The sequence below is a fragment of the Oryctolagus cuniculus genome, chromosome 19 (genome assembly GCF_964237555.1).
Source record: "Oryctolagus cuniculus chromosome 19, mOryCun1.1, whole genome shotgun sequence".
Taxonomy (NCBI): Eukaryota; Metazoa; Chordata; class Mammalia; order Lagomorpha; family Leporidae; genus Oryctolagus; species Oryctolagus cuniculus.
In genome coordinates, this window is record NC_091450.1 from 61,123,529 (window position 1) to 61,266,601 (window position 143,073).

General features: G+C 45.8%; 2 protein-coding genes and 1 pseudogene across 2 annotated transcripts; 2 read left to right on the top strand and 1 right to left on the bottom strand.

Moving 5' to 3' along the window:
* Positions 1–1,090: 1,090 nt before the first annotated feature.
* LOC127486501 (proline-rich protein 36-like) lies at positions 1,091–4,726 on the bottom strand. The gene is made up of 2 exons (XM_051830512.2): positions 4,659–4,726; positions 1,091–1,982 (listed from the first exon to the last, which is right to left on the bottom strand). The coding sequence occupies exons 1-2, from the start codon at positions 4,724–4,726 to the stop codon at positions 1,091–1,093; spliced, it is 960 nt and encodes a 319-aa protein (XP_051686472.2).
* Positions 2,258–27,413, top strand: LOC103346511 (glutamate receptor ionotropic, NMDA 2A). Its single transcript, XM_070063806.1, has 6 exons — positions 2,258–3,099; positions 3,354–5,064; positions 11,410–11,615; positions 15,004–15,173; positions 15,279–15,430; positions 25,945–27,413. Exons 2-5 carry the CDS (start codon positions 5,035–5,037, stop codon positions 15,365–15,367), a joined length of 495 nt encoding a protein of 164 aa, XP_069919907.1. The 5' UTR covers positions 2,258–3,099; positions 3,354–5,034; the 3' UTR covers positions 15,368–15,430; positions 25,945–27,413.
* Positions 27,414–27,582: 169 nt separating this feature from the next.
* On the top strand, positions 27,583–86,996 carry LOC127489816 (26S proteasome regulatory subunit 10B pseudogene; annotated as a pseudogene).
* Positions 86,997–143,073: the final 56,077 nt, after the last annotated feature.

The window sequence follows — 143,073 nt, forward strand, 5'->3', positions numbered from 1 at the left end:
GGTGCCCAGGGCAGGCCTCTCAGTCAACATGCTGGTGCTTGGGACGCAGGTGTGTGCTGGGGCCGAGTGTAGGGTGAACAACGCGGTGCTCTCGCTGTGCCTGCAGGGGCTGGAGATCCGGACTGGGGGTAGGTATCATCTGGGGTCCCAGGGCCGGGACTCTACTGCGCCCGCTCTTGCTTTGCCTGCGGGGCCCTCGCCCTGCCTGCAGGTGTGGGGGCCCGGGCAGGGGGCGGGGTCACGTCTGGGGTGCCCAGGGCAGGCCTCTTGGGCCAGTGTGCTAGGGCTTGGGACCCAGGTGGGTGCTGGGGCCGAGTGTAGGGTGCCCAGGGCGGGGCTCTCACAGTGCCTGCAGGGGCTGGGGATCCGGGAGGTGGGCGTGGTCGCATCTGAGGTGCCCAGGGCGGGGCCCTGGCTGTGCCTCAGGGGCTGGGGACCTGGGCGGGCGGGCAGGGCGGGGTCACATCTTGGGTGCCCAGGGCCGGGACCCCACTGTGCCCGCCCTCGCTGTGCCTGCGGGGCCCTCGCCCTGCCTACAGCAGTGGGGGCCCAAGCAGGGGGCGGGGTCACGTCTGGGTAGCCCAGGGCAGGCCTCTAGGCCAGCATGCTGGGGCTTGGGATCCAGGTGGGTGCTGGGGCCGAGTTTAGCGTGTCCAGGGCGGGGCTCTTTCCATGCCTGCAGGGGTTTGTGCTCGGGCGGGGGTGGGTCGCCTCTGGGGTGCCTGCAGGTCCTGGGGCCCCGGGTGGGGGAGAGCGGTGCAGCGCCTGGGATGCCCAGGGCGTGGCTATTGGCACGCCTGCCCTCCCTGTACCCGCGGGGTCCTCAGAGTTCCTGCAGGGGCTCTGGACCTAGGCGGGGTGGGGTCGCCTTTGGGGTGCCCAGAACAGGGCCCTCGCCGAGCCTGTAGTGCTGGGAACCCGGGCTGGGGGCGGGGTCCCGTCTGGGGTGCCCAGGGAGGGCTCTCATCTTGCCTGCCGGGGTTGGGGATCCGGGCGGGAGGAGGAGGCGACTTGGGTCCCCATGTGCTGCAGGGGCTGGGGACCCGGGCAGACAGGGCGGGGTCCCGTCTGGGGTGCCCAGGGAGGGCTCTCACTGTGCCTGCAGGGGCTGGGGACCCGGGCGGGTGGGGCGGGGTCCCGTCTGGGGTGCCCAGGGCAGGAGTCTCGCTGTGTCTGCAGGGACTTGGGATCCGGGCGGGGTCGTGTCTTGGGTGGCCAGGGCGGGGCTCTCGCCTGGTCTGCAGGGGTTTGGGACCCAGGCGGGGGTGTGTTGTTCCTGGGGTGCCCAGGGCGGAGCTCTCCCCATGCCTGCAGGGACTGGGATCTGGGCGGGGGGCGTGGTCGCGTCTGGCATTCCCGGGGAGGGCCCTTGCTGTGCCTGAGGGTCCTCGCCATGCCTGTAGGGGCTAGGGTCCTGGGCAGGGGGCGGGGTTGTGTCTGGGTGCCTAGAGCGGGGCCTTCGCCCTGCCTGCAGGTGTGGGGACGCAGGTAGGAGGCGGGGTCCCTTCAGGGGTGGCCAGGGCGGGGCTCTCGCCATTCCTGCAGGGACTTGGGACCCAGGTGAGTGGTGGTCGAGTCTGGGGTGCTCAGGACGGGTTTCGCCTTGCCTGCAGGGGTGGGGGATCCGGGCGGGATACATGGTCGCGTGTGAGGTGCCTAGGGCGGGGCCCTCCCCGTGCCTGAGCGTCCCTTGCTGTACCTGCCGGGCCGGGGGCGGGTTTGCGTCCGGGGTGCCCAGGGCGGGTCCCTCGCCATGCTTGCAGGGGCTTTTGACCCGGGAGGTAGGTGGGCCCTTGCTGCAACTGCCCTCACTGTGCCTGCGGAGCCCTCCCAGGATACCCGGGTAGGGTGCGGGTCGCCTCTGGGTTGCCCAGAGCGGGAATCTCCCGGTGCCTGCAGGGGCTGGGATGCGGGTGGGGAGCGTGGTTGCATCTGGGTTGCCCAGGGCGGGGCCCTCGCTGTGGCTGCGGGCCTTCGCTGTGCTGCAGGGGCTGGGGCCCCCGGCGGGGGCATGGCTTCATCTGGGATGCCAGCAGGGGCTTGGGACCCGGACAGGTGGCGGGGTCCCCACTGTGGTGGCCATTGCAGGGCACTTAGAGGGCTTGCAAGGCCTGGGGCCCCAGGCGCGGGGGAGCCGGGTTGCATCTGGGGTGCCCAGGGTGGGGCCCTCGCCCTGCCTGCTGAAGCTGGGGAGCCGGGCAAGGAACAGGGTCACGCCTAGGGTGCCCGGGACAGGGCCCTGGCTTTGACTTAGTTGGGGAGCTGGTAAAGCAGTTGAACCCAACTAACTGAATGTTGATGGTGTAAAATATGGCATAAGGTGGCTGCTGCCATGGCTCACTAGGTTAATCCTCTGCCTTGCGGCGCCGGCACACCGGGTTCTAGTCCCGGTCGGGTCGCTGCATTTTGTCTCAGCTTTCCGCTATGGCCCAGGAGTGTAGTGGAGGATTACCCAAGTCCTTGGGCCCTGCACCCCATGGGAGACCAGGAGAAACACCTGGCTCCTGCCATCGGATCAGCACGGTGTGCCGGCAGCAGCGCACCGGCCGCGGCGGCCATTGGAGGGTGAACCAACTGCAAAGGAAGACCTTTCTCTCTGTGTCTCTCTCTCTCTCTCACTGTCCACTCTGCCTGTCAAAAAAAAAAAATGTGGTATAAGGTATTACCTTGATATCTTGCTGGTGAAAAAAGAGAATACATTGTAAAATTCTAGATTTTTGTTTTACACTTAGAAATGAGAAATAATGACAGCTGAGGCAACTGGAAAAGTTTTAATAATGATTGCATTCTTTTTAAATGAAATTCCCATTAATTGTGTAATCTTAAACCTGAGAGGTGAAGGGAAGCTCTCCTCTGGCCCCAAAGCTGCCTCAGACTTTCCTCTCCACTCCCTGCCTGCCTCACTTCCTTCCCGCTCACACAGGCTCCACAGCGGCCTCGAGGTCTTGCAGCAGGATGTCATAGAAACTGCTTCATACTTGTGGAGAAATAAACACAATTCTGCTGTGAGAATACGACACTCAGGAGGAGGGAGCGTGTGGAGCTCTTTGGAATCACAGTGCTCTGCCTGAGGAATGGGGTGTCTGTCCCTGGCGGTGGGTGAGTGTAGCAAATACCTCTAGACCTCTCCCTAGCAGCCGTTCCTCCTCTCCCTTGTGTGGTTGGCTGGATAGCTGAAGGGGGGGGACTGCTGCCTCAGTGTCAATGTTGGAGCTGACTGAAAGACCCCATGGCTGAGCACCCGGGGGTGTGTTGATGGCATCATTTGAGGTGTGACCCTGGGACTTGATGGACATTTGGGTGTCATGCAGCCGAGGAGAATGCGCTGATTTCCCTGTGTCTCCTGCTGCCAGAGCCATGAAATCAAGGCTGCTTTGCACCAAGTGCCGGGAGAGCCGTCTTCTCATCCCCATCAGACACAGACGTTTCTGTTGAGGAGAAGCATCTGCTCTTCATGTCAGTTCCGCACCTGGACCAGGCCTCAGCCCTGTTTTCTTCAGGACCTCTCAGGTTGATGGGTGAGGAGACCCGTGGGAGGAGGACTTAGAAGTCCGGAGGCTGAGTGCCTTCTAGTTGTGCACAGAAACACCCTGTACGTGTCTTCCTTAATTGCAGAGTGTTCCTGATGTCATGGGCACGTAGGAACCAGAGAGGAACCTCTGCCCTGGACCTCTCTCTGCTGGATCTCAGCTGCCTCATGTTTCCTGGTGCTGTTTTTTTTTTTTCTTTAAGAGTTTATTCAAGTCAGAGGTATCTGCATTTATAGCTTCTTCCTGATAATTCTTTCCTCTCCTGATGGAGTTTCATTTCTCCTGTGTTTCAGGAGATGCCTGGGGGGGGTGTGTGTGTCCCCCATTGGATTCTAGTCTGAGGGAGTCTTCCATGGTGAGTCACGTGCTGCTTTGCTCATTAGAAGAATCCTAAGTAAGATGGGAAAAGACTCTTTTTGTTGGAGAGAGAAAATGAAAACCAGCTTTTCTGAGGCCAGAGGGGCTCATGTGGTAATAAATGATGAATTCATCCTTTTTTTCTGCCATCCCTCCCAGTGGCAGTTGATCTCATGACAGCTGTTTCCAGCTGTACTCTGGATTTTGTGCAGGCCCCTTGGGATGGCTGTAGTGACTCACACAGCTGGGCTTTTTCCACAACGGGCTGAACCTGGCTGCTAGAGGAGCAGGGGCTAGAGGCAGGGAAGGTGACTCTGGTGGCTGGAGAAGATTTCCTTGTTGGGATCGCTGTCCCTGCAGGGCCCTCCTGTCCACAGAGATCCTGGGAGATAACGTCTGGGGCAGGGTAGAGAATGTGTTCATAGAGAACGTGTGTTGGAGAAAGCCAAATGTTCTTTTTGTTTCTTTTTTCCCTGGCCCTTTCCTTTTCAGATGGAAGTAGATCTGTGTGTGAAATGGATACATGAGTGAGTGTTGAGGGAGACGTTGGTTAACAGATGGACATTGCAGCCATCCGGCGCAGTGGGATGCCTGCATCCCACACTGGAGTTTCTGGTTTGAGTTCAGGCTCCTCTTCTTCTGACCCAGCTTCCTGTGAATGCGCTCCATGGGTGGCTGACACTCATGCAGAGACCGGGTTTGAGCTTTGGGCTTCTAGCTTTGGCCGAGCACCGCCTTGGCTGAGTCACACCCGGAGCAGAAGAAGCTGACTGAAGTGGGCCTGGGGCATCAGAAGGATGCTGGATGCGGCAGGGTGCAGATGTGTCCCGTGGCGCCATGGCGACGGCCAGTGGGGACTGCGCCTGCGTCCTGCACTTTGACCCGGAAGTGCACACGCATGCATGCATACCCCGACTGCCCGCCAGCGCTCTTGTGGGAGTCAGCACCGCGTCCGCTGCTGCCCAAGAGCCTGCACAAGTTGTGAGGAGCCGTGCTCGACGCTGCTGGCCAAGACTGAGGGAGACCCAGCGGCCCCAAGGTCAGGCCAGGATCAGGAGAGGCTGCATGTCTGAGGCTGCAGCACTATTTCCCAGGCGCGGTTGTCTTCTTCAGCCCCTTCCGGAAGCAACGGCCTTGGCAGACCTCTATGCCGCCAGCAGACCGGGCCCCCTTGGAGGTGAGTGACTCGTGGCTGTTGCGGCTTCCCGCTGGGGTATTGGGTGCCGGCGTGCCTGTTGCTCTTGGTCCCGAAGGCTCAGGTGGAGTCGCAGTTGTGCTGTACAGACGGTCTGGAAGGGTCTCCAGGGTGCGAGCAGCTGTGTGAGAGCAGAGGTGGCTCCATCTCCTCCCGGAACTGCCCCACGTTCCCGTCTGTTTGCTTTTTGAGGGCCCAGCCGCCCTGTTCTAGACCTCTGAGAGTGTTGTTGGGAGGAACGAGAGCGAGAATGTGTGTTTGTGTCCTGGTCTAGGAGGACAGTTTCCGGTTACTCGCTTTTGGTGTGCTGTTAGTACTCTGTGGGTTTTTTATGAAAGACCGTTGTCAGGCCCAGGTGTACCATCTGTTCTTAATTTGATGATTTTATTTTTTTAATACCGCAAAAGTAATGAAGGTTTTGTGAAATAGGTTTTCTGTGTCTATCGGGATACTTTGTGGCTTTTCCCATGTGGATTCTGTTCTGGGATATATTGCTTTGGTATGGTAGCCATCCTTGCATTCCCGGAGTAACTCTCAGTTGCACACAGTGTGCTAAGCTTTGTTTGTGCTCCTGGATGGCATTTGGTAATATTTTATTGAGGCATGTGACACATTCATGATGGATATTTGTGTGCCATTTTCTTTATGATGTGTGCTTGTTTTGGATGTTGGGATAACGCTAGTCTGATGGAATAAAAAGGAAAGTTTTTCCTCTTCATCTCCTTTTTGGAAGGGTGTGCAAAGAACGGATTTTAATTATCCATTAAATGGGAGTTTTCACCAGTGGAGCCGTCTGTTCCTGGAGTTTTCTTCATGTGTGTTTGTTTCCCACTACTGCAGTCTCTTTTCAAATTATGAGTGTATTTAGGGTTTCTTGTTTTACTGTATTCAGTTTTAGTGGTTTGTGTCTTTCTGAGAATCAGTCCACACTGTATCGACATTGACCAAATCCTTGTGCCTTGGCTTTTCCATAGTGTTTTCTGATGATTATTTTGGTAAGGTAGGTAATAGTGTCTTCTCTGTCGTTTCTGTTGTGAAGTCAGTTGAGTCTGTTCCCTTTTTTCCCTTGTTTCCTGCGGATAAACATTTTGTCCATGTCACTGAGTGTTCAAGAATAGTATTTTGGTCTCACTGAATTTCTGTTGTGATATTTTCTATTCCTTTGGATTTATATCATTTGTATATTTTTCCTCCTTCCACTTTCTTAAGATTTACTTTTATGTTCTAGCGTTTTAAGGTAAAATCCCCACCTTGGGAGACCCAGAAAAATTACTGGCTCCTGGCTTTGGGTTGCCCCAGCTCCAGCCATTGTGTCAATTTTGGGAGGTGTACTAGTGGATCGAAGACCCCCCTCTCTCTCTGCTTCTATATCTCTGCAACTCTGCCTTTCAAAGAAATGCATAAATCTTTTAAAAGAAAAGATTGACAGTAGTTTTATCATTAGAAACAACATATGCTACAAGAGAACGGAGAAACTCTTTGAAGTACTGAAAGATAAAGAGTGTCAGCATAGAATTCTTTGCACAGTGAACGTATGTTTCCAGTGTGAGAGTGAAATAAAGATTCTAGACATAGGATCACAGAAATAATTCATCACCAGCAGATCCACACTACCAGAAATATTAGAAAAAGTCCTTTAGGGAGAAAGACAATGTTACTAAGTGGGTATTTGAATCAACACAAAAGATGAAAACATGAGAATTGAAAGCTACATGGTTAAATGTATACAGATTTTTTTTTTGACAGGCAGAGTGGACAGTGAGAGAGAGAGAGAGAGAGAAAGGTCTTCCTTTGCCGTTGGTTCACCCTCCAATGGCCGCCGCGGCCGGCGCGCTGTGGCCGGCGCACCGCGCTGATCCGATGGCAGGAGCCAGGAGCCAGGTGCTTTTCCTGGTCTCCCCTGGGGTGCAGGGCCCAAGCACCTGGGCCATCCTCCACTGCACTCCCTGGCCACAGCAGAGAGCTGGCCTGGAAGAAGGGCAACCGGGACAGAATCCGGCGCCCTGACCGGGACTAGAACCCGGTGTGCTGGCGCTGCTAGGCGGAGGATTAGCCTAGTGAGCCGCGGCGCCGGCCATGTATACAGATTTTTAAACTGTTTAGTCACTTTAAAAGATAAATGAGTTTTTTACAGCAAAAATACTAAACATGTAGCATACAGTTTATAGCTTTTTAAAGTTAAATGTGTGGCAACTGTAGTACAACTGTAGGGAGAGTGAAATGGAAATACACCATTTGGCATGGTGCAATATAACTTGAAGATAAATGTGATAAATTTAAAATATATACAATGAAACCTAAAGAAGTCACTAAAGGTAAATAAATGGGGGTATAATTAACCCGTAAAAGAAATAAAATGGAATCATGGAAAAGAAACTGATCCAAAAGTAGGCAGATAAAGAGGAAAAATAGAACATAGAACAGATAGAAAACACCTAACTAGGAGATTAATTTAAGCTTAGCTATTTCATTAATTACATTAAATGTAAATGGTATAAGGAACTCAATTACAAGGCAGAGAGATTATAACATTGAATCAAAAAACAAGACCCAAGTATAGGCTCCCTAAGTGAAATTCAGTTTGAATATAATAGCTTGAAAATTGAAATATGGAGAAAGAGATACACATTAGTCATCTACAAAACTGGACTACCTACATTAGCAACACAGATCATGGAGTACTTTTAGGATCATGGGATATTTTCAATGATAAAGAAAGTCAATTCATGATGATAAATGCTTTGATCCATCAGTAAGACATCAGTCTAAGTATTTATAGACCTAGTAACACAGCTTCAAGATGCTGAAGCAAAAGTTGATAGAACTGCAAGGTTTATCTGAAAAAAATCCATAACTGGAATGGGAGATTTCATTATTCTTATCTCAGTAATCAGTAGAGCAAGCAGATAAAAGTTGGTATGGAAACAGTCTTAAAGACATCACAAACTAGTTGACTTAATACACATATGTAGAACACTGAAATCAATAACAGATCACACATGTTTTGAAAGCACTCAGAAAATATATATGGATGTAATTCTTTAGGTCATAAAGGAAGTTTTAATAAATTTGAAAGGATTTACTTAGTGCTTCAAGGAATATATGAGAGCTATAATTGAATGACAAAGATTTCTGGAAAATTTTCCATTGTTAACACAATAAACAACACTTTTAAATAACCTGTGAGTCAAAGAATAATGACTAAAAGACAGCTTTTTATGTTATCTCCTACCAGCAACCCCAGGCTCTTGGGGAAGCTGTTTTTCCCTCAGGCGTGGGATGACATCCTCAGTTAGCTAAGAGATAGGGTGTGTGGCTGCCTGTGTCATTGTTTCTCAGGATAGTCAGGAGATGGCCCCACAGTGATCACGTGTGTGAGGGCATAGAGGAAGTGTTTGTTGACACAAAGAATGGAACACTGTATCCACATGGGTGTGGGTATAGTCCCAGGCAAGCTACATTTCTTGTCTTCATGAGAGTTTTTATCTGATGGTCAAAGTAGTACCCAAAGCAAGATTTGGGGAATTAAGATCCAAAATCTTGTTAAATTCTGAAATGTTCCATGTGTCATCTTTCTCATCTAACAGACTGGTGTTGTCATTTGGATTTAAATTTCATGATGGCAGAGAAGAAAAAGATGCTAGAGACCAGTTAGGACAATAATTTTTCAAAGATTTTTCTTTTTTGTACATAAGAGGACTAGGAGTATTTATGTGTCATCATCATAGTCCCTAGGGTATTAAACAGTGATTATAACTTTTTTTCCTATTCAGGTAAATATTAGAATACAAGTGACTGATGACAGTAACTCTGTTCTGAAATATTTTTAAGTAGCTAATTCAGAAAATTCAACTCAAATTTATAAAAATAACATGAATTTTAATACATTATTTTAAGTAGTCTTACAACATCAAAAGTGCAATTTTCTTTTCTGTGCTGTATTATAGATGGTGAATTTGAGCCCAAACACACAGGGTTAGTTTTTCACCAATTAATAGCAAAGACAGGATAAGAGAAAACATTTTCTTTCTTCTAGAATTATATGTGTTGGGTCCACTACACCAGTCCTCTTTCTTTCTAGGTTTTCTATCGATAATAATGATCATGACAATAATAAGATGTTGTTGATGAGGATGAGGATGAACTCCAGGGACCTTACTCATTATATCTTTGTAGGCCAATACTTGTTATACTGTGGACACTTAATAATGTTTACTGAATGAATATACAACGATAACTCCTCATAGAGCTATGATTTTGACCTAGGTGAATACAGGATCTGGGACCTCGATCCAGGTCTCCCACATGGGTATCAGTTGCCAGGTACTTGAGCCATCACCTGCTGCCTCCAAAGGTCTGCATTGACAGGAAGCTGGAATTGGGAGCTTGGGCTGGGAATTGAACCCAAGCATTCTGATATGGGATGTGGGTGTCCCAAGCCATGTTGCAACCATTCACCAAACAGCAGCCCTCTATATTAGCTTTCTTAAAAAAAATTTATTTATTTATTTATTTATTTTTTGAAAGTCAGAGGTACACAAAGAGAAAAGGACAGGCAGAGAGAGAAAGAGAAAGAGAGAGAGAGAGAGAGAGGGCTCCTATCTGCTGGGTCAATCCCCAGTTGGCTACAATGGCTGGAGCTGCACTGATCTGACCCAGACCAGATTTGGCTGGAATTTGGCTGTGAAGTCCTCTGTGTAATGTGGTCAGTGACATCACCAAAGGTTGTGCTGGTTGCACAACCTTAGTTTATGTTTGCCTTAGTTTATGTTGCCTTGGGGATTTAGGAGCCTAGTGTGCCAGGCAGGTCGGGTTTTGTGGCTATGACACAGTTACTGTAGCTCAGTTAACAGAAGCACCCTGCAGAATCGGAAAGCACCTTCAGATTCAGACTCCTGGTGCCCTGCTTGTCCACCATTCATTTCATGTGATGCTGATGTTACTGGAGGGGTGGGGAGGGGTCACAGCCACCCAGCCGAGCATGGACTTGGCACTTAGCTTTTCAGACGAGGTGCTTCCCTGGAGTTTATTGTCACAAACACAGCACTGACCTGCGGTATCAAGTGATCACGTGTGGGAACAGGAGCAGGAGGAGGAAGGAGCCAGCACTGGTCAGGGCAGCTTATTCTTGGTGTGTGTGAGCAGTGCCAATAAGCTGTCAAAAAAAATTATGGTTTAAAACAAACAGCCAGCTGGCACCACGGCTCACTAGGCTAATACTCTGCCTGCAGTGCTGGCACACAGGGTTCTAGTCCTGATTGGGGTGCTGGTTCTGTCCCGGTTGCTCCTCTTCCAGTCCAGCTCCCTGTTGTGTCCCGGTAACGTAGTGAAGGATGGCCCAAGTCCTTGGGCCCTGCACCCATATGGGAGACCAGGAGGAAACACCTGGCTCCTAGCTTCAGATCTGTGCAGCGCACCAGCCACAGCACGCCAGCTGTAGTGGCCACTTGGGGGTGAACCAAGGGAAAAGGATGACCTTTCTCTCTGTCTCTCTCTCTCACTGTCTAAATCTGCCTGTGAAAATAAAAATACAGCCCACAGCCTTCAATTCACTTTCACCAAGACGCTCAAGCAGCTCAGAGGGAGCACAATTGATTCTGTTTTGACAGGTCCTGATGTACGCTAAGCACTGCCTTATTTATTTGTCATGATGTTCTTAGGAAGAAGGTGGGATTGTGTACATTTTACAGCTGGGAAAACGAAGCTGTCAGTGATGAAGCGTGTGCCTAGAGTATTTCAGTTACAATGAAGGTACTTCAATGAATTCCTAGGAAATGGAATTCAAAGATAACTTGATTTTGTTGCAAAAATGTTTGAATTCCACAACGTAGGTTTTTTTTAATAATAGACATTTTCATGAAGTTTTTTCAAGACCTCTCATGTAGGTATCCATGTCAAAATTTTTTATACCAAAACCAATTTTTTCGGAGCAGGCATTTGGTGCAACAGTTAGGTCACTTCCTGGGACACCCGCATCCTTTTTGGAGGGCTGGACATAGACCTTGCTGATTTTTTCAGAAGTCTACGCTTTTTCCGTCACATCCATGACAATGAGCTCTGGCAGGACATCATGCTTTGGTGCCACTCCCAGACATGCATGTTCAGTTCCTCTGTGGAGGAGCTGGGGGGAACTGCAACTCGATACTCTGTTTTCTCATTAGCCCAGTTTGTCTTAACCTGTGAGCAAGAGCACATGTTTAGGAAAGTAAGAGGACAGCTCTTATGGCAGATGGATTTCTGCTCCCACGCCTTCCGTGGGAAGGACTTGCCCTGCCAGAAGTCAGAGGCACAAGGCAGCACTGGTGTATCTCTGTGTTTGTGGTGCAGGTGGGCAAGTGGGAGAACCAGACCCTGAGCCCAAGGCCCACGGTGAGGCCCTGGTACAAGTCCTTCTCTGACTGTGAGCTGAATCACAACCACATGAGCATCATCACCCTGGAGGAGGCCCCCTTCGTCATCGTGGAAGACATCAACCCGCTGACTGAGGCGTGTGTGCGGAACATGGTGCCTTGTCGGAAGTTCATCAAAATCAAGTGAGTGCCAGGGAGGCTGTGGTCTGGACATGCCCACGCCTGTCACATAGTGCAAGTCACTGATCACAACAGCATCTGTACTACAAAACGTAACACAGAACACACTGTTGTGATAGCTGTAGTGTTAGCAATGGGCTTATGTTTATGATAGCCTGGAGATGCACTAAGTTTACATCCGTTAATTCTCACAGCCATATGAGGTGAGGGCGTTTGCCGTTTACAGTTGATACAGTTGAGTTATGGGCAGGTTGGAGAACACGGCTGAAGCCATCCAGAGGTATGGCTGACTCCAGCTGTGTTCTTACCCATGGTGCTCAGTCATCCCCCAGCATCCTAAAAAGTCTCTCCTTAAAGGATTTCTTTTTTTTTTTTGACAGGCAGAGTGGACAGTGAGAGAGAGAGAGAGAGAGAAAGGTCTTCCTTTGCCGTTGGTTCACCCTCCAGTGGCCGCCACGGCCAGCGCACTGCGGCTGGTGCGCCATGCTGATCCGAAGGCAGGAGCCAGGTGCTTATCCTGGTTTTAAACATTTTTCTGTCTGTCCCCTCCCTGGCACGTCCCCCTCCTCTGTATTTCCCAGACCGGGGGTGGACACAGCTTGGGAATGATTTCCTGATGCTGTAGAGGTGGAGTTTGAACCACTGACAGCATGCCAGTGTTGCATCCCTGCTGAAGAGTCATGAGTTGGTGGAGGATGGAGGGACTGTGCAGGGAAGTCATGGGCTGGAGGATGATGGAGGGGACATTGCAGGTTTGTTACCAAGGGCCGTTCTGATTTCAGTGGGTGTTGGGAGCCAAGCTTGACCACGTGAAGAAAGCAAGGAGCATAACATCTGTGGGACAACACCCTGTATGCTTCATTATGGCCCATGAGTGTAGTCTCTTCTTCATAGTAGATAGCAGGAGTTTACAGTCTTTGAAAATCAGAAGGCCTAGAGCTGAAAACAAGCAGATGTCCACATCCCAGTTTGCTTGACTATGAAGTACATGAGCCAAAAATCAACGACTCCCTATGAAAGAATTGATATTTTTACTGAACACTGTGAACAGTGTCTCAGGTTCAAGCTCAAATTTTGTTGTTGTTGTTGTTCCTGTATGGAGGGGGCAGCTTGTGGCTTTGCCTTTTCTGCTTGAGAACATGAGAAGTTTACTATGTATAGAGGTGAATTAAAGCCTCTGACTTCCGTGGGAGCAATACAAAATTAGAATCCATGAATCCCAACATTAACGTAGGTTAAAGCAATTAAATTTCCTAAATGTAGCATTTTGAGTTAGGTTAATTGGTTACAAAAAGAATTCCTGTTGGACAACATGACTGTATTTACTTGGTACTGATTTTTCCAGGGAAAAACCTGCCCTTTGTAGCCTCTGGGAGATTCTGGGGTCTTGGGGGCCCATATTAGTCTCCAAAACCAATTTAGGTATTGAGTCCAGTGGTTATCACATGGAATATATACAAGGGTGGTCTCAGAGTACCCCAGATCTGAGGTCATCACCCTGGAGGCTAGAGCTCAATGTCTACATGGTGATCATGGCTGTAGAAGCAGAGTGGTTGAGGCAAACTCAGGGGCAGCATGACTGTGGTGGTGAGGAAGGTAGGTGGTTGGTGATTCTGGAATAAAGGAGAGCTCCAGGGAAAAGGTGGCATTTTCAACCTACTTCTGCTACTCAGTTATATTTTCAAGTCTGTCCACATTCATGGATGTAGCTATAAATAAACCTCTCTGACTCGATTATGTGTGCGTAACAAATTATATATGATATATGTAGTCCATATTAACTGGAGAATTTGATGGAAAAATCCTAATATGAAAAGGCAAAAATCATTTTCTACCATTAAAAATAGCTGTGCTTCTCATTATTTTTTCCTCCAGTTATTTCATAAACTCATTAGTTTTTACATAGCTGTGATTATTATTTATAGTATTATATAACCTCTTTTTTAAACTAAGAGATAGAAATGTACTTTCCTACTATGAAGTTGAGTGTCTTCAAACGTTATTTTAGTGCTTAGACGATAGTCCCGTGTGTGATTGTGCTCAAAATGTACGGTTAAAGATGGAGCACCTACATTGTAGCATGTGTGATTCAAGTAGAAGGTAGAGCTACTGGGATGTTCCAGTGTAAGCAAGTTTGTTCCCTGAAGAGGCTGTGGTCTTCCTGCCTGCGTTGTCCAAGACTTTCTGCTGTCAGTGGGGAAGACCATCATTTCCTTCCTTACCAAAGACATTTCTGATTCGTGTGGGTGTTCTTTTCTAGGAGTTGGTGGGGAGAGTACAGCAGGGTGCCTGGTAGAAAACAGTGAGGTTGACCCTGGCAGCTCAGAAGATAGGCTTTCCGCTGGCAATATGGTCTCTGTTTTAATGGCAATTTTTCCCCCAGCCCTGGATATTACTCTTGAAAAGTTTGACCTTTTGTGCATCAAGCCATGTTGTTAGGAAGAAAAAATAGTACGAATGAGCCTTCACAGATAGTCGGGCCTAGTGTGAGAAGTTAATTCTGTGGACTCGGGCATGGGGTAGAACCCCATGATTGTAGGAGTTATCTAGGCACTTCCAGTTCTTCCCTTTGGTTTCAGGCCTCCGTACTTAGAGGATGAAGCAAAACCTTACTTTACTTGAGAATTTCACACCTTCTTCTCTTCCATTTTCCAATAAATTTTTATGACTCAACTTAGATCAGATTGCTAGACTGTGGTTTAATGAAGTTGTATGTGGGGGCCGGTGCCGTGGCTCACTTTGTTAATCCTTCCCCTGCAGCAGCGGCATCGCATATGGGTGCCAGTTCTAGTTCCGGTTGCTCCTCTTCCAGTCCAGCTCTCTGCTGTGGCCCGGGAGGCAGTGGAGGATGGCCCAAGTGCTTGGGCCCTGCACATACATGGGAGACCAGGAGGAAGCACGTGGCTCCTGGCTTTGGATCTGCATAGCTCCAGCCATAGTGGCCATTGCGGGGTGAACCAACAGAAGGAAGACCTTTCTATCTGTCTCTCTCTCACTGCCTACCTCAATCTGTCAAATAAAAAAAAAGAAGTTGAATGTGTTAGAAATGTTTAAAAATAAGAGTTAGTAACTCTTGCCTGTTGAGTAGAGGTACAAATGCTACCTAATTTGGAGAAACATCATGGAGCTCAATCCAGCAATTGGTATAAAGCATTTAGTGCAGTGCCTAACTGCAGTGTAGTAACTTCTCAGTAAACATTAGCTATTTTGCTAGTAACCGCTATAATTAAAGACACTTGCTCCTCTGGCCGCCATAAGCTCAGTGTGCGTCCATGGAAAAGTTACTTCCCTTCTTGAATTTCAACTTCGCAAAGCTAGTAGAAGGGTATAGCTAATGACTAGACAAGTCTTCCAGTACTAACAGCCCATGTTCTTGGGATTTTCTTTGCAGCGATTCAGCTAACAAGGGGGTGAACTTTAAGAAATGCTGCAAGGGGTTCTGCATTGGTATCCTGAAGAAGCTCTCCTGGATGGTCAAGTTTACCTATGACTTCTACCTGGTGACCAAAGGGAAGCATGACAAAAATGTCAACAATATGTGGATTGGAGTGATTGGGGGAAGTAAGTCACCTTTCCACCCTGGCCTCCCATTCTAACGGGGGCCTGTGGTCAGAAGTGTTGGGAAGAACATGTAAAGGTGCCATTCTTTTTATGCCTTACCTCCAGGTGGTTACCACAAAGCGGTCCTGGCAGTGGGCTCGACAGCATCAATGAGGAGCATTCTGAAGTGGTGGAATTCTCCGTGCCCTTTGTGAAGACAGGGATCAGTGTCATGGTTTCAAGAAGCAACAGCACTGTCTCGCCTGCTGCTTTTCTAGGTAGGTGAACATCATAGGGAATCCTGCTTCGCTATAAGAAATTATAGTTTGCTGAAAGCATGGGACTGGACCAGACCTAGCTGTTTAGCATGATTTGCCCACATCAGCATGTTCCAGAGCATGTTGCATTTATATTATCCCAACTCACACTCCCCCACCACCACTCCAGTTCATAGCTCTCATTAATCCTGTTACAAATCTCTGCTGAAAACTACTCTCATATTTTCAGATACCAGTCTTCACTCTAGAATGCAAATTAATAAATATATGGCTTAGAGCCTTGAAAATATTTAAGAACTTAAACCTGGCTGTCCACAGTTAATTTAAATCAGTGCATAAAGCTTTACTCAACATCCATGTACACATCTTGCATCCCATGCTGTGGGGTAAATGCCAGTCATTTATTTATTAGATGCCAGAGGGAAAATAATGATGACTGCACTGTTATTTATACCAGTACTCTGGTAAACAAAATGGTAGTCTGAAGAATGTACACTGGTTTAAAATTAATGGAATCACATTTTAAATATGGCTGTTCTTTAAGCCAAATAGTTTGCAAAGCAGGAAGATCTCTTGACTCTGTTTTAACGTAAGTTTGTTTTCACATTAAAATATTCCCTTTTTGGATTTGTATATTTTCTCTTCCTTTAAACTTTTCTTCAGCTCTGTATGTACATGTGTTGGATACCCCGGCTAGATTAGTGAGAACTCCATGGAAGGTAGCCCAGCCCAGTGCATTTTTCTCTCTCACAAGGAAAGTGTTGTGTTGACTTTTCTTTCACATGCATTATTTCCATTAGTGGATGTCTTGTTGACAATCAGGCACTTCAGAGCATTAACTCCCTCTTGGTACTGCTATATGCATGCATTCACCTCAAAGTTGTGAAGATTGGAACACACCTTAGAGGAAAGCAAGTAAGAGAGAGAAGGAAGTTCTACGAAGCTTAATCAAAGAGTTGCAGAGAGAGTTAGAAACAAAGAGAAAAAGAAAGGCAAAGAAAGAGAGAGGTCTTCTATTTGCTAGTTAACTCCCCGATGGCTGCGATGATCAAACTGAGCCAATACAAAGTCAGGATCCAGGACCTTCTTCCTGGTCTCTCATGTGGTTTCAGTGGTCCAATGACTTGGGGCATCCTCTGCCACATTCCCAGGCACATTAGGAGGGAGCTGCATGGGAAGAGGAGCAGTCAGGACTCGAATTGGCACCCATATGGGATGCTGGCACTGCATGTCGTGTCTTTAACCTGCTAGAACACAGCACTGTCCCTGACAGTATGGTTTTATTCTTTCATGATTTTGATCTATTTATGTTTATTGATTTGCAAATGTGGAACCACCATGGCATTTCTGGGATAAATTCCAATTGAAGGTAATATATGAGCTTTACCATGTGGTTTTGGAGTTTTTTTTAGTTTGGCTAGAATTTTATTGAGAATGTTTTCATCTATTTTATTAAGGATATAGGGTGGCAATTTTCTATGCATTTCATGTCTTTTGTAGTTCCTGGCGTCAAAGGAATGCTGGCCTCATAAAAAGTGTTTGCCAAAATTCAGTGTTATTCAGTATTTTGAAGCAGTTTGAGAAGTGTTGAAGTGCCTTTTGAAATGTTTTATTGAATTCAGTCGTAATGCAGCTAGTTTTCATTGCTGGAGTTTTAGTGCCTGGAGTTTGCTGGAAAATTTTTAATTACTGCTTCAATCTCATTGGCTTTAAAGGGTCTTTTTCAGATGTCTGTCTTCTGGGTTTAATCTTAGTAGTTTATATGTATTTGTTATTGAGGAATTTCTCCATTTCTTCCTGTTTTTTCCAATTTTTTAGCATATGATATTGAATAGTAATTTCTTATGAAGCCTTGTATTTCAGTGATGTTGGTTATTATGTCTGCTTTTCATCTGTAATTTCACTTACTGTAGAGTTTTTCTCTTTTGTTATGTTAGTCTGGTTAGAGGATTATCTATTTTTTTTTAAATTTTATGTCAGGTGTACAAATTTCTTGCATTTCTTCTATACAGAGTCAACATATACTGATACATCTTCCCATGCTACAATCCCTCCATTTGGCTCTCACACCCTTCTGCTCATTCCCTCTTTTGTTACCACTCTTAATTCTTAATAATTATCTATTTTCTGTTAACTATATACTCATATGTTTAACCACACAATAAGTAGAGAACAGTATGAAGAAAAAAAAACACTGTAGAAAATCATCTATCACAGAATGTCAGTTTCCCTCCTACCCATTACCCTTTAGGTCTGTATTAGTTAGCACAAATCAGGGTACATATGGTATTTGTCCTTTCAGAATGGCTTATTTCACTAAATATACTGGTTTCCAATTATATCCATTTTGTTGCTAAAGACAGCATCTCTGTAATCCCCAATGGGTTGTGTTACCTAGTGTATATAGGCCATGATTTCTTTATCCAGTCATCAGTTCATGGACATCAAGATTGATTCCATGTCTTAGCTATTGTGAACTGAGCTGTACTAAACTTGGAGGTGCAAATAATCCTTTAAAATCTGCTTATTTCATTTCCTAGGGGTAAATCACCTTGAGTTGGATTGCTGAGTCATATAGTAGATTTATTTCCAGCTTTCTGAGGTATCTCTACTTGCTTCCACAATGGCTTCACCAGTTTATGTTCCCACCAGCGGTGGATTACGTTCCCATAGTTGTCACATCCTCAGTAGCATTTATTGTTTGCTGATTTCTGTATGTGAGCCATTCTAACTGTTGTGCAGTGAAACCTCATTGTCATTTGGATTTGCAATTCTGTGATGGTTTGTGATCTTGAGCATTTTTTCAAGTGTCTGTTGGCCATATGAATTTCCTCACTTGAAAAAATGCATGTTCAAGTCCTTTTCCCATTTCTAAACTGGATTTTTTGTTTTGTGGTTGCTGAGTTCCTTGAACTCTTTATAGATTCTAGATATTAATCTTCTATCAGTTTCATAGTTTGCAAGTATTTTCTCCCATTCTTTCAGTTGCCTTTTCACTTTGCTGAGTGTTTCTTTTGTAGCGCAGAAGCTCCTCGGCTTGATGGAATCATATTCGTCTCTGCTTTTACTGCTTGTGCTTCTGGGATCTTTTTCCCCAGAAATCTTTGCCTATGCCAATACCTTTCGGTTTTCCCCAATGTTCTCTAGTAGTTTGATGAGATTGGGTTTTAGATTTTGTTCCTTGAAGTATTTTTAATTGTTTTTTGTATAAGGTGTAAGGCATGGGTCTTCTTTCATAGTTCTGCGTGTGTAGGTCCAGTTTTCCCAGGACCATTTTTTGAAGAGACTGTCCTTTGCAGCTGGGATTGATCTTCAGCTCATTTGTCCAATAGAATTTGTTTGTAGATGTGTGCACAGATTTCTGGAGTTTCTTTTCTGTTCCATTGGTCTATATGTCAATTTTTTGCTTATACCATGCTGTTTTGATTGTAACTGCCCTGTTCTGTGTCTTGCAGTCTGTCGTTGCGATGCTTTGAGCTTTGTTTATGTATATGTTTTAAATTTGTATTTAACAAATATAAATTTCAAAAGTGCAACTTTTGGATTATAGAGGCTTTTCCCCCCATAACCTCCCTCCCACCCACAGCCATCCCATCTCCCAACCCCTCTCCCATCCCATTCTTCATCAAGATTCATTTCCAATTAGTTTTATATACAGAAGATCAACTTAATATATACTAAGTAAAGATATCAACAGTTTGCACCCACGCAGATACACAAAGTATAAAGTACTGTTTGAGTACTAGTTTTACCATTAATTCGCATAGTACAACACATGAAGTATAGTGCTCATTAAGAAATGCCACGCATTTACTTTTTTTCCCCCATTTTCTTTTTAATAGGTACAGTAGCATCTTAGGAACATCAGATTACTTGTTAGAACAAGGAAACTGTCTTCCAAAACCTGCCTTACAGACTGTCAGCCAGGATATCTCCTGCACGTGGCCTTTATGAGAAGGAGACAGGCAAAAAATGCAGCGTTAAGAACACAGTTGCATAGGGAAGCCAATGCCTCTCTACATGTTTTCCTCAAACTTCTATTTCAGATCGTTGGGCAGAGAGAGTGCATATTCAGGGAGTTCTAAACCCCTGCCCGAGCCCCCATCACAGACAGAGAGATGGTGTGGTAAAATGGACCAGTATATTACATCCTTAATCCCCACTTCCAGTGGAAACAAGGGTTACTTAGAGGACTTTTCTCATCACTCTGGTTAACGTGTTTCTGGTTTGGATCAGAAGGGAGCAGAAGGCCTGTGACATTATGGAAAGGACCTGAGTTGGTGTTAGTCTGAATTCAGGTCAGTCCGTGGCTTGATCTGTTTCTAGGGGAGTTATATGGCATCTTTCATCCTTCTCTGCCTCTTCCTCAAAATGGAGATAATCGTGGTTTCTTCATCAGTTTGTTGTGAAGATAAATATGTTCAGGTACTTGCGGTAGTACCTGGTACACCCAACGTTCTCTTTAAGTAGTCTTTGTCCTTATTAAAAGTGTGGATGTGTGTGCAGGAAAGGGCGTGATAGTGGGGAGGAGCTGGGGGGAACTGTGGCCCGATACTCTGTTTTCTCTTTAGCACCAGTTTGTCTTAACCTGTGGGCAAGTGCATGTGTTGAGGAAAGTAACAGGACAGCCCTGACGGCAGATGGATTTCTGCTCCTGTACCTTCCATGGGGAAGACTCACCCTGCTGGAAGTCAGAGGCACAAAGCAGCAAAAAGCTTAAAATTGGGATTCCAGATGAAATAATCTTACTTTACTTTAAAAATATTTAAATGAACACTGACCACAAACAATGCATAGTCTGGTGCTTTGGGGACCTGACTCTGTCCTGTTATCCAAGGCACTCTTTCTCCAGGTTGTCATTTTAATTTGTCATTCCTTGGGTATTAGATCACTGGATGGTTGAGTTTATTTCTTTAGTTATTGTGAAAGTTGAAGGTGGAGGGAGGAAAGAGAGAGAGAGGGAAGGAGTCTTCCATCTGCTGGTCTACTACCAAATTGGCTGCAATGGGCAGAGCTGAGAGTTTCTGAAGCCAGGAGCCAGGAGCCTCCCCGGGGTCTCCTCATGGGTGCAGAGGCACTAGACTTGGGGCATTTTTTACTGCCTTCCCAGACCACAGCAGAGAACTGCATTGGAAGTGGAACAGCCAGGACTCGAACTGGCGTCTTGGGATGCCGGCACTGCGGGTGGTGGCCTGACCCACTACCCCACAGTGCCGGCCCTTCCCGGAAGCCGTTCCCTCTGGGATCCAGCTGTCTGCTAACATGCCTGGGAAAGCGGAGGGAGACGGCCCAAAGACTTAGGCCACTGAACCCAGAATGGAGCACCAGATAAAAAGTCCCTGGCTTCTGCTTCGGCCTGTCCCAGTGCTGGCCTTTGTAGACACCTGAGGGGTGAACCCCCATATGGACTATCACTCAGAGAGAGAACAGTGCTTGCGATGGCCCCTGCACTGCTTCTCTCCCCACGTGGCTTTGATGGCCAGCGCTGGGCCAGGCAGAAGCCAGGAGGCAGGGGCTCCATTCAGGACTCTGAGCGGCAGGGAGGCAGGATCCGGAGAACCTGGGCAATCAGCAGCTGCCTCTCTGGGTCAAAGTCTGGAGCAGCGGGACTGAAGTGGCCCTGGGGCTTCTGTCCCTGGATGCTGCAGTTTGCAGATGTGGCGCCATGGCAACGGCCAGTGGGGAATGCGCCTACGTCCTGCACTTTGACCCGGAAGTGCACCCTCTGACATGGCTGCCTCTGACCTTGGTGCATGGGTAGGAGTAGCGTCTAGGTCTGCTGCTGCCCGAGAGTCTGCACAAGCCATGATGTGAGGAGCCGTCCTCCACGCTGGTGGTCAAGCCTAAGCCTGACCCATCAGCCCCAGGGTCAGGCCGGCATCAGGAGAGGCTGCGTGTCCGAGGCTGCCAAGCCATTTCCTACGCACGTTTCTCTTCTTCGGCCCCTTCCAGAAGCAACGGTTTTGGCAGGCCTCTATCCCGCCAGGAGACCGGGCCCCCTTGCAGGTGAGTGATGCGTGGCTGTTGCGGCTTCCCGCTGGGGTCTTGGCTGCAGGCGTGCCTGTTGCTCTTGGTCCCAAAGGCTCAGGAGGAGTCGCAGTTGTGCTGTGCGGACAGTCTGGAAGGGTCCCCAGGGTGCGAGCAGCTGTGCGAGAGCAGAGGTGGCTCCGTCTCCTCCCGGAACGGCCTTGTGTTCTTGTCTGTTTGCTTTTGGAGGGCCCAGCCTCCCTGCTCTGGACCTGTGAGTGTTGTCGGGAGGAATGAGAGCGAAAGTGCGTGTCTGTGTCCTGGTCTAGGAGGAGAGTTTCGGGTTCCTGGCATTGGGTGTGATGTTAGTGCTCTGTGGGTTTTTCATGAAAGAGCCTTGTCAGGCCGAGGTGTACCTTCTGTCCTAATTGGATGATTTGTTTTTAGTACCGCAAAAGTAATGAAGGTTTTGTGAAATAGGTTTTCTGTGTCTGTTGGGATACTTTGTGAGTTTTCCCCATGTTTGTTCTGTTCTGGGATAAATTGCTTATGTATGATAGCTGTCCTTGCATTCCAGAGTAACTCTCAGTTGCGCACAGTGTGCTAAGCTTTGGTCGTGCTTCCGGATGGCATTTGGTAATATTTTGTTGAGGTATGCGACACATTCATGATGGATATTTGTGTGCCATTTTCTTGATGATGTGTGCTTGTTTGGGATGTTGGGATAATGCTGGTCTGATGGAATAATATGGAAGGCTTTTCCTCTTCATCTCCTTTTTGGAAGGGTGTGCAAAGAACAGATTATAATTATCTTTTAAATGGGAGTTCTCACCAGTAGAGCCATCTGGTCCTGGACTTTTCTTCATGTTTTTTGTTTGTTTATTTTTGTTTCCCTGCTACTGCAGTCTCTTTTCAAATTATAAGTGTATTTAGGGTTTCTTGTTTTACTGTATTCAGTTTTAGTGGTTTGTGTCTTTCTGACAATCAGTCCACACTGTAGCAACATTGACCAAATCCTTGTGCCTTGGCTTTTCCATAGTGTTTTCTGATGATTATTTTTGTAAGGTAGGTAATCGTGTCCTCTCTGTCATTTCTGTTGGGAAGTCACTTGAGTCTGTTCCCTTTTTTCCCTTGTTTCCTGTGGATAAACGTTTTGTCCATGTCACTGAGTGTTCAAGAATAGTATTCTGGTCTCACTGAATTTCTGTTGTGATATTTTCTATTCCGTTGGATTTATTTTAGTTCATATCTTTTTCCTCCTTCCGGTTTCTTAAGATTTACTTTTCTGTTCTAGTGTTTTAAGGTAAAATTGGGTTTACTGATCTGGTGTCTGTATTCCTTAATATATACATATATAGCAATACAATTTCTCATGTGAAACAAGTCCTGTCAACATGGAAAACTGTATGGATGTACACAGTACTGGTAACATATTGAAGGAAACGAATCATTATGTAGGCAGAGGTTTTCACAGGCCTATGCTCATTGCAGCAGAATGCACACTAGCCAGGCTGTGCAGTCTGTGTATGTATGTATGTATGGTGTACATAGCCCATAATGTCTTTATTCGGACTTCAGGTGATTGGCATTTTGGTTGCTTGCATATCTTTGCTCTTGTAATTAGCTGTAGTAAATATGAGGGCAGAGATAACTGTATGTTGATTTCATTTCCCTTTTGTATATTCCCAGGGCTGGAGTGGCTGGCTCATATGGTGCATCTATATTCAGATTTCTGAGGTATCTGCATACTGTCTTCCACAGTGGCTGTAGCAGTTTACATTCCTACCAGCAGTGGATTAGGGTGTCTTTCCCCCACATCCTGAAGGCTATTGTAGTATTGATTTGCATTTCTCTGATGGCTAGTGATCCTAAGCATTTTTCCATGTGTTTGTTTGCCATTTAGATTTCCTTTCTTGAAATATGCCTGTTGAAGTCCCTTGCATATTTCTTGATGCGTGGTTTGTTTTGCTGTTGTTGAGTTTCTTGAAAGTTTCTGGTACTTAATCCATTATCAGTTGCATACTTTGAAGATAATTCTGTCTATTCTGTTATTTGCCTTTTCATTTTGCTGAGTGTTTCTTTTGTAGTGCAGAAGCATCTCAATTTTTTTGTTTTCTTCTATTCTTTTGTTTAATCTTTTGTGATTCTCAGATATTGGACCTCCTTGGCTAAATTTATTCCAAGGTCCTTTATTTTCTTTGTAGCTACTTGAACAGGTTTGGTCATGGAGGTTCTTTCTCAGCCATGACATTGTTGGTGTATACAAAGGCTGTTGATTTTCTATCCTGCCACGTTACCAAACTCTGCTATGAGTTTTGAGAGTCTCTTAGTGGAATCTTTTGGATCTCCTATATATAGAATCATGTCATCTGCACATAGGGGTAGTTGAACTTTCTCCATCCCCATTTGTATCTAACATTGAGAAATGAGAGAAAAAGTACCAACAGGATAACATGCACGTAGAAAATGTCAACAGTGACCTCAGATGCTACCTTTATATTCTGTCTTGCTTTGTGGAATACAGGATTTGTACTATTTCAAACATGATCCATACTTTAAATGCAAGGCTAGTTATGGAGATTGGAGATTGGCAAGCAGACCTGTGTTCCGTGGAGAACCGTGTAGATCACGGGTGTTTCAAGTCCTTGTGCGAATGGGTATGTAAGTGTCTGAATAAATAAATTCCAGAGATTTCCTCATGTATAATTCAGAAATCATACCACACAGAATGTTTGTAAGGAAGAAGAGAATGAATGGGTACCAAAACCTTTTCTAAGACTGAGTTAAACTCCTTTTCAAATTCTTTGTTAGTAGGGCATGTAGTGCATATAGTATCAAATTCTAGATAAGCTCTAGTAGTTGGCCTTGATGTAGTATTTTATTTAGAGCTATGTTTTCCTTTTTTAAAAGAATTTTGCCTTTTTAAAGATTTTTTTACTTGAAATTAGGAGTTACAGAGAGAGAGAGAGAGAGAGAGAGAGAGAGGAAAGGCAGAGAGAGAGAGAGAGAGAGAGAGAGAGAGAGATAGATAGGTGTCTTCCATGTGGTGGTCCACTCCCTAATTGGCTACAATGGACAGAGCTGAGGGGATCCAGAGCCAGGAGCCAGGGACCAGGAGAATCGCCAGGGTCTCCTGCATGGGTGCAGAGGCACAAGGACTTCTACTGCATTCCCAGACCACAGCAGAGAGCTGCATTGGAACTGGAGCAGCTGGGACTCAAACCAGCGCCCATATGGGATGCTGGCACTGTGGTCAGTGGCTTCACCTGACCCCACAGTGCCTGCCTCTCCTAGAGGCCATTCCCCGTGGGATGCAGCTGTCTGCTAAGCAGCTTGGGAAAGCACAGGGAGAAGGCACAAGGAATTAAGCCCCTGCACCCAGAATGGAGCATCAGATAAAATGTCCCTGGCTTCTGCTTTGGCCTGTCCCAGTGCCAGCCTTTATAGCCATCTGTGGAGTGAACTCCAATATTGATGATCACTAAGAAAGATAAATATTGTTCGCGATGCCCTCTGCACTGCTTCTCTCCCCACATGGCTTTGATGGCCAGGGCTGGGCCAGGCAGAATCCAGGAGGCAGGAGCTCCATTCAGGACTCCCACAAGGCCTGGAGGTAGGGTCCAGACTACCTGGGTCATCAGCCACAGCCTCCCTGGGTCACAGTCTGGAGCAGAGGGACTGGAAGTGGCCCTGCTGCGTTGGACGCTGGATGTGCCAATGCATCCCCTGGTGCCATGGCAGCCGCCCATGGGGATTGCACCTGCGCCCAGCACTGTTCCTTGGAAGTACGTGTACATGCGTGGCCCCTTTTGACCCAATGTGCTCAGGTGGGAGTCCGCAGTGCATTGGCTCAACCCGAGAGCCTTTTCAAGCAACGAAGAGCCGTCCTTGACCCTGCTGGCGGAGCATGAGGGAGACCCAGCAGCCCCAGGGTCAGGCCTGGATCTGGAGAGGCCAGACCCGAGGCGGCCACATCAGTTACCTTGGACTTCTGGAAATTACTAGGCTCGGTTCTTTTCTTCGGCTCCTTCCAGAAGAGTATGCCTCTTACTGAGTTCCTGTTCAAGAAGAACAGAAACGCTCTTTCTGCATTTAGTTTGGCATGTTGACCTTTCTGTCATGGTGTGGGCGGGGGCTGGGGTGTGCATGCAAGGGGGTTAAGGGGATAGTAGTAGGAGGAAGAGTGTCAAGGGAGAAGCGGGAGCAGAGAGGAATGGGAGAGAATGAAAAGGTGGTATGAATGTAGGGAGGCGTGAAACAAAGCTAAGAAAGGCGTGTTGCAGAAAGGAAAGGGAGGGGGAGTGTGACAGGAGTCCTGGAGAGTGTGGTGGGTTGTTGGGAGAGGAAGAACTTTTCCCACGGTTCCAGTACTGTTTTAGGGGTTTCCTGTGCCTGGCCAGATGTAGCCTTGGCCACATCCATGAGAAGAGGCCTTGACTCACGTCCTCTCTGCTGTGGGTTGTGCAGCAGTGTAAGGTATGTGTGCAGGGGCATGGGGGCACGGGGCGCTCGAATTAACTGGCATGTAATCCAGTGAATTTTCACAGACTGCACACACGGAGGAGAAAGCAGAAGCTTAGAGAAACACCAAGAATCCCTCTGTGTTCTGTTCCAGCCTGTCCAAGGTTGTGACACCTCATAGTAAGTACTAGATATTTTTTACTTTTAAAGATTGGTTTGCAAGGCAGAGTTATAGATGAGGCAGTACAGGAGAGATCTTCAATGTATGGGTCCCTACCCCAGGTGGCTACAGTGTTCCGGGGGTGGGCCAGGACAGACCAGAAGCCAGGTACTTTATCCAGTACTCCAGTGTGGGTTCGGATGCCTAAGCGCTTGGGCTACTTCCTCTGCTTTCCTTAGGGGTATGAGCAGAAAGCTGGATCACAAGTGGGAACAGCCTAGGTATTTGGGGCAGCGGGTTGGCTGAGCCATGGCATCGTGAATGAAGCCGCTGCCTGCAGTACCAACATCCCATATGGGTGTTGGTTCAAGTCTCAGGAGTTCCACTTCCATTCCAGCTCTGCTGTGGCCTGGCCAAGTAGTAGAAGAGGGCCCAAGTCCTTGGGCTGCTGCACCTGTGTGGGAGTCCTGGAGGAAGCTACTGGCTCTTGGCTTCAAATCTGCTTAGCTCCGACTGTTGCGTCCATCTCTTATTTTTATCCTTTTATCCCAAGAGCAGTATCTTTCGTGTGTTTCACAATATATACTAAGCTTAATAAAATGAAAAGATTTGAAGATTTTCCTGCAAGTCGCTTTTGCTGCAGCCTCTCCAGTTGGCAGAGCACCAAACATTGCTCTGTATTTCCGAGTTTCAACTTGGCAAGAAACAAGTTGTGAGATTTAGGACTGAAGAAACAAATTGTGCATGGAACACTCTTTACTTTGTACTGTGAAGTTTATGGGTCAGTTTCTCTGGGATTGTGCTAATAAAGGGAAAACTCAAAGTTAAGTAACTCCCATGAAAGCCGAGGATGTTGATCCTAAAGGCTGAAGTTAGGGGATTACTCAGACTTTGAATTTCAGCTTCTTATTGTGTATCAAGTGATCCAGTGCTTGTCGTTGAAGAAGAATGTGTGAAATTTTTTGACATTAAGGTTGGCTCTGCCTAATAGCAGTGACTCTTACCATTTAGTGCACTTACCAGTCAACTGGGAAGCTTGTTAGAGTGCCGATTCTGGGCCCCACTGCAGAGTCTGTGAAAGGGACAGGAATAAGCATAGCTACTGGGCTCCACACCATACAGGTACAGCTATGGCTTTAAAACTGTTTCACTGACCTCATATGTGAGATTGTTAAATTAACAACAGGAGTCACTGTGTTCTAACTCCCTATGCAGGATCTCTGTCCTCAATGAGTTGCATTATGAGAGTTGACTGTAAAACTAGTTCTCAAACTGTGTGTGTGTGTATGTGTGTCTGAGCACGTGTGTGTGTGCAACTTGCTGAAATCTTTACTTAATATATAATTTGTCTTCTGTGTATAATGTTAATTGAAAATAAATTTTAATGGAGAATGGGACTGGGAAGGGGAGAGGGAGGAAGAAGTGGTGTGGGAGTATAGGTGGGAGGATGGGTATGGCGGGAAAATTCACTGTATTCCTAAGGTTTTATTTATAAAATTTATATTAAAAATAAATAAATAGAAAGGAAGAAAAAAAGCTTATTTTCAGCAGTGGTTCTCTTGACATTTGGGTAATTCATAGCCATGGGGAGTTGTTTTATGCATTAAAGACTTTAGCATCCTCTCTAGTGTTTACACACTAAGTGTTGGTTGTACCTCACCCCCAAGTTGTGGCAGGTAAATTCTCCAGCCTCTGCTTGGTAGGACCCATTCCTGTAGATTCTGGCTGGCTGGTAGACAAGTATCATGCACTGAGTTTTGAGTTGGTAAATGGTAAGGTCAGTTTTAGAGTTTGTTGAGTTGAATTGGTTGGTGGGGTACAATGAATGTCCAGTTATTTTGATATGGGAATGATTAGGGCTAGATATAGGATTTGGGAGCCATCATCATCTCTAGTTTAACTCTAAAAATGGCTAAAATATCCAAGAAAATGATGATAAACAGAGAGGAACAGTGGCAATAACACAGAACCCGGGAGGAGTGCTAACGGTGTGGGAGGTGAGTGAAGGAAGAGGCTTCCATAAGAAGTCATCAGGGATGTAGGAGAAGGGCAAGAGGCAGAGATGTTTTGGAAAGTGATGGAAGCGAGTATGGCCAGGATAAGGAAGGTGACACTCAGCCGGAGAAATGCTTCAGAACTATAAATCCCAAAAAGACTGATTGGACCTAGCTGCTGAGAGATCATCTTGACTGTAGAGACCTGTACTGTATAAGATGTGGCCACTGAGCACTAGAGGTGTGGCTGGACCATGCTGCAATTTGCTATAAGCATAAAGTTCACACTTCCAAAGAGTTTCCCTCATGACTCATTTGAGTCTCCTCCAGTGATTGAGACTACAGCCTGGAGGTGAGAGTGAGGGGCAGTCTCAGCATCCTAACCACTGCCATGTCTTCCATATTGGAGAAGTTCTCCTACATCCTTGAGGACAAGGTTAGCTGCTACGGGCAGACCGAGAAGCCAGAGGCCCCACTGCATACTCTTTGCCAGTAAGAGAGAGCTCTTTGCTTATCTCCTAAAGTGAGATCGCAGTTTAGTGGTCGCTTGTTTAGATGTTTGTTGATGAAAATATGCACTGAAAATAGAAAATGTGATGTGTGTGCATTTGGGACTTATGTTGTGTTTAATTTCACTCTGCTTTCCTCTCCCTTTATCTCAAATGCTTTTGCTTTTTTTTTAACTTTATTTAATGAATATAAATTTCCAAAGTACGACTTATGGATTACAATGGCTTCGCCCCCATAACGTGCCTCACACCTGCAACCCTCCCTTTTCCCACTCCCTCTCCCCTCCAATCACATCAAGATTCATTTTCGATTCTCTTTATATACAGAAGATCAGTTTAGCATACATTAAGTAAAGATTTCAACAGTTTGCTCCCACACAGAAACATAAAGTGAAAAATAATAGATGATTTTTTAAATCATGATGAAATCAGATCAGACCTATTGTCATGTTTAATCCCAGTGAGAGTCAAGTTGGGAATTGATAATTTCTTCTTCTTTTTTTTTTCAGAAGATCAGTTTAGTATACATTAAGTAAAGATTTCAACAGTTTCCAACCCATAGAAACACAAAGTGAAATATACTGTTTGAGTACTCGTTATAGCATTAAGTCTCAATGTACAGCACATTAAGGACAGAGATCCTACATGAAGAGTAAGTGCACAGTGACTCCTGTTGTTAACTTTACAAATTGACACTCCTGCCTATGGCATCAGTAATCTCCCTATGCTCCAGTCATGAGTTTCCAAGGCTATGGAAGCCCTCTGAGTTCTCCGACTCTTATCTTGTTTAGACAAGGTCATAGTCAAAGTGGAGGTTCTCTCCTCCCTTCAGAGAAAGGCACCTCCCTCTTTGAAGACCTGTTCTTTACACTGGGATCTCACTCACAGAGATCTTTCATTTAGGTTTTTTTTTTTTTTTTTGCCAGAGTGTCTTGGCTTTCTATGCCTGAAATACTCTCATGGGCTTTTCAGCCAGATCGGAATGCCTCTAGGGCTGATTCTGAGGCCAGAGTGCTGTTTAGGACATCTGCCATTCTATGAGTCTGCTGAGTATCTCGCTTCCCATGTTGGATCACTCTCCCCTTTATTTATTCTATCGGTTAGTATTAGCAGGTACTAGACGTGTTTATGTGCTCCCTTTGACTCTTAGTCCTTTCATTATGATCAATTGTGAACTGAAATTGATCACTTGGAGTAGTGAGATGGCATTGGCACATGCCACCTTGATGGGATTGAATTGGAGTCCCCTGGTATGTTTCTAACTCTACCATTTGGGGCAAGTCAGCTTGAGCATGTCCCAAATTGTACATCTCTTCCCTCTCTTATTCCCACTCTTATGTTTAACAGGGATCACATTTCAGTTAAATTTCAACACTTAAGAATAACTGTGTATTAATTACAAAATAAAACCAGTCATATTAAGTAGAACAGATAAAAAAACTACTAAGAGGGATAATGAATTAAGTTGTTCATTAACAGTGAGGGCTATGCTGATCAAGGCACCATTTCTCATAGTGTCCATTTCACTTCAACAGGTTTCCTTTTTGGTGTTCAGTCAGTTGTCACCGATCAGGGAGAACATATGGTATTTGTCCCTTTGGGACTGGCTTACTTCACTCAGCATGATGTGTTCCAGATTCCTCCATTTTGTTGCAAATGACTGGATTTCGTTGTTTCTTACTGCGGTATAGTATTCTAAAGAGTACATATCCCATAATTTCTTTATCCAGTCTACCGTTGATGGGCATTTAGGTTGGTTCCAGGTCTTGGCTATTGTGAATTGTGCTGCAATAAACATTAGGGTGCAGACCGCTTTTTTGTTTGCCAATTTAAACTCCTCTATGGGTTCCCATTGTCTCTTAGTAGAGTTCTTTGGATCCTCTATGTAAAGATTCATATCGTCTGCAAAGAGGGATAATTTGACTTCTTCCTTCTCAATTTTTATTCCTTTGATTTCTTTTTCTTGTCTGATGGCTCTGGCTAAAACTTCCAGAACTATGTTATATAGCAGTGGTGAGTGTGGGCATCTCTGCCTGGTGCCAGATTTCAGTGGAAATGCTTCCAACTTTTCCCCATTCAATAGGATGCTGGCTGTGGGTTTTTTTCTAAATTGCTTTGATTATATTGAGGAATGTTCCTTCTATACCCAATTTGCTTAGAGTTTTCATCATGAAAGGGTGTTGAATTTTATCGAATGCTTTCTCTGCATCAATTGAGATAATCGTATGGTTTTTCTTTCGCAGTCTGTCAATGTGGTGAATCACATTGATTGATTTGCGAATGTTGAACCATCCCTGCATACCAGGTATGAATCCCACTTGGTCTAGTGTGGGGAGCAAACCGGACTAGACTGAGTTGCTGGAATTAGGACTTATTCTATGCATCTGCTCTCCCACAATATGGCGCTGGGAGAGAAGTAAACAGCTTCCGCACAGCTGCCTCCAGTTCAACTAATAAACTGTAGGACTTGCTCCTGATTGGAGGAGAGCAGCGTACTCGGCGTGTGGGCAGCCGAGTTGGGATTGGCGGAGGAGGACTATAAAGGAGGAGAGAGACGGCATGCACCAGGAACATCTAAGGGGAACATGTAGCTGAAGGAACACCTGTGCAGCCCCCAGAAGAGCCGGCCGGCGGTGTGCCGCTCCCCTGCGGAAGTGGGGAATGTGGCCAGGGGGAACTGCCCTTCCACGGAGGTGGAAGGGATAGTAGCCAACCCGGGAAGAACCAGCAGCAAACCCAGGGAGGGCCGAGCAGACGAAAGAACAGCGCAGGGTCCTGTGTCGTTCCTCCACGAAGAGGGGGAGCGACAGTCTAGGTGGATGATTTTCCTGATGTGTTGTTGTACTCTATTGGCCAGAATTTGATTGAGGATTTTTGCATCTATGTTCATCAGGGATATTGGTCTATAATTTTCTTCCAGTGCTGCATCTTTCTCTGGCTTAGGAATTAAGGTGATGCTGGCTTCATAGAAAGAATTTGGGAGGATTCCATCTTTTTTGATTGTTCTGAATAGTTTGAGAAGAAATGGGATTAGTTCTTCTTTAAATGTCTTGTAGAATTCAGCAGTGAATCCATCTGGTCCTGGGCTTTTCTTTGTTGGAAGGGCCTTTATTACGGTTTCAATTTCTGTTTCAGTTATGGGTCTATTTAGGTTTTCTATGTCTTCATGGTTCAATTTAGGTAGATTGCATGTGTCCAGGAACCTATCCATTTCTGATAGATTTTCTTGTTTGCTGGCATACAAATCCTTGTAGTAATTTCTGATGATTCTTTTTATTTATGTGGTGTCTCTTGTTATGTTTCCTTTCTCATCTCTGATTTTATTGATTTGGGTCTTTTCTCTTCTTTTTTTAGTTAGTTGGGCCAATGGGGTGTCAATTTTGTTTCTTTTTTCAAAAAACCAGCTCTTTGCTTGGCTGATTTTTTGTAATTTTTTTTGGATTTAATCCTGTTAATTTCTTCTCTGATTTTAATTATTTCTTTTCTCCTACTAGATTTGGGTCTGGTTTGCTGCAGTTTTTCTAGGTCCTTGAGATGCGCTGAAAGCTCATTTATTTGGTGTCTTTCCAATTTCTTGGTATAGGCCCCTATTGCTATAAACTTGCCTCTCAATACTGCTTTTGCTGTATCCCATAAGTTTTGATATGTTGTGTTGTTAACCTCATTTACTTCCAGAAAGTTTCTGATTTCTCTTTTGATTTCTTGAATGACCCAGTGTTCATTCAGGAGCATGTTGTTCAGTCTCCATGTGTTTGCATACTATCTGGGGTTTCCTGAGTTGCTAATTTCCAGCTTCATTCCGCTGTGGTCTGAGAAGCTGCATGGTATGATTCTCATTCTTTTAAATTTGCTGAGACTTGCTTTATGACCTAGTATGTGATCAATCCTAGAGAAGGTTCCATGCACTGCTGAGAAGAATGTAAAGTCTTTAGATGTAGGATTGAAAGTTCTGTAGATATCTGTTAGATCCATTTGGGCAATAGTGTCAATTAAATCTGCTGTTTCCTTGTTGATCTTCTGTCTGGATGATCTGTCTATTTCTGAGAGTGGAGTATTGAAGTCCCCCAGTACTATTGTATTGGAATCTAAGTCTCCCTTTAAGTCCCTTAACATATCTTTTAAATAGACCGGTGCCCTGTAATTAGGTGCATATACATTTATAATAGTTACATCTTCCTGTTGAATTGAACCCTTAATCATTATATAGTGCCCCTCTTTGTCTCTCTTAACAGTTTTTGTATTAAAGTTTATTTTGTCTGATATTAATATGGCTACACCTGCTTTTTTTTTGTTTCTGTTGGCATGGAATATCTTTTTCCTACCTTTCACTTTCAGTCTGCATGCCTCTTTGTTAGAGAGATGTGTTTCTTGTAGGCAACAAATAGTTGGGTTGTGTTCTTTGAGCCAGTCAGCCAATCGGTGTCTTTTAACTGAAGAGTTAAGTCCATTCACGTTTAATGTGACTATTGATACATAATGACTTTGCCCTGCCATTTGCCAAAGATTAGTTCTAATATATGCTTTGAGCTTCCCATGCTCTTTTACTGGTAGGTGTTCTTCCTTTCCCTTCTTTCATATTGATGGCCGTGTTTCTGTGTTTCTGAGTGTAGCACATCTTTAAGTATCTTTTGCAGGGCCAGATGAGTGGCCACAAAGTCTTTCAATTTCTGTTTGCTATGAAAGGTCTTTATTTCACCTTCATTCACAAATGAGAGCTTGGCAGGATATAATATTCTGGGCTGGCAATTTTTCTCTCTTAGCACCTGTGCTATGTCTCGCCATTCCCTCCTAGCCTGTAGTGTTTCTGATGAGAAGTCTGCTGTGAGTCTGATTGGAGATCCTCTGAGAGTAATCTGACGTTTCTCTCTTGCACATTTTAGGATCTTTTCTTTATGTTTCACTGTGGTGAGTTGAATTACCACGTGTCGTGGTGAGGATCTCTTTTGGTCATGTTTACTGGGGGTTCTATGAGCTTCCTGTACTAGGATGTCTCTGTCCTTCTCCAAACCCAGAAAGTTCTCTGCTAGTATCTCACTAAAAAGGCCTTCTAATCCTTTCTCTCTCTCCATGCCCTCAGGAACTGCTAGAACTCGAATGTTGGTTTTTTTAATAGTATCCTGTAGATTCCCAACAATATTTTTTAGATTTCTAATTTCCTCTTCTTTTCTTTGGTTTGACTGTATGTTTTCCTGTGCTCTATCTTCTAAGTCCGATATTCTCTCTTCTGCTTCACCCATTCTGTTTTTAAGGCTCTCTAATGTGTTTGTCATTTGATCTATTGAGCTCTTCATTTCATTTTGATTTCTCTTCACTATCACACTTCCTTGTTCTACTAGTTTCTGCGTTTCATTTTGATTCTTCCTTAAAATTTCATTTTCACGAGGCTGGCGCCGCGGCTCACTAGGCTAATCCTCCGCCTTGCGGCGCCGGCACACCGGGTTCTAGTCCCGGTCGGGGCGCCGGATTCTGTCCCGGTTGCCCCTCTTCCAGGCCAGCCCTCTGCTGTGGCCAGAGAGTGCAGTGGAGGATGGCCCAGGTGCTTGGGCCCTGCACCACATGGGAGACCAGGAAAAGCACCTGGATCCTGGCTCCTGCCATCGGATCAGCGCGGTGCGCCGGCCGCAGTGCGCCGGCCGCGGCGGCCATTGGAGGGTGAACCAACGGCAAAGGAAGACCTTTCTCTCTGTCTCTCTCTCTCACTGTCCACTCTGCCTGTCAAAAAAAAAAAATTCATTTTCACGAGAGAGATTTTCAATCTTGTCCAATAAGGATTTCTGTAGTTCAAGGATTTGCTTTTGAAAACTTCTAAATGTTCTTATCATAAATTTTTTGAAATCCGTATCTTGCATTTCTTCTATCTCATCATCTTCATAATCTTGGTTTGGGGTGTTTCGTTTATTTGGAGGCATCATAGTGTCATCCTTGATCTTGTTCCCTCGATTTCTGTGTTTGTTGCTTGGCATGGTTAATTCTTTTTCCTTCACTGTGAGGTGTTTTTTTTTTATATACTATGTCCGTGTTAAGTGGACTGCCTGCTGTTGGAGGAGCCTTGGAGGCTTGAGATGGGTGTGGCCTGAGAGCTCTGCTTGGTTCTTCAGGGTTACAGGTGTGCAAAGTTTATGCATGGTAAATATTTATTTATTTATTCATTTATTTATTTTATTTTATTTTTTTATTCAGGAGGTAAGTAATACTGCAAGGCTGAGCAGAATGGATGGTATTTAGCTTCAGATCTCTGGCTTCTACCCATAGAGTCCTGCGGACTCCCCCTGGATTGCCTAGGCTACTGAATTATAGCCTTAACTCTCCCCTTTTATTATGTATATCCCAGCTCTTTGTCTCTTGCTCCCTTTGCAAGATTGGTGGAGAGAGGAACGTGTCCATGCCAGTATGCCCTCACCTTTTTTTTAATTTTAATTTTTATTTTTATTTTTTTTTCCCTTCTCTCCTGTAGTCTGTTGAACTTTCCCGCTTCAAAGCCTGCTTCCCTCTAAAATTCTGTCTGCCGTTTCCCCGCCAATGTCTTCGGTTACTAAGCTCACCTCCGCTTCCAGCGCCGATGTGTGGACTCGGAGCCCTGGGCGTCCCTCCTTTCCCCGCTGGTCAATCCGTTTGCTTTTAAGATAATTAATTTTATACTTTATTCCTAACAGTGTATTCAAGAAACTTACAAATGGTATAGAGAGTCTCTCTCTCTCTCTCTGTATCTCAGGGATATCTAGGTTCCTTATAATGTACAGATCACATTCTTCAATATAGAAGAAACCTGATTTATTTATCCAATCCACGTAATGATTGCAGTTTCGTTTTGTGAGATTTTCCCCCTTAGAAGTGTTGATCTGCAGTGATAATCATCCAGCTTGACTATGCACATGTGATTCCTTCTAAGAAGTGGGGGTTTGGGGTCATAAGTCATGCATATTTTTAAATTTAAATATCTATGACCCAGTTTTGGTGCAGAGTAACTGCCAATTTCCATTCACACCCACAGGTTGTTAAATCCCCCAGTTTCCCAAGTCCTCAGCCACTTGTGACTGTTGGGGAAAAACTGCCCATACTGGTGCTTCTGGTCTCAGACTTAGTATTTCCTGCCTCCTTATACACTAAGTATTTTTATGGGCCATTGGATGTCTTGGCAACCATCACACTTAGAGCTGAATTGATTCCATCAAATGGACAGCTCCTAATTTATTTGACTGTTACCAACTTGGTAGATGTAGAGTCAATTTGCTGTTTCTGAGAAGTCTCATTGTTCTGTGACCCATCACTGGCTCAGCTGTTGAGATTTGGAGTTATCACTGCAGACTCATTTGGCATATTTTTGTCTGATGCTCACTGATTCAATCCATACTTCATTCCTCGGATAATGAGCATTGTAGCACTGTGATTGAGGGACTGGGCTCTGGAGTTAGCCTGTCTGGTTTCAAATATGGTGTCTTCTGCTTTCTCTGTGCCTTGAATGATCAATTTACCTTTCTGGGCCTGAGGTGTTCATTGTGAAATTATAACAGCCCCCACTCTCTCAGTGATCATTCCCCAACTTTGGCACACATCAGAATTTTGGGGAGAGCTTGTTACATCAGAGACTGGGCTCCGCATGTTGGCATGTCTCAAGTAGCAGCAGTACAAGCATTTGTGATTCTAGCATTTTCCTGGGTGATGCTGACCTTGCTTCCTGGGGATTTTGTTTTGAGAAGCTATTGTGAGTATTAATTGAGGTGACGCATGAACAATGCTGCTTAGCACCATGCTTGTGTTGCCCGTGGTAATTAGGTAATAACTTTTGAGCAATGCATGAAGTTTCTGGCCATCGTTAATGACAGTCAGCAGATCATGTGAGTTTATGGCAGGAGATTACAGGGTCGCTCTAAAATATCAACCTCTAGCATAGAGGTCAAGTTCCTCTCTGTCCTGGGGCTTGAGCAGTGTGTGTGTGTGTGTGTGTGTGTGTGTGTGGTAGGCAGTATACTTCTTTACAATTAACACAGACCTGAGAAAGGAACTATTCAATTGGGAAGTCATGGTCCTGTGACAACTTCCCTTCCTCTCCTCTTCACCTCAATAATCCTGTTTCTACATCACCCTTTTTAGCATTTTAAATAATTGTCCAAATGCCAGGAAAAACCTCAGGTAAATCTGTGTGAGACACGCGAGCCTCTTAGAGAGTGTGATTGCTGCCAGCCCAGAGACAAGAGCTGGGCTAATGAATTCGTTCTTCCTTTTATGAGGGGTGCCCTGCAGGTGGAATACTCAGAAATGTGAAATCTCGATGGAAATGTAACTCAATTGTAGGGCAGTTGAAATATATACAGGAGAAGAAATTTGGGTGGGAGAGTTGGCAAAAAATTCTGTTCCCTTTCCAGTGGCCACCCTGGATCCCATTCTTGAAAATCCTGCCGTTGTAAAATTCTGTTGTGCCATTTCCAGAAGTTAAGCCTTTACATGCAGCAAGTTTGTAACGGTGATTTCAGTCCCCAGAGAAACACACATCAAGGGCAGTTTAAGTTGTCATCCACTGCCTGGAGTTTAGCCAGGCATCTGTGCACCCACGGAGGATCCAGGGTACTCACACAGGGTGTAAGGTTGGGAAAGGGCACAGGAATCTTTGTTAAACCCCTCAACCCCAACAAGCCCAATGTTCCCACACTCACCCCAGGAGGGTGTGGGCCACGTGCCCTTGGCCATAGCTAGAGCAAGCCCAAAGAAGCCCATCAAGAACAAAGCTTGTAGAGGTCTCTGGGTTTCCACCCTCCATCATCCCTCCTTGCATGCGCAGTCCTGATGCATGCCCCTGGCATGTTCAGAGGCGTTAGGGAATAACTTCAGTCCTTGGAGACCATACACTGACATGAAGATGGGGGAAGCATGTCTAGGGACACAGTCAAGTAACAAGAATTCTGCTCAATATTGAGCAAAAAAAAAAAAAAAAAAAAACCAAGAGTGCAGAATCTGATAAAATGCCCACCCCAGCACTCACCGTGGAGAAGGAAGACTGACATGCCACATTGCTTTCAACATTTTAAAGGCGGTAAAACATTAATGATAATGTAGAAGTCCTGCTCAGACCCCAGTCCCAACTTCCTCCCCTGGTCCCTGGAGGGAACACACTGGGAGGCATTTGCTGTTCATGCAGATTAATGGACATGGTTTTGTACTTAAAGTTTCAGCATGTGCAGATCTCTAACAAGTTTGTGGAGATTGTGCAGGATCTTGAAGCATTTTTAAATATTTTGTTTATTTGAGAGAGAGGGAGAGTATAAAACCCACTGCACCATAGTGTGCACAATAGCAGGAAGCTGGATTGAGAAGATGGAACTGGGAGCTGAACCCAGACACTTTGGTGTGGGACATGTGCTTCCCAACTGTCATCTTAACTGCCAAACCAAATGCCTGCTCCTGCAAGCTATTTTAATTCCATTTCTCATGAACCTTTTGAAGTACCCTCATGTGCAGCCACATACCCAATACATAGTATTTTTTTTAATTCGAAAGGCAGAGTTACTGAGAGGGAGGCAGGGATTTACACACTTCTCCCATGCTCTGGTTGGATCATCTCGTAGAATATGCCATACTTGTACTTGTGTACTGGCCAGGTGTCTAGCAGAGGGCACTTATGCACCTTGAGCCCCAGCGCTCTGTTACAGAGTAAGGTGCTGCAGGTTGCTCCACAGCTTCCTGAAGGAGGGTGGTCTCGGCCTCTCAACCATACTTTCCCCAGCACTTGTATTCTCATTTGCGGGCTTCTCCTGATGTTTAATTTCATCTGATTTTTTAAATATCAACTGGAGACTCTTTCTCCTTAAGGGTTTGGGGATGGATAGAGTAAAATAGAGTACAACATGTCGCTCCCCCTCTTCATGGAGGAACGACACTAAACCCTGCCTAGGCTTCATATCCGAGTCACAGCACCATTATGTCGCTCCCCCTCTTCATGGAGGAACGACACAGGACCCTGCGCTGTTCTTTTGTCTGCTCGGCCCTCCCCGGGTTTGCTGCTAGTTCTTCCCGGGTTGGCTACCGTCCCTTCCACCTCCGTGGAAGGGCGGTTCCCCCTGCCACTTTTCCCCACTTCTGCAGGGGAGCGGCACACCGCCGGCCGGCTCTCTCGGGGGCTGCACAGGTGTTCCTTCAGATAGATGTTCCCCTTAGATGTTCCTGGTGCATGTTGTCTCTCTCCTCCCTTATAGTCCTCTTCCACCAATCCCAACTCTGCTACCCACACGCCGAGTACGCTGCTCTCCTCCAATCAGGAGCAGGTCCTACAGTTTATTGGTTGAACTGGAGGCAGCTGTGTAGAAGCTGTTTTCTCCTCTCCCAGCGCCATATTGTGGGAGAGCAGATGCACAGAATAAGTCTTAATTCCAGTAACTTAGTCTAGTCCGAGTTGCTCCCAGTTGCTCCCCACACAACAGACAGAGAATTTGGCAAATTTGTGTCTTGGTCACCATTGTGTTTTGGTATCTCATGTGGTTCCTGGCAATTTCCAAATGTTAAAAAAACATATACTATATGTACATAAATATAATGTTATTTCTTTTTATTTATTAGAGAGGTGCCTAATGAAAAATACTCTGTCAAATTTTAAAATGAATCACAGTATAATTTCAAAGAACAAAGTGAAACAAATGAAAGACCTGTGGCCCCACTACCCTGAGCTCACCTCACCTTGCTGCCTACTTTTGACAGCTCCAGATCAGGAGCTGCCTGAAGCCATGCTCCCTGTGCCAGCCTACACAGTCTGGGTCTTTGTTTTCAGATTGGTTGGCACCAGAAAGTATTCCCATCAGAACTGAAGTTTGCCATTGAATACCAATTTTATAAAAGTGTTGCTCAGTTCTACTATTTCCCTTTAGCTTCTTGGTGTCCAGCATTGCAGCATTCTTCCTCGGATGCTGTGTAGAGCCCCGGCGCTGGACTTGGAACAAGGAGGTGAGCTCCATGATGAGCAACACCTGCAGGAAGGCTGGGCCGCTGGTGTCTGAGGAGTGGTAATGGATTCACCGGGCCCCTGACTCAGGTTCATCCATCCTCGCCCGGTGAGTCTTTTTGAACTCTTTGTGCATATCATGTGATGGCCCCGAACATGGGTCAGGGACACTCAGGCCTTCAGGAGCCAGATGGAAGGAAGAATAAATTGTGTATTACATTGTATGCTACAAATTAAATAGTGTATTTTATATTATAAATTATTTTTGTTACATATCATAAATTGTATGTTGTTATAAGTATACTTTAAAATGTATATGTGCTCAGAGGTATCACATATAGTTCCAGAAGGAATGAACCTGCCTGGCTGAATGCTGATGCCAGGATGGGTGAACCACCAGGTGGGCGATGAAGACGTCCAGCCACTGTGTTAATTTCCAGGTTTTTTTGGTATTATTTTCTGGATTTATAGTTGTACTTAGTGGATAGGAACTGAGAAATGGATCTGGTCATCCAGAAAGGAAGTTTCTGCTCGCAGGCTTTGACTCCTGTTTTTCCTGATTTGCTAAGATGGTTTATCTCAGTGTGCCTTGAAGGTTCTCCAGCACAGCAGTGATAGCATTGACTGGGAAACCCAAGTAGACAGTTGTGTGTGTGTCATTGCCCACTGAACTCTGATTCTCCTCTGTGATACCCAGTGTTTCCCTAATTTTGTGAAAATTCCTGAGGAATGTATTCTGTTACATTATCTTTGTGAATGTAGTTATATGAGGAAACACAACATGTAAAAATGTATGTATCCCAGTCATATTATTACATTAATTGGGACTATGGGGCTCAACAGAGGCAACTAGATCAGAGAATGGCTCTAGAATTTTAAGAAGTAAGCATCAATTGCTGAGGTTATTTGTTGCACTTAGGAAACTAAGGTCCTGGATACCTCAGTACAGGTTATTTTTACTTCCAGATTAGATGTTTTTTTTTTTTTGAAAATGAATTTTATTAGTTCTGATTGCTTTTCCAAACATAACACATGCACAAGGCACAAAAGTATATTTCAAAGGGATTTGTAGATAAAAATAGCTCCATTCCCTGTCTTCCAGCTACCAGATTCCTGCCACTGTTATCAGTGTGTAAACTATCCTTGTTTCCCAAGTACTTTTTCCCACACGTCCTCTTCTGCAGAATGTTAGCTATAACTAACCTTTTGTTCTTTAAATTTAACTGTATATGTTTCTGAATAGGTCATATTAATAGTCTCAAATGTAATACAAACATATTGTGCATCCTGTGGGTTTTTTTTTTTCTCTTTTTACTTAATGGCATAAACATGTAATTTATCACTTCAATTCCTCTGATTCCAGGGTGAAAAAATAGTGCAAATAGCAATTGTGCCAGGACCACAAGCACAAACCAGGACTATCCCATGCAAACCAAGCTGTCTACCTTAGTGGCCTGACTTAGACATCATTCCACACCAGTAACTAATGCATATCTTAATTAAAAACAAAATTTAATATGTAATACTTGATACATAAAAGAGAGTTGTAACATTTATGAGCATAAAGGATGAACTTAAAGCACTCAAAAGCTTGAATCACCTTTACATTAAAGCCACCTGTGTGCTTCTGCCCACTCCTATCACTTTCCTCTTCTCCATAGAGGTCAATAGCATGAATTTTTTCATTAGTATATTATCACTTTTAAAAGTAGTTTGATCATATGGGTACACATATCAGAACAATGTATTGTATTTTGCTTTCTTTGCTTAATAACAGTAATAATGGCATCACAGAGTATGAGCAAAAGTTTTTTTTTTTAACTCAAATTGCTTCTTTTAAGCTCACATTGTGTTTTTTTTAAACTTTTATTTAATGAATATAAATTTCCAAAGTACGACTTATGGATTACAATGGCTTCCCCCCCATACCGTCCTTCCCACCCACAACACTCCCCTTTCCCACTCCCTCTCCCCTTCCACTCACATCAAGATTCATTTTCGATTATCTTAATATACAGAAGATCAGCTTAGTATACATTAAGTAAGGATTTCAACAGTTTGCTCCCACACAGAAACATAAAGTGAAAAATAATCGATCATTTTTTTTAAATGATGATGAAATCAGAGCAGACCTATTGTCATGTTTAATCCCAGTGAGAGTCAAGTTGGGAGTTGATAATTTCTTTTTTTTTTTTTTTACAGAGGATCAGTTTAGTATGCATTAAGTAAAGCTTTCAACAGTTTGCACCCCCATAGAAACACAAAGTGAAATATATTGTTTGAGTACTCGTTATAGCATTAAATCTCAATGTACAGCACATTAAGGATAGAGATCCCACATGAGGAGTAAGTGCACAGTGACTCCTGTTGTTGACTTTACCAATTGACACTCCTGTCTATGGCATCAGTAATCTCCCTATGCTCCAGTCATGAGTTTCCAAGGCTATGGAAGCCCTCTGAGTTCTCTGACTCTTATCTTGTTTAGACAAGGTCATAGTCAAAGTGGAGGTTCTCTCCTCCCTTCAGAGAAAGGTACCTCCTTCTTTGAAGACCTGTTCTTTCCACTGGGATCTCACTCACAGAGATCTTTTGCCAGAGTGTCTTGGCTTTCCATACTCTCATGGGCTTTTCAGCCAGCTCCGAATGCCTTTAGGGCTGATTCTGAGGCCAGAGTGCTATTTAGGACATCTGCCATTCTATGAGTCTGCTGAGTATCTCACTTCCTATGTTGGATCACTCTCCCCTTTATTTACTCCATCGGTTAGCGTTAGCAGGTACTAGACTTGTCTATGTGCTCCCTTTGACTCCCAGTTCCTCCACCATGACCAACTGTGAACTGAAATTGATCACCTGGAACAGTGAGATGGCATTGGTACATGCCACCTCGATGGTATTGAATTGGAATCCCCTGGTATGCTTCCAACTCCACCACTTGGGGCAAGTCAGCCTGAGCATGTCCCAAATTATACATCTCTTCCCTCTCCCATTCCCACTCCCATGTTCAACAGGGATCACATTTCAGTTAATTTTCAACACTTAATAATAACTGTGCATCAATTACAGAACTAAACCAGTCATATTAAGTAGAACAGATAAAAAAACTAATAAGAGGGATAATGTATTAAGTTGTTCATTAACAGTCAGGGCTATGCTGATCAAGCCACCATTTCCCATAGTGTCCACCTCACTCCAACAGGTTTCCCTCTTGGTGTTCAGTCAGTTGTCACCGATCAGGGAGAACATATGGTATTTGTCCCTTTGGGACTGGCTTACTTCACTCAGCATGATGTGTTCCAGATTCCTCCATTTTGTTGCAAATGACTGGATTTCATTGTTTCTTACTGCGGTATAGTATTCTAAAGAGTACATATCCCATAATTTCTTTATCCAGTCTATCATTGATGGGCATTTAGGTTGGTTCCAGGTCTTAGCTATTGTGAATTGAGCTGCAATAAACATTAGGGTGCAGACCTCTTTTTTGTTTGCCAATTTAAATTCCTTTGGGTAAATTCCAAGGAGTGGGATGGCTGGGTCGAACGGTAGGGTTATCTTCAGGTTTCTGAGGAATCTCCAGACTGACTTCCATAGTGGCTTGACCAGTTTGCATTCCCACCAACAGTGGGTTAGTGTCCCTTTTTCCCCACATCCTCGCCAGCATCTGTTGTTGGTAGATTTCTGCATGTGAGCCATTCTAACCGGGGTGAGGTAAAACCTCATTGTGGTTTTGATTTGCATTTCCCTGATTGCTAATGACTTTGAACATTTTTTCATGTGCCTGTTGGCCATTTGGATTTCCTCTTTTGAAAAATGTCTATTGAGGTCCTTGGCCATCTCTTAAGTGGGTTGTTGGTTTTGTTTTTGTGGAGTTTCTTGATCTCTTTGTAGATTCTGGTTATTAACCCTTTATCTGTTGCATAGTTTGCAAATATTTTTTCCCATTCTGTCGGTTGTCTCTTCACTCTCCTGACTGTTTGCCTTGCAGTACAGAAACTTCTCACTTTGATGCAATCCCAATAGTTGATTTTGGCTTTGACTGCCTGTGCCTCCCGGGTCTTTTCCAGAAATTCTTTGCCTGTGCCAATATCTTGAAGGGTTTCTCCAATGTTCTCTAGTAACTTGATGGTGTCAGGTCGTAGATTTAGGTCTTTAATCCATGTTGAGTGGATTTTTGTGTAAGGTGTAAGGTAGGGGTCTTGCTTCATGATTCTGCACGTGGAAATCCAATTTTCCCAGCACCATTTATTGAATAGACTGTCCTTGCTCCAGGAATTAGTTTTAGATCCTTGATCAAATATAAGTTGGCTGTAGATGTTTGGGTTGATTTCTGGTGTTTCAATTCTGTTCCATTGGTCTATCCATCTGTTTCTGTACCAGTACCATGCTGTTTTGATTACAACTGCCCTGTAGTATGTCCTGAAATCTGGTATTGTGATGCCTCCGGCTTTGTTTTTGTTGTACAAGATTGCTTTAGCTATTCGAGGTCTCTTGTGCCTGCATATAAATTTCAGCACGATTTTTTCCAGATCTGAGAAGAAGGTCTTCGGTATCTTGATTGGTATTGCATTGAATCTGTAAATTGCTTTTGGGAGAATGGACATTTTGATGATATTGATTCTTCTAATCCATCAGCATGGAAGATTTTTCCATTTCTTGGTATCCTCTTCTATTTCTTTCTTTAAGGTTTTGTAATTTTCATTGTAGAGATCTTTAACGTCTTTGGTTAAGTTGATTCCAAGGTATTTGATTGTTTTTGTAGCTATTGTGAATGGGATTGATCTTAGAAGTTCTTCCTCAGCCATGGCATTGTCTGTGTATACAAAGGCTGTTGATTTTTGTGCATTGATTTTATACCCTGCTACTTTGCCAAACTCTTCTATGAGTTCCAATAGTCTCTTAGTAGAGTTCTTTGGGTCCCCTAAATAAAGAATCATGTCATCTGCAAAGAGGGATAGTTTGAGTTCTTCCTTCCCAATTTGTATCCCTTTAATTTCTTTTTCTTGCCTAATAGCTCTGGCTAGAACCTCCAGAACTATATTGAATAGCAGTGGTGAGAGTGGGCATCCCTGTCTGGTACCAGATCTCAGTGGAAATGCTTCCAACTTTTCCCCATTCAATAGGATGTTGGCTGTGGGTTTTTCATAGATTGCTTTGATTGTATTGAGGAATGTTCCTTCCAAACCCAGTTTGCTTAGAGTTTTCATCATGAACGGGTGTTGTATTTTATCAAATGCTTTCTCGGCATCTATTGAGATAATCATATGGTTTTTCTTCTGCAGTCTGTTAATGTGGTGTATCACATTGATTGTCTTGCACACATTAAACCATCCCTGCATACCAGGGATAAACCCCACTTGGTCTGGGTGGATGATCTTTCTGATGTGTTGTTGCATTCTATTGGCAAGAATTTTATTGAGGATTTTTGCATCTATGTTCATCAGGGATATTGGTCTGTAATTCTCTTTCAGTGCTGCATCTTTTTCCGGCTTAGGAATTCAGGTGATGCTGGCTTCATAGAAAGAATTTGGGAGGATTCCCTCTTCTTCGATTGTTCTGAATAGTTTGAGAAGGATTGGAGTTAGTTCTTCTTTAAACGTCTGGTAGAATTCAGCAGTGAATCCATCTGGTCCTGGGCTTTTCTTTGTTGGGAGGGCCTTTATTACTGTTTCAATTTCTGTCTCAGTTATGGGTCTGTTTAGGTTTTCAATGTCTTCCTGGTTCAATTTAGGCAGGTTGCATGTGTCCAGGAATCTATCCATTTCTGATAGGTTTCCCTGTTTGCTGGCATACAAGTCCTTGTAGTAATTTCTGATGATTCTTTTTATTTCTGTGGTGTCTGTTGTTACATTTCCTTTTTCATCTCTGATTTTATTGATTTGGGTCTTTTCTCTTCTTTTTTTAGTTAGTTGGGCCAATGGGGTGTCAATTTTGTTTATTTTTTCAAAAAACCAGCTCTTCGTTAGGCTGATTTTCTGTAATGTTGTTTTGGATTCAATCCTGTTGATTTCTTCTCTGATTTTAATTATTTCTCTTCTCCTACTAGATTTGGGTCTGGTTTGCTGTAGGTTTTCTAGATCCTTGAGGTGAATTGAAAGCTCATCTATTTGGTGTCTTTCCAATTTCTTGATGTAGGCACCTATTGATATAAACTTTCCTCTTAACACTGCTTTTGCTGCGTCCCATAAGTTTTGGTATGTTGTGCTGTTATCCTCATTTACTTCCAGAAAGTTTTTGATTTCTCTTTTGATTTCTTCTATGACCCATTGTTCATTCAGGAGCATGTTGTTCAATCTCCATGTGTTTGCGTATGCTCTAGGGATTCCTGAGTTGCTAATTTCCAACTTCATTCCTTTATGGTCTGAGAAGCTGCATGGTATGATTCTAATTCTTTTGAATTTGCTGAGACTTGCTTTATGGCCTAGTATGTGGTCAATCCTAGAGAAGGTTCCATGTACTGCTGAGAAGAATGTAAAATCTTTAGCTGTAGGATTGAAAGTTCTGTATATATCTGTTAGATCCATTTGGGCTATAGTGTCATTTAAATCTACTGTATCCTTGTTGATCTTCTGACCGGATGATCTGTCTATTTCTGAGAGTGGAGTATTGAAGTCCCCCAGTACTACTGTATTGGGGTCTAAGTCTCCCTTTAAGTCTGTTAATAAATCTTTTAGATAAACTGATTAGATGTTGAAATGCTGGAATTATTTTAACTCTGATATTCTTAGAGCATGTTTAGTTCTGAGTGGGCAGGGACTGTTGTTTCTGCACAGTATGCAGAAAGGTGGCCATATAATTGGTTCTAAAACTTGGGTTGACAAAATGCAATCCCTCTTTGTCCCTCTGTTTCACAAAACAAAAACTTTCAAAATATTTAGGTATTGTGCTTTGTGCTTTGGTTCTTACAGAATGTGGTGAAGTAAGTCTGTGTTCCTACTGGTCAGCAGTAACTAGTGTTGACCTTGAAGAGTCATCCCTCTGGCTTCATTTCCCCTGGGATTGCTATTGTGGTGACTCCTCCTCATCCTCCAGGTCTCAGCTCAAGGGCTGGCTCTGAGGAAGCCACCTGCGACCCCAGTAAGTTTACTCTGCACACCTTTGTCCATCAAATTCCTACTGGCTTTATAGGGGTTGATGATCAGTGTGTGTGGTTTCCATGTTTTGCAGCATTTATTTGAAATGAGGAGTGGGGATGAAAAAGAGATATTTTCAGATCCTCCATCTGCTGATTCACTCCCCAAAGGCTGGCAACAGCTGCGGATGGGCCAGGCTGAAGCCAGAAGCCTGGAGCTAGGAACCTTGGTCCTCAAGTACTGGAGCCATCATATATCATCTCTCGGGTGCATTAGCACAAAAACTGGATCAGAAGTAGAGTGGCCAGGACCAACTAGGCACTCCACTATGGGATATGCACATCCCAAGCAGCTGCTGAACCTGCTGAGCCAAAATACTCACCGCTATGTGTGTATTTGAAAAACTGCATTAAATGTATTTTATTTGAAAGGCATCATGCACAGACGCGCATGCGCGCATGCACACACACACACACACACACACACAGAACTCTTATCTGTATTTTCACTGCCAGAATGTCCACAACAGCAGGAGCAGGACCAGGCCCAGCAGGCCAGAACTCAGAGTTTCCCATGTGATGGCAGGAACCCAAGCACTGCTGCCTCCCAGGGTGCACATTAGCAAGCTGCTGGAATCCACAAGGGAGCTGGGACTGGAACCAAAGCACCCCCCATTAGGTTGGGAGCATCCCCAGACAAATCTTACTTCTGGGCCAAATGACCCCCCCATATCAATGTTGAATACGCAACAAAAGGATGAATGAATGAATGAATGAATGATTGGCAAAGGGTTAGGAAGACAGTTAGGCACATGGAATTTGCTGTTCCCAGGGCTTTGCAGCATGAGTGAGAAGGGCTTTTTTCCTCTTCTTATTTACTGCTTGGGAGCTCACCAGGGAAACTCAACTCTGAGTGCTTCCGCAGCCTTGCTTTTGCTTTGCAGAGTCTTGTAGAAAGAAGCCCTCATGGCCCTTGCTTTACTTGTTTCTTTACCAAAGTGGATTTTGTAAGACTTGTATTTCAGCTTTGCAAAACAGTGTTGCCAGGACTGTTTACCTGGGGAGGCCAAGCATCCTCTTTCAAGAAACTGACATGTTTTGTCTCCTATTGCTCTAGAAAGGATAGGGCTAGGCCCCAGGCGGGATCTATGCAGACATCCTGGGGAAGCTCAGGAGGGTTCCAGTCATTGAGCATGGGGGCTGGGCCTGTCAAGGAGCCGGCCTCCCACAGGTGGTGAGCTAAGGGTGCAAGTCCCAGTGGCCCCCAGGTGAGGAGGGAGGGACCAAGGGACTGCAGCTCCTGGCTGTCTGGCCTGTAAGTGCCCACAATCCTTGGTTGGCCACTTTTTTGGAGACAAACCCACACAGGAGCATGTCTGTGAGAGAGCTGCAGCTTGGCTGGGGGGGGGGTGTGCTCCCATGGGAAACTTTGCATATGCGGGGCCAGGCTGGGACATGGCTCCTCTACCCCATTCCTGACTCTTTCAAACTTACTTCAAGCTCCAGGCACATTGCTGTGGCTGCTGGAGAGGAGGTGTCCACTGGCCTGAGCTGGGCGCGAGGTTGGTGCGAGGTTCCTCCGTAGCACTTGACCCCCAGGCCACGTGGCAGCTGCAGAGACTCCCACTCCAGGGGTACACAGTGTGGGTGAACATGAGCGGTGAGTGCGTGCTGGGCACGGGGAGGGTCCTGGAGCACCTGGGCAGGTGTGGCTCTGTCAGGCCCAAGCCTCACCTTTCAGGGTTGCCCGGTTTTCTGTTTGGGCACCAACGCCACTGGGCCATCTGGAGTTGGGACTCTGAAGGCAGGAATGTGGCAACTCTTGCCAGTTCCTGCAGTTCCTTCTCTGAGCAAAAAGTAGCAGAGATACGGGCTGAGTGCCCCATGTGTCGGTGCAGCACGCGGGCAGGTGCAATAGGCACCTGGGCTGTGCTGGCTGGCACAGGTGCTTCTCTGCCGCACTTGATCTTGTGGCGGTGATGGTGATTAGGAAAGTGGGTTCTTTACAGACCCCAGGGAGGTGACATTTCTCATGATGGCATGCCCCTGCGGGAAGAGTTGGAACCATGCACAGGAGAAAATAGTGATTGCTAACTAACCAGCCACAGGGTCACGGCTGTGCTGGGTGAGTGAGGAGTCCTCGGCCAACCCACACAGCACCTGGAGGCAGAAGTGCTTTGTTCATCACCATGTTACTTCACTGCTTTCTCTCACTGAGTTACAGCCACTGTTTTCTCTGATTTGACATTTGTCTTTGTGAACCCTCCCACCTCTCCATGATATGGTCGTCTTGGAATTCATTTTGGAAATGAAGGGCAGGTCTACCTCTCTGGGTTCCCCCTTGGTGAATGTCACAGGCAGTCACTTTTTTATAGTGGGGCTTTTGCTCCATACACGTTATTCTCATTTTCACATGCAGAAGTTGGGGCTCAGAGAGGCTGAGTGACTTGCCCCTGGTGACACAGCATGATGCTGCCTGTGTTGCATAATCAGGGAGTGAGTCCTTGTGAGCAGAGAAGTGAGGCTTATGGGGCAGAATGAGTCCCAAGGCACCAGCAGGAGTGTCCTCATGGGACCTCTCTGAATCTGACCTTATGCAGCTTCCTCCTCTGCCCCATCCATGCTGGCCTCTCAGTTCCATGATGGTGCCAAGTTCTCTTCCACCTCGGGGCACTTACATTGCTTTTCTTTGTTGATTGTTTCTGTCCTTGAACTTGTGCCATGAAACTGAGGAACACACCACATTTCCAGGTGGTTAAGTGTTTGGTGGCTGGGGGAGTTGTTGGTGGAAGGATGAGTTTCCAAGCCTCATGTTCCTCTTCTGTTAAAATGGAATCCTCTCTGAAGATTATCTATTTTATCATCTTAAAAAGGTAAGTTTTGGTTTGCTGATCTAGTATATTTTTTATTTCATTGATTTATGTTCTGATCCATTTTATTTCTCATCTCATGCTTGTTTGGGGTTTTGTTTTTTCTTGTTTATCTAAATTTTTGAGATGTATCACTTGATTTTGAATTTTAGGCATTTCTCATTTTAAATATGACTACTGTATGCTATAAACTTCCCTCTTAATGTTTTTGCTGTAATCAACAGTGTTTCACATGTTTTGTTTTACTTTTCATTTATTTCAAGATAGGTTTTATTTCCTTTTTAATTTCTTCAGTGATCACTCATCATTCAGTAGCATCTAGTTAAATTTCCAAATATTTATGAGTGTTCAATTTTTATTCTTATAGTTTATTCGTAGTTACCTAATAGGATTTCAGTCTTTTCAGATTTGCTGAGAATTGATTTGTGGACCCATATATGATATATCCAAAAAAAAAAATTGAGTGTGCTGATGAGAAGAATGTAGCTTTTAGGTTAAATGTCCTATAAATTTCTGTGAAGTCATTTACTTGATGTAATATTTTAGCTTTGGCATGTGTCATTATTTATATTGTATTTGGATGATCTGTCCATTGATGAGAGTGCATTGTTCAACTTACTCCCTATTGTTGTATAGGAATGTCTCTGCCTTTCGGTCTAATGGTATTTTCTGTGTATATCTGGGTGGTCTTGTGTTGGTTGCTTATATATTAATGATTGTTATGTCTTCTGCTAATCAAATTTAATCAATGCAATGTCCTTTTTATCTCTTTGTATAATTTTTGATTTCAAGTTTTTCATTTGTTATCAAGATAGCCAGTTCTCCTCGTTTTTATTTTCTGTTTGTGTGGAATATCTTTTTCTAGCCCTCCACTTTCAGTGTATGTGTGTCCTTGTGAAGTGAGTTTCTTATAGATATTATATAGTAGGGCCTTTTTTATTTAGTTCAAACTTTTATTCTTGAGATTTTTTTGACTTTTTTAAAAATTAAAGTTATATAAATTTCGTGCATTTCATAAATACAAATTTAAAAAGATAGTATTTCTTCCCAGCCGCACTCTAACCCTTCTTCCTCCTCCATCTCTATTCCCATTCTTATTTGTTTAGTAAGATTTATTTTTAGTTAACCTTAAATGCACAAGATTAAGCATGTACTTATTAGAGCTCAGCAAATAGTATGAAATAAATAAAACTGCTCCTCAACAGTTGAGACAAAGGCTGTTCAAACCATAGCATTTCAATGTCATTTTTATTTTTATAGATTACCATTTTTTACTGTTATTATAAATATTTTGCTCAAAATGTTTTATCTAAGGTACACAAACTTCATAAATTTCTTTTTTGAAATTTTTTTTATTTGAAAGGTAGAGCTATAGACAGTGAGAGAGAGAGGGAGGGAGACAGAGAGAAAGGTCTTCCTTCCATTGGTTCACTCCCCAAATGGCCGCATTGGTGCTGCGCCAATCCGAAGCCAGGAGCCAGGTGCTTCTTCCTGGTCTCCCATGTGGGTGCTGGAGCCCAAGCACTTGGGCCATCCTCCACTGCCTTCCTGGGCCACAGCAGAGAGCTGGACTGGAAGAGGTGCAACTGGGACTAGAGCCCGGCGCTCCTATTGGATGCTGGTGCCCCAGGCAGAGGATTAACCAAGTGAGCCACGGTGCCGGCCACAAACTTCATAAATTTCATTAATATAAACTTATGAACATAGTGATTATTTTCTACCCTATCAGTACTCCCACCTTTCTTCCTCCTCCGTCTCCTATTCGCATTCTCATTTTTTGTGAAGATCTATTTTCTTTTCTTTTTAAATATTTATGTATTTGTCTATATGAAAGGGTTACGCAGAGAGAGAAGGAGAGGTAGAGAGTCTTTCCTCCATGGGTTTACTCTCCAGTTTGCTGCAACTGCTGGAGCTGTGCCAATCTGAAGCCAGGACCAGGAGCTTCTTTTGGGTCACTCAACAAGTGCAGGCACCCAAGGACTCAGGCCATCTTCTACAACTTTCCCAGGCCATAGCAGAGAGCTGGATTAGAAGAGAAACAGCCAGGACTTGAACCAACCCCAGTATGGGATGATGGCACTGCAGGTGGCAGCTTTACCTGCTATGCCATGGCACCGGCCCATAAGATCTATTTTCAATTAACTTTATGCACATTTGATTACCTCTATAGTAAGTAAAGAGTTCAAGGAATAGTATGAAAAAAGAAAACCTGTTCCTCAGCATTTGAGATAATGGCTGTTCAAAGTAATCACATCTGAAATTGGCAGTTTAACTTCTGTGGATTACATTATAGATACACTATTAATTATTAACAGAAATTTGTGGAGAACATATTGTATTTGTCCTTTTGAGACTGGCTTATTTTGCTAAGTATAATGTTTTCCGGTTGTAACCACGTTGCTTCAAATGACAGGATTTCTTTTTTTTTTCTTTAGGACTGTGTAGTATTCTGTGGTGCACATATTGCAAAATTTCATTATCTTTTTTCAGTTAAAGCACATCTGGGTTGATTCCACATCTTAGCCATTGTGAATTCACCTGTAGTAAACATGGGGGTACATATCAGTCTTTCATAGGCTGATTTCATTACCCTTGGGTAAATTCCCCATAATGAGATGGCTGGGTCATATTGTAAATCTATATTCAGGTTTCTGAAGAATGTCCATACCATCTTCCACAGTGGCTGTATCAGTTTACATTCCCACCAACAGTGGATTAGGGTACCTTTTTCCACACATCCTCACCAGCTATTAGTTGTTTGTTGATATCTATATGAAAACCATTCTAATGGAGGTGAGGTGAGAACTTACCATGGTTTTGGGTGGCGTTTCCCTGAGGTTAGTGATCCTGAGCATTTTTGCATGTGTCTGTTGGATTTCCTCTTTGGAAAAATGTCTGTTTATCTCCTTCACTTATTTCTTAACTAGATTGTTTTGTTGTTGAGTTTCTTGAGCTCTTTATGTATCTGGTATAAATCCTTTACCAATTGCATAGTTTGCAAACAATTTCTTCCATTCTGTTGGTTGGATGTTCACTTTGTTGAGTGTTTTTTACAGTGCAGAATTTATTTGTTTAAAATGAGGAGTGGGGATGAAAAAGAGATATTTTCAGATCCTCCATCTGCTGATTCACTCCCCAAAGGCCAGCAAGAGCTGCGGATGGGCCAGGCTGAAGCCAGAAGCCTGGAGCTAGGAACCTTGGTCCTCAAGTACTGGAGCCATCATATATCATCTCTCGGGTATATTAGCACAAAACCTGGATCAGAAGTGGAGTGGCCAGGACTCAACTAGGCACTCCACTATGGGATATGCACATCCCAAGCAGCTGCTGAACCTGCTGAGCCAAAATACTCATTGCTATGTATGTATTTGAAAAACTGCCTTAAATGTATTTTATTTGAAAGGCATCATCCACCGACGCGCATGCACACACACACACACACACAGAGAGAGAGAGAGAGAGAGAGAGAGAGAGAGAACTCTTACCTGTATATTCACCACCAAAATGTCCACAACAGCAGGAGCAGGGCCAGGCCCAGCAGGCCAGAACTCAAGAGTTTCCCATGTGATGGCAGGAACCCAAGCACTGCTGCCTCCCAGGGTGCACATTAGCAAGCTGCTGGAATCCACAAGGGAGCTGGGACTGGAACCAAAGCACCCCCCATTAGGTTGGGAGCATCCCCAGACAAATCTTACTTCTGGGCCAAACGACTCCCCCCATATCAATGTTGAATACTCAACAATAGGATGAATAAATGAATGAATGAATGAGTGGCAAAGGGTTAGGAAGACAGTTAGGAATATGGAATTTGCTGTTTCCCAGGGCTTTGCAGCATGAGTGAGAAGGGCTTTTTGCCTCTCCTTGTTTCCTGCTTGGGAGCTCACCAGGGAAACTCAACTCTGAGTGTTTCTGCAGCCTTGCTTTTGCTTTGCAGAGTCTTGTAGAACAAAGCCCTCATGGCCCTTGCTTTACTTGTTTCTTTACCAAAGTGGATTTTGTAAGACTTGTATTTCAGCTTTGCAAAACAGTGTTGCCAGGACTGTTCACCTGGGGAGGCCAAGCATCCTCTTTCAAGAAACTGACATGTTTTGTCTACTATTGCTCCAGAAAGGATAGGGCTGGGCCCCAGGTGGGATCTATGCAGACATCCTGGGGAAGCTCAGGAGGGTTCCAGTCATTGGACATGGGGGCCAGGCCTGCCAAGGAGCCGGCCTCCCACAGGTGGTGAGCTAAGGGTGCAAGTCCCAGTGGCCCCCAGGTGAGGAGGGAGGGACCAAGGGACTGCAGCTCCTGGCTGTCAGGCCAGTAAGTGCCCACGGTTCTTGGTTGGCCACTTTTTTGGAGACAAACCCACACAGGAGCGTGTCTGTGAGAGAGCTGCAGCTTGACTTGGGGGGGGTGTGCCCCCATGGGAACCTTTGCATGTGCGGGGCCAGGCTGGGACATGGCTCCTCTACCCCATTCCTGACTCTTTCAAACTTTCTTCAGCTGGCGCTGTGGCTCACTAGGCTAATCCTCCGCCTAGCGGCGCTGGCACACCGGGTTCTAGTCCCGGTTGGGGCGCTGGATTCTGTCCCGTTTGCCCCTCTTCCAGGCCAGCCCTCTGCTGTGGCCAGGGAGTGCAGTGGAGGATGGCCCAGGTGCTTGGGCCCTGCACCCCATGGGAGACCAGGATAAGCACCTGGCTCCTGGCTCCTGGCTCCTGCCATTGGATCAGCGCGGTGCGCCGGCCGCAGCGCGCCGGCCGCTGCGGCCATTGGAGGGTGAACAAATGACAAAAGGAAGACCTTTCTCTCTGTCTCTCTCTCTCACTGTCCACTCTGCCTGTAAAAAAAATAAAAAAAAACTTTCTTCAAGCTCCAGGCACATTGCTGTGGCTGCTGGAGAGGAGGTGTCCACTGGCCTTAGCTGGGCGCGAGGTTCGCCCGAAGCACTTGACCCCCAGGCCACGTGGCAGCTGCAGAGACTCCCACTCCTGGGGTACACAGTGTGGGTGAACATGAATGGTGAGTGCGTGCTGGTCACGGGGAGGGTCCTGGAGCACCTGGGCACGTGTGGCTCTGTCAGGCCCAAGCCTCACCTTTCAGGGTTGCCCGGTTTTCTGCTTGGGCACCAACGCCACTGGGCCATCTGGAGTTGGGACTCTGAGGGCAGGAATGTGGCAACTCTTGCCAGTTCTTGCAGTTACTTCTCTGAGCAAAAAGTAGCAGAGATACGGGCTGAGTGCCCCATGTGTCGGTGCAGCACGTGGGCAGGTGCAGTAGGCACCTGGGCTGTGCTGGCTGGCACAGGTGCTTCTCTGCCGCACTTGATCTTGTGGCGGTGATGGTGATTAGGAAAGTGGGTTCTTTACAGACCCCAGGGAGGTGACATTTCTCATGATGGCATGCCCCTGCGGGAAGAGTTGGAACCATGCACAGGAGAAAATAGTGATTGCTAACTAACCAGCCACAGGGTCACGGCTGTGCTGGGTGAGTGAGGAGTCCTCGGCCAACCCACACAGCACCTGGAGGCAGAAGTGCTTTGTCATCACCATGTTACTTTACTGCTTTCTCTCACTGAGTTACAGCCACTGTTTTCTGTTATTAACAGAAATTTGCGGATAACGTATTATATTTGTCCTTTTGAGACTGGGTTATTTTGCTAAGTATAATGTTTTCCGGTTGTAACCACGTTGCTTCAAATGACAGGATTTCTTTTTTTTTCTTTAGGACTGTGTAGTATTCTGTGGTGTACATATTGCAAAATTTCATTATCTTTTTTCAGTTAAAGCACATCTGGGTTGATTCCACATCTTAGCCATTGTGAATTCACCTGTAGTAAACATGGGGGTACCTATCAGTGTTTCATAGGCTGATTTCATTACCCTTGGGTAAATTCCCCATAATGAGATGGCTGGGTCATATTGTAAATCTATATTCAGGTTTCTGAAGAATGTCCATACCATCTTCCACAGTGGCTGTATCCGTTTACATTCCCACCAGCAGTGGATTAGGGTACCTTTTTCCACACATCCTCACCAGCAATTAGTTGTTTGTTGATATCTATATGAAAACCATTCTAATGGAGGTGAGGTGAGAACTTACCATGGTTTTGGGTGGCGTTTCCCTGAGGTTAGTGATCCTGAGCATTTTTGCATGTGTCTGTTGGATTTCCTCTTTGGAAAAATGTCTGTTTATCTCCTTCACTTATTTCTTAACTAGATTGCTTTGTTGTTGAGTTTCTTGAGCTCTTTATATATCTGGTATTAATCCTTTATTAATTGCATAGTTTGCAAACAATTTCTTCCATTCTGTTGGTTGGCTCTTCACTTTGTTGAGTGTTTTTTACAGTGCAGAATCTTTTCAATTTTATGTAATCTTATTTGTAAATGCTATCTTTGATTGCCAGTGCTCTGGTGTTTTTTCCAAGAAGTTTTTGCCTATGATAGTGTCTTGCCGGTTTTCCTGAATGTCCTGTAAGAAATTGATGGTATTGGGTTGTCGATTTAAATCTTTAATCCATGTTGAGTGGATTTGTGTGTAAGCTGTAAGGTAGAGGTCTTGCTTCATACTTCTGCATGTGGAGATCCAGTTTACCCAGCACTATTTGTTAAAGAGACTTTCCTTGCTCTGGGCATTGATTTTAGCTCCTTTGTCAAAGACAGGGTGGTTGTAGAAGCATGGGTTGATATTTGGAGTTTCTGTTCTGCTCCATTGGTCTATCCATCTGTTTGTGCCAGTACCAGGCTGTACAACTGTCCTATAGTATGCCTTGAAATCAGATATTGTGATGCCTCTGGCTTTGTTTTTGTTGTTAAGATTGCTTTAGCATTTTGGGGTCTCCTGTGTTTCCAAATAAATTTAAGCATCTCTTTTCTAGATCTGTATTCTGATTGATATCACATTGAACCTATTAATTGCTTTTGGTAGTGTGGGCATTTTGATGATAATGATTCTTCCAATCTACCAACATGGACGATTTGTCCATTTTTGTTTCTTTTATTTCTTCCTTTATTGTTGTGTAATCCTCATATTAGATTTAGTTGCTGTCCTTGGTTAAATTTATTCCAAGGTATTTCATTTTTCTGTAGCTGTTGTGAATGGGATTGATCTTAGAAGTTCTTTCTCAGCCATGGCATTGTCTAGGTATTACAGAGGCTATTAATTTCTGTTTTTTTAAATATCTTGTTACGTTACCAAACTCTTTTATGAGTTCCAGTAGTTTCTTATTGGAGTCTTTTGGATGCACTACATACAGAATCATGTCATCTGCTAGTAGAGATAATTTGACTTCCTCCCTCCTAATTTTATCCTTTTAATTTATTTTTCTTTTCTGTTGGCTCTGGTAAAACTTCCAGGATTGTATTGATTAGCAATGATGAAAGTGTGCATCCTTGTCTGGTTCTGCATCTTAGTGAGAGTGCATCTAACTTTTCCATACAGTAGGATGCTTGTCCGGGTTTGTCATAAATTGCCTTGATTGTGGTGAGGAATGTTCCTTCTGTACCCAGTTTGCTTAGAGTTTTCATCATGAAACGGTGTTGTATTTTGTTAAATGGTTTCTCTGCACTGAGTGAGATAATCATATAGTTTTTGTTCCGCAGTTTGTTAATGTGGTGTATCACATTGTTTGATTTGCTAATGTTGAACCATCCCTGCATTCGAGGGGTAAATCCTTCTTGGTCTGGGTGAAGGATTTTTCTGATCTGTTGTTTTTGATTAGGTAGCATTTGCTGAGGATTTTTGTGTGTATATTCAACAGTGAAATTGCTCTGTAATTCTCTTTCTCTGTTGTATGTTTTTCTGATTTAGGAATTGAATCATGCTGGATTCATAGAAGGAGTTTTGGAGGATTCCCACCAATGAATTTGTTTTGAATAGCTTGAGAAGAATTGTGGAGTGAGTTCTCCTTTAAATGTCTGATAGAATTCAGCAGTGAAGTCATCCAGTCCTTGGCTTTTATTTATTGGGAAGATCTTACTGATTCACTTTCCTTCTTGGTTAATGGTCTGTTTAGGTTTTCTGTTTCATCATGGCTCAGTTTAGGTATGTTGTATATGTCCAGGAATCTATCCATTTCTTCTAGGTTTTCCAATTTGTTGGCATACAGTTTCTTGTCATCATTTCTGATGATTCCTTTTATTTCTATGGTATATGTTGTTGTGCTACCTTTTTCATCTCTAATTTTGTTGAATTGGGTATTCTCCCTTTTTGTTTAGTTGGCCTGATGGTATATTATTTTTTTCCAAAAAAGCAGCTTTTTTTACTGATCTTTGGTATTGTGTTTTGTATTTCAATTTTGTTAATATCTTCACTAATTTTAATTATTTCTGTTGTGCTACTAATTTTTGGTTCATTTCCTGTGTTTTTCTAGATCCTTGAGAGCTATTGATAGCTCACTTATTTGGTGCCTTTCCAATACCTTGATCTAGGCACCAATTGGTATAAACTTTCCTCCTAACACTTCTTTTACTTTATCCCATAAGCTTTGATATTTTCTATTGTCATTTCATTCGTTTTACAGAAATTTTTTGATTTATCTTTTGATTTCTTTTATGAGCCACTGTTCACTCAGGAGCATTTTGTTCGGTCTCCACATGTTAATATGTGTTCTGGAGATTCCTGAGTTTTTGATTTCCGGTTTCAGCCCATTGTGATCAGAGAAGATGTATGATATGATTTTGATTTTTCTGAATTTCCTGAGACATGCTTTATGGCCTATTCTGTGCCCTATTCTAGAGAAAGCTCCATGCCCTGGTAAGAAGAATATGTATTCTGCAACTGTAGAATGAAAATTTCTATAGATATCTATTAGGCGCTTCTGTTCTTATGTCAATGAACTCTGTTGTTTCTTTGCTAATTTTCCATCTGGTTGGTCTGTCCATTCCTGAACATGGGGTATTGAACGTTCCCATTTGTATTGTGTTGGAGTGCATTACTCCCTTTAGGTCCATTACCATTTATTTTAGGTATTCAGATGCCCTGTAATTATTGGGTGCATATATCTTTACTATAGTCACATCTGTTAATTAATCCCTCAGTTGTTATACAGTGTCCTTCTTTGTCTCTTTTAACAGTTTGTGTGTTAAAGTCTATTTTTTCTGATATTAGGTTGGTTACACCGATTTTTATTTTTTGGTTTCTGTTAGTGTGGAATAATTTTTTCCATCATTTCACTTTCAGTCTGTGCAAATCCTTGTAGGTGACATTTGTTTGTTGTAGGCACAAATAGATGGGTCTTGTTTTCAACCCATTAAGCTAGTCTGTGTGTTAACTGGAGAGTTGAGACCATTTATATTCCAGGTGACTGTTGATAATGACTTGACCCTACCATTTTCCCATAAATATTCCTGTTTTTCCTGTGGATTTCCTTTGTTGTTTTATTGGGGAATTGCTTTCACCTTTTTTCATAGTGATGACCATGTTTGTATATTCGTGTGTGTAGTGCTTCCTTAAGTAAGCGCTTCCTTTTGTAAGGCTGGATGAATGATGACAAGTTCTTTCAATTTCTTTGTTTTGGAAGGTTTTCATTTCCCCTTCATTGATAAATGAGTGCTTTGTGGGGTACAGTATTCTGGGTTGACCTTTTTTTTTTTCCTCTTAAGACTTGGGATATATTGTGCCATTCTCTACTAGCCTGTAGAGTTTCTGATGAGAAGTCAGCTGTGAGTCTAATTGGAGATCCTCTGAGAGTTATCTGGCATTTCTCTTATGCACATTTTAGAATCTTTGTTTCACAGTAGAGTTTTTGACTACAATATGTTGTAGTGAGGATCTTTTCTGGTTATGTCTATTAGGAGATCTGCGTGCTTCCTGTACTTGGATGTCCCTTTCATTCTCCAAATTAGGGAAGTTTAGTGTAATTACTTCACTAAAAAGGCCTTCTCATCAGTTCTCTCTTTCTCATAAATGCCTAAGACCTGTATGTTTGGTCATTTGATATTTTCCCAAAAATCTCCAAGACTGTTTTTAAGTTTTCTGATTTCTTCTTCTTCATATTTTTGGTTTGACTGTAAAATTTCAAGAAAATTATCTTCTAAGTTAGATACTCTTTCTTCTGACTCACTGAGCCTGTTGTTAAGATATTCCACCACGTACTTTATTTGAGCTATTGAGTTCTTGATTTCTAACATTTCATTTCATTTCATTTCATTTCTATTTAAAATTTCAATTTCATGGGAAAATTTTTCATTCATGTCATCTTTGGATTTCTTTAATTCGTGGATTTACTTCTGATGATTTCTAAGTAACCTACAATCAGTTTTTCAAATTCCCTATACAGCATTGCATCAATCTCTTCATGTTCGCATTCTAATAAGGAATTGTTTTTGTTTCCTAAATTCCTCTTTTTTCTTTTGTTTGATGATATAGTTTCTGGTGCTTGGTCTTCCATGCTGATATCTTTCTTATGCTTCATCAATTCTATTGTTAAAGGTCTCCACTGCATTTTTGTTTGTTCTGTTGCATTTTTCATTTCATTGAGATTTCTCTTTAAGATCTCAATTTCATGAGACAAATTTTCTTTCATGTCCAATATGGATTTCAGTAGTTCATGCATTTGCTTCTGATTACTTCTATGTATTTTACGATCAATTTTTTGAATTCCATTTCTTCATTTCTTTTATATCATCATCTTCACAATCTAGTATTGAAGTTTCATGGTTTTTTTAAGATTTATTTATTATTTATTTGAAAGCACTACACAGAGAGAGAAGAAAAGGCAGAGAGAGAGAGAGAAAGAGAGAGAGAGAGAGAGAGAGAGAGAGAGAGAGAGAGAGAAAGAGAGAAGTCTTCCATCAGCTTGTCATTACCCAGTTGGCCACAATGGCCGTTGTACACCAATCTGCAGCCAGGAGCCAGGAGCTTATGGAGATCTCCCATGTGGGTGCTGGGGTCCAAGGACTTTTGACACTGCTTTTCCAGGCCAGAGCAGAGCGCTGGATTGGAAATTGTTCAGCCAGAACTCGAAGTAGTACCCATATGGGATGTTGGCACGGCAGATGGCAGCTTTACCCACTATGCCACAGTTCTGGCTCCAAAGTGTCTTGTTCTTTTGGGGGCATCATATTGTCTTCTTATTCTTGTTTCTTGAATTGGTGTATTTATTGTTTGGCATTTGTGGAGATACTTGTTGGTTTTCTCTTTCTCTGTCTGTCTCTCTCTCTCTCCTTTTTTTTTTTTTTTTGCTGTGGCAACTTTTATCTTTGGACTATGACTGTGTAGATAAGTGGAAGGTTTTCTTAGTGAATATCTAGAGGCTTATAGTGGGTGTGGCCAGAGAGCTCTGTTCAGTTCTCCAGGGATAAGGGAATGCCCAAGGTGACACACCCAGGTTTGTTGTGGCAAATCTCTCTCTCTCTCTCTCCCTCTCTCTCTCTCATATCAAAAGGGAATTTACTCTGTGCAGCTGAGCTCCTCTCCTCAATGGAGACCCAGGCTAGAGTGCTAGCCCAAGTTTGTATTATATTTATCCGCTCTGTCCCAAGGTCCACACAAAGGATCTGTGCATTCCTCAGTGAAAGATCAGTTTCCCTAGCAGTATCTCTCACCAGGTAACCAGGAAACCCTGAGCATATGGAGTCTCCCACTGTAACTGCTCAAAGTCCTAGCCACACTGTGAGTCTTCCCACACACCCTCAGTTTTTTTTCCCTGTCCAAATACAGGCACCTCACACAGTCACAAGCTATCGGCCCCCTGTTAGTTCTCCACACCAGAATCAGGAGTCTCCACTTGGCTGGTTGCTGGGCAGAGATACGAGCTGGTGCACCTGTGATGTATCTCTGAAATGGAACCCTTCTACTGGCATGTTACAGGACGCTGTTGTAAACTGATTTGGGAGAGAGAAACGTGTCCATCCCATTCTTTTTCTTTTTTTCCTGTAGTTTGTCTAGTACAGTATCTCCCATGGGGCTCCAAGCCTGGTTCCCTCTAGACTCTTTCTGCAGCATTTTCGCCACTGCTTGGTCTGCTGTGGTTTTGTCTCACTTCACTTTCCAGTGCTGGTCCATAGGCTCTTGGCTGGGTAGGCTAGAGTCCTGAGCAATGTGCATCCATGCCTGCCATGTAGGTCCACCTGTCTCTCTAATTTCGGTAGAGTTTCCTCTGCCATTGACTCACTAATTCTTTCCTAAGATTACACTCTCTCCACATTTTTTAAACTATCATCTCCTGGGCTAGAAGCAAAGAGTTAAGCTCACTCCCTACTCTGCCATATTGGGACCTCCTATGAGTTCTAATAATCTCTGAGTAGAGTGTTTTGGATCCTCTATATACCCTTTTTACTTCAGGTTTTCATCATGAAAGGGTGTTGTATTTTATGAAATGCTTTTCCTGCTATTAATGAGATAATCATATCATTTTTGTTCTTCACTTTGTTAATGTGGTGTATCACATTGATTTGTGAATGCTAATAGTTGCTGTGTACCAGGGATAATACCCACTTTGTCCGGATGAATGATCATTTCTTATATGTTCTTGGATTCAATTGGCTAGTATTTTGATGATGATTTTTGTGTGTGTTTATCAGGGACATTTGTGTGTACTTTCTCTGTTGTATCTTTTTCTGATTTAGGAATTAAGGTGATACTGTCTTCATGGAAGGAGTTTCGAAGGCTTCCCTCTCTTTCAGTTGTTTTGAATAGCTTGAGAAGAAATGGAGTTAGTTCTTCTTTAAATGTCTGATAGAATTCAGCAGTGAAACCGTCCAATTCTAGGTTTTTCTTTGTTGGGAGTGTCTTTATTACTGAATCAATTTGTGTCTTGTTTATTGATCTGTTAGGTTTTTCTGTGTCTTGGGTCAATTTTGGTGGGTTGTGTGTGTCCAGGAATGTTTTTCTTCTAGGTTTCCTGATGTGTTGGGCTACAGCTCTTTGTAGTAATTCCTGATGAGAAGTCAGCTTTGAGTCTAATTGAAGATACTCTGAAAGTAATCTGACATTTCCCTTTATGCACATTTTAGAATCTTTTCTCTATGTTTCACTGTGGAGCATTTGACTATAATATGCCATGGTGAAGGTCTTTTCTGGTCATGTATATTAAGAGTGCTTTGTGTTTCTAGTACTTGGACATACTTTCTCCAAATTCGGGAAGTTTTCTGTAATTATTTCACTAAGAGGCCTTCTAATCTATTCTCTCTTTCCATGCCTTCAGTAACCCCTAAGACCCTATATTGTGTCATTTGGTAGTATCCCATACATCTCCAACCCTATTTTTCACTTTTCTAATTTCTTCTTCATTTTTTTGTTTGTTAATTTTCCAGAGATTTGCCTCATGAATTCTGTTGTTAACCCTCAGTGGGTGCTGTTCTCATCTGTGGTTCTGTGGTTCTGCGGTTCTGCATGATTGCCACAAAGGGTCTGGCAGTGTTCAGTGTGAGCACAGATCCTGCTGCAGTGACCCACCCCAGGCAGCCAGGGTGCTGAGCTTATGGAGCTACCCAAGTATTTTCCCAGAAACCAGCTACACCGTGCACCCTCTCCTGCATGCCTGGGTTCCCACAGTCTCAGTACCAGGGCTCCCATAGACACAGGGTGCAGAAGACCCACTCCACCGCACTAACCTGTTCTGTCCTTGGAGAGGCTGAGAACTTCTGAGAGCCAGTTGCCTATGGGTGCTCCACTTAGGCAGTTTGAGCTCCAGAGCCTGCGTTATGTTGAGAGGCTAAGGGCTCATGATAATCATAGGTGTGTTCCCAGCCCCCTGTCAGTCTTTCCATGCAGATTGGAAGTCGGTGGGGAACACAGATTTTTCCCTGTGGTGAAATCCCTGGTCATACATGTCCACAAGAGCTGCTGGCCACAGCACTGCTTGTTTCACAATCATGCTTCTCCCCGCCAGTTTATGGACACTTAGAAGAGTCCCTGCAGCTAGTGATGATGTCGGAATGGCTCCTTATCCCTGCCTGTTGCTGGGTGTGTGCACCTGGGCTGTTGCTACTTGAGACAAGATGGCGCCTTTTCCCTGACTGTTGCTGGGAGCCTGCACAAGAGCTGCTGCAGCTACTAGCATATCCAATATGGTGACTGCCCTCTCTGAGCTGGTTGTTGGGGGCTGTTGTGAGGGGATGGGGAGAAATTGTCTCTCTTTTCTGCTGGGTTAGGGGATACTCGTTACCCTCAGGGTCCAAGTCACACCCCAAGACAGTGTAGTCTGCTAGGCTGTCTCTGCAGCTATTTCATCAGTGGCATGGGCTACTGCAGTCTGATCTCACCTTGGTCTTCAGAGCCGGCACTTTCTCCAGCTCTCACCTGCTGGGTCTTGTGTTGTATCAGTGCTTGTTGCAGCTTCCACACAGATCCACAGCATCTCTCCTCCTCTTACAGAATCTCCAGTCTCCCCTGAGAATGCACTTTCTTGCCTTTTTTTCTATTTTATCCTAGCCTATAGCAGTCCTCCCTTTCCCTATTCCTCCATGTTGGAATCCCCTCTGAGGAGTTTCTCTTTTGTTTATATTCTCAAAATGAATTTTTGATTTCTTGATCTTTTTTAATTTCATTTATTCATGCTGTGACATATATTATTTCTCACCTCCTTCTGGTTAAAGGTTGTGATCTTATTTATCTAAGTTTTTGAGATGCATCATTAGATGTTTAATTTGAAACATTTCTCTTTTTTAATATAATCACTATATGCTATAAACTTACCTCTTAATAATGCTTTTGCTGTAACTCACAGGAGTTAATATGTTGTGTTTTCATTTTCATTTATTTCAAGAACGATTTTATTTCCTTTTAAATTTCTTCAGTGTCCCATTGTTCATTCAGGAGCATCTTGTTTAATTTCCATACATTTTTTGAGTGTTCTGTTGTTGTTCTTGTTTATTTCTAGTTACTTGATAGGATTTCAGTCTTTTCAAATTAAATGAGAGTTGATTTGTGGCCTAATGTGTGGTATACCCTGAAAAAATGTTCAATGTGGTGAATAGAATGTAGCTTTTGGTCTGTTAGGTCATTTGTTTGATGTTATGTTTCAACTCTGATGTGTCTTTACTTATTTTCTATCTAGATGATCTGTCCATTGATGAGAGTGCATTGTTGAAGTCACCCACTTTTATTGTCTAGGAGTGTGTCTCTTTCTTTAGGTCTAATAGTACTTTCTATATATAACCGGTGGTCTTGTATTCAGTACATAAATATTTATGATTGCTATGTCTTCTTTTGGAATCAAAAGTTTTATCCGAATACAATGTCAATTTTATCTCTTTTTACAAATTTCTATATAAAGAATACTATGATATGCTTCATTGATGATATCCAATTTCTATATTAAAGACCTTGAAAAATGTACCCTTGGTTTAAACTGATTCTTTTTTAAAAGATTTATTTATTTATTTGAAAGGCAGAGTTACAGAGAGACAGAGGCAGACGCAGAGGTGGGGGTGTGGAGAGAGAGAGCTCTTCCACATTTTGTTGGTGCAGGGGCCCAAGGCCTTGGACCATCTTCTGCTTTCCCAGTCCGTAGCAGAGAGCTGGATTGAAAGTGGAGCAGCCGGGACTCGAACCTGTGCCCCATTTGGGATGCCAGCACTGCAGGTGGTGGCTTCATCCACTATGCCACAGCGCTGGCCCCTAAACTGATTCTTGACAATAATTTGTGAACTGAAAAAATATCAACCATGCAACCACTGGTAAATTTTCACCAAATCATTCACATGACCAGTGAGCAGGACTAAAACAGTGGTCTTATTGCACAGTGCATATGGCCAATCTTAGAATTCTCCCATTAGTATCTATGTAGTTTCAGATTCTTTTTGGGGTTGCCAGGTAAAAATACATTAGTAATATAAGTTATCTTTACAAAATCATATCATCTGTAGTATTTTAAGGCATATTTTACAAGCTTTATAATGAGTTTTTATAATTAAATACTCATTGGGGGTTCATAAGAAATGATTTGGGGTAGCTATTGCTAAATGATGTGTCCCTCAATATGCATGTGTTGAAATGTAATACTCAATGTGTTGTTATTTAGGAGCAGGGGTGCTGGGAGGTGACTGGATCATGAGGGCAGATCTTCTGAGAATGCTATCACTGCCCTTATTTTTTTAAAAAAAGGTTTTATTTACTTATTTGAGAAGCAGAGTTACAGACAGAGAGAAGAAGGAACAGAGAGAAAAGACTTCCATCTGCTGGTTCACTCCCCAATTGGCCACCATGGCCAGAGCTAAGCCAATCAGAAACCAGGAACCAGTGTATTCCAGGTCTCCCACATGGGTACAGGGGTCCAAGGGCTTGGGCCATCTTCCACTGGCACTGGTTTCCCAGGCCGCAGCAGAGAGTTGGATCAGAAGTGGAGCATTTGGTACTCAAACCCATGCCAATGTGGGATGCCTACCTGAAGGTGGCTTTACCCACTACGCCACAGCACCCTTTTAAGAATGGCTTGATGGAGCAGCTTGTTTACCCCTTTGCAATTCTGCCACATGAGGGCACACAGACATTAGCGAGCAAAGCTTCACCAGACACCAAGTCCCCTAACACTGTGATCTTGGACTTAACAGCCTCCAAAAGAGTGAGTAATAAATTCCTGTTGTTTACAAACTTCTCAGTGTAATGCGTTTTCTTACAGCATCCCAACTCGACTAAATGGAGTAAATAATCAGAAAAGTTTAGAAATGGGTGGGCATGAGGCACAGCAGGTTAATCTGACATTTGGGATGTCAGCATCCTGCATCAACCTGCCTGGTATGAGTCCCAGGTCCTCCATGTCCAATTCAGTTTCCTGGTAATTTACCTGGGAGGCAACAAACAATGGCCCAACATTCCTGCCACCGACATTGTAGACAGAGATGTAGTTCCTGGCTCCTGGCTTCTGCCTGGCCCAGTCCTGGCTTTTGGGGGCATTTGAGGAGTAAGTCAGCAGGTAGAAGATCTCTCTTTGTGCCTCTTTCACTCTGTTGGCAAATGAATACATAAACCTTATGAAAAACATTGATGACATGACTTTGGTAAATGTTTCATCAAGTAAGAAGTTTAAGAATAAAACATGGGGCTGGCACTGTGGTATCACATACAAGCTCTGGTTCAAATCCTGGCTGTTCTACCTCTGATACAGCTCCCTGCTAATGCATCTAGGATAGTAGCAGAGGATGGCCCAAGTGCTTGGGCCTCTGCACCCTTGTGGGTGACCCAGAAGAAGCTCTTGGCTCCTGGTTTCATCGTGGATGAACCCTGGCTGTTGTGGCCATTTGTGGAGTGAAGTGAGCAGACGGAAGATCTCTTTCCTTCTCTCTCTCCTTCTCTCTGTATGTAACTGTGCCTTCCAAGAAAATGAAGTAAATCTTTAAAAAATGTGAAAATGTATAGTACTGTATTCAGTTAGAGTGGTGAGAGTGGATGTCCTTGTGTTGTTACAGATTTTGACAAAATGCGTTCATCTTCTCCTCATTCACTATAATATTGGCTGATTCTTTGTCAAGTATCACATTTATGTTTTTGAGGCATGTTCCTTCTATGCCTAATTTGTGGAGGTTTTTTTTTTTTATGCCATGAAAGGGTAATGAATCATATCAAATGCTTTCTCTGCATCTAATGAGAGTATGGTTTTTATTCTTTTATTATGTTGATTAATTTATGATATTTATTGTTTTGAAAATATGGGACCACCATGGCATTTCTGGGATCAATTCCGATTGATAGTTATGTATGAGTTTTTTGATGTTTTCAATTGTTTATTTAGTACTCTGTTGAGAATCTTTTTATCTATGTTCTTCAAGAATATACGCCTGTAGTATTCTTTCCATTTTGTGTCTTGGTTTGTTTTTGGCATCAAAGGGATGTTGGCCTCCTAAAAAGTGTTTGACAGTGTTCCATCCTGTTCAGTGTTTCCAAATAGTCTGAAGATTGTTGGAGTTTATCTTTAAATGTTTTGTAGAATTGGGTAGTAAAGCCATCAAGTCATGGGTTTTTTATTGATGGAAGAATTTTGCTTACTGCTACAATGCCATTACTTTTTGTGAGTCTGTTAGATTGTCTTTATCTTCTGGATTAAATTTGGTAAGTTACTTGTATTGAAAAACTTCTCCATTTTTCTCAGTTTTCCAGTTTATTAGCATATAGTATTGAATGGCAGTTTCTTTTGAAGCCTTGTATTTCAGTAGTGTTGATTATACTGTCTGCTTTTTCATCTAATCTTATTTATTTGAGGTTTTGAGGTTTTTTTCTCTTTTTTTCTTTGTCATTCTTGTTAGAGACTGATTTAGTTTTTAAAAATTTTATGTGAGGTAAACAAATTTCATGTACTTGCCATATACATATTCAGGAACGTATTGATTCTTCACACCCAACGCTTCCTCTAGCCCATGCTTCCATACTTCTTCCTCTTCCCTCTCCTGTTTCCACTGTTAATTCTAATAGAAAAATATTTTCAGGTAACTTTATACTCATAATAGTCACTATTCACTAAGTAAAAAGTTCAACAAATAGTATGAAGAAAATAAATTGTTCCTCAAAGTGAGACAAGGCTTGTAAAAGAAAGCATCATATCTCAAAATACTCATTTTATTCCTACACATTATTACCTGTTAAATACTCTCTTAGTCACCGCAGATCAGGGACAACATGTGGGATTTGTCTTTTGGGGACTAGCTTATTTCACTAAGTATAATGTTTTCTAGTTATATCCATTTTGTTGCAAAAGACTTCATTGCATTTTTTCCTGCTGAATAGCATTCCATAGTGTATATATACCACAGTTACTTTTTTTCAAGATTTATTTTTCTGAGAGGCAGAGTTGAGAGAGGGAGAGATAGAGAACAAGAGGTCTTCCATCTGAGAATGAGAGGTCTTCCTTCTGGTTCACTCTCTAAATGGATGCAATGGGTAGAACTGGGCTGATGTGAAGCCAGGAGTCAGCAGCTTCTTCTGGGTTTTCCACACAGGTGCAAGGGCCCAAGGATTTGGGCCATCTTCTACTGTTTTCCTAGGCCTTCATCAGGGAGCATCCAGGCTTCGAACAGGCACAACTATGGGATGCTGGTGCATCAAGTAGGAGGCTTAACCCACTTTGTGCTGGCCTCCATAATTTCTTTATCTAATCGTCATTTGATAGACATCTGGGTTGATTCCATATCTTAGCTGTTGTGAATTGAGCAGCCATAAACATGTGGGTACAGATAACTCTTTCATCTGCTGATTTCAATTTGTTTAGGTAAATTCCCATGAGTGGCATTGCTGGTTCATATGATTCATCTATTTTCAGCCTTTTGAGGTGTCTCCATACTGTCTTCCACAATGGCTTCACCAGATTACATTCCCAATGGATTAGGGTACTGTATTATTATTATATTATTATTATGTGTTATTAATATTAATAATATTAATATTATAATTATATTAATAATTGAGAGGAAGAGTTACAGACAGTGAGAGTGAGAGACAGAGAGAAAAGTGTTCCATCCAATGGTTCACCCTCCAAATGGCTGCAACGGCCAGAGCTGCACTGATCCAAAGCCAGGAGCCAGGTGCCTCTTCCTGGACTCCCATATGGGTGCAGAGGCCCAAGCACTTGGGCCATCCTTCATTGCTTTTCCAGGCCACAGCAGAGAGCTGGACTGGAAAAGGAGCAACTGGGATTAGACTCGGTGCCCATATGGGATGCCAGCACCGTAGGAGGAGGATTCACCACGTGCACCACAGCACAGGTCTGTCCCTAGGGTACTGTTTTGCCACATCCTTTCCGGCATTTTTTGTTTGTTGATTTTCTGTATGTGAACCATTCTGACTGTGGTGAGGTGAAACTTCATTGTGGTTTTGTTTTGCATTTCCCTAATGGCTAGTGATCCTGAGCATTTTTCATGTGTCTGTTGTCCATTTGAATTTCCTTTCTTGAAGAATTTCTGTTCAAGTCTGTTGCCCATTCTTAGCTGCATAGTTTGTTTTGTTGTTGTTGAGTTTCTTGAGCACTTTATACATGCTGGAAATTAACACTTTATCAGTTACATAGTTTGCAAATATTTTCTCTCACTTTGCTGAGTTTTTGTTTACAGTGCAAAAGCTTCTCAGCTTCATGTAATCCCATTTGTGTGTTTTTGCTTTTGTTGTCTGTGCTTCTGGGTTCCAAGAAGTCTGCACATGGCAATGTCTTGCATCATTTCCACAATGTTCTCTAAGAATTTGATGGTATTGGGTTGTACATTTGGGTCCTTGATCCTTTTTGAGTAGATTTTTGTATCAGAATAAGGTAAGTTTTTATTTTCATACTTCTGCATGGGAGATCCACCTTTTATGCATCATTTTTTGAAGAGACTGACTTTGTCACATGGTTGGATTTTTATTATTTGTAGATGTGTGGATTGAGTTTTGGAGTTTCTATTGTGTTCCATTGGTCCACATGTGTAGTTTTTGCCAGTATCAGGCTGTTTTGATTGTAACTGTCCTGAAGTATGTCTTGAATTCTGGTATTGTGATGCTTCTGGCTTTGAAGTTTCCATCAGCTATTCTGGGTCTCTTGTGTTTCCATTTGAATTTTAGCATCTTTTTCCCCTAGATCTGTAAAGAATGTAATTGGCATTTTAATTGGGATCACGTTAATCTGTAAATTGCTTTTGGTACTATGGACATTTTGACAATATTGATTATTTTAGTCCTTGAACATTAAAGATTTTTCCATTTTCTGTGGCTTTTGTTCCTTTCACTAATGTTTGCTAATTTTCATATTAGATATCTTTGGCATCCTTGTTTAAATTGATTCCATGGTATTTAATTTTTTATAGCAATTGTGAATGGGATTGCTCTTAGAAGTTCTTTCCCAGCCATGGCTTTTTATATATAGACTATTGATTTTTGTGTTACTTTTATATCTTGCCACTTCAGCAAACTCTTTTTATGAATTCTAGTAGTCTCTCCGTAGAGACTTTTATTTCCCCTATGTATAGAATCCTGTCATCTGCAAGTAAGGGTAATTTGACTCCCTCCTTCCCAGTTTGTATCCTTTGATTTCTTTTTCTTGCCTAATAGGTCTGGCTAAAACTTCCAGGTCTATATTGAATAGCAAGGGCACAAGTTGTCATCCTTGTCTGATTCCAGCTCTTCACGGGAATGCTTCCAACATTTCCCCATTCATAAAATGCTGTCTATAGGTTTGTCATAAATTGCCTTGATTATGTTGAGCAATGTTCTTACTATACTCAGTATAGTTTTCATTATGAAAGGATGTTGTATTTCATCAAATGCTTTTTCTGCATCTATTGAAATAAGCCTATGGTTTATTTGAAAGTTTTATTTATTTATTTGTGAGGCAGAATTATAGACGGAGTAGGAGAGACAGACTTTTTAATTGGTTGGCATACAGTCCTTTGTATTAGCTCCTGATGGGTAAATCTTTCAATCATCTGTAGTATCTGTTGTTCCCTTTCATTTTTCATCTCTGACTTTACTGATTGGGGTCTTCTTTTTTTTTAAAGATATTTGGGCCAAGAGTGTATAAATTTTTTAAGCAAGTTCTTCATTTCACTGATTTTCATATTCTTTTTTGCTTTCAATTTTGTTTATTTCTCCTCTAATTTTAATTATCTCTTTCCTCTTGATAATTTTGCAATGGATATCATTTGTTTTTCAAGGGCACTACATTGGTGGCTCACTTATTTGATGCTTTTCCAATTTCTTGATATAGGCACCAATTTCTCTAAACTTTCCATTTAATACTCTTTTTCCGTATGTCATAAGTTTTGATATGTTTTACTGTCATCTTTAATCGTTTCCATCTTTTTAAAATTTTTTCTATAACTCACAGTTCATTCAGGAGCATGTTCAGTCTCCATGTGGTTGTATATGTTCTTGATGTTCTTGGTGTGGTCATTCGCCCCTTCATTCCATGTGGTCGTGGAAGATGCATGGTATGATTTACATATTTTTTGAATTAGCTGAGACTTATGGCCTACCTTATTGTATATCCTGGAGGGTGGCTCAAGGCCTTAGTTCCTGTCAAACCATGTGGGAGACGTGGATGAAGATCCCACTTCTCAGCTTTAGTCCCATCTTGAGGGCATTTGGGGAGTGACTCAGTAGATGAGAATTGTCTCTTGCTATCTCACTCATCATGAATTATTAAAAATTTTACCTCTCTTTTTACCTAGAAACTTTTGATTTAAAGTATTCAAACTTGATGTATTTCATATATACAAATTTAAAAGCACTGAATATTCCCACTCTAACCTCCCTGCCTCCTACTCACCCACCCAAACATGCTCCCATCCCTCTTCATTTTTTTGTAGAGTTATTTATTTGAAAGTCAGAGTTACACAGAGAGAGGAGAGGTGGGGGGGCAGAGAGAGACAGAGACAGAGAGAGAGGTCTCCCATCCGATGGTTCACTCCCCAGTTGGCCACAATGGCCAGAGCTGTGCTGATCTGAAGCCAGGAGCCAGGAGCTTCCTCTTTGTCTCCCACATGGGTGCAGGGGCCCAAGGACCTGGGCCATCCTCCACTGCATTCCCAGGCCATAGCAGAGAGCTGGATCGCAACCGGAGAATCTGGTTCTCAAACTGGCCCCCATATGGGATGCCGGTGCTCCAGGCCAGGGCGTTAACCTGCTGCGCCACAGCACCAGCCTCAGCTCCTATCCCTCTTCATCCCCCATCCACTATTCCCATTCTTATTTTATAGAGAAATCTATTTTCAATTATTTTATACTCATAATATAAACCCTACACTAAGTAAAGAATTCAACAAACAGTCAAAAGAATTGAAAAAAAAAAAATCCGTTCCTAAACAGGCAAGACATGGTTTGTTTAAAATTATTATATCCGCAAGACGAGTTGCTTAAAATCAATATATGTCAAAGTGTCAATATAACTTCTATAGATCACCTTTTTAGGTACTCTGTTACCACAGATCAGGGAGAATATACAGTATTTGTCTTTTTTGGAAAGGCTTATTTTACAAAGTGTAAGGTTTTACAGTTGCATCCATTTTTTTTTTTTTTTGCAAACAACAGGCCTTTTTTGTTTTTTTTTTTTTTGTATCAGAATAGGTTACCTACCTAGAGCACACTTGAGATCAACACAGGCCCGCTATTCTAGCCTGGAGACAAGACAGCTGTCACCCACGTTTTTACGCTGCCTGGACGCTTCTGGTGCTGCTGTGCTTGCTGGGAGGGAGAGGAGGGTCTTAGATGGCTGGCGCTTGCGCAGTCGGCCTGGTGGAGAGCAAGAAGATGTATCCGGCGGTGGCGGCATGTTGTCGGCTGCAGGAGTTGTCGGCTGATGGCGGCGTTTTCGGCAGAGGTACAGGCCCGGAGAGTGCAGGAGTGAAGGTGAGTTTTTCTTATGAAACAATGAGAGGCCTGGGACCTCGAGGGCGGGGTGTGTTCGTGGCTCCTCGGAGCAGTGTAGACACTCAGGTCCTCAGGCTGGGCGGTCGTGGGGGCGGGCGGTGGCTTAGCTGTGGGAAGTGGAGAAGCGGGTGGCTGGGCTTGCGCTGGAGGACAAGACTGCGGGTTACAAGGTATGTTTATTTGTAACCTGTGACTTATTTATTTCGTCAGTTCTAGCAGTGTTTTTGGTGGGTGTTTTAGTTTTCATTGATTTCTATGATTGTTTTTAGGATGTCTCTATCTTCTGGAATTAATCTTAGTAGGTTACGTGTACTTGTTATCCAGGAATTTCTGCCTGTCTTCCTGGTTTTCCAGTTTGTTAGCATATGGTACTGAAAAGCTATTTCTTTGAAACCTTGTGTTTCAGTGATGTTGGTTGTGATGTCTGCTTTTTTGTCTGTAATTTTATTTACTGGAGTTTTTATCGTTTTTGTTAGTCTGGCTAGGAGATTATGTACTTTTTTAAAAAATTTTTTGACAGGCAGAGTGGACAGTGAGAGAGAGAAACAGAGGGAAAGGTCTTCCTTTGCCGTTGGTTCACCCTCCAATGGCTACTGCGGCCGCGCGCGCTGCAGCCGGCACACCGCCCTGATCCGATGGCAGGAGCCAGGTACTTCTCCTGGTCTCCCATGGGGTACAGGGCCCAAGCACTTGGGCCATCCTCCACTTCACTCCCAGGCCACAGCAGAGAGCTGACCTGGAAGAATGGTAACCTGGACAGAATGCGGCACCCCGACTGGGACTAGAACCCGGTGTGCCAGCGCCACAAGGCAGAGGATTAGCATAGTGAGCTGCGGCACCGGCAGGATTATGTACTTTTAAAAATTTTATATTAGGTATGTAAATTTCATGTATTTCTTATATACAGATTCAGAACATACATACTGGTACTTCTTTCACGCTACCATCTCTCAAACCTACACTCCTAGCCTTCTTCTTCCTCCTTCTCTTGTTTCTACTCTTAATTCTTCTAATTATCTATTTTCAGTTAACTGCATATACATATGATATGGTAACTGTATTCAACCGGAGTATGAAGAAAAAAGCACTGTTCTTTAAAAGTGAGATAAGAACTATAGGAAACCATCTTATCGCAGAATGTCATTTTGTCTCCTACACATTACATTTAGGTACTCTATTAGTTACCGCAAATTAGGGAAAAAATACGTTATTTGTCCTTTTGGGACTGGCTTATTTCACTGAATATACTGGTTTCCAGTTACATCCATTTTGTTGCTAAAGACAGCATTTCTGTGTTCCCCAATGGTGATATTCCATAGTGTATATATGCCATAATTTCCTTATCCAGTCATCAGTTCATGGACACCAGGTTTGATTCCATATCTTAACTGTTGTGAACTGAGCTGCACTAAAGGTGGAGGTACTGATAACCCTTTCAAATCTGCTGAGTTCATTTCCTAGGGGTAAATCCCAAGGGGAGGGATTGCTGAGTCGTATGGTAGATACATTTTCAGCTTTCTGAGGTATTCCCATACTGTCTTCTGCAATGGCTTTACCAGTCTACATTCCCACCAAACAGTGAGTGGATCAGGGTAACATATTCCCCAGGCCGGCACTGTGGCTCGCTAGGCTAATCCTCCACCTGTGGCGCTGGCACACCGGGTTCTAGTCCCGGTCGGGGCGCCGGATTCTTCCCCGGTTGCCCCTCTTCCAGGCCAGCTCTCTGCTATGGCCAGGGAGTGCAGTGGAGGATGGCCCAAGTGCTTGGGCCCTGCACCCCATGGGAGACCAGGAAAAGTACCTGGCTCCTGCCATCGGATCAGCGCAGTGTGCTGGCCGCAGCACGTGCGGCCGCGGCAGCCATTGGAGGGTGAACCAACGGCAAAGGAAGACCTTTCTCTCTGTCTCTCTCTCTCACTGTCCACTCTGCCTGTCAAAAAAAAATATTCCCCAAATCTTCAGCAGCAGTTATCATTTTTTGATTTCTGTATGAGAGCCATTCTGACTGTGGTCTGGTGAAACCTCATTGCCATTTTGTTTTGCATTTCCTTGATGGCTAGTGATCCTCAGCATTTTTTCATGTGTCTGTTGGCCATATGGATTTCCTTTCTTTTTTTATAGTTAATATGTTCCATTTAATGTGTTATGTTGGAGTCTTTTATGTGAAATTACAGTCACCCAGTACTAGTTGCTTTTCATGCTTGTTTGTTGAATAAAACTCATCAGGGAAAGCATCCATGCCAGAGTAGAACATAAAGAATTATAAAACAGTCACCCTGGAGAATATGGATTTCCTTTCTTGAAACATGCCTGTTCATGTCCTTTGCCCATTCTTAACTGGATTTTTTGGTTTGTTGTTGAGCTCTTTGTAGTTTGTGGATATTAATCTTTGATCAGTTTCATAGTGTGCAGACCATTTTCACCCATTCTTTCAGTTGCCTCTTCACATTGCTGAGTGTTTCTTTTGCAGCACAGAAGCTTTTCATCTTGAGGGAATCACATTTGTCTGTTTCTGTTTCTGCTTTTATTGCTTGTGCTTCTGCTGTCTTTTCCCAGAAATCTTTGCCTATGCCAGTGTCTTTCAGTTTTCCCCAATATTCTCTAGTAATTTGATGAGATTGGGTTTAGATTTTGTTCCCTGAACTATTTTTAGTTTCTTTTTTAATAAGGTGTATAGTATGGAACTTCTTTCATGGTTCTGCATATAGAGGTCCAGTTTTCTGAGGACCATTTTTTGAAGAAACTGTCCTTTGCAATTGGAATTAACCTTTAGCTCGTTCTTCCAAGATAAATTGACTGTAGATGTGTGCAATGATTTCTGGAGTTTCTTCTTTGTTCCATTGTTCTATATGTCAATTTTTTAACTATACCAGTTGTTTTGATTGTAACTGCCCTGTTCTGTGTCTTGCAATCTGTTATTGTGATGATTCAAGTTTTGTTTATGTTGTATAAGATTGCGTTCACTCTTCGGATGTTCTGTGTTTCCATATGAATTTTAGCATTGTCTTCTCTCCATCTGGACAAAATGTCATTTGACCTTTCTTTGGGATCCCATTGTGTCTCTAAATTGCTTATGGTAGAATTGAAATTTTCATCACGTAAATTATACCAATGAATGAACTTGGAAGATTTTTCCACTTTTTAGTATCTTCTTCCATTTCTTTAATGTTTATTAATTTTCATTGTAGACATCTTCATGGATATGAAACTGGACGCAGAGTTGACGCTGAAGTTCAGCTGCCGAGTCATCTTCCATTTCTAGAGACTGCTCGATTTCCTGCTAAACACACTTGGGGCTTCTTCCTGGAGAGGAGCAACTGGTGAGCAGACATGACCACCTCATGTTTGCATCAGCCTTGGGGCCCAAGGGAAAGAGTAGGGAAGGGACACCACTTTCCCTGCGGCTGGGCGGGTCATGTGGACAGTGAAGTTGACTTTCATCCCGTGACAGGGAGGATCAAATGGAGTAGCCCCAGAGGTTGAGGTAAAAGAAATGTGGGGGCCAGCGGGGTAGAGGAGAGTTAGGTGCAATGAAGATGAGGGCACTTGGATGTTGGGGAATGAGTTCCCCCTAGTTTTGCAGTGAATCAGGTGTCAAAGAATGTGGTAAGAGGAGGAATATTGGGGCATCCAGGCAATGAGAGGGAGACCTGGGAGGAGAAGTGTGTGCTGTTGCCTCAGAGTACAAAACACCAAAAGTCTGTTTTTGAGGGATATGGAAATAAAAGTTTGGGTTTTAGAATTCATGGTTAAGGATGACAAGATTGCAAGGAATCTCTGCTGGGGGGGGCTGATAAGGGTAAATGCCACAGAAGAACTTGGGACATGCAAGGCACTTGGGAGTTGGGGGCTGAAATGAGGTAATTTCTTTATGTCATCATCTTTTGATAGATAGGGGAAATGGAAGGATTATATAGAGGAAGTCAGGTGACTTTCAGCAGAATTGTAACATGAAGGAGGGTTAGGTCAACTTATAAGAACTAGTGGAGTATCAGAGTGTTAGACCCGGGAGAGGGTCTGGGGAGCAACCTTAGGAAAAGTGAGGGAAGGGAAATGGGTGGACTGGTAGAGGGAAGTTCAGAAGGGATGGGGAATGGATGCTGAGTTAATCAGGGAATTCAGATAGCATCTGCAGAACACTGCGAGATGGAGAAGATGTTATCTGAAAGAAAACTGGGTTGAGGCCGGCGCCGCGGCTCACTAGGCTAATCCTCCGCCTAGCGGCGCTGGCACACCGGGTTCTAGTCCCGGTCGGGGCGCCGGATTCTGTCCCAGTTGCCCCTCTTCCAGGCCAGCCCTCTGCTGTGGCCAGGGAGTGCAGTGGAGGATGGCCCAGGTGCTTGGGCCCTGCACCCCATGGGAGACCAGGAAAAGCACCTGGCTCCTGGCTCCTGCCATCGGATCAGCACGGTGCACCGGCCGCAGCGCACCGGCCGCGGCAGCCATTGGAGGGTGAACCAACGGCAAAAGGAAGACCTTTCTCTCTGTCTCTCTCTCTCACTGTCCACTCTGCCTGTCAAAAATTAAAAAAAAAAAAAAGAAAACTGGGTTGATAAGGGGCTTGGAAACATGGAGACCCTTTCTTAGGCTGGGAATGATTTTTGTGGCTTGTAGTCTACTTGTAGACGTCAGAATTCGGAAGAGGACTCTCTCTTGATAAACGTGTGCTTCTTGGCTTTTGAATGTGTCTGTTATTCGCTCACATTCGTTCTTGTTATTTATCTAATACTGAATGCTTCTTGAACATCCTTGAGAAAGTTTGTGGAAAGAGGGTGATTGTCGTGATGGGTGTTTTTCATATCCTTCTAGGCAGCTCTGCTTGAAAGCTGCTGCTTTCATGATGTTTTTGTTCTTATTATTTTGGGGTGCTAGGGATGGCTTGAGTCCTAAAGGATTTAAACAGAAAGAGTACGGTATGAGCTCTTGGAATAGCTTCCCAATTTGTTGGAATTCAAACTTCATGATACTTCCTATTCTACAACTGCTTTTTTTTGCCAACTCAGATATTTCCAGTTGCTTTTAGAGTCCCTAAACTGTGTCTCTGTGTCAGACTGTGACATTTATTAGGAAGGCGCATTCTTCCTTAAGTGTTACTTAAATGATGTGTCATTCTTTACAATGCAGTGTTATTTGGTATTTTTGAGTAATATATGTTCAGAATTATATAGCTTACTCTTTTTTAATGATTTATTTTATTTATTTGAAAGACAGAATTACAGAGAGAGGTAGAGACAGAGAGAGGTCTTGCATCTGCTGGTTCACTCCACAGATGGCTGCAACGGCCGGAGCTGGGCCAATCTGAAGCCAGGAGCCAGGAGCTTCTTCCAGATCTCCCACATGCATGCAGGGGCCCAAGGAGTTGGGCCATCTTCTACTGCTTTCCCAGGCCATAACAGAGAGCTGGATTGGAAGAGGAGCAGCTGGGACTAGAAGCAGTGCACATATGGAATGCCAGTGCGTTAGCCATGACTTTAACCTGCTGCGCCGGCCTCTGTATCTTACTCTTACTTTTAGATTATTTCTATAGAAACATTTTCATACTTATATTTTCATAAAGTCCTAGAATTTTCCACATACACAATGTTACTAATGTGCAGGTTGTGTCTTTCGTTTTCTCTGTAGTGTGAGTACTTTTTTTTTTTCTATAAGTTTCCATTAAACATCGATATTGTGTCCATTGGATGCGTGTATATGTTTAGGGTCAAAAAATTCTTCAATATAATTTATAAACTAATTTAAAAATAAACCACATTCCCTTTTCTCTGCTTTCCTTCTAACATTGTCTCTCCCAGAGTCCCCTTCCATCCCTCCCTCCTTTCTTGCCTCATTTCCTTCTTTTTCCTTCCTTCCAGTTTCAGATAATATATTTTAAATTTATATTACAGTAATAAGGCTAATAAGTTTCAGAAGTAAGAACAGGTGTGCCGGTGCTGTGGTATCCCACAGGGGAGTCAGTTCAAGTCCTGTCTACTCCATCTCTCATCCAGCTCCATGCCAATGTGTGTCCTGTTGCCAGTGAGGAGTGTGCCTGTGCCTGGCGCTTTGACCCAGAAGTGCACCCGCAGGTGCCGCCACTTCTGCCCTCGATGCACTGGTGGGAGTCAGAGCCATGTCTGCTCCTTCCCAGAGCCTTGAGGAGCCGCCTTCAACGCTGGTGGCTGAACCTGAGGAGACCCAGGGCCCCCCCAGGCTCAGGCCGGGATCAGGTGAGGCTACGGCCTGAGGCGGCCGCATCAGTTTCCTTGGGCTTCTGGAAACTTCCAGACGCGGTCCTCTGCTTCAACCCCTACCTGAAGACTACACTTCGGGACTCAGTTCCTGTTCCTGAGGAACAGAAATGCTCTTTGTGTGGGGAGTTTGGCGCGGTGGCCTTCCTGTGATGGGGTAGTCGTGGCCTGGGGTGCAGAGCACGGGGAGGGGTGTGTGTAGGGTGTAGCTGGGATAGAAGGTGGAGGAGAGGAGAGGGTCAAAGGGGAAGCAGGAGGAGAGAGGAAGTGGGGAGAATGAAAGTGGAGAGGCGAGGGAGGGAGGGGAGAAACACATGTGGGGGAGAGGAAAGGAGGGGGAGAGTGACAGGAGTCCCAGGGCTTGTGTGTGGGAGGGGGATTGGGAGGGGAAGAACTTTCCCCAGGGCTCTGGGTCCATTTGGGGGGTTTTCTGTGCCTGGCCAGAAGTAGCCTTGGCTAGCTGTGTCTGTCGAAGAGGCCTTGACTGACAGCCTCTCTGCTCCGGGTTGTTCGGCAGCATAAGGGATGTGTGTAGGAACACGGGGACATGGGGCGCTCGAATTAATTGGCACATAATCCGGTGAATTTTCACAGACTGCACACACAGAGGAGAAAGCAGAAGCTTAGAGAAATGCCAAGAATCCCTCAGTGCCCTGTTCCAGCCTGCCCCAAGATTCTGACACCTCACAGTAAGTACTAGATATTTTATTCTATTTAAAGAATGGTTTGCAAAGCAGAGTTCTAGATGAGGCAGGGGGGGAGAGATCTTCAGGGTATGGGTTCACACTGCAGGTGGCTACAATGGCTGGTGGTGGGCCATGCCGAAGCTAAAGCCATGTACTTTATCTAGTACTCCAGTGTGGGTTCAGGAACCGACGTCCTCGGGCAACTTGAGTTTGTGTAACACACTACCTGTATATGTAAAGTGCTTATCCCTTTTATCACCATTTATTTGCTAAATACCGATATCATGTATAAGACTGTGAGCTTGTCCAGGGCAGGACTTTGTCTCTCTGCTTTCATTCCTATAGTCCCTGGTACACAGTTGGAATTCAGCTTATGCAGAACTAACAATGCACTCACTGTTGGATCTTGGGACAGGAACTGTTGGTTATAGAAAGGTCTGTTTACAGCAATAAAGGTAGGAGGGCCAAGAAGGGATGTTTAAGAGAATCAGCATTAATGAAGCACTTTCAGTGGTCAGGCTTCTTAATGTACCATTGTCTCATTTCTAAATAACAACACAAGGAGGGGAAGCAAGAGTTTTATTTAATTATACAACATTGTCCTGTCTAATCCTCTTCAAAACTCTGTGAGGAAGGTACCACTGATACCCTTTTAAATATGAGTTAAAGGAAGTGGGAACCAGCCCTAGGCCATATATAGATATCAGTGAAGTTCCAGTTTAAATCCTGCTGTGCTTGCCCCTCCTGGGCTGCAGGGTGTGGGCTAATGTGAGAGGTGAGTGTGTGAGGAGGGTCCTGGAGGTGCAGTGCAACTTGCCTGCTGGGAGTGTCTCTGCAGGGCCAAAAGCCTTGACCTTTCAGGGTTGCCTGGATTTCAGCTTGGGCTGTCTGGAGTTGAGATTCTGAGGGCAGGAGTGTGGTGGGTCTTGCCAGTTCCCGCCTTCCTTCTCTGAGCAAAAAAGTAGCTAAGATGAGGCTGAGGGCCCTGTGAGTCCCTGCCCCACAGGCAGGTGCAGTGGGGGCCTGGGCTGTGCTTGCTAGCACAGGTGCCTCTGCCACACTTGATCTTGTGGCGGTTGCAGTGATTAGTAAAGTGGGTTCTTTGCAGACCCCAGGGAAGTGGCATTTCTCAGCTTCCCAGTTCCACGCGTGGTATGATGGCATGCCCCTGAGGGATCAGTGGGAACTATGCACAGGCATCTAAAGATAGGAGAACATAGTGATTGTTAACTAGCCTCAGGCTGGCGGCTGTGCTGGGTTAGTGAGGAGTCCCCGGCCAACCCCCACAGCACCTTCAGGCAGAAGTGCTTTGTTCATCGCTGTGTTACTTTATTGCTTTCTGTCCCTGAGTTACAGCTACCCCGAATGGCTTAGAATTTTCTCAAGCATGTAATTAGAGGAGTGGCTGTGAATCTAGGAAACAGTTTGGTCTTACTAAGGTAATCATTAAAAGTCCCTGAAAAGCATTTGTAGGTCAATTTTTCACTAATTTTTGCTCACTGTTTCCTCCGGTTTGTTACTCCTCTTTGTGAATCGCCTCCCCGTACCTCCCCATGACATGGTCATCTTGGAATTCACTTTGGAAATGAAGAGCATGTCTACCTCTCTGGGTTCCACTTTGGTGAATGTCACAGGCAATCCCTTCTTTACCAGTTGGGCGGTTCCATGCATGGTATTTCATGAGCACATGAACATTTTGTCTTGCTGAAGGAGGCTTGTTGGCGTTTATCCAGTGAATACTGTGTATCAGTGGTTGTGAACCCTTCTTCCTCTGAGACCTTGGAACTAATTGGGGTGGTTCTGTGTGCCTGGTTAATGACGTTTCCCTCTTTGGTAACAAGGAGTGATACAGTTAGAAGCATACAGGCTTGGCTCTGTTCACACCAAGCATTTTTAAACAAACTAGCCTTTCTAAAAAGTCCAGCATGCAGACCCTCCCAGTGAGGGTTGTGTACGTGAGATGAGGTTCTCTTGGCTCTGGTGTTTTGAGATGTTTGGACCTCGTGTCATCTGAGGACATTGGCATCCAACCATCTGGCATCCAACCATCTCAACAACTAATGAAATTGATCATTTTAGCAAACTGTTCTTATTTATTCATTTGTTATCTTTAGAACTCAAAAGTTTGGAGCTTTGCTTTAGTTTCAAATGATGCTTACCTTATTTCTAAGTCTGACAAAATGCATACAGACTCTCTCATTGAAATCAGATGCAGTTTAAGGGTCTGTTTTATAAGCTGTTTGATAGAACAGGTCTGTTTGTGTCTTCAATGAATGAAGAAAGGTGAAAATATTAAAAGATATGACTGTCCTTTTTTTAAAAGTTTTCTTATTTCTTTGAACGGCAGAGTTAACAGAGAGAGGAGGAGAGACACACAGAGATCATCCAACTGCTGGTTCACTCCCCAAATGACCCCAATCGCCGGGATTGGGCCATGATAAAGCCAGGAGCTTCCTCTGGGTCTCCCATGTGGATGCTGGGGCCCAATCACTGGGGCCATCCTCTGCTGCTTTCCCAGGTGCATTAGCAGAGATCTGAATTTGAAAGTGAATTAGCCAGTGGGTCTCAAACCAGCACCCAAATGGGATGCCTCAGGCAGAGGCTTAACCTGTTGGGACACAATACCAGCCCCATGACAGTTTTTTATGTATGTCCATCAAAATCTATTTGAAACATGACAGCATGTTCACTTTCAGTTTTCAAAAAACCACATGCACAGAGGAACAAATGCACACACAGCACTGTAGCCAGGCAGCCACAGAGTGACACAGTCTCAAAGTCCCATGTGCACGCATGCAAGGCTGGCTGTGCTCGTTGGGTTTTCCAGCTTCCTGCGGAGGAGCAGTAATCCCCATAACTTAAGCCCAACCTCTTATTTCTTTGGGCTGGGGCAAGGGGATTCATGAGAACTAGATCAGAATGAATGCTAACTCACATTACTCATTAGCAGTTCTCTTTGGTGTATACCTTAGTTCCTTTATACCATTTTAAGGTGAACATTCACTAGCAGCACATGTGCAAAGTTGTGCAGCCAGCACTGGCATCTGATTCCAGAACTTTCTTCTCACTCCTCAACCCCCAAGATACATCGTCGGCTGTCACAGACAACTTGACAAAAGTAAGCTGAATCCAGGAACAAGAGCTTCTTTGGATATGACTACACTAAGTATCATGAGAGATTTGCCAGGAGTGATGGATTCACTGGTTTACAATATGCCTCATGGGAACCCAGGGAATGTTTTCTACTCTGAGATTAGAGGGCTGTCAGATCCAATTTAAGAGAGGTAATAGAATTACCTCTTAAAAACCTAGAATTATCCCAGCATGTAGGAGTAATACCTCCAAAAGGCTGTTTGTTATATGGAACTCCAGGCACAGGAAGAATGCTTTTGGTGAGAACTGTTGCTAGTCAGCTGGATTGTAACTTCTTAAAGGTTGTATCAAGTTCTATTGTAGACAAATAGATTGGTGAAAGTGCCTGTTAGATCAGAGAAATGTTTTATTATGCCAGAGACCGACCATCAAACATGCATCATTTTTATGGATGAAATAGATGTGATTGGTGGTCGTCGGTTTCCTGAGGGTACATCAGCTGACAAATTAAGAGAACTTTAATAGAGTTGCTAAATCAAATGGATGGGTTTGATACTCTGCATAGAGTTAAAATGACCATGGCTACAAACAGACCAGATACACTGGACCCGGTTTTGCTACGTCTGGGAAGATTGGACAGAAAAATACATATTGATTTACCACATGAACAAGCGAGGTTAGATATATTGAAAATCCACACAGCTCCCATTACAAAACATTATGAAATAGATTATGAAGCAAGCATGAACCTTTTAGATGGCTTTATTGGAGCAAACCTAAAGTATTTGTACTGAAGCTGGTATGTTTGCAATTCGTGCTGATCATAATTTTGTAGTACAGAAAGACTTCATGAAAGCCATCAGAAAAGTGGGTTATTCTGGTTGGCACCATGGTTCATTAGGCTAATCCTCCGCCTGCGGCACCGGCACCCCGGGTTCTAGTCCTGTTTGGGGCGCTGGATTCTGTCCCGGTTGCTCCTTTTCCAGTCCAGCTCTCTGCTGTGGCCCGGGAGTGCATTGGAAGATGGCCCGAGTCCTTGGGCCCTGCGCCCACATGGGAGACCAGGAGAGGCACCTGGCTCCTGCCTTTGGATCAACGTGGTGTTCGAGGCCGCAGTGGCCATTGTGGGGTGAACCTAAGGAAAAAGGAAGACCTTTTTCTCTGTCTCTCTCTCTCTCACTGTCCACTCTGCCTGTCAAAAAAAAGGTGGGTTATTCTAAGAAGCTAGAGTCTAAATTGGACTACAAACCCGTATAATTTACTGTCAGTTTTTTGATTTCTGCATGGCAGACATTGGCTTAATGTAAAAATAAAGCTAAGCAAACAATGTGTGTACTGGCAATGATCTCATTAAAAATAAGAGTAAAATATGTATGAGTAACATAAATTAGTATATAAGTCAGTGACTCCACTTTTAGGATGGGTACAGAAGAAATCGGTATGTTGTTCATGTATTTATTGCAGCAGAAATTAGAAAACAAGAATGTGTTGAAGCTTTTCATATTTGCTATGTGAACATTTTGTAAAACATTGAAAATGGTCTGGGAGTAGTACAAGAGAGTATTTCTTATGATTTATATCATTTGAGTATTAATTTAGATAGGCTATGGGAGGAAGTGAAACATCAGACCTTTGATATTTAAGATCCTCCATAATATGTTGCATTAATAGTCTTTTTTTGACAGGCAGAGTTAGACAGTGAGAGAAAGAGACAGAGAGAAAGGTCTTCCTTTACATTGGTTCACCCCGCAAATGGCTACTATGGCTGGCGCACTGCGCTGATGCGAAACCAGCAGCCAAGTACTTCCTCCTGGTCTCCCATGTGGGTGCAGGGCCCAAGCACTTGGGCCATCCTCCACTGCCTTTCCAGGCCACAGCAGAGAGCTGTTCTGGAAGAGGAGCAAGTGGGACAGCATCCGCTGCCCCAACTAGGACTAGATTGCCGGTGCCATAGGTGGAGGATTAGCCAAGTGAGCTGGGCGCCGTCCAATATTAATAGTTTTTCAAAACTGTTACTTAGGAACCCAAGAATCTGCACAATAAATTTGATTTCACCACCAAAATGTATCTTCAACCTGCCTATATCTGCCACCACTCTAAGCCAAGGCAAAGCTGAACTCTGTTCTTGCATGGCTCATAGAGCAAGTGCCTACATAAATTCTGTACCCTGGATGCCACAAATGCCTGGTTATAACCCCAACCGTAGCCCATCCCACCATAATTCTCTTGACTGAATTCAGTGACCTCTGAGCTGATTTCTTCTATCAGTAATCTTTTCCTCTGTAATATGTTTTCCACTCAGCATCCAAAGAAATCTTTCTATACAAATGTATTTTTAAAATTGTTTGAAAGGGAGGGAGCTGGTTGGGAATGGATAGGAGGGAGAGAGGAGAGAGGATGGAGGACAGAGGACAGAGGACAGAGGGGAGGGGAGAACAGAGGACAGAGGGGAGGGGAGAGGGAAGCAGGGAGAGGAAAAAGGGGAGGGAGGAGGGAAGAGGGGATAGTAGAGAGGGAGATTCTCCATCCACTGGTTTATTCTACAAATATAACCCTGTGACTTGACTCCTTGTGTGTGGCTGCCTACTTTGTGCTATCCTTGATGGATTCTTTGTACTTCTCTTCCTTCTCTCTTACTTGTGCATTACCTATCATTTCAGACCACATCTGAAATGCTTTGCTCCTTTTGGGCGCCCCATTTCTCTTGAGGTGATCTTACTGTTGTGGCTTCAACCAATGTTTCTATGAGACTACCTTCCAAAGTAGTGTCTCCATCATCAGCCTTCACCATGAGATCCAAATCTCCATTGCCACCTGCCTGTTAGAGACACACACTTGAGTGTCTTGTGGGTACCACAAACTTCCTCTTCCCTTTTTTTTTTATTTTTTATTTTTTAATTTTTTTAATTTTTTTATTTTTTACTTTATTTTATTTTTTGACAGGCAGAGTGGACAGTGAGAGAGAGAGACAGAGAGAAAGGTCTTCCTTTGCCATTGGGTCACCCTCCAATGGCCGCCGCGGCCGGCGCGCTGCGGCCGGCGCACCGCGCTGATCCGATGGCAAGAGCCAGGAGCCAGGTGCTTTTCCTGGTCTCCCATGTGGTGCAGGGCCCAAGCACCTGGGCCATCCTCCACTGCACTCCCTGGCCACAGCAGAGAGCTGGCCTGGAAGAGGGGCAACCGGGACAGAATCCAGCGCCCCGACCGGGACTAGAACCCGGTGTGCCAGCGCCTCTAGGCGGAGGATTAGCCTAGTGAGCCGTGGCGCCGGCCAATTTTTTTTATTTTTGACAGGCAGAGTGAATAGTGAGAGAGAGAGAGACAGAGAGAAAGGTCTTCCTTTGGCTGTTGGTTCACCCTCCAATGGCCGCCGCAGCTGGCGCGCTGCAGCCGGCGCGCTGCGGCCGGCACACCGCGCTGATCCAATTGCAGGAGCCAGGTACTTATCCTGGTCTCCCATGGGGTGCAGGGCCCAAGTAGTTGGGCCATCCTCCACTGCACTCCCAGGCCACAGCAGAGAGCTGGCTTGGAAGAGGGGCAACCGGGACAGAATCCGGCGCCCCGACCGGGACTGGAACCCGTTGTGCCGGCCCCACAAGGTGAAGGATTAGCCTAGTGAGCCATGGCGCCGGCCTCCTCTTCCCTTTAAACCTGCTCCACACATTGCACTGGATCTCTGCAGTGGTGGCTCCATCTGACTTGCCTTCCAAGTTGGAAAGCTTGGCAGCACCCTCTTTCCAACCATCTGTCTCCTAGTAGTCACCAAATCAATACCAGTGGTGTCTCAGGACCTACACAAGCACTCAGACCAAAGCTGAACATCTGCTGATAACTATTACTTCTGTCTGCATTCTTTCTTCCAGGCTTTTTCTGCTTTAGGCCTGCATACCACCTGCATTTTCCTAGAAATCACAGGTGACTCTGTCTGATCTTTTCTCATCTCTTGCATACTTGCCAAAGCCCTAATCCCTTAGAGGGGATTCCAAGGCCTCATTCTCAGGTCTGTTCACAACTTCCTATTCCAAGCCGCCCTCCTCCCAAACAGCCCCTGCTTCTGTCATGCCAGACTTGTCATGGTTCTGCATATAGGCAGTCACTACTTGATGTTCCTCAATGTTTTCAGCTTGAGAAACTCCTAGCCATGTTTCAAGATATCCAACTCAAGGGACTTCCTTCTCTTTGATACTTTTCTCTCATTCCCCCAGGCAGAGCTATCGTATCCAGAGCTTCTGTAACACACTACCTGTATACATAACGTACTTAACCCATTTTATCACCATTTTTTTGCTAAATACCCATATCTTGTATAAGACGGTGAGCTTGTCCAGGACAAGACTTTGTCTCTCTGCTTTCATTCCTGTAGTCCCTGGTACACAGCTGGTGTTCAGATATGCAGAACTAACAACACACTCACTGGTGGGCCTTGGGACAGGAAGTGATGGTTAATGAAGGGTCTGGTCACAAGAACAAAGGTAAGATGGACAAGAAAGGAGATTGTAACAGAGTGGCATTCATGAAACCCTTTCTTTTTTTCCAACTTTTATTTAATAATTATAAATTTTCGGGGGCTGGTGCTGTGGCTCACTTGGCTAATCCTCTGCCTGCGGCGCCAGCATCTCATATGGGCACCGGGTTCTAGTCCTGGCTGCTCCTCTTCCAGTCTGGCTCTCTGCTGGGCCCAGGAGTGCAGTGGAGGATGGCCCAGGTGCTTGGGCGCCTGCACCCGCGTGGGAGACCAGGAGGAAGCACCTGGCACCTGGCTTCAGACTGGTGCAGTGCACCAGCTGTAGTGGTCATTTGGGGGGGCGAACCAATGGAAGGAAGACCTTTCTCTCTGTTTCTCTCTCTCACTGTCTGTAACTCTACCTCTCAAATAAGTAAATAAAGTCTATAAAAAATAAATAAATATAAATTTCCAAAGTACAACTTTTGGATTATTGCAGTTCTTCCCTCTGTAACCTCCCTCCCACCCGCAACCGTCCCATCTCCCAGTCCCTCTCCCATCCCATTCTTCATCAAGATTCATTTTCAATTATATTTATATACGGAATATCAACTCAGTATATACTAAGTAAAGATTTCAACAGACTGCACCCACACAGACACACAAAGTGTAGAGTATTGTTTGAGTAGTAGTTTTACCGTTAATTCACATAGTACAACACATTAAGGACAGAGAGATCCTACATGGGGAGTAGGTGCACAGTAACTCCCGTTGTTGATTTAACAATTGACACTCTTATTTATGATGTCATTAATCATGTGAGGCACTTGTCTTGAGCTGCCAAGGCTATGGAAGCCTCTTGAGTTCACCGGATCCGATCTTATTTAGACAAGGCCACAGTCAAAGTGGAAGTTCTCTCCTCCCTTCAGAGAAAGGTACGTCCTTCTTTGATGGCCTGTTCATTCTGCTGGGATCTCATTCACAGAGATCTTTTATTTAGTTCCTCTTTTTTTTTCCAGAATGTCTTGGCTTTCCATGCCTAAATCACTCTCATGGGCTTTTTAGCCAGATCCGAATGCCTTAAGTACTGATTCTGAGGCCAAAGTGCTGTTTAGGGTATTTGTCATTCTATGAGTCTGCTGTGTATTCTGCTTCCCATGTTGGAGCATTCGCCTCCTTTGTAAGTCTATCAGTTATTGTTAGCAGACACTAGTCTTATTTATGTGATCCCTTTGACATTTAATCCTATCATTATGATCAATTATGAATTGAAACTGATCACTTTGAGTAGTGAGATGGCATTGGTTCATGACACCTTGATGGGATTGAATTGGAATCCCCTAGCACGTTTATAGCTCTACCATTAGGGGTAAGTCTGAGTGAGCAGGTGCCGAACTGTACATCTCCTCCTTCTCTTATTTCCACTCTCATATTTAACAGGGATCATTTTTGAGTTAATTTTAAATGCCTAAGAATAATTGTGTGTTAATTAAAGAGTTCAACCAATGATATTAAGTAGGACCAAAAAATACAAAAATAATAAAATAGTAAGTTGTTCCTTGACAGTCAGGCAAGGGCTGATCGGGTCATTGTTTTGCATAGTGTCGGCTTCACTTCAACAGGTTTCCTTTTAGCCCTTTCAATAGTCAGGCTTCTTAATGTACCATGTTTCATTTCTAAATAAGAACACAAAGAGGGAAAGCAAGAGTTTTATTTAATTACACCACATTGTACTGTCTAATCCTCTTCAAAGCTCTGTGAGGAAGGCACTGCTGATCCCCTTTTAAATATGAAACTGTATGAGGTGGGAACCTGCACTAGGCCATATATCAAGAACAATAAAGCCCCAGTTCAAAACCTGCTCTGTTTGCCCCAGAGCCATGTTCCTCCTGGGGTTGGAACCCTAGGTTCTAGCAGTTAGAGACATGGGGTATGAGAGAGGTGGTAGCTGGTGAAAACTGGTGGTCCTTTTCTTTGGGCTTACCTTTGTTGGGTGCATCACCACAAGGACTTGTCCTGTGTCACTAAGGACACTTCATACTAACTCTGTGGCCTCATGCTGTGATTTGTTAATATAGGTCCTGTGTCCTGGTTCACACTAATGGTCATCTTAAGATTTACTTTGCTGTTCTAGTGTTTTAAGGTAAAATTTGGTTTACTGATCTGATATCTGTATTCCTTAATATATACCTGTATAGCAATAAAATTCCTCATGTGAAATTAGGCCTGTCAACATGGAAAACTCTAAGGATGTCACCACTACTGGGAACATACTGAAGGAAATTAAATCATTATGTAACAGAGGGATGCACAAGCCTACGCTTATTGCAGCAAGATGCACAATAGCCAGGCTATGCAGTGTGTATATGTATGTATGGTATACATAGACCAGAACTTCTTAATTCACTTTTCAGTTGATCAGCATTTTGATTGATTGAAATATGCCTATTGAAGCCATTTACCCATTTCTTGAGTGGGTGGTTTGTTTTGCTGTTGTTGAGTTTCTTGAAAATATCTGGTAGTAAACCCTTTATCAGCTGCATACATTGCAGATTAAGTTCTACCATTCTGTTAGTTGCTGCTTCACTTTGTGGAGTGTTTTTTTTTTTTTTTTGGTGTCCTCTTCATTAATCTTTTATAGTTCTCAGATATTGGACATCCTTGGTTAAATTTATTCCAACCTATTTTATTTTCTTTGTAGATATGTGAATGGGATTGGTCTTCGAAATCCTTTCTCAATCATGACCTTGTCTGTGTATACAAAAGCTGTTGATTTTCTATCCTGCCACTGTACCAAACTCTACTCTTGAGTTTTGATATTCTTTTAGTGGAGTCTTTTGGATCTCCTATATACAGGAGAATAGAAAATGTCAACAGTGACCTCAGAGGATACCTTTCTGTATTCTGTTTTGCTTTGTGGAAGACACGATTTGTCCTATTTCAAAGGCAGGGCTAGAATGTGGAGGGCAGAGATGGGGAAGCAGACCTGTGTTCGGTGAAGAACTCTGCAGATCACAGGTATTTCTACCCCTTGTGTGAATGGGTACATAGTCTGAATAAATAAATTACAAAGATTTCCTCATGTGCAAGTCAGAGATAATGCCACACAGAATGTTTGTAAGGAAGAAGAGAATGAATGGGTACCAGAATCTTTTCTAAGACTGAGTTAAATTCTTTTTCAAATTCTGTGTTAATGGGGTATGTAATGCATATAGTATCAAATTCTAGATAAACTCAAGTAGTTGGCCTTGATGTAGTATGTTCTTTACAATGAGCTAGGTTTTACTTTTTAAAAAAGTCTTATTTATTTATTTGAAATTCAGAGTTACACACAGAGAGGATGAGAGGCAGAGGCAGAATGGCAGAGAGAGAGAGAGGGAGAGGTTATCCATCTGCTGGTCCACTCCACAGTTGGCTGCAATGGCTGGCGCTGAGAGGATTCAGGGTGAGGAGCTAGGAGCAAGGAGCCTCCCTGGGGTCTCCTGCATGGGGACAGGTCCCCAGGACTTGGGCCATCTTCGACTGCCTTCCCAGACCATAGCAGAGAACTGCATCAGAAGTGGACCAGCTGGGACTCGAACCGGCGTCATATGGGATGCTGGCACTGCAGGCAGTGGCTTGACCCGCTATCCCCCAGCGCCGGCCCCTCCCAGAAGCTGTTCCCCCTGGGATCCAGCTGTCTGCTAACATGCCTGGGAAAGCAGAGACGGCCCAAGGACTTAAGCCCCTGAACCCAGAATGGAGCACCAGAAAAAAGTCCTTGGCTTCTTCTTTGGCCTGTCCCAGCCCTGGCCTTTGTAGCCACCTGAGGGGTGAACCCGCAGATGGACGATCACTGAGAGAGAGAGAAAGAGTGCTGGCGATGCCCCCTGCACTGCTTCTCTCCCCAAACGGCTTTGACGGCCAGCACTGGATCAGGCAGAAGTCAGGAGGCAGGAGCTCCATTCAGGACTCCCACGAGGGAGGGAGGGAGGCAGGGAGGCAGGGAGGCAGGGAGGCAGCGAGCCAGGGTCCAGAGTACCCAGGCCTCAGCGGCTGCCTCCCTTTATCACAACCTGGAGCAAGAGCAGCTGACTGAGGCGGGCCTGTGGTTTCGGGCGCTGGATGCGGCAGTGCACAGATGCGTCCCGTGGCGCCATGGCGATGGCCAGTGAGGAGTGCGCCTGCGCCCGGTGCTTTGACCCGGAAGTGCACCCACAGGCGTGGCCGCTTCTGCCTTCAGTGCATGGGTGCGAGTCAGGGCCGTGCCCACTCCTGCCCACGGCTTGAGCGAGCCTTGAGGAGCCGTCTTTGACGCTGGTGGCCAAACCTGAGGAGTCCAGGGCCTCCCAGGCTCAGGCCAGGATCAGGTGAGGCTGTGGCCCGAGGCGGCCGCATCAGTTCCTTGGGCTTCTGGAAACTTCCAGGCGCGGTCCTCTGCTTCGGCCCCTTCCCGAAGACTACACCTCAGGACTCGGTTCCTGTTCCTGAGGAACAGAAATGCTCTTTGTGAGGGGATTCGGCACGGTGGACTTCCCGTCACGGGGTAGGCGTGGCTCGAGGTGCAGAGTGCGGGGAGGGGGTGTGTGTGGGGTGTCACTGGGTAGAAGGTGGAGGAGAGGGAGGACAAAGGAGAGGCGGGAGAAGAGAGGAAGTGGAGAGAATGAAGGTGGGGAGGCGAGGAAGGGAGGGGGAGAAAGGCGTGTGGGGGAGAGGAAAGGAGGGAGAGAGTGACGGGAGCCCTGGGGGGTGTGTGGGAGGGGGGTTGGGAGCTGGGTCATTTTGGGGGGTTTTCTGTGCCTGGCCAGATGTAGCCTTGGCGTCCGTAGAAGAGGCCTTGACTCACGGCCTCTCTGCTCCAGGTTGTTCAGCAGTGTAAGGTTGTGTGTGCAGGAACACGGGGGCACGGGGTGCTTGAATTAATTGGAATGTAATCCGGTGAATTTTCAGACTGCACACATGGAGGAGAAAGCAGAAGCTTAGAGAAACGCCAAGAATCCCTCTGTGCTCTGTTCCAGCCTGTCCAAAATTCTGACACCTCACAGTAAGTACTAAGTATTATTTTTCCTATGGAATAATTGGTTTGCAAGGCAGAGTTCTAGATGAGGCGGTGCAGGAGAGATCTTCAGGGTATGGATTCACACCCCAGGTGGCTACAATGGCCGGCGCTGGGCCAGGCGGGAGCACAGGCCAGGTACTTTATCCAGTACTGCAGTGCGAATTAAGGTGGCCCAAGTCCTTGGGGTGCTTCCTCTGCTTTCCTAGGCATTTGAGCAGGCAGCTGGATCTCAAATTGGAATAGCCTGGGTTGATGGGGGGTGGGGGGTGGGGTGGGAGCAGCCGTGGCATAGTGGATGAAGCCACCCCTGCATGTACCAGCATCCCACATGGGCGTTGGTTCGAGTCCCAGCAGCTCCACAGAGTGGATGTGCCATGTGGGTCTGAGAAGAGTGTTGTGTTGCGGTGCTGTGGACAGAGCATCCTCGAAGGATCCGTTCAACACTTGGTTGATTCAGGTGCTGTTCTGTTCAGCTACATCCTTACTGATGGTCTGACTGCTGATCTGGTAACGAAAGAGATGTCTTGACGTCTGTGAGTGTAATAGTGCCTTTGTTTATTTCTCTTTGTAGTTTTAACAATGGTTGCTTATGTATTTTGGGATGAGGTTTACTTTTGGATTCACTATCCTACTCTGTTGAAATGTGTTTCTTCTGTTGTTTCAGGAATCCCAAAGCAAGGTCTTGGTTATTGTAGGTTTATTGAAAGTCTGCAAAGACAGTTGTCATTTCACCCAGTTCCTTGTTTTTCATGGTGAAGTTGATAGTCAATTGTCTTGAGTTTTCCTAACTACATTCATGTTTGTTTTTTTTTTTTTTCTCAAAAACCTCTTGCTGGAGGTTTTTTTCCGTTGGTTGTTTTTTTTTTGTTTTGTTTTGTTTTTTTTTTAAATGGTGTTGAACCTAGAACCATTTTAGAAGAAATGTTATATTAATAATATTCAGTCTTCCAGTCCAATGCACAGCGTATTTACTTAGATCTTCTTTAGTTTCCTTCATCAGCATTTTAATCTTCAGCCAACATGCTGTGTATTTTATTGATAGAGTTTTCGTTTCAGTAGGCTATTTTAAATTTCAAATCAGTGTCTACCTGTTGATGATGGTACTATACAATTGATTTTTTTTAAACTTCTATTTAGTAAATATAAATTTCCAAAGTACAGTTTATGGATTACAATGGCTTTCCCCCATAACTTCCCTCCCACCCACAACCCTCCCATCTCCTGCTCCCTCTCCCATTCCATTCACATGAAGATTCATTTTCAATTATCTTTATATACAGAAGATCAACTTAGTATATATTAAGTAAGGATTTCATCAGTTTCACCCACACAGAACATAAAGTGTAAAATACTGTTTGAGTACTACTTATAGCATTAATTCACATTGAACAACACATTAAGGACAGAGATCCTACATGAGGAGTAAGTGCACAGTGACTCCTGTTGTTGACTTTACCAATTGACACTCTTCTTTAAGGTGTCAGTAATCTCCCTAGGCTCTAGTCATGAGTTGCCAAGGCTATGGAAGCCTTTTGAGTTCGCTGACTTCAATCTTATTTCGACAAGGTCATAGTCAAAGTGCAAGTTCTGTCCTCTCTTCAGAGAAAGGGACCTCCTTCTTTGATGGCCGGTTCTTTCTACTGGGATCTCACTCACAGAGATCTTTCCTTTAGGTTGTTTTTTTTCTTTCTTTTTCTCTTTTTTTTTTTTTTTTTTTTAGCCTGAGTGTCTTGGCTTTCCATGCCTAAAATACTCTCATGGGCTCTTCAGCCATATCCAAATGTCTTAAGGGCTAATTCAGAGGCCAGAGTGCTGTTTAGAACATCTGCCATTCTATGAGTCTGCTGTGTATCCCGCTTCCCATGTTGGATCGTTCTCTCCCTTTTTGATTCTATCAGTTAGTATTATCAGACACTAGTCTTGTTTGTGTGATCCCTTTGACTCTTAGACTTATCATTATGATCTATTGTGACCTGAAATTGTTCACTTGGACTGGTTAGATGGCATTGGTACATGCCAACTTGATGGGATTGTGTTAGAATGCCCTGGCACATTTCTAACTCCAGCATTTGGGGCAAGTCAGCTTGAGCATGTCCCAAATTGTACATCTCCTCCCTCTCTTATTCCCACTCTTATATTTAACAGGGATCACTTTTCAGTTAACTTTAAACCCCTAAGAATAATTGTGTGTTAATTACAGAGTTCAACCAATAGTATTAAGTAGAACAAAAAAATGCTAAGAGGGGTAAAGTATGAAATTGTACATCAACAGTCCGGACAAGGGCTGATCAAGTCACTGTTTCTCGTAGTTTCCATTTCACTTCACCAGGTTTCCTTTTTGGTGCTCGGTTAGTTGTCACCAATCAGGGAGAACATATGATATTTCTCCCTTTAGGACTTGCTTGATTCACTCAGCATGATGTGTTCTACATTCCACCATTTTGTTGCAAATGACCGGATTTTATTGTTTTTGACTGCTGTATAGTGTTCTATAGAGTGCATGTCCCATAATTTCTTTATCCAGTCTACTGTTGATGGGCATTTAGGTTGATTCCAGGTCTTGGCTATTGTGAATTGAGCTGCAATAAACATTAAGGTGCAGACAGCCTTTTTGTTTGCCAATTTAATTTCCTTTGGGTAAATTCCAAGGAGTGGGATGGCTGGGTTGTATGGTAGGGTTCTATTCAGGTTTCTGAGAAATCTCCAGACTGACTTCCATAGTGGCTTGACCAGTTTGCATTCCCACCAACAGTGGGTTAGTGTCCCTTTTTCCCCACATCCTCGCCAGGATCTGTTGTTGGTAGATTTCTGAAAGTGAGCCATTCTCACCAAGGTGAGGTGAAACCTCATTGTGGTTTCGATTTGCATTTCCCTGATTGCTAGTGATCGTGAACATTTTTTCATGTGCCTGTTGGCCATTTGGATTTCCTCTTTTGAAAAATGTCTATTGAGGTCCTTGGCCCATCTCTTAAGTGGGTTGTTTGTTTTGTTGTTTGGAGTTTCTTGATCTCTTTGTAGATTCTGGTTATTAACCCTTCATCAGTTGCTTAGTTTGCAAATATTTTTTCCCATTCTGTCGGTTGCCTCTTCACTTTCCTGACTGTTTGCCTTGCAGTACAGAAATTTCTCACTTTGATGCAATCCCAATAGTTGATTTTGGCTTTGACTGCCTGTGCCTCCCGGGTCTTTTCCAGAAATTCTTTGCCTGTGCCAATATCTTGAAGGGTTTCTCCAATGTTCTCTAGTAACTTGATGGTGTCAGGTCGTAGATTTAGGTCTTTAATCCATGTTGAGTGGATTTTTGTGTAAGGTGTAAGGTAGGGGTCTTGCTTCATGCTTCTTCACGTGGAAATCCAGTTTTCCCAGCACCATTTATTGAATAGACTGTCCTTGCTCCAGGAATTGGTTTTAGATCCTTGATCAAATATAAGTTGGCTGTAGATGTTTGGGTTGATTTCTGGTTTTTCAATTCTGTTCCATTGGTCTATCCATCTGTTTCTGTACCAGTCCCATGCTGTTTTGATTACAACTGCCCTGTAGTATGTCCTGAAATCTGGTATTGTGATGCCTCCGGCTTTGTTTTTGTTGTACAAGTTTGCTTTAGCTATTCGAGGTCTCTTGTGCCTCCATATAAATTTCAGCACCAATTTTTCCAGATCTGAGAAGAAGGTCTTCGGTATCTTGATTGGTATTGCATTGAATTTATAAATTGCTTTTGGGAGAATGGACATTTTGATGATATTGATTCTTCCAATCCATGAGCATGGAAGATTTTTCCATTTCTTGGTATCCTCTTCTATTTCTTTCTTTAAGGTTTTGTAATTCTCATCATAGAGATCTTTAACATCCTTGGTTAAGTTTATTCCAAGGTATTTGATTGTTTTTGTAGCTATTGTGAATGGGATTGATCTTAGCAGTTCTTTCTCAGCCGTGGCATTGCTTGTGTATACAAAGGCTGTTGATTTTTGTGCATTGATTTTATACCCTGCTACTTTGCCAAAATCTTCTATGAGTCCCAATAGTCTCTTAGTAGAGTTCTTTGGGTCGCCTAAATGAAGAATCATATCATCTGCAAAGAGGGATAATTTGAGTTCTTCCTTCCCAATTTGTATCCCTTTAATTTCTTTTTCTTCCCTAACAGCTCTGGCTAAAACCTCAGGAACTATGTTGAATAGCAGTGGTGAGAGTGGGTATCCCTGTCTGGTACCAGATCTCAGTGGAAATACTTCCAACTTTCCCCATTCAATAGGATGCTGGCCGTGGGTTTTTCATAAATTGCTTTGATTGTATTGAGGAATGTTTCTTCTATACACAGTTTGCTTAGGGTTTTCATCATGAATGGGTGTCGTGTTTTATCAAATGCTTTCTCGGCGTCTATTGAGATAACAATATGGATTTTCTTCTGCAGTCTGTTAATGTGGTGTATCACATTGATTGATTTGCACACATTGAACCATCCCTGCATACCAGGGATAAATCCCACTTGGTCTGGGTGGATGATCTTTCTGATGTGTTGTTGCATTCTATTGGCCAGAATTTTATTGAGGATTTTTGCATCTATGTTCATCAGGGATATTGGTCTGTAATTTTCTTTCAATGCTGCATCTTTTTCCGGCTTAGGAATTAAGGTGATGCTGGATTCATAGAAAGAATTTGGGAGGATTCCCCCTTTTTCGATTGTTCTGAATAGTTGAGAAGAATTAGAGTTAGTTCTTTAAATGTCTGATAGAATTCAGCAGTGAATCCATCTGGTCCTGGGTTTTTCTTTGTTGGGAGGACCTTTATTACTGTTTATTTCTGGTAGATTTCCCTGTTTGCTGGCATACACGTCCTTGTAGTACTTTCTGATGATTCTTTTTATTTCTGTGGTGTCTGTTGTTATTTTTCCTTTTTCATCTCTGATTTTATTGATTTGAGTCTTTTCTTTTTTTAGTTAGTTGTGCCAATGGGGTGACAATTTTGTTTATTTTTTCTGAAAACCAGCTCCTCGTTTGGCTGATTTTTTTGTAAATTTTTTGGAGTCAATCCTATTGATTTCTTCTCTGATTTTAATTATTTCTCTTCTCCTACTAGATTTGGGTCTGGTTTTCTGCAGTTTTTCTAGATCCTTGAGATGAATCGAAAGCTCATTTATTTGGTGCCTTTCCAATTCTTGATGTAGGCACCTATTGCTATAAACTTTCCTCTCAACACTGCTTTTGACATATTCTATAATTTTTGATATGTTGTGTCTTTATCCTCATTTACTTCCAGAGAGTTTTTGATTTCTCTTTTGATTTCTTGAATGACCCATTGTTCATTCAGGAGCATGTTGTTCAATCTCCATGTGTTTGCATATGCTCCAGGGATTCCTGAGTTGCTAATTTCCACCTTCATTCCACTGTGGTCTGAGAAGCTCATGGTATGATTCTAATTCTTTTGAATTTGCTGAGACTTGCTTTATGGCCTAGTGAAGTGGTATTGGATATGAGGGCTTATCATTTTCGTTGTTGGAGGATTTATAACTGATTTCAATGTCTTGAGTAGATACAGGTGGATATTTCAGAAAGTCACAGGAAGCTGAAGTGGAAAGTTTATTGTGGAGCAGAATAAGTGTGTGTCAAGAGGCCAGACGATATGTCCTCACCAGGCTCTAATTTTTTATTTTATCTTGTTTCATAAGTGAGAGATTTGCAAAGTACTTTATTTTTGGTTAACAGCTCTTTTTTTTTTAAGACTTGGCATACATCTCCCCACTTTCTCCTAGCCCGTATAGGGTGTCTGATGAGAAGTCAGATGTGATTCTAATCAGAGATCTTCTAAAAAGGGTCTGGTGTTTCTCTTGTATGATTTTAGAATCTTGTCTTCATGTTGGAGTGTGAAGAATTTGACTGCGGTGGGTCACAGTGAAGATCTTTCAGGTCGTGTGTATTAGGACTTCCATGTGCTTCCTGTGCTCCACTGTTCCTTTCCTCAAATTAAAAAAGTTGTCTGTAATTACTTCAGTAAAATGGCCTTCTTGTCAACTGTCTTTCTATGCCTTCACTTACTTGTTCTGATAATATCCCTTAGCTGAGGCCTAACAGTAAAAATATTCTTAGTGGGTGACATGCTAGGGAGAGAATGACAAGGCCTATTCAGAGCAGCTGTCACTCCTGCTGCAGTCCCTCGGCTCCAGCTCCCAAGCAGTTGCCTGGCCAGAGGAGGATAGGGCAGCCCATGCAGTGACAGGTGCCGATAAAGTGTGTGCTCCCTGTTGCCACTACCACCTTGTGTCTGGCCACAGTTGAACCGTGGCCCCAAGGCTGGGAATGGCATCCAGGAGAGGAGTGATGCATACCACATTTCTGTTGGCTGCAGACCAGTGCAGTCCCTGCATGCTGTTTCACACCAGGAAGAGCAGGGCTTCTGCTGTGGCAGGGGCGAGAAGCTCTGGGGTGCATCCTTGCTTGGCCTAGGAGAGAAGATGAGCTGTTATGACAGCTGTGTCACTGGCATCTGGTGGCTATGCCAGGGCTGGGTCTTGAATTGGTTCCCTCTGAGCAGTGGCTTGCACTGTCATCGCACTGCTCACACCGCCTGTGGTTCAGACTTGCAGCCCACCTTTGGCGGGATCTGTGGTCTGTGTGGTGGTCTTCATGTCCTCAGCTGCCCTGAGCATGAGCCCCCCTGGGATCTGTAGCTACTCTGGTCAGGTCTGAGTGTGGTTTGGTTGACTCTAGGGGGACAGACTTTAACAGAGAGGATCTGCAGCTTGAGCTATGAAGGGCAGGATTTAGGGAAAGGATAACTCTTCCCTGACTGAGTGTCCACCAGGACAGACAGGCCAGAGTGTTGGCTCACGTCTTTGCTTGGGATTTCTTCCAGCCATGCAGCTTGACTTGTGTTAAGGTGGTGGGCAAGGGGAGGGTCTGGAGGGAGATACTGGCCTTGAACACAGGTGGTCCCCTTGCTGAGATACTTACTGCCAGGGAACCACAGCCGTTCTTTCTTTATCTGTCACCACAGGGCCACACTGACTCATGGAAGCAAGAAGCCAGAGGCCCTTATTCATTCATTCCTACCGTACCCTCCCGTGTTCCTCTGTGTGCATTGCACATGTGTTCCCAAAGCGCTCTTGCTACAAGGCTCTGCCTGGATGCAGAGGCCCCCCACGTGGAGCCAAGAAGTCCTTGTAATTTGTTGTCTGTCAAGGTCACCTGATGGCATTAGTGGCTATACTAAGTGGCACCAGGTGTCCTACAATTTTCCCAGCCTGCCTCGCTGGGCTGTTTGATGGTGAGAAGGAGGGAATGTAGAGGGCACAGCCCGGTGGGGAAGCTCCCTGCACTGGTCTGCAGCCAACAGAAATGTGGTATTTTTCTTCTTCAGCCCCTTCTGGAAGCAATGGCTGTCCCGCCAGCAGACCAGGCCCCCTTGGAGGTGAGTGACGCGTGGCTGTTGCGGTTTCCCACTGGGGGTCTTGGCTGCAGGCGTGCCTGTTGCTCATGTGTACCGAAGGCGCAGGTATAGTCGCGGTCGGTTGTGCTGTGTGGACAGTCTGGAAGGGTCCCCAGTGTGCGAGCAGCTGTGTGAGAGCAGAGGTGGCTCGGTCTCCTCCCTGAAGGGCCATGCATTCCCTTCTGTTTGCTTTTTGAGGGCCCAGCTGCCCTGCTCTAGACCTCTGAGACTGTTGATGGAACGAGAGCCAAAATGCATGTCTGTGTCCTGGTCAGGACAGTTTCGGGTTCCTGGCATTGGGTGTGATGTTAGCGCTCTGTGGGTTTTTCATGAAAGAGCCTTGTCAGGCCGAGGTGTACCTTCCGTTCCTAATTTGATGATTTTTTTTTTTTTAATATCAGAGAAAGTAATGGAAGTTTTTGTGAAATAGTTTTTCTGTGTCTGTAGGGATAATGTGTGGCCTTTTCTCTTGTTGATTCTGTTCTGGGATATATTGATTTTGTATGGTAGCCATCCTTGAATTCCTGGAGTAACTCTCAGTTGCGCACTGTGAGCTAAGCTTTGGTTGTGCTTCTGGATCGCATTTGGCAATTTGTTCAGGATTATGACAGATTCATGACAGATTTTTATTTATTTATTTATTTTTTATTTTTATTTTTTTGACAGGCAGAGTGGACAGTGAGAGAGAGAGACAGAGAGAAAGGTCTTCCTTTGCCGTTGGTTCACCCTCCAATGGCCACCGTGGCCGGCGCGCTGCGGCCGGCGCACCGCGCTGATCCGATGGCAGGAGCCAGGAGCCAGGTGCTTTTCCTGGTCTCCCATGTGGTGCAGGGCCCAAGCACCTGGGCCATCCTCCACTGCACTCCCTGGCCACAGCAGAGAGCTGGCCTGGAAGAGGGGTAACCGGGACAGAATCCGGCGCCCCGACCGGGACTAGAACCTGGTGTGCCGGCGCCGCTAGGCGGAGGATTAGCCTAGTGAGCCGCGGCGCCGGCCATGACAGATAGTTATATGCCACTTTCTTTATTATGTGTTTGTTTTTGATGTTGGGATAATGCTGGTCTGATGGAAGAAAATTGGATGTTTTCCCTCTTAATCTCCTTTTTGGAAGGATTTGTGAATCATGGATTTTAATTACCCTGTAACTGGGAGTTCTCACTGGTGAAGCCTTGTGGTCCTGGAATTATATTCATTTTTTGTGTTTGGTTTTTGGTTTCCCTGCTAATAGAGTCTCATTTCAATTTAAAAGTATATTCACAATTTCTAGTTTGACTACATTCATTTTGGGGGTTTATTTCTTCCTGAGAATCAATCCACTGTATCTACATTGACCAAATTCTTGTGCCTTCATTTTTCCATAGTGTTTTTGATTATTATTTTAGTAAGGTTGTTAGTAATGTCCTCTCTGTCATTTCTCTTGTTAAGTTATTTGAGTCTGTTCTCTTTTTTGCTTGTTTCATGTGTATAAACGTAGTGTCAGTTTCACTGAGTTTTCAAGAACTGTATTTTGGTCTCACTGAATTTTTGTTGTGATATTTTCTATGCCGTTGACTTTATTTCCGTTTGAATCATTTTCCTGCTTCCAGTTTCTTAAGATTTACTTTACTGTTCTAGTGTTTGAAGGTAAAATTGGGTTTATGGATCCGATGTCTGTATTCTCTAATATATACCTGTAGAGCAATACAATTTCTCATGTGAAATTGGTCCTGTCAACATGGAAAACTGTATGGGTGTACCCACTACTGGGAACATATTGAAGGAAACGTAATCATTGTGTAGACAGAGAGGCTTTCACAGGCCTATGCTTATTGCAGTAGGATGCACAATAGCCAGGCTATGCAGTCTGCAGACGCATGTATGGTGTCCATAGCCCATAATGTCTTTATTCAGTCTTGAGGTGATCAGCATTTTGGCTGATGGCATATGTTTGCTCTTGTGAATTGAGCTGTGGTAAATGTGGGGACAGAGAGAACTCTTTTTTTATGCTGATTTCATTTCCCTTGGGTACATTCCCAGGGCTGGAGTGGCTGGCTCATATGCTACGTCTGTATTCAGATTTCTGACTTATCTCCATACTGTCTTCCACAGTGGTGATACCAGTTTACATTCCCACCAGCAGTGGATTAGGTTGCCATTTCCCTCACATGCTCAAGTCCATTGTAGAATTGATTTCCATTTCCCTGATGGCTAGTGATCCTGAGCATTTTTTTATTTTAATTTTAATTTAATGAATACATTTTTACATAGATACAACTTTTGGACTATAGTGGTTCTTTCCCCATATCCCTCCAACCCCCATCCCAGCTCCCATTCTCGCTCCCATCTCATTCTTCATTATGGATCATTTTTAGTATGACTGTATATATAGAAAACCAATTCTATGCTAATCATAGACTTCAGCAATTTGCACCCACGCCAACATACAACATGTAGAGTACAGTTTGGGGAGAGAATTTGCAGTCAATTCTCATATTACTATTCAATAGGGACAGAGGTCCTACCTGAGAAGGAAGTGAAAAGTGAGTATTGTTATTCTTTAAAATTTTTTTAACTTTTATTTAATGAATATAATTTCCAAAGTACAGCTTATGCATTACAATGAGGGTGGGCTCCAGAGAACGTGGGCTATCAGCGTCTGCGTCCCTGGGTCACCGCGTGGATGCAGCAGTGTGCAGATGTGTCCTGGGGTGCCATGGTGACAGCCCGTGGGGAGTGCGCCTGCGCCTGGGCCTGGCGCTGTGACCCGGAAGTGCACCCACACGCCTGGCCTCAACTGCCCCGCGCTGCTCCGCTGGGAGTTAGCGCCGCGTCTGCTCCTGCCCGGGAGCCCACGCAAGAGGTGGGGGGAGGAGCCCTACTTGATGCTGCTGACAGAGCCTGAGGGAGACCCAGCGGCCCCAGGGTCAGGCCAGGATCAGGAGAGGGTGCGGGTCCGAGGCTTCCTCGCCATTTCCCAGGCGTGTTTCTATTCTTTGGCCCCTTCGGGAAGCAATGGCCTTTGCGGACCTCTGTCCTGCCGGCAGACCGCCCCCCCCCCCCCCGGAGGTGAGTGACGCATGGCTGTTGCGGTGTCCCGCTGGGGGTCTTGACTGCAGGCTTGCCTGTTGCTCTTGGGTCCTGAAGGCGCGGGTGGAGTCGCGGTCGTGCAGTGCGGATGGTCTGGAAGGGTCCCCAGGGTGCGTGCAGCTGTGCAAGAGCAGAGGTGGCTGGGTCTCCTCCCGGAACGGCCTTGTGTTCTTGTCTGTTTGCTTTTCCAGGGCCCAGCCTCCCTGCTCTAGACCTCTGAGACTATTGTCAGGAGGAATGAGAGCGAAAGTGCGTGTCTGTGTCCTGGTCTAGGAGGACAGTTTCGGGTTCCTGGCATTGGGTGTGATATTAGCGCTCTGTGGGTTTTTAATGAAAGAGCCTTGTCAGGCCGAGGTGTACCTTCCTTCCTAATTTGATGATTTGTTTTTTAGTATCGCAAAAGTCACGGGAGTTTTTGTGGAATAGGTTTTCTGTGTCTGTTGGGATACTTTGTGGGCTTTCCCCATGTGTGTTCTGTTCTGTGATAGATTGATTTTGTATGGTAGGCATCCTTGCATTTCTGGAGAAACTCAGTTGCACTCAGTGTGCTAAGCTTTGGTTGTGCTTCTGGATGGCATCTGATCATATTTTGTTGAGGCCTGTGACACATTCACGACGGATATTTGTGTGCCATTTTCTTTGTGGTGTGCTTTTTTGGGATGTTGGGATAATGCTGGTCTGATGGAATGAAATGGAAGGCTTTTCCTCTTCATCCCCTTTTTGGGATGGTGTGTGAATCACGGATTTTAATTATCTTTTAAGTGGAGTTCTCACTGGACTTTTCTTCTTGTCTTTTTCGTTTGTTTCTGTTTCCCTGCAACTACAGTCTCTTTTCAAATTATAAGTGTATTCCGAGTTTCTTGTTTTACTGTATTCAGGTTTAGTGGTTTGCATCTTTCTGAGAATCAATCCACTCTATCTAGGTTGACCAAATCCCCGTGCCTGGTTTTTCCCTAGTATTTTTGGTTTATTATTTTGGCAAGGTTGGTAGTGATGTCCTCTCTGTCATTTCTGTTGTCAAGTCACTTGAGTCTGTTCTCCTTTTCCCCCCTGTTTCCTCTTTTGTCAGTTTCACTGAGTTTTCAAGAACTGTATTTTGGTCTCAGTGAATGTCTTTTGTGATATTTTCTATGCTGTTGACTTTATTTCCGTTTGAATCATTTTCCTCCTTCCAGTTTCTTCAGATTTACTTTGCTGTTCTAGTGTTTGAAGGCAAAATTGGGTTTATGGATCCGATGTCTGTATTCTGTAATATATACCTGTATAGCAATACAATTTCTCATGTGAAATTGGTCCTGTCAACATGGAAAACTGTATGGGTGTACCCACTACTGGGAACATATTGAAGGAAACGCAATCATTGTGTAGACAGAGAGGCTTTCACAGGCCTATGCGTATTGCAGTAGGATGCACAATAGCCAGGCTATGCAGTCTGCAGACGCATGTATGGTGTCCATAGCCCGTAATGTCTTTATTCAGTCTTGAGGTGATCAGCATTTTGGCTGATGGCATATGTTTGCTCTTGTGAATTGAGCTGTGGTAAATGTGGGGACAGAGAGAACTCTTTTTTTATGCTGATTTCATTCCCCTTGGGTGCATTCCCAGAGCTGGAGTGGCTGGCTCATATGCTACGTCTGTATTCAGATTTCTGACTTATCTCCATACTGTCTTCCACAGTGGTGATACCAGTTTACATTCCCACCAGCAGTGGATTAGGGTGCCTTTTCCCTCACATCTTCAAGGTAATTGTAATTTCGATTTGCATTTCCCTGATGGGTAGTGATACTTAGCATTTCTACATATGTTTGTTGGACATTTAGATTTCCTTTCTTTTTTTCTTTTTTCTTTTTAATTTTTTTATTTAGTAAATATAAATTTCCAAAGTACAGTTTATGGATTACAATGGCTCCCCCCACACACATAATTTCCCTTACACTTCCACCCCTCCCATCTCCCGCTCCCTCTCCCATTCCATTCACATCAAGATTCATTTTCAATTATCTTTATATACAGAAGATTGATTCAGTATATATTAAATAAAGATTTCATCAGTTTGCACCCACATAGAAACACAAGTGTAAAATACTGTTTGAGTACTAGTTATAGCATTAATTCACATTGGACAACAAATTAAGGACAGATGCCACATGAGAAGTAAGGACACAGTGACTCCTGTTGTTGACTTAACAATTTGATGCTCTTGTTTATGGTGTCAGTAATCTCCCTAGGCTCTAGTCATGAGTTGCCAAGGCTCTGGAAGCCTTTTGAGTTTGCCGACTTCGATCTTATTCCGACAGGGTCATAGTCAAAGTGGAAGTTTTCTCCTCCCTTCAGTGAAAGGTACGTCCTTCTTTGATGGCCCCGTTCTTTCCACTGGGGTCACTTGCAGAGATCTTTCATTTAGGTCTTCTTTTTTTTTTCCAGAGTGTCTTGGCTTTCCATGCCTAAAATACTCTCATGGGCTCTTCAGCCATATCCGCATGCCTTAAGGGCTGATTCTGAGGCCAGAGTGCTGTTCAGAACATCTGCCATTCTATGAGTCTGCTGTGTATCCCGCTTCCCATGATGGATCATTCTCTCCCTTTTTGATTCTGTCAGTTAGTATTAGCAGACACTAATCTTGTTTGTGTGATCCCTTTGACTCTTAGACCTATCAGTGTGATCAGTTGTGAACTGAAATTGATCACTTGGACTAGTGAGATGGCATTGGTACATGCCACCTTGTTGGGATTGAATTGGAATCCCCTGGCACTTTTCTAACTCCAGCATTTGGGGCAAGTCAGCTTGAGCATGTCCCAAATTGTACATCTCCTCCCTCTCTCATTCCTACTCTTATATTTAACAGGGATCACTTTTCAGTTAAAATTTAAACACCTAAGAATAATTGTGTGTTAATTACAGTGTTCAACCAATAGTACTAGAACAAAACAAAAAAAAATACTAAAATGGATAAAGTATTACATTGTACGTCAACAGTCAGGACAAGAGCTGATCAAGTCACTGTTTCTCCTAGATTTCCTTTCTTGAAATATGCCTGTGGAAGCCCCTTGCCCATTTCCTGAGTGGGTGGTTTGTTTTGCTGTAGTTGAATTTTTTGAAAGTTTCTTGTGGTTTAGTTTATCCTTTATCAGTTGCATACTTTGCATATAATTTCTCCCATTCCGTTAGTTGCCTCTTTACTTGGCTGAGTGTTTTCTTTTGCAGGGCAGAAGCTTCTCCATTTTTTTTTTTTTTGGTGTCCTCTTGTATCTCTCTCTTTAATCTTTTGTGATTCCCAGATGTTGAACATCCTTGGTTAAATTATTCCAAGCTTTTTATTTTCTTTGTAGCTATGTGAATGGGCTTGATCTTAGAATTCCTTTCTCAGCCATAACATTGTCTGTGTATACAAAGACTTGATTTTTTATCCTGGCTCATTACCTAACTCTACTCTGAATTTCAATAGTCTCTTAGTGGAGTCTTTTGGATCTCCTATATATAGAATTGTGTCATCTGCAAATACGGATAGTTGGACTTCCTCCCTCCCAATTTGTATCTACAATGAGAAATTAGAGAAGAAGTACCAACATGATCGTGTGCATGTAGAAAATGTCAATAGTGACCTCAGATGCTACCTTTCTGTGTTCTCTCTTGCTTTGTGGGACATGTGATTTGGCCTGTTTCCAACATGATCCGTACTTTAAATGCAGGGCTAGACTGTGCAGGGTGGTGTCTGGGAAGTAGACCTGTGTTCCATGGAGAACTCTGTAGATCACAGATGTTTCAAGTCCTTGTGTGAGTGGGTACATAAGTGTCTGAATAAATAAATTACAAAGATTTCCTCATGCTTAAGTCAGAGATAATGCCACACAGAATGTTTGTAAGGAAGAAGAGAATGAATTGGTACTAGAATCTTTTCTAAGCCTGATTTAAATTGTTTTTCAAATTCTGTGTCTATTTGGTATGCAATACCTATAGTATCAGTTTGTAAATAAACTCTAGTAGTTGGCCTGTATTTTATTTACAGCTATGTCTTCCTTTTTTAATTTTTACTTTTTCTTAAATATTTATTTATTTGAAATTCAGACATATACACAGAGAGGATGGGAGGCAGAGAGAGCGAGAGAGAGAAAGAGAGAGACAGATACATAGGTTTTCCATCTGCTGTTCCACTTCCTATTCGGCTGCAATGGCCAGAGCAGAGGAGATCTAAAAGCAGGAGCCTGGAACCTCCCTGTGGTCTCCTTCATGGGTACAAGGGCACAAGGAGTTGGGCCATCTTCTACTGCCTTCCCAAACCACAGCAGAGAGCCACATCAGAAGTGCAGCATCCAGGACTCGAACTGGCGCCTAGATGGGATGTGCGATGTGGGTGGTGGCTATAGCCACTACCCCACAATGCCAGGTCCTCCGGAAGCCATTGCCCATGGAATGCTGCTGTCTGCTAACATTGCTGGGAAAGCAGAGGGAGAAGGCCCAAGGTCTTAGGACCCTGAACCCAGAATTGGGCACCGGATAAAGTCCCTCACTTCTGCTTTGGCCTGGCCGAGCCCTGGCCTTTGTAGCCACCTGGGGGGTAACCCCCCAGATGGATGATCACTCAGAGTGAGAAAGAGTGCTCATGATGCTGCTTGCACTGCTGCTCTCCCCAAGCAGCAGCAAGGGCCAGCGCTGGTCCAGGCAGAAACCAGGAGGCAGGAGCTCCATTCAGGACTCCCACTAGACAGGGTAGCTGGGTCCAGAGTGCCTGGGCCTTCAGTGGCTGCCTCCCTGGGTCACAGCCTGATGAGGCAGGAATGGAAGTGGTCCTGGGGCATCAGGGCATAGCTGCATCCCTTGGTGCCCTGTCGGTCACCGGTGAGGAGTGTGCCTGTGCCCAGCACTGTGACCCGGAAGTGCACCCGCAGGTGCATCTGTTTCTTCTGCACGGTGCTCCGGTGGGAGTCAGCGTCATGTCTGCCCCAGCTCAGAGCTTGTGCAAGCCCTGAGTTGCTGATTTCGATGCTGGTGGCTGAGCCTGAGGAGATACAGTGCCTCCCCCACCCCCCGCCAGGGTCAAGCCAGGATTAGGTGAAACTGTGGTGAGGTAGCCACTCAGTTATCTTGTGCTTCTGGAACTTTCTAGGCACAGTCCTCTTCTTTGGCCCCTCTGAAAGACTACACCTCAGGTCTGGATTCCTGTGTCAGAGGAACAGAAAGGCTCTTTCTGCGGAGAGTTTGGCGTGGTGGCCTTCCTGTCACTGGGTAGGAGGGGCCCGGGGGACAGTGAGTGGGGAGCATGTGTGTGAGGGGTAGCTGAGATAGAAGGTGGAGAAGAGTGGGTGTCAAGAGGAGGCTGGAGGAGAGAGGAAGGGGGGAGAATGAATGCTGGTGAGTGCCTTTGTGGTCACCTACCACCTTAACCTCATCATCCTGTCCATCTCAGTCCATGTGTGGTGGACATACAACAAAGTCTGAGTATCTGGAACTTAGTATTTAATGCTTATGCTACAGTTAGTCCTGTGGTGCTGCTCAGTTCTGATAAAAAGAATAATCAGTATTCTGAAAAGCACACAATGTAAGAGCCATTAATGTTTACTAATATTGTGATGGGATATTTTTCTTGAAAATATATTTTAATGCAGTTAAATTATTCAGTAGCATAAAATTTTTTTTAATTTCTGTAAGAGGAACATTTCATTTTTTCATATATACAGGTTTTTTTTTTTTTTTGACAGGCAGAGTGGACAGTGAGAGAGAGAGACAGAGAGAAAGGTCTTCCTTTGCCGTTGGTTCACCCTCCAGTGGCCACCGCCGCCGGCACGCTGCGGCCGGCGCACCGCGCTGATCCGATGGCAGGAGCCAGGAGCCAGGTACTTATCCTGGTCTCCCATGGGGTGCAGGGCCCAAGTAGTTGGGCCATCCTCCACTGCACTCCCTGGCCACAGCAGAGGGCTGGCCTGGAAGAGGGGCAACCGGGACAGAATCCGGCGCCCCAACCGGGACTAGAACCCGGTGTGCCGGCGCCGCTAGGCGGAGGATTAGCCTAGTGAGCCGTGGTGCCGGCCCATATATACAGTTTTAAGAGCAAAATGATAATTTATCAGATTAAAATAAAGTGCAATTATTTGATAATTCTTTACTTCATTGTAAATCATAGTTTGATGCATATCATGTATCATCTTATTTCATTTTCTTTACTGTAGAAAAACATTTATTCTTGACATGTAGGTTTAGAAAGCTCCTGTTGGTAATCAAATCTCTGTTTATTTTTTATTGTGTTTTATTCATCTTGGTCCATTAACTAGATTTTACCTAAGGATCCAACTCTAGCTCAGATAATTGCTTTGGGCATGATTAATTTTATGTCTGTTTTACAGCACCATACAAGTTGTTAAAAGGACTATTTTAGTCACCTCTGTGAATGATCTGTTTTTCTCTTACTGTTTCTAATTTTTTTCTCCCCTGATGTTATGAAGTGTGATTATGTATACTTTTGTGTCTTTTTGACACACTGCATTTGTAACTCAAGAGTTTGTAAGCATAGAGTCTTTTAAATCATCCTGGTTTGATAATTGCCTTTGTGTGTTTTTCTAATATTCTAGGGAAACAATTGGATATTTCAATCCTCTTCTTGCTAACCTTCATGTTTTTGTAACTGTGCACTTATTTGGTATGGCTTTGTATCCCAGCACTGTATTTAACCGGATTCATTGTTCTCAATATGCTTGCTCACCAGCCTCTTACCATCCCTGTGCAGTTCTCACCCATGTTTTATATTTACTTTATTCATAATATTTTCACTCTTCACTTTCTCATCAATACTTTTCTATATAGCTTACAATCTTGCAACTTGTTCTTTCCACATTATTTTGGTTTCCTATTTTCTCACTGTATTGACTTAAATATTTTAAGGATAACTCCTATATGTAGAGTTATGTGAAAGGAAACTTTTAAGGCCCAAATTCTAGTACCTTATTTTCTGAATGAAAACTAATATATACATACATATATATATGTATATATATATATATATGTATTTCTGATGCATGGGTATGTCAAAACTGAGATTTTCAGTCGCTTCATTTCTATTGTTTATTTCACTTACCTGTGGCAGTGTTGTACAAGGCACATGGGTTTGATATCTTTTTGTCACCCTTATCTGGATGGGGCATTGGCTTCTTGGTTGACTGCTTCGCTGGCTCATTTTCTGGATTCACTCTCATATCTTGGAAGTTCTAACTTGTTCCTTCCAAGCTGATTTGCCATTTTAAGAATTTTTGTTATTTTCCTGCATTAAGCCTTTCTATATTAAATTTTTTAAATTGATAATATTTTGCCTAAAAAGCACAAATATCTGCACTGCACATGTGAATAAAATATGTTACATGGTATTTTTGACACATACATGAGAATTTTTGTAAAAAAATTTCTTCATTTGAAACACTGTAATATTCTATATTTTAACATAATTTATAGAAAGTACTTATTTATTATTAGTTGAATCTCATTCTATATTTGCTCATATCTTTGAAATGATAGCACTCCGTGCAGAGAATAATTACTACACATGGACATTTCTTTTTTAAAAAACACTAAGCTAGTGATGGTATGATTTCTTACCTGAGTTCAATTCTTTCCACATTCTTCTTTTATTTTTTAAAGATTTACTTTACTGTTTTTTTTTTTTTTTATTTATTTGACAGGTAGAGTTATAGAAAGTGAGAGAGAGAGAGACAGAGAGAAAGGTCTTCCTTCCGCTGATTCACTCCCCAAATGGCCGCCATGACCGGCGCTGCACTGATCTGAAGCCAGGAGCCAGGTGCTTCTTCCTGGTCTTTCACATGGGTGAGTGCAGGGGCCCAAGCACTTGGGCCATCCTCCACTGCCCTCCCAGGTCACAGCAGAGAGCTGGACTGGAAGAGGAGCAAACGGTGCTAGAACCCGGTGCCCATATGGGATGCTGGGGTCATGTCTGAGGTACACAGGACAGGGCCTTCGCCCTGCATGCAGGGGCTGGGGACCCGGGCAGGGGGCCAGGTTGTGTCTGGGGTGCTGGGGGCCGGGTCGGGTCTGGGGTGCCGAGGGCAGGGCCCTCGCTGTGCCTGCAGGGCCCTTGCTTTGCCTGCAGTGCTGGGGCCCCGGGCAGGGAGTGGGGTCGCGTCTGGGTTGCCCAGTGCAGGGCACTCACAGGCCCTGTGGGGCCTGGGGCCCCGGGCATGGGGGAGCGGAGTTGCGTCTAGGGTGCCCAGGGTGGGCCCTCGCCCTGCCTGCAGGGGCTGGGGACCCAGGTAGGGGGCGGGGTCGTGTCTGGGGTGCCCAGGGTGGGCCCTCGCCCTGCCTGCAGGGGCTTGGGACCCAGGGAGGGGGGAGTTGTGTCTGGGGTGCCCAGGTCAGGGCCATCACCATGCCTTCAGGGGCTGGGGATCCGGGTGGTGGGCATTGTCACATCCGGGGTGCTCAGGGCAGGGCCCTCCCTGTGCTTGCAGGGACTGGGGACAAGGGCTGTGGGCGGGGTCGCATCTGAGGTGCCCAGGACAGTGCCCTCACTGTGCCTGCAGGGTTTAGGAACCCTGCAGGGGCAGAGAACCTGGCCAGGGGAGTCATGTCTGGGGTGCCCAGGGCAGGGCCCTGGCTGTGCCTGCATGGCCATCGCTGTGCCTGCCGGGGCCTGGGCAGGGGGCAGGGTCACATCTTGAGTGCCCAGGACAGGGCCATCGCCATGCCTGCAGGGGCTGAGAATCCGGCTGGTGGGGGGCGCGTCTGGAGTGCCTAGGGCGGGGCCCTCGCCATGACTGCAAAGGCTGGGGACCCAGGTGGAGGAAGGGCCTTGTAGTGCCTGAGATGCCCAGGGCAGGGCTCTTGCTTAGAATGCCTTCGCTGTGTCTGCGGGGCCCTCGCAGTAACTGCAGGGGCTGGGGACCTAGGTGGGGGGCGGGATCATGTCTGGGGTGCCCAGGGTGGGTTCCTTCCCATGCCTGCAGAGGCTTTGGACCCAGGAGGGGGAGGGGGCGGGGGAGCGCCTGGTGTGCCCAGTGCAGGGCTCTTGCCAGGCCTGCCCTCGCTGTGCTTGAGGGGCCCTCGCAATTCTTGCAGGGTCTGGAGAACCAGGTGGGGGGAGGGGTCGCATCTGCGGTGCCCAGGGCTGGGCCGTCCCCGTGCTGGGGACCTGGGCTGGCGGGCAGGGGTTGCATTTGGGGTGCCCAGGGCCAAGCCCTTGCTGTGCCTGCAGGGGCTTGGGACCTGGGCAGGGGCAGGGTCGCATCTGGTGCCCAGGACGGGACCCTCACAGTGCCTGCAGGGCATGGGGCCCCGCGAGGGGGGCAGCAATCACGTCTGGGGTGCCCAGGATGATGCCCTCGCCAAGCCTGCAGGGGCTGGGGACCCGGGCAGGGTGTGGGGCCGCATCTGGGGTGCCCAGGGTGGGTCCCTCGCTGTGCCTGCAGGGGCTGGGGAAATGGGTGGGCGGGGCAGGGTCGCGTTTTGGGTGCCCAGGGCGGGGCCCTCACCGGGTCTGTGGGGCTGGGCCCGGGCAGGTGGTGGGGTTGCATCTGGGGTGCCCAGAACAGGGCCCTCACCATGCCTTCAGGGGCTGGGACCCAGGCGGGGCAGGTTTGTATCTTGGGTTCCCAGGGCAGGGCCCTTGCTGGGCCTGCGGGGCACTCACTGTGCCTGCAGTGGCTGGGGACACGGGTGGGCAGGGCAGGGACACGTCTTGGGTGCCCATGGAGGGGCCCTTGCTGGGCATGCAGGGGCTGGGGAGCTGGGCAGGGTGTGGGGTCGCATCTGGAGTGCCCAGGGTGCGGCCCTCGCCATGCCTGCAGGGGTTTGGGATCAGAGCAGGGGGCAGGATTGTGTCTGGGGTACACAGGGTGGGGCCCTAGCCATGTCTGCGGGGCCTTGGGCCCTGGGTAGGGTCACCTCTGCGGTGCCCAAGACGGGGCCACAGCATGCCTGCAGGGGCTGGTGACCCAGGCAGGGGGCTGGGTAGCGTCTGGTGTGCCCAGGCGGGTCCCTTGCTGTGCCTGCGGTGGCTGGGGAAATGGGTGGGTGAGGCAGGGTCGCATCTTAGGTGCCCAGGATGGGCCTAAAGGGCCTAAAGGGGCTTGGGAGCCTGGAGGGGCACGGTGTCGTGTCTTGGTTGCCCAGGGCACTGCCCTTGCCATGCCTGCAGGGGCTTGGGACCCGGGCGGGGGGCGGTGCCTGGGGTGCCCAGAGCGGGGTCCTCACCGCAGCTGCGGGGCCTGGGGCCCAGGGTGAAGGGCGGAGGGGTTGCACCTGGGGTACCCAGGGCGGGGCTCTTGACACACCTGCCCTTGATGTGCATGCGGGGCCCTTGCTGTGCCTGCAGGGGCTGGGGACCCAGACAAGCCAGGGGAAGGGGTCGCGTCTGGGGTGCCCAGAGCAGGGTTCTGGCCGTGCCTGCCCTTGCTGTGCCTGCGGGGCCCTCGCAATTCCTGCCGGGACTGGGGACCTAGGCAGGGGCGGGGTTGCATCAGGGGTGCCCAGGGTGTGGTCTCACCGAGCCTGCAGGGGCTTGGGACCAGGGTGGGGGACAAGGTAGCATCTGGGGGTGCCCAGGGCAGGGCCCTCGCAGTGCCTTCAGGGCATGGGGCCCCGGGAGTAGGGGGCAGCGGTCACATCTGAGGTGCCCAGGACGCCAGGGGCTGGGGACCCGAGCAGGGTGTGGGGTCCATCTGGGGTGCCCAGGGTGGGTCTCTCGCTGTGCCTGCAGGGCCTGGGGAAATGGGCAGATGGGGCAGGGTCACATCTTGGGTGCCCAGGGCAGGGCCCTCACTGGGTCTGTGTGGCTGGGGCCCCGGGCAGGTGGCAGGGTCTCGACTGGGGTGCCCAGGGAGGGGCCCTCACCCTGCCTGCAAGGGCTGGGGACCCGGGCAGGCGGGGCAGGATCACATTTGGGTGCCCAGGGCTGGGACTTTGCCGCAACTTCGGGGCCTAGGGCCCTGGGTAGAGGGGGGCGGGGTTGCTCCTGGGGTGGCCAGGGCAGGGCTCTTATCAAACCTGCCCTCGCTGTGCCTGCTGGGCCAACGCAGTTCATGCAGGGAATGGGGACCTAGGTGGGGGGCAGGGTCCCGTAGGACTGCCCAGGATGAGGCCCTTGCCATGCTTATAAGGGCTGGGGACCCAGGCATGGGGCCGGGTCTTGTCTGGGGTGTATGCCCAGTGCGGAGCCCTCGCTGCGCCTTCTTGCCTTGGGCCCCAGGCGGGGGGGTGCGGGGTCGTGTCTGGGGTGCCCAGGGCAGGGTCCTCGCCATGTCTGCAGGGGCTAGGGACCCGGTCTGGGAATGGGGTCACATCTGGGGTGCCCAGGACAGGACCCTCACCCTGCCTTCAGGGGCTGGGGACCCGGGCGGGATGGGGGTCGTGTCTGGGGTGCCCAGGGTGGAACCCTCGCTGTTCCTGCAGGACTCTTGCCTTGCCTGCAGTGCTGGGGACCCTGGCGGGAGGCGGGGTCGCATCTGGGGTGCCCAGGAAGGATCCCTCGCTGTGCCTGAAGGGGCTGGGGAAAAAGGCAGGGCAGGGTCACATCTTGGGTTCCCAGGGTGGGGCCCTTGCTGGGCCTGCGGGGCCCTCCCTGTTCCTGCAGTGGCTGGGAACATGGGTTGGTGGGGAAGGGTTGCATTTTGGTTGCCCAGGGCGGGGCCCTTGCCATGCCTACAGGGGCTTGGTATCAGGGTGGGGGGTTAGATCACATTTGGGGTGCACAGGGCGGGGCACTAGCCGTGTCTGCGGGACCTTGGACCTCGGGTGGGGTCATGTCTGGGGTGCTCAGGATGGGGCCCTCGCCATGACTGCAGGGGCTAGGGACCCAGGCAGGGGGCTGGGTCAGGTCTGGGGTGCCCAGGGCGGATCCCTCATGATGCCTGGGGTTCCTCGCCATGCTTGTAGGTGCAGGGACCTGGGCACGGGGCGGGTTCCATATGGGGTGCCCAGGGAGGGCTCTCACAGTGCCTGCAGGGGCTGTGGATCCCGGCGGGGTCACGTCTGAGGTGCGGGGCCCAAGCTGTGCCTTAGGGGCTAGGGACCTGAGGGGGGGGGCGGGGACCCATCTGGGGTGCCCAAGGAGGGCTCTTGCTGTGCCTGCACGGGCTGGGGATCTGGGTGGGGGGGCGTGGTCATGTCTGGAATGCCCAGGGCGCATCCCTCGCTGTGCCTGAGGGTCCCTCACCATGCCTGTAGGGCCTGGGGACCTGGGTAGGAAGCGGGGTCCCGTCTAGGGTGGCCAGGGTGGTGTTCTCGCCATTGTTTCAGGGGCTTGGGACCCGGGTGGTGGGGAGGTAGCGTCTGGGGTGACCAGTATTGGGCTTTCAGCCTGCCTGTAGGGGTTAGGACCCGGATAGGAGGTGGGGTCCCATCTGTCGTGGCCAAGGTGGGGCTGTTGCCATTCCTGCAGGGGCATGGCACTCGGGCGGGGGAGGTAGCGAGTGTCTGGGGGGCCCAGGGAGGGGCTCTCGCATGCCTGCAGGGGCTGGAGATCCGGGCAGGGGGGAAGTAGCATCTGGAATGCCCAGCGTGGGGCCCTCGTTGTACCTGAGAGTCCTGGCCAAGCCTGTAGGGGCTGGGGTCCTGGGAACGGGGCGGGGTTGCGTCTGGGTGCCCACGGTGGGGCCTTCGCCCTGCCTACAGGTGTGGGGACCCGGGTAGGAGGCGGGGTCCCATTAGGGGTGGCCAGGGTGGGGTCTCTGCATTCCTGCAGGGACTTGGGACCCAGGTGAGTGGTGGTCGAGTCTGGGGTACTCGGGACGGGTTTTGCCTTGCTTGCAGGGTGGGGGATCCGGACGGGGGACATGGTTGCGTGTGAGGTGCCCAGGGCGGGGCTCTCACAGTGCCTGAGCATGCCTTGCTGTGCCTATAGGGGCTGGGACCTCAGGGGGGTGCGTGGTCGCATCTTGGGTGCCCAGGGCGGGGACCCAGCTGCTCCCGCCCTTGCTATACCCGTGGGGCCCTCGCCCTGCCTCCTGCAGCGGTGGCCCGGGCAGGTGGTAGGGTCACCTCCGGGGTGCCCAGGGCGGGGCTCTCCCTGTACCTGTAGGGGCTGGAATTGGATCAGGGGCGGGGTCGGGTCTGGGTTGCTCAGGGTGGTGGGGCCCTTGCTGCAACTGCCCTCATTGTGCCTGCGGAGCCCTCCCACTGCCTGCAGGGGTGGAGAATGGGGTAGGGTGTGGGTGCCCACTGAGGTACCCAGAGCGGGAATTTCGCTGTGCCTGCAGGGGCTGGGATGGAGGTAGAGGGCGTGGTCACATCTGGTCGCATCTGGGTTGCTCAGGACAGGGCCCTGGCTGTGGCTGCAGGCCCTCCTGTGCTGCAAAGGCTGTAGCTCCAGGAGGGGGACACGGCCGTGTCTGGGGTGCCAGCAGGAGCTTGGGAACCAGGCAGGTGGTGAGCCCAACTTGGTGCCCACTACAGGGCTCTTACAGTGCTTGCGAAGCCTAAACCCCAGGCACAGGGAGCCGGGTTGCATCTGGGTTGCCCAGGGTGGGGTCCTCGCCCTGCCTGCCGAAGCTGGGGAGCCGGGCAAGGGACAGGGTCACGCCTAGGGTGCCCGGGGCAGGGCCCTCGCTTTGCCGCAGGGACTGGGGCCCCGGGCAGGCGGGGCGGGGTCGCGTCTTGGGTTCCCAAGGTGGGGCCCTCTCTGTGCCTTAGGGGCTGGGGACCCGGGCGGATGGGGCGGGGTCCGTCTAGGGTGCCCAGGGAGGGCCCCCGCTGTGTCTGCAGGGGCTGGGGATCTGGGCAGGGACGTGGTCGCGTATGGAATGCCCAGGGAGTGTCCCTCCTGTGCCTGAGGGTCCTCACCATGCCTGTTGGGGCTGGGGTCCTGGGAACGGGACGGGGTCGCCTCTGGGGTGCCCAGGGTGGGGCTCTCGCCATTCCTGCAGGGGCGTGGGAACTGGGCGGGGGGTGGGGGCCGAGGCCGCGTCTGGGTTGTCCAGAGCGGGGCTCTCGCTGTGCCTGCAGGGGCTGGGGATCCAGGCCGTGGGGCGGTAGTGTCTGGGGTGTCCAGGGCGGGGACCGAGTGGGGGGAGGAGGCGTCTGGGGTGCCCATAGTGGGGCTCTCACTGTGCCACAGGGGCTGGGGACCTTGGCGGCCGAGTTGGGGTCACGTCTTGGGTGCCCAGGGCCAGGACCCTGCTGCGCCCGCTCTTGCTTTGCCTGCGGGACCCTCGCCCTGCCTGCAGCTGTGGGGGCCCAGGCAGGGCACGGGGTCACGTCTGGGGTGCCCAGGGCAGGCCTCTCGGCCAGCATGCTGGGGCTTGGGATCCAGGTGGGTGCTGGGGCGGAGTTTAGCGTGTCCAGGGTGGAGCTCTCGCCATTCCCGCAGGGGCGTGGGAACTGGGCGGGGGGTGGGGGGCGAGGCCGCGTCTGGGTTGCCCAGGGCGGGGCTCTCGCTGTGCCTGCAGGGTCTGGGGATCCGGGCGGTGGGGCGGTAGTGTCTGGGGTGTCCAGGGCAGGGCTCTCGCAGTGCCTGCAGAGGCTTGGGACCGAGTGGGGGGAGGAGGCATCTGAGGTGCCCGTGGTGGGGCTCTCGCAGTGCCGCAGGGGCTGGGTACCCGGACAGACAGGGCGGGGTCCCATCTGGGGTGCCCAGGGAGGGCTCTCACTGTGCCTGCAGGGGCTGGGGACCCGGATGGGGTCGCGTCTTGGGTGGCCAGGGCGGGGCTCTCGCCCTGTCTGCAGGGGCTTGGGACCCAGGCAGGGGTGTGTTGCTCCTGGGGTGCCCAGGGTGGAGCTCTGCCATGCCTGCAGGGGCCAGGAACTGGGCGGGGGGCGTGGTCGCGTCTGGCGTGCCCCGTGAGGGTCCTCGCCATGCCTGTAGGGGCTGGGGTCCTGGGCAGGGGGCGGAGTCGCCTCTGGGGTGCCCAGTGTTGGGCCTTCACCCTGCCTGTAAGGGTCGAACCCAGGTAGGAGGCGGGGTCCCATCTGGCGTGGCCAGGGCTGGGCTGTCGCCATTGCTGCAGGGGCCGGGATTCGGGCGGGGGGAGGTAGCATCTGGGGTGCCCAGGGCGGGGCTCTCGCAGTGCCTGCAGGGTCCGGGATCTGGGCGGAGGGCATGGCCGCGTCCTGCGTGCCCAGGAGGGCCCTCGCTGTGCCTGAGGGTCCTCGCCATGCCTGTAGGGGCTGGGGTCCTGGGCAGGGGGCGGGGTCACCTCTGGGGTGCCCAGTTTTGGGCCTTCACCCTGCCTGTAGGGGTCGGGACCCGGGTAAGAGGCGGGGTCCCATCTGGCGTGGCCAGGGCTGGGCTGTCGCATTCCTGCAGGGGCTGGGATCCGGGCAGGGGGAGGTAGCATCTGGGGTGCCCAGGGCGGGGCTCTCGCAGTGCCTGAGAGTCCTGGCCATGCCTGTAGGGGCTGGGGTCCAGGGCAGGGGGCGGGGTTGTGTCTGGGTGCCCAGAGCGGGGCCTTTGCCCTGCCTGCAGGTGTGGGGACCCAGGTAGGAGGCGGGGTCCCTTCAGGGGTGGCCAGGGCGGGGCTCTCGCCATTCCTGCAGGGACTTGGGACCCAGGTGAGTGGTGGTCGAGTCTGGGGTGCTCAGGACGGGTTTCGCCTTTGCCTGCAGGGGTGGGGAATCCGGCGGGGGACATGGCCGCGTGTGAGGTGCCTAGGGCGGACCCTCCCAGTGCCTGAGCGTCCCTTGCTGTGCCTGCCGGGCTGGGGACCCGGGCAGATGACGGGGTCCCTACTGTGGTGTCCATTGCAGGGCACTTAGAGGGCTTGCGAGGCCTGGGGCCCCAGGCGTGGGGGAGCCGGGTTGCATCTGGGGTGCCCAGGGTGTGGCCCTCACCATGCTTGCAGGGGCTTTTGACCCGGGGGGTAGGTGGGCCCTTGCTGCAACTGCCCTCACTGTGCCTGCGGGGCCCTCCCACTGCCTGCAGTTGTGGACACCCGGGTAGGGTGCGGGTCGCCTCTGGATTGCCCAGAGCAGGAATCTCGGGGTGCCTGCAGGGGCTGGGATGCGGGTGGGGAGCGTGGTTGCATCTGGGTTGCCCAGGGCGGGGCCCTCGCTGTGGCTGCGGGCCCTCGCTGTGCTGCAGGGGCTGGGGCCCCCGGCGGGGGCATGGCCTCGTCTGGGATGCCAGCAGGGTCTTGGGACCCGGGCAGGTGGTGGGGTTCCAACTGTGGTGGCCATTGCAGGGCACTTAGAGGGCTTGCGAGGCCTGGGGCCCCAGGCACGGGGGAGCCGGGTTGCATCTGGGGTGCCCAGGGTGGGGCCCTCGCCCTGCCTGCCGAAGCTGGGGAGCTGGGCAAGGGGCAGGGTCGTGCCTAGGGTGCCCGGGGCAGGGCCCTCGCTTTGCCGCAGGGACTGGGGCCCCAGGCAGGCGGGGCGGGGTCGCGTCTTGGGTTCCCAAGGTGGGGCCCTCTCTGTGCCTTAGGGGCTGGGGACCTGGGCGGATGGGGCGGGGTCCCGTCTGGAGTACCTAGGGAGGGCCCCCGCTGTGCCTGCAGGGGCTGGGGATCTGGACAGGGGACGTGGTACGTATAGCATGCCCAGGGAGTGTCCCTCCTGTGCCTGAGGGTCCTCACCATGCCTGTTGGGGCTGGGGTCCTGGGAACGGGGCGGGGTCGCCTCTGGGTTGCCCAGAGCGGGAATCTCGTGGTGCCTGCAGGGGCTGGGATGCGGGTGGGGAGCGTGGTTGCATCTGGGTTGCCCAGGGCGGGGCCCTGGCTGTGGCTGTGGCTGCGGGCCCTCGCTGTGCTGCAGGGGCTGGGGCCCCCGGCAGGGGCATGGGTTCATCTGGGATGCCAGCAGGGGCTTGGGAACCGGGCAGGTGGTGGGGTCCCCACTGTGGTGGCCATTGCAGGGCACTTAGAGGGCTTGCGAGGCCTGGGGCCCCAGGCACGGGGGAGCCGGGTTGCATCTGGGGTGCCCAGGGTGGGGCCCTCGCCCTGCCTGCCGAAGCTGGGGAGCCGGGCAAGGGGCAGGGTCGCACCTAGGGTGCCCAGGACAGGGCCCTGGCCTTGACTTAGTTGGGGAGCTGGTAAAGCAGTTGAACCCAACTAACTGAATGTTGATGTTGTAAAATATGGCATAAGGTGGCTGGCGCCATGGCTCACTATGTTAATCCTCTGCCTTTCGACGCTGGCACACCGGGTTCTAGTCCCGGTCGGGGCTCTGGATTTTGTCCCGGTTGCCCCTCTTCCAGGCCAGCTCTCTGCTATGGCCCAGGAGTGTAGTGGAGGATGACCCAAGGGCCCTGCACCCCATGGGAGACCAGGAGAAACACCTGGCTCCTGCCATCAGATCAGCGCGGTGCGCGGGCCGCAGCGCGCTGGCCGCGGGGCCATTGGAGGGTGAACCAACTGCAAAGGAAGACCTTTTCTCTCTCTCTCTTTCTCACTGTCCACTCTGCCTGTCAAAAAAAAAATATGGTATAAGGTATTACCTTGATATCTTGCTGGTGAAAAAAGAGAATACATTTTAAAATTCTAGATTTTTGTTTTACACTTAGAAATGAGAAACAATGACAGCCGAGGCAACTAGAAAAGTTTTAATAATGATTGCATTCTTTTTAAATGAAATTCCCATTAATTGTGTAATCTTAAACCTGAGAGGTGAAGGGAAGCTCTCCTCTGGCCCCAAAGCTGCCTCAGACTTTCCTCTCCACTCCCTTCCTGCCTCACTTCCTTCCCGCTCACACAGGCTCCACAGCGGCCTCGAGGTCTTGCAGCATGATGTCATAGAAACTGCTTTGTACTGGTGAGTAATAAACACAATTCTGCTGTGAGAAGACGACACTCAGGAGGAGGGAATGTGTGGAGCCCTTTGGAATTGTAGTGCTCTGCGTGAGGAACGGGGTGTGTGTCCCTGGTGGTGGGTGGGTGCAGCAAGTATCTCTGGACCTCTCCCGAGCAGCCGTTCCTCCTCTCCCTTGTGTGGTTGGCTGGACAGTTGAAGGGCGGGGACTGCTGCCTCGGTGTCACTGTTGGAGCTGACTGAAAGACCCCATGGCTGAGCCCCCCGGGGGTGTGTTGATGGCATCATTTGAGGTGTGAGCCTGGGACTTGATGGACGTTTGGGTGTCATGCAGCCGAGGAGAATGCGCCGATTTCCCTGTCTCCTGCTGCCAGAGCCATGAAATCAAGGCTGCTTTGCACCAAGTGCCGGGTGAGCCGTCTTCTCATCCCCATCAGACACAGACGTTTCTGTTGAGGAGAAGCATCTGCTCTTCATGTCAGTTCCGCACCTGGACCAGGCCTCAGCCCTGTTTTCTTCAGGACCTCTCAGGTTGATGGGTGAGGAGACCCATGGGAGGAGGACTTAGAAGTCCGGAGGCTGAGTGCCTTCTAGTTGTGCACAGAAACACCCTGTGCGTGTCTTCCTTAATTGCAGAGTGTTCCTGATGTCATGGGCACGTAGGAACCAGAGAGGAACCTCTGCCCTGGACCTCTCTCTGCTGGATCTCAGCCGCCTCATGTTTCTTGGTGCTGTTTTTTTTTTTTTTCTTTAAGAGTTTATTCAAGTCAGAGGTATCTGCATTTATAGCTTCTTCCTAATAATTCTTTCCTCTCCTGATGGAGTTTCATTTCTCCTGTGTTTCAGGAGATGCCTTGGGGGGGGGTGTCCCCCATTGGATTCTAGTCTGAGGGAGTCTTTCATGGTGAGTCACGTGCTGCTTTGCTCATTAGAAGAATCCTAAGTAAGATGGGAAAAGACTCTTTTTGTTGGAGAGAGAAAATGAAAACCAGCTTTTCTGAGGCCAGAGGGGCTCATGTGGTAATAAATGATGAATTCATCCTTTTTTTCTGCCATCCCTCCCAGTGGCAGTTGATCTCATGACAGCTGTTTCCAGCTGTACTCTGGATTTTGAGCAGGCCCCTTGGGATGGCTGTAATGACTCACACAGCTGGGCTTTTTCCACAACGGGCTGAACCTGGCTGCTCGAGGAGCAGGGGCTGGAGGCAGGGAAGGTGACTCTGGTGGCTGGAGGAGATTTCCTTGTTGGGATCGCTGTCCCTGCAGGGCCCTCCTGTCCACAGAGATCCTGGGAGATAACGTCTGAGGCAGGGTAGAGAATGTGTTCATAGAGAACGTGTGTTGGAGAAAGCCAAATGTTCTTTGTTTAATTTTTTTTCTTTTTTCCCTGCCCCTTTCCTTTTCAGATGGAAGTAGATCTGTGTGTGAAATGGATACATGAGTGTTGAGGGAGACGTTGGTTAACAGATGGACATTGCAGCCATCCGGCACAGTGGGATGCCTGCATCCCACACTGGAGTTGGTTTGAGTTCAGGCTCCTCTTCTTCTGATCCAGCTTCCTGTGAATGCGCTCCATGGGTCCCTGCCACTCACGCGGAGACAGGGTTTGAGCTTTGGGCCGAGCACCACCTTGGCTGTGTCACACCAGGAGCAGAAGAAGCTGACTGAAGTGGGCCTGTGGCATCAGAATGACGCTGGATGCGGCAGTGCGCAGATGTGTCCCGTGGCGCCATGGTGACGGCCAGTGGAGACTGCACCTGCGTCCTGCACTTTGACCCGCAAGTACACACGCACGCATGCGTACCCCGACTGCCCACCAGCGCTCTTGTGGGAGTCAGCACCGCGTCTACTGCTGCCCAAGAGCCTGCACAAGCTGTGAGGAGCCGTGCTTGACGCTGCTGGCCAAGCCTGAGGGAGACCCAGCGGCTCCAAGGTCAGGCCAGGATCAGGAGAGGCTGCATGTCTGAGGCTGCCGCACCATTTCCCAGGTGCGGTTCTCTTCTTCAGCCCCTTCCGGAAGCAACGGCCTTGGCAGACCTCTATCCCGCCAGCAGACTGGGCCCCCTTGGAGGTGAGTGACGCATGGCTGTTGCGGCTTCCCGCTGGGATATTGGGTGCCAGCGTGCCTGTTGCTCTTGGTCCTGAAGGCTCAGGTGGAGTCGCAGTTGTGCTGTGCAGATGGTCTGGAAGGGTCCCCAGGGTGTAAGCAGCTGTGTGAGAGCAGAGATGGCTCCATCTCCTCCAGGAACTGCCCCACGTTCCCGTCTGTTTGCTTTTTGAAGGCCCAGCCGCCCTGCTCTAGACCTCTGAGAGTGTTGTTGGGAGGAACGAGAGCGAGAATGTGTGTCTGTGTCCTGGTCTAGGAGGGCAGTTTCCGGTTACTCACGTTTGGTGTGCTGTTAGTGCTCTGTGGGTTTTTTATGAAAGACCGTTGTCAGGCCCAGGTGTACCATCTGTTCTTAATTCGATGATTTTATTTTTTTAATACCGCAAAAGTAATGAAGGTTTTGTGAAATAGGTTTTCTGTGTCTATCGGGATACTTTGTGGCTTTTCCCATGTGGATTCTGTTCCGGGATATATTGCTTTGGTATGGTAGCCATCCTTGCATTCCCGGAGTAACTCAGTTGCACACAGTGTGCTAAGCTTTGTTTGTGCTCCTGGATGGCATTTGGTAATATTTTATTGAGGCATGTGACACATTCATGATGGATATTTGTGTGCCATTTTCTTTATGATGTGTGCTTGTTTTGGATGTTGGGATAACGCTGGTCTGATGGAATACAAAGGAAAGTTTTTCCTCTTCATCTCCTTTTTGGAAGGGTGTGGAAAGAACGGATTTTAATTATCCTTTAAATGGGAGTTTTCACCGGTGGAGCCGTCTGTTCGTGGAGTTTTCTTCATGTGTGTTTGTTTCCCACTACTGCAGTCTCTTTTCAAATTATGAGTGTATTTAGGGTTTCTTGTTTTACTGTATTCAGTTTTAGTGGTTTATGTCTTTCTGAGAATCAGTCCACACTGTATCAACATTGACCAAATCCTTGTGCCTTGGCTTTTCCATAGTGTTTTCTGATTATTATTTTGGTAAGGTAGGTAATCGTGTCCTCTCTGTCGTTTCTGTTGTGAAGTCACTTGAGTCTGTTCCCTTTTTTCACTTGTTTCCTGCAGATAAACATTTTGTCCATGTCACTGAGTGTTCAAGAATAGTATTTTGGTCTCACTGAATTTCTGTTGTGATATTTTCTATTCCATTGGATTTATATCAGTTTGTATATTTTTCCTCCTTCCAGTTTCTTAAGATTTACTTTTCTGTTCTAGTGTTTGAAGGTAAAATCCCCACTTTGGGAGACCCAGAAAAATTACTGGCTCCTGGCTTTGGGTTGCCCCAGCTCCAGCCATTGTGTCAATTTTGGATCGAAGACCCCTCCCTCTGCTTCTATATCTCTGCAACTCTGCCTTTCAAATAAATGCATAAAATTTTTAAAAGAAAAGATTGTCAGTAGTTTTATCATTAGAAACAACATATGCTACAAGAGAACGGAGAAATTCTTTGAAGTACTGAAAGATAAAGAGTGTCAGCATAGAATTCTTTGCACAGTGAACGTATCTTTCCAATGTGAGAGTGAAATAAAGACTCTAGACATAGAATCACAGAAAGAATTCATCACCAGCAGATCCACACTACCAGAAATATAGAAAAAGTCCTTTAGGGAGAAAGACAATGTTACTAAGTGGGTATTTGAATCAACACAGAAGATGAAAACATGAGAATTGAAAGCTACATGGTTAAATGTATACAGATTTTTAATCTGTTTAGTCACTTTAAAAGATAAATGACTTTTTTACAGCAAAAATACTAAACATGTAGCATACAGTTTATAGCTTTTTAAAGTTAAATGTGTGGCAAGTGTAGTACAACTGTAGGGAGAGTGAAATGGAAATACACCATTTGACATGGTACAATATCACTTGAAGATAAATGTGATAAATTTAAAATATATACCATGAAACCTAAGGAAGCCACTAAAGTTAAATAAATAGGGCTATAATTAACCCATAAAAGAAATAAAATGGGATCGTGCAAAAGAAACTGATGCAAAAGTAGGCAGATAAAGAGGAAAAACAGAACATAGAACTGATAGAAAACACCTAACTAGGAGATTAATTTAAACTTAGCTATTTCATTAATTACATTAAATGTAAATGGTATAAGGAACTCAATTACAAGGCAGAGAGATTATAACATTGAATCAAAAAGCAAGACCCAAGTATAGGCTCCCTAAATGAAGTTCAGTTTGAATATAATAGCTTGAAAATTGAAATATGGAGAAAGAAATACACATTAGTCATCTGCGAAACTTGACTAGCTACATTAGCAACACAGATCATGGAATACTTTTAGGATCATGGGATATTTTCAATGATAAAGAAAGTCAATCCATGATGATAAATGATTTGCTCCATCAGTAAGACATCAATCTAAGTATTTATAGACCTAGTAACACAGCTTCAAGATGCTGACACAAAAGTTGATAGAACTGCAAGGTTTATCTGAAAAAAATCCATAACTGGAATGGGAGATTTCAATATTCTTATCTCAGTAATCAGTAGAGCAAGCAGATAAAAGTTGGTATGGAAACAGTCTTAAAGACATCACAAACTAGTTGACTTAATACACATATGTAGAACACTGAAATCAATAACAGAACACACATGTTTTGAAAGCACTCAGAAAATATATATGGATGTAATTCTTTAGGTCATAAAGGAAGTTTTAATAAATTTAAAAGGATTTACTTAGTGCTTCAAGGAATACATGAGAGCTATAATTGAATGACAAAGATTTCTGGAAAATTTTCCATTGTTAACACAATAAACAATACTTTTAAATAACCTGTGAGTCAAAGAATAATGACTAAAAGACAACTTTTTTATGTTATCTCCTACCAGCAACCCCAGGCTCTTGGGGAAGCTGTTTTTCCCTCAGGTGTGGGATGACATCCTCAGTTAGCTAAGAGATAGGGCGTGTGGCTGCCTGTGTCATTGTTTCTCAGGATAGTCAGGAGATGGCCACACAGTAATTACATGTGTGAGGGCATAGAGGAAGTGTTTGTTGACACAAAGAATGGAACACTGTATCCACATGGGTGTTGGTATACGTCCCAGGCAAGCTACATTTCTTGTCTTCATGAGAGTTTTTATCTGATGGTCAAAGTAGTACCCAAAGCAAGATTTGGGGAATTAAGATCCAAAATCTTGTTAAATTCTGAAATGTTCCATGTGTCATCTTTCTCATCTAACAGACTGGTGTTGTCATTTGGATTTAAATTTCATGATGGCAGAGAAGAAAAAGATGCTAGAGACCAGTTAGGACAATAATTTTTCAAAGATTTTTCTTTTTTGTACATAAGAAGACTAGGAGCGTTTATGTGACATCATCATAGTCCCTAGGGTATTAAACAGTGATTATAACTTTTTTTCCTATTCAGGTAAATATTAGAATACAAGTGACTGATGACAGTAACTCTGGTCTGAAATATTTTTAAGTAGCTAATTCAGAAAATTCAACTCAAATTTATAAAAATAACATGAATTTTAATACATTATTTTAAGTAGTCTTACAACATCAAAAGTGCAATTTTCTTTTCTGTGCTGTATTATAGATGGTGAATTTGAGCCCAAACACACAGGGTTAGTTTTTCACCAATTAATAGGAAAGATAGGATAAGAGAAAACATTTTCTTTCTTCTAGAATTATATGTGTTGGGTCCACTACACCAGTCCTCTTTCTTTCTAGGTTCTGTATCGATAATAATGATCATGATAATAATAAGATGATGTTGATGAGGATGAGGATGAACTCCAGGGACTTTACCCATTATATCTTTGTAGGCCAGTACTTGTTATACTGTGGACACTTAATAATGTTTACTGAATGAATATACAACGATAACTCCTCATAGAGCTATGATTTTGACCTAGGTGAATACAGGATCTGGGACCTCGATCCAGGTCTCCCACATGGGTATCAGGTTCCAGGTACTAGAGCCATCACCTGCTGCCTCCAAAGGTCTGCATTGACAGAAAGCTGGAATTGGGAGCTCGGGCTGGGAATTGAACCCAAGCATTCTGATATGGGATGTGGGTGTCCCAAGCCATGTTGCAACCAATTCACCAAATAGCAGCCCACCATATTAGCTTTCTTAAAAAAATTTATTTATTTATTTATTTTTTGAAAGTCAGAGGTGCACAAAGAGAAAAGGACAGGCAGAGAGAGAAAGAGAAAGAGAAAGAGAAAGAGGGCTCCTATCTGCTGGGTCAATCCCAGTTGGCTACAATGGCTGGAGCTGCACTGATCTGACCCAGACCAGCTTTGGCTGGAATTTTGCTGTGAAGTCCTCTGTGTCATGTGGTCAGTGACATCATCAAAGGTTGTGCTGGCTGCACAACCTTAGTTTATGTTTGCCTTAGTTTATGTTGCCTTGGGGATTTAGGAGCCTAGTGTGCCAGGCAGGTCGGATTTGTGGCTATGACACAGTTACTGTAGCTCAGTTAACAGAAGCACACTGCAGAATCGGAAAGCACCTTCAGATTCAGACTCCTGGTGCCCTGCTTGTCCACCATTCATTTCATGTGATGCTGATGTTACTGGAGGGATGGGGAGGGGTCACAGCCACCCAGCCGAGCATGGACTTGGCACTTAGCTTTTCAGACGAGGTGCTTCCCCGGAGGTTACTGTCACAAACACAGCACTGACCTGCGGTGTCAAGTGATCACGTGTGGGAGCAGGAGCAGGAGGAGGAAGGAGCCGGCGCTAGTCAGGGCAGCTTATTCTCGGTGTGTGTGAGCAGTGCCAATAAGCTGTCAAAAAAATTATGGTTTAAAACATACAGCCGGCTGGCATCACGGCTCACTAGGCTAATCCTCTGCCTGCAGTGCTGGCACACAGGGTTCTAGTCCTGATTGGGGCGCTGGTTCTGTCCCGGTTGCTCCTTTTCCAGTCCAGCTCCCTGTTGTGTCCCAGTAACGTAGTGAAGGATGGCCCAAGTCCTTGGGCCCTGCACCCATATGGGAGACCAGGAGGAAACACCTGGCTCCTGGCTTCAGATCTGCGCAGTGTGCCAGCCGCAGCATGCCAGCTAAAGCAGCCACTTGGAGGGTGAACCAATGGAAAAGGAAGACCTCTCTCTCTGTCTCTCTCTCTCACTGTCTAAATCTGTCTGTCAAAATAAAAATACAGCCCACAGCCTTCAATTCACTTTCACCAAGACGCTCAAGAAGCTCAGAGGGAGCACAGTTGATTCTGTTTTGACAGGTCCTGATGTACTCTAAGCAGTAACCATCTCCGCCCTGTGCTGGGTTAATACAAGTTCACCTGAATTTGCAACATAAGTGGAAGCCTATGTGGGTCTGGAATGAGCTGATTTCCTCTCCTGCTCTGTCCGCTGGTGTTGCCTCTTCTCCCATTTCTCATCTCCTTTTTACCATTCCCCCTTCCTGTTTCCTTCTCTTTTTCTAAGCAACTTTCCAGCTTTCTCCTTTCAACTTTATCTACTGTATACTTAAGGAGGAAAAAGTATGGAGTCCCTAATGCGTGTTTTTGCTTTTCCATCACTGCCTTACTTAATTTTCATGATGTTCTTAGGAAGAAGGTGGGATTGTGTACATTTTACAGCTGGGAAAACGAAGCTGTCAGTGATGAAGCGTGTGCCTAGAGTATTTCAGTTAGAACGAAGGTACTTCAATGAATTCCTAGAAAATGGAATTCAAAGATAACTTGATTTTGTTGCAAAAATGTCTGAATTCCACAATGTCGGTTTTTTTTAATAATAGACATTTTCATGAAGTTTTTTCAAGATCTCTCACATAGGTATCCATGTCAAAATTTTTTATACCAAAATCAATTTTTTCGGAGCAGGCGTTTGGTGCAACAGTTAGGTCACTTCCTGGGACACCCGCATCCTTTTTGGAGGGCTGGACATAGACCTTGCTGATTTTTTCAGAAGTCTACGCTTTTTCCGTCACATCCGTGACAATGAGCTCTGGCAGGACATCATGCTTTGGTGCCACTCCCAGACATGCATGTTCAGTTCCTCTGTGGAGGAGCTGGGGGGAACTGTGACCCAATACTCTGTTTTCTCATTAGCCCCAGTTTGTCTTAACCTGTAAGCAAGAGCACATGTTTAGGAAAGTAAGAGGACAGCTCTTACGGCAGATGGATTTCTGCTCCCACGCCTTCCATGGGAAGGACTTGCCCTGCCAGAAGTCAGAGGCACAAGGCAGCACTGGTGTATCTCTGTGTTTGTGGTGCAGGTGGGTAAGTGGGAGAACCAGACTCTGAGCCCGAGGCCCACGGTGAGGCCCCGGTACAAGTCCTTCTCTGACTGTGAGCTGGATCACAACCACCTGAGCATCGTCACCCTGGAGGAGGCCCCCTTCGTCATCGTGGAAGACATCAACCAGCTGACTGAGGAGTGTGTGTGGAACATGGTGCCTTGTCGGAAGTTCATCAAAATCAAGTGAGTGCCAGGGAGGCTGTGGTCTGGACATGCCCACGCCTGTCACATAGTGCAAGTCACTGATCACAACAGCATCTGTACTATAAAACGTAACACAGAACACACTGTTGTGATAGCTATAGTGTTAGCAATGGGCCTATGTTTATGATTGCCTGGAGATGCACTAAGTTTACATCCGTTAAATTCTCACAGCCATATGAGGTGAGGGCATTTGCCATTTACAGTTGATACAGTTTAGTTATGGGCAGGTTGGAGAACATGGCTGAAGCCATCCAGAGGTATGGCTGACTCCAGCTGTGTTCTTAGCCATGGTGCTCAGTCATCCCCCAGCATCCTAAAAAGTCTCTCCTTAAGGGATTTCTTTCTTTCTTTCTTTTTTTTTTTTTTGACAGGCATAGTGGACAGAGAGAGAGAGAGAGAGAGAGAGAGAGAGAGAGAAAGGTCTTCCTTTGCCGTTGGTTCACCCTGCAATGGCTGCCACGGCCGGCACACTGCGGCCAGCACACCGCACTGATCTGAAGCCAGGATCCAGGTGCTTCTCCTGGTCTCCCATGTGGGTGCAGGGCCCAAGTACTTGGGCCATCCTCCACTGCACTCCCGGGCCACAGCAGAGAGCTGGCCTGGAAGAGGGGCAACCGGGACAGAATCCGGCACCCCAACCGGGACTAGAACCCAGTGTGCCAGCACCGCAAGGCGGAGGATTAGCCTATTGAGCCACAGTGCCGGCCTTGTTACCACTCTTAATTATTAACAATTATCTATTTTCAGTTAACTATATGCTCATATGTTTAACCATATAATAAGTAGAGAACAGTATGGAGAAAAAAAACTGTAGAAAATCATCTATCACAGAATGTCAGTTTCCCTCCTACCCATTACCCTTTAGGTCTCTATCAGTTACCACAAATCAGGGTAATATATGGCATTTGTGTGGGGAGCAACTCGGACTAGACTAAGTTATTGGAATTAAGACTTATTCTATGCATCTGCTCTCCCACAATATGGCGCTGGGAGAGAAGAAAACAGCTTCTACACAGCTGCCTCCAGTTCAGCCAATAAACTGTAGGACTTGCTCCTGATTGGAGGAGAGCAGCGTACTCGGCGTGTGGGCAGCCGAGTTGGGAGTGGCAGAGGAGGACTATAAAGGAGGAGAGAGACGGCATGCACCAGGAACATCTAAGGGGAACATCTAAGGGGAACATCTGTGCAGCCCCCGAGAGAGCCGGCCGGCGGTGTACTGCTCCCCTGCGGAAGTGGGGAAAGTGGCCAGGGGGAACCACCCTTCCACGGAGGTGGAAGGGACAGTAGCCAACCTGGGAAGAACCAGCAGCAAACCCGGGGAGGGCCGAGCAGATGAAAGAACAGCGCAGGGTCCTGTGTCGTTCCTCCACGAAGAGGGGGAGCGACATAATGGTGCCGTGACTCGGATATGAAGCCTAGGCAGGGTTTAGTGTCGTTCCTCCATGAAGAGGGGGAGCGACAATTTGTCCTTTCAGAATGGCTTATTTCACTAAATATACTGGTTTCCAATTATATCCATTTTGTTGCTAAAGACAGCATCTCTGTAATCCCCAATGGGTTGTGTTACCTAGTGTATATAGGCCATGATTTCTTTATCCAGTCATCAGTTCATGGACATCAGGGTTGATTCCATGTCTTAGCTATTTTGAACTGAGCTGTACTAAACTTGGAGGTGCAAATAATCCTTTCAAATATGCTGATTTCATTTCCCAGGGGTAAATCACCTTGAGATGGATTGCTGAGTCATATAGTAGATTTATTTCCAGCTTTCTGAGGTATCTCTACTTGCTTCCACAATGGCTTCACCAGTTTATGTTCCCACCAGCGGTGGATTACGTTCCCATAGTTGTCATATCCTCAGTAGCATTTATTGTTTGTTGATTTCTGTATGTGAGCCATTCTAACTGTTGTGCAGTGAAACCTCATTGTCATTTGGATTTGCAATTCTGTGATGGTTTGTGATCTTGAGCATTTTTTCAAGTGTCTGTTGGCCATATGAATGTCCTCACTTGAAAAAATGCATGTTCAAGTCCTTTTCCCATTTCTAAACTGGATTTTTGGTTTTGTGGTTGTTGAGTTCCTTGAACTCTTTATAGATTCTGGATATTAATCTTTTATCAGTTTCATAGTTTGCAAGTATTTTCTCCCATTCTTTCAGTTGCCCTTTCACTTTGCTGAGTGTTTCTTTTGTAGCACAGAAGCTCCTCGGCTTGATGGAATCATATTTGTCTCTGCTTTTACTGCTTGTGCTTCTGGGATCTTTTTCCCCAGAAATCTTTGCCTTTGCCAATACCTTTTGGTTTTCCCCAATGTTCTCTAGTAGTTTGATGAGATTGGGTTTTAGATTTTGTTCCTTGAAGTATTTTTAATTGTTTTTTGTATAAGGTGTAAGGCATGGGTCTTCTTTCATAGTTCTGCGTGTGTAGGTCCAGTATTCCCAGGACCATTTTTTGAAGAGACTGTCCTTTGCAGCTGGGATTGATCTTCAGCTCATTTGTCCAATAGAATTTGTTTGTAGATGTGTGCACAGATTTCTGGAGTTTCTTTTCTGTTCCATTGGTCTATATGTCAATTTTTTGCTTATACCATGCTGTTTTGATTGTAACTGCCCTGTTCTGTGTCTTGCAGTCTGTCGTTGCGATGCTTTGAGCTTTGTTTATGTATATGTTTTAAATTTGTATTTAACAAATATAAATTTCAAAAGTGCAACTTTTGGATTATAGAGGCTTTTCCCCCCATAACCTCCCTCCCACCCACAGCCATCCCATCTCCCACCCCCTCTCCCATCCCATTCTTCATCAAGATTCATTTCCAATTAGTTTTATACACAGAAGATAAACTTAATATATACTAAGTAAAGATATCAACAGTTTGCACCCACACAGAAACACAAAGTATAAAGTACTGTTTGAGTACTAGTTTTACCATTAATTCGCATAGTACAACACATGAAGTATAGTGCTCATTAAGAAATGCCACTCATTTACTTTTTTCCCCCATTTTCTTTTTAATAGGTACAGTAGCATCTTAGGAACATCAGATTACTTGTTAGAACAAGGAAACTGTGTCTTCCAAAACCTGCCTTACAGACTGTCAGCCAGGATATCTCCTGCACGAGGCCTTTATGAGAAGGAGACAGGCAAAAAAATGCAGCGTTCAGAACACAGTTGCATAGGGAAGCAATGCCTCTCTACATGTTTTCCTCAAACTTCTATTTCAGATCGTTGGGCAGAGAGAGTGCATATTCAGGGAGTTCTAAACCCCTGCCCGAGCCCCCATCACAGACAGAGAGATGCAGTGGTAAAATGGACCTGTATATTACATCCTCAATCCCCACTTCTGGGTGAGACAAGGGTTACTTAGAGGACTTTTCTCATCACTCTGGTTAACGTGTTTCTGGTTTGGATCAGAAGTGAGCAGAGGGCCTGTGGCATTATGGAAAGGACCTGAGTTGATGTAAGTCTGAATTGAGGTCAGTCCGTGGCTTGACCTGTTTCTAGGGGAGTTATATGGCATCTTTCATCCTTCTCTGCCTCTTCCTCAAAATGGAGATAATCGTGGTTTCTTCATCCGTTTGTTGTGAAGATAAATAAGTTCAGGTACTTGCGGTAGTACCTGGTACACCCAACGTTCTCTTTAAGTAGTCTTTGTCCTTATTAAAAATGTGGATGTGTGTGCAGGAAAGGGTGTGATAGTGGGGAGGAGCTGGGGGGAACTGTGGCCTGATACTCTGTTTTCTCTTTAGCGCCAGTTTGTCTTAACCTGTGGGCAAGTGCATGTGTTGAGGAAAGTAACAGGACAGCCCTTATGGCAGATGGATTTCTGCTCCTGTACCTTCCATGGGGAAGACTCACCCTGCTGGAAGTCAGAGGCACAAAGCAGCAAAAAGCCTAAAATTGGGATTCCAGATGAAATAATCTTACTTTAATTTAAAAATATTTAAATGAACACTGACCACAAACAATGCGTAGTCTGGTGCTTTGGGGACCTGACTCTGTGCTGTCATCCAAGGCACTCTTTCTCCAGGTTGTCATTTTAATTTGTCATTCCTTGGGTATTAGATCACTGGATGGTTGAGTATATTTCTTTAGTTATTGTGAAAGTTGAAGGTGGAGGGAGGAAAGAGAGAGAGAGGGAAGGAGTCTTCCATCTGCTGGTCTACTACCAAATTGGCTGCAATGGGCAGAGCTGAGAGTTTCTGAAGCCAGGAGCCAGGAGCCTCCCTGGGGTCTCTTCATGGGTGCAGAGGCACTAGGACTTGGGGCATTTTTTACTGCCTTCCCAGACCACAGCAGAGAACTGCATTGGAAGTGGAACAGCCAGGACTCGAACTGGCGTCATGGGATGCCGGCACTGTGGGTGGTAGCTTGACCCACTACCCCACAGTGCCGGCCCTTCCCGGAAGCCTTTCCCCCTGGGATCCAGCTGTTTGCTAACACGCCTGGGAAAGCAAAGGGAGACGGCCCAAGGACTTAGGCCCCTGAACCCAGAATGGAGCACGAGATAAAAAGTCCCTGGGTTCTGCTTCGGCCTGTCCCAGTGCTGGCCTTTGTAGACACCTGAGGGTTGAACCCCCATATGGACTATCAGAGAGAGAACAGTGCTTGCGATGGCCCCTGCACTGCTTCTTTCCCCACGTGGCTTTGATGGCCAGCGCTGGGCCAGGCAGAAGCCAGGAGGCAGGAGCTCCATTCCGGACTCTGAGCAGCAGGGAGGCAGGATCCAGAGAACCTGGGCAATCAGCAGCTGCCTCTCTGGGTCAAAGTCTGGAGCAGCGGGACTGAAGTGGCCCTGGGGCTTCTGTCCCTTGATGCTGAAGTGCACAGATGCGTTCTGTAGTGCCATGGCAACGGCCACTGGGGCCTGCGCCTGCGTCCTGCACTTTGACCCGGAAGTGCACCCTCTGGCATGGCCGCGTCTGTTCTTGGCGCATAGGTAGGAGTCAGCGCCTGCGTCTGCTGCTGCCCGAGAGACTGCACAAGCTATGAGGTGAGGAGCCATCCTCGACGCTGGTGGCCAAGCCTGAGGGAGATCCAGCAGCCCCAGGGTCAGGCCGGGATCAGGAAAGGCTGCGTGTCCGAGGCTGCCGAGCCATTTCCCAGGAGCGTTTCTCTTTTTCGGCCCCTTCCGGAAGCAACGGCTTTGGCAGGCCTCTATCCTGCCTGCAGACTGGGCCTCCTTGGAGGTGAGTGACCCGTGGCTGTTGCGGCTTCCCGCTGGGGTCTTGGGTGCCAGCGTGCATGTTGCTCTTGGTCCCAAAGGCGCGGGTGGAGTCGCGGTCATGCAGTGCGGACATTCTGGAAGGGTCCCCAGGGTGCGAGCAGCTGTGCGAGAGCAGAGGTGGCTCCATCTCCTGGAACTGCCCCATGTTCCTGTCTGTTTGCTTTTTGAGGGCCCAGCCACCCTGCTGTAGATCTCTGAGACTGTTGTCGGGAGGAAGGAGAGTGAAAGTGCGTGTCTGTGTCCTGGTCTAGGAGGAGAGATTCGGGTTCCTGGCATTGGGTGTGATGTTAGCGCTCTGTGGGTTTTTCATGAAAGAGCCTTGTCAGGCCGAGGTGTACCTTGCGTTCCTAATTTGATGATTTGTTTTTAATACTGCAAAGGTAATGAAGGTTTTGTGAAATAGGTTTTCTGTGTCTATCGGGATACTCTGTGGGTTTTTCCCATGTTTGTTCTGTTCTGGGATAAATTGCTTATGTATGGTAGCCGTCCTTGCATTCCCAGAGTAACTCTCAGTTGCACACAGTGTGCTAAGCTTTGTTTGTGCTCCTGGATGGCATTTGGTAATATTTTGTTGAGGCATGTGACACATTCATGACGGATATTTGTGTGCCATTTTCTTTGTGATGTGTGCTTGTTTTGGATGTTGAGATAATGCTGGTCTGATGGAATAAAATGGAAGTCTTTTCCTCTTCATCTCCTTTTTGGAAGGGTGTGCAAAGAACAGATTATAATTATCTTTTAAATGGGAGTTCTCACCAGTAGAGCCATTTGGTCCTGGACTTTTCTTCATGTTTTTTGTTTGTTTATTTTTGTTTCCCTGCTACTGCAGTCTCTTTTCAAAGTATAAGTGTATTTAGGGTTTCTTGTTTTACTGTATTCAGTTTTAGTGGTTTGTGTCTTTCTGACAATCAGTCCACACTGTAGCAACATTGACCAAATCCTTGTGCCTTGGCTTTTCCATAGTGTTTTCTGATTATTATTTTGGTAAGGTAGGTAATCGTGTCCTCTCTGTCATTTCTGTTGTGAAGTCACTTGAGTCTGTTCCCTTTTCTCCTTTGTTTCCTGCGGATAAACGTTTTGTCCATGTCATTGAGTGTTCAAGAATAGTATTTTGGTCTCACTGAATTTCTGTTGTGATATTTTCTATTCCATTGGATTTATTTCAGTTTGTGTATTTTTCCTCCTTCCAGTTTCTTAAGATTTACTTTTCTGTTCTAGTGTTTGAAGGTAAAATTGGGTTTACTGATCTGGTGTCTGTATTCCTTAATATATACATGTATAGCAATACAGTTTGTCATGTGAAACAAGTCCTGTCAACATGGAAAACTGTATGGATGTACACAGTACTGGTAACATATTGAAGGAAACGAATCATTATGTAGGCAGAGGTTTTCACAGGCCTATGCTCATTGCAGCAGGATGCAGAATAGCCAGGCTGTGCTGTCTGTACATGCATGTATGGTGTACATAACCCATAATGTCATTATTCAGTCTTCAGGTGATGTGCATTTTGGTTGCTTGCCTATCTTTGCTCTTGTAATTAGCTGTAGTAAATATGAGGGCAGAGATCACTGTTTGTATGTTGATTTCATTTCCCTTTTGTATATTCCCAGGGCTGGAGTGGCTGGCTCATATGGTACATCTATCTTCAGATTTCTGAGGTATCTCCATACTGTCTTCCACAGTGGCTATAGCAGTTTACATTCCTACCAGCAGTGGATTAGGGTGTCTTTCCCCCACTTCCTGAAGGCCATTGTAGTATTGATTTGCATTTCCCTGATGGCTAGTGATCCTGAGCATTTTTGTATGTGTTTGTTGGCCATTTAGATTTCCTTTCTTGAAATATGCCTGTTGAAGTCCCTTGCTTATTTCTTGGTGGGTGGTTTGTTTTGCTGTTGTTGAGTTTCTGGAAAGTTTCTGGTACTTAATCCATTATCAGTTGCATACTTTGAAGATAATTCTGCCCATTCTGTTATTTGCTTTTTCATTTTGCTGAGTGTTTCTTTTGTAGTGCAGAAGCATCTCAATTTTTTTGTTTTCTTCTATTCTTTTGTTTAATCTTTTGTGATTCTCAGATATTGGACCTCCTTGGTTAAATTTATTCCAAGGTCCTTTATTTTCTTGGTAGCTACTTGAACAGGTTTGGTCATAGAGGTTCTTTCTCAGCCATGACATTGTTGGTGTATACAAAGGCTGTTGATTTTCTATCCTGCCACATTACCAAACTCTACTGTGAGGTTCGAGAGTCTCTTAGTGGAATCTTTTGGATCTCCTATATATATAGAATCATGTCATCTGCACATAGGGGTAGTTGAACTTTCTCCATCCCCATTTGTATCTAACATTGAGAAATGAGAGAAAAAGTACCAACAGGATAACATGCACGTAGAAAATGTCAACAGTGACCTCAGATGCTACCTTTATATTCTATCTTGCTTCGTGGAACACAGGATTTGTCCTATTTCAAACATGATCCATACTTTAAATGCAAGGCTAGTTATGGAGATTGGAGATTGGGAAGCAGACCTGTGTTCCGTGGAGAACCGTGTAGATCGTGGGTGTTTCAAGTCCTTGTGCGAATGGGTATGTAAGTGTCTGAATAAATAAATTCCAAAGATTTCCTCATGTATATTTCAGAAATAATACCACACAGAATGTTTGTAAGGAAGAAGAGAATGAATGGGTACCAAAACCTTTTCTAAGACTGAGTTAAACTCCTTTTCAAATTCTTTGTTAGTAGGGCATGTAGTGCATATAGTATCAAATTCTAGATAAACTCTACTAGTTGGCCTTGATGTAGTATTTTATTTAGAGCTATGTTTTCCTTTTTTAAAAGAATTTTGCTTTTTTTAAGGTATTTTTTACTTGAAATTAGGAGTTAGAGAGAGAGAGAGAGAGATAGTTGTCTTCCATGTGCTGGTCCACTCCCTAATTGGCTACAATGGATAGAGGTGAGGGGATCCAGAGCCAGGAGCCAGGGGCCAGGAGAATCGCTGGGGTCTCCTGCATGGGTACAGAGGCACAAGGACTTCTACTGCATTCCCAGACCACAGCAGAGAGCTGCATTGGAACTGGAGCAGCTGGGACTCAAACCAGCGCCCATATGGGATGCCGGCACTGTGGTCAGTGGCTTCACCTGACCCCGCAGTGCCTGCCTCTCCTAGAGGCCCTTCCCTGTGGGATCCAGCTGTCTGCTAAGCAGCTTGGGAAAGCAGAGGGAGAAGGCCCAAGGACTTAGGACCCTGAACCCAGAATGGAGCACCAGATAAAATGTCCCTGGCTTCTGCTTTGGTCTGTCCCAGTGCCAGCCTTTGTAGTCATCTGTGGAGTGAACCCCTATATGGATGATCACTAAGAGAGAGAAATATTGTTTGCGATGGCCCCTGCACTGCTTCTGTCCCCACATGGCTTTGATGGCCAGGGCTGGGCCAGGCAGAATCCAGGAGGCAGGAGCTCCATTCAGGACTCCCACAAGGCCTGGAGGTAGGGTCCAGACTACCTGGGTCATCAGCCACAGCCCCCCTGGGTCACAGTCTGGAGCAGAGGGACTGGAAGTGGCCCTGCTGCGTCAGACCCTGGATGCAGCAGCATGCCAATGTGTCCCCTGGTGCCATGGCAGCCGCCCATGGGGATTGCGCCTGCGCCCAGCACTGTTCCTTGGAAGTGCGTGCACATGCGTGGCCCCTTTTGACCCAATGTGCTCAGGTGGGAGTCCGCAGTGCGTTGGCTCAACCCGAGAGCCTTTTGAAGCAATGAAGAGCCGTCCTCGACCCTGCTGGCGGAGCATGAGGGAGACCCAGCAGCCCCAGGGTCAGGCCTGGATCTGGAGAGGCCAGACCCGAGGCGGCCACATCAGTTACCTTGGGCTTCTGGAAATTACTAGGCTCGGTGTTCTTCTTCGGCTCCTTCCAGAAGAGAATGCCTCTTACTTAGTTCCTGTTCCAGAACAGAAATGCTCTTTCTGTGTTGAGTTTGGCGTGTTGGCCTTTCTGTCATGGTGTGGGTGGGGGCTGGGGTGTGCATGCAAGGGGGTTATGGGGATAGTAGGAAGAGGAAGAGTGTCAAGGGAGAGGTGGGAACAGAGAGGAATGGGAGAGAATGAAAAGGTGGCATGAATGGGGGGAGGCGTGAAACGAAGCTAAGAAAGGCGTGTTGCAGAAAGGAAAGGGAGGGGGAGTGTGACAGGAGTCCTAGAGGGTGTGGTGGGTGGTTGGGAGAGGAAGAACTTTTCCCACGGTCCTGGTACTGTTTTGGGGGTTTCCTGTGCCTGGCCAGATGTAGCCTTGGCCACGTCCATAAGAAGAGGCCTTTACTCACGGCCTCTGCTGCGGGTTGTGCAGCAGTGTAAGGTATATGTGCAGGGGCACAGGTGCACGGGGCACTTGAATTAACTGGTACATAATCCAGTGAATTTTCACAGACTACACACACGGAGGAGAAAGCAGAAGCTTAGAGAAACACCAAGAATCCCTCTGTGCTCTGTTCCAGCCTGTCCAAGGTTGTGACACCTCATAGTAAGTACTAGATATTTTTTACTTTTTAAAGATTGGTTTGCAAGGCAGAGTTATAGATGAGGCAGTGCAGGAGAGATCTTCAATGTATGGGTCCCTACCCCAGGTGGCTACAGTGTCCCGGGGGTGGGCCAGGACAGACCAGAATCCAGGTACTTTATCCAGTATTCCAGTGTGGGTTTGGATGCCTAAGCGCTTGGGCTGCTTCCTCTGCTTTCCTTAGGGGTATGAGCAGAAAGCTGGATTACAAGAGGGAACAGCCTAGGTATTTGGGGCAGCAGGTTGGCTGAGCCATGGCATAGTGGATGAAGCCGCCGCCTGCAGTACCAACATCCCATATGGGAGTTGGTTCGAGTCTCAGGAGTTCCACTTCCGTCCCAGCTCTGCTGTGGCTTGGCCAAGTAGTAGAAGAGGGCCCAAGTCCTTGGGCCACAGCACCTGTGTGGGAGTCCTGGAGGAAGCTCCTGGCTCTTGGCTTGAAATCTGCTTAGCTCCGACTGTTGCGTCCATCTCCTATTTTTATCCTTGTATCTCAAGAGCAGTATCTTTCGTGTGTTTCACAATATATACTAAGCTTAATAAAATGAAAAGGTTTGAAGATTTTCCTGCAGCGGCCTTTGCTGCAGCCTCTCCAGGTGGCAGAGCACCAAACATGCCTCTGTATTTCCGAGTTTCAACTTGGCAAGAAACAAGTTGTGAGCTTTAGGACTGAAGAAGCGAATTGTGCAGTGAACACTCTTTACTTTGTTCTGTGAAGTTTATGGGTCAGTTTCTCTGGGATTGTGCTAATAAAGTAACTCCCATGAAAGCTGAGGGTGTTGATCCTAAAGGCTGAAGTTAGGGGATTACTCAGACTTTGAATTTCAGCTTCTTATTGTGTATCAAGTGATCCAGTGCTTGTCATTGAAGAAGAATGCATGAATCTCTTTGACGTTGAGGTTGGCTCTGCCTCATAGCAGTGACTCTTAACCATTTAGTGCACTTAAAAGTCAACTGGGGAGCTTGTTAAAGTGCCGACTCTGGGCCCCACTCCAGAGTCTGTGAAAGGGACAGGAATAAGCATAGCCACTGGGCTGCACACCATACAGGTACAGCTATGGCTTTAAAGCTGTTTCACTGACCTCATATGTGAGATTGTTAAATTAACAACAGGAGTCACTGTGTTCTAACTCCCTATGCAGGATCTCTGTCCTCAATGAGTTGCATTATGAGAGTTAACTGTAAAACTAGTTCTCTTTTTTTTTATTTTTATTTTTTTGACAGGCAGAGTGGACAGTGAGAGAGACAGAGAGAAAGGTCTTCCTTTGCCGTTGGTTCACCCTCCAATGGCCACTGCAACCAGCGTGCTGCGGCCGGCGCACCGTGCTGATCCGAAGGCAGGATCCAGGTACTTATCCTGGTCTCCCATGGGGTGCAGGGCCCAAGGACTTGGGCCATCCTCCACTGCACTCCCTGACCATAGCAGACAGCTGGCCTGGAAAAGGGGCAACCTGGACAGAATCCGGTGCCCCGACCGGGACTAGAACCTGGTGTGCCAGTGCCGCAAGGCGGAGGATTAGCCTAGTGAGCCACGGCGCCGGCCGAAAAACTAGTTCTCAAACTGTGTGTGTGTGTATGTGTGTGTGAGCACGTGTGTGTGCAACTTGCTGAAATCTTTACTTAATATATAATTTGTCTTCTGTGTATAATGTTAATTGAAAATGAATTTTAATGGAGAATGGGACTGGGAAGGGGAGAGGGAGGAAGAAGCGGTGTGGGAGTGTAGGTGGGAGGATGGGTATGGTGGGAAGATTCACTGTATTCCTAAGGTTTTATTTATAAAATTTATATTAAAAGTAAATAAATAGAAAGGACGAAAAAAAAAGCTGATTTTCAGCAGTGGGTCTCTTGACATTTGGGTAATTCATAGCCGTGGGGAGTTGTTTTATGCATTAAAGACTTTAGCATCCTCTCTGGTGTTTATACACTAAGTTTTGGTTGTACCTCACCCCCAAGTTGTTACAGGTAAATTCTCCAGCCTCTGCTTGGTGGGACCCATTCCTGTAGATTCTGGCTGGCTGGTAGACAAGTATCATGCACTGAGTTTTGAGTTGGTAAATGGTAAGGTCAGTTTTAGAGTTTGTTGAGTTGAATTGGTTGGTGAGGTACAATGAATGTCCAGTTATTTTGATACGGGAATGATTAGGGCTAGATATAGGATTTGGGAGCCATCATCATCTCTAGTTTAACTCTAAAAATGGCTAAAATATCCAAGAAAATGATAAACTGAGAGAGAAACAGTGGCTGTAACACAGAACCCGGGAGGAGTGCTAATGGAGTGGGAGGTGAGTGAAGGAAGAGACTTCCATAAGAAGTCATCAGGGATGTAAGAGAAGGGCAAGAAGCAGAGATGTTTTGGAAAGTGATGGAAGCGAGTATGGCCAGGATAAGGAAGGTGACACTCAGCAGGATAAATGCTTCAGAACTATAAATCCCAAAAAGACTGATTGGACCTAGCTGCTGAGAGATCATCTTGACTGTAGAGACCTGTACTGTATAAGATGTGGCCACTGAGCACTAGAGGTGTGGCTGGACCATGCTGCAATTTGCTATAAGCATAAAGTTCACACCTCCAAAGAGTTTCCCTCATGACTCATTTGAGTCTCCTACAGTGATTCAGACTACAGCCTGGAGGTGAGAGTGAGGGGGGGTCTCAGCATCCTAACCACTGCCATGTCTTCCATGTTGGAGAAGTTCTCCTACATCCTCGAGGACAAGGTTAGCTGCTACGGGCAGACCGAGAAGCCAGAGGCCCCACTGCATACTCTTTGCCAGTAAGAGAGAGCTCTTTGCTTATCTCCTAAAGTGAGATTGCAGTTTAGTGGTCGCTTGTTTAGATGTTTGTTGATGAAAATATGCACTGAAAATAGATAATGTGATGTGTGTGCATTTGTGATTTCTGTTGTATTTAATTTCACTCTGCTTTCCTCTCCCTTTATCTCAAATCCTTTTGCTTTTAAGATAATTAATTTTATGCTTTATTCCTAACGTGTATTCAAGAAACTTACAAATGGTATAGAGAGTCTCTCTCTCTCTCTCTCTCTCTCTCTCTCTCTCTCCCTCCCTCCCTCTCTTTCTCTCTCTCTCTCTCTGTATCTCAGGGATATCTAGGTTCCTTATAATGTACAGATCACATTCTTCAATATAGAAGAAATCTGATTTATTTATCCAATCCACGTAATGATTGCAGTTTCGTTTTGTGAGATTTTCCCTCTTAGAAGTGTTGATCTGCAGTGATAATGATCCAGCTTGACTATGCACATGTGATTCCTTCTAAGAAGTGGGGGTTTGGGGTCATAAGTCATGCAAGTTTTAAAATTTAAATATCTATGACCCAGTTTTGGTGCAGAATAACTGCCAATTTGCATTCACACCCACAGGTTGTTAAATCCCCCAGTTTCCCAAGTCCTCAGCCACTTGCGACTGTTGGGGAAAAACTGCCCATACTGGTGCTTCTGGCCCATACTGGTGCTTCTGGTCTCAGACTTAGTATTTCCTGCCTCCTTATACACTAAGTATTTTTATGGGCCATGGGACGTCTTGGCAACCATCACACTTAGAGCTGAATTGTATTCCATCAAATGGACAGCTCCTAATTTATTTGACTGCTACCAACTTGGTGGATGTAGAGTCAATTTGATGTTTCTGAGAAGTCTCATTGTTCTTGTGGCCCATCACTGGCTCAGCTGTTGAGATTTGGAGTTATCACTGCAGACTCATTTGGCATATTTTTGTCTGATGCTCACTGATTCAATCCATACTTCATTCCTCGGATAATGAGCATTGTAGCACTGTGATTGAGGGACTGGGCTCTGGAGTTAGCCTGTCTGGTTTCAAATATGGTGTCTTCTGCTTTCTCTGTGCCTTGAATGATCAATTTACCTTTCTGGGCCTGAGGTGTTCATTGTGAAATTATAACAGCCCCCACTCTCTCAGTGATCATTCCCCAACTTTGGCACACATCAGAATTTTGGGGAGAGCTTGTTACATCAGAGACTGGGCTCCGCATGTTGGCATGTCTCAAGTAGCAGCAGTACAAGCATTTGTGATTCTAGCATTTTCCTGGGTGATGCTGACCTTGCTTCCTGGGGATTTTGTTTTGAGAAGCTATTGTGAGTATTAATTGAGGTGACGCATGAACAATGCTGCTTAGCACCATGCTTGTGTTGCCCTCGGTAATTAGGTAATAACTTTTGAGCAATCCATGAAGTTTCTGGCCATCGTTAATGACAGTCAGCAGATCATGTGAGTTTATGGCAGGAGAGTACAGGGTCGCTCTAAAATATCAACCTCTAGCATAGAGGTCAAGTTCCTCTCTGTCCTGGGGCTTGAGGGGTGTGTGTGTGTGTGTGTGTGTGTGGTAGGCAGTACACTTCTTTACAATTAACACAGACCTGAGAAAGGAACTATTCAATTGGGAAGTCATGGTCCTGTGACAACTTCCCTTCCTCTCTTCTTCACCTCAATAATCCTGTTTCTGCAT

Excerpts from the sequence above, each read along its gene's own strand:
- LOC127486501 (XM_051830512.2), bottom strand. The coding sequence starts at position 4,726 with ATGGCGCCACGGGACACATCTGCACCCTGCCGCATCCAGCATCCTTCT. Across the intron at positions 1,983-4,658 it reads GATGCCCCAGGCCCACTTCA|CACAGCGAAGGCCCGCAGCC; the intron begins GTCAGCTTCTTC and ends CAGCCCCTGCAG.
- LOC103346511 (XM_070063806.1), top strand. The coding sequence starts at position 5,035 with ATGCCGCCAGCAGACCGGGCCCCCTTGGAG. Across the intron at positions 11,616-15,003 it reads CGGAAGTTCATCAAAATCAA|CGATTCAGCTAACAAGGGGG; the intron begins GTGAGTGCCAGG and ends TTTTCTTTGCAG. Across the intron at positions 15,174-15,278 it reads GATTGGAGTGATTGGGGGAA|GTGGTTACCACAAAGCGGTC; the intron begins GTAAGTCACCTT and ends CCTTACCTCCAG.